Genomic DNA, 144179 nt, shown 5'->3' with positions numbered 1-144179 from the left:
TAGTACGTTCTCCGGTGTCTGGGCCTTGGTTATGACAAGCCCTAAAACATCATTCAAGGAAGATCACCATTTCCAATTGCAAAGCAATCAAATGAGATAATAATATGGGGCAGGGCAAATCACAGTGCTTGGCCAAGGAAAAGGAGTACAGAGTTTGAAAAAAAGAAAGAAAAAGTGAAAATCCAAATGACCAGAGTTAAGGTTGTTATAGATGAGAGAACCTCTAACAGGTGGGGCAAGAAACTGTCTCTTCTTCCACGGCTGTGTAGTTAATGACAGTCAGTTTTTTATAACACTTTCTCCCAGTTTACTACTCTCTCAAAATCTAATATATACAAAAATATAAAACAATAAAGTGACACTTTCCCTTGCTTTAATATTTTTTCTTTTTTTTTTACTTTTGAAATGAGCTCTCAGTTGCAAAATATCAAACTACACTCATAATCAGGTGTATAAAACACCAGCCACTGGCACGGCATGGAGAAGCTCACAAGTAAGGAACAGATAGCAGCAGCAGGTGGTGAGATGCAGGAAGTGACCGAAGCAGTGGTTACAAGTGTTCACAGGAAGCTAAAAATATCCAGCAGGTTGTGCCCTAATGTTAGCACAGGTTAGACTAGTCATTATCATAGTGGGTGGCCTCAGTGCATTTGGGTTCAGATTCTACACATTAATGCAGTTTCTTCCAATGAAGAGTTCTTGACTTGCACCAATCACAGGGTGGCCAGAGGGCAATGGACCAGTCTATTAGTTTTGCAAAATGCTTTGTAGACCTGATAGATGTACTGAGAGACTTCATGAGCTCTACACTTCAGTGACAGCATGTAGTTGAGATTTCCTGGCCAGATACGTAGCTCGGCCAAGATCCAAATGCCATTAGTGAGCTTCAGGGATTGGTACAGCATGTCCTGCCCTTCCACATTCCTCTTGGCAATAGTATAAACATTGTTGTTTTATAATTTTCTGGAAACAGTGTCAGCATTTAAATGACATTCTTTAATCTGAAACTGAAGTTCATTTTCATTGGCCTTCCATCTTGCAAGGAAAACCTGGCACACTCTTTTTGTCATCTTCACAAAAAGCACATTGAGTGGGATGAGGCAGCTGAAGTAGAAGACATCGATACTGTTTTTCACAGCCACCTGCAGGTTATTCAGAAGTTCCATCTTTATGACTGGGCCCAGGGTGTGAAGAGGCAGGGAAACATCAGTGCTCTGGTTTGACATCAGTGGTGTGTGGATGGCCAGAGGAGTGCTGGGGATGACACCAAAGCTATTCTTGTTAAACTGGATGGCAAAATCTGTCATATGCTGCTGAGTTTTGCTGGTGAAGTTCATGTCCATGTAAATAAGCCCTTGGCAGTGAGTAAATGTTCCTGAAATCTCCAAGCCTTTTGCCTTTACTGCAGGCAACCAGACAGCTTTAGGAGCCACGTATCTACCAGGTGCCATGCCTATAACTGTGGAGAGTTCAAACAGGTCATTCAGACCACTGCTGACCACAGCAGGAGTAGGTGAAGGAGCTAATGTTGCAAGCACTGATGATGGGATGAAGGAAGTTCCAACTGCTGGACTTTCTCCAATGCCCCCACCGAGGTCACTGCCAAGCAGACTATCTAATCCTCCTTCCAAGAGATCCACTGCTCCCAGCTGCACAGAGGATACCTGTGGTATTTTAACTGGGGAACCAAGGCCAAGGTTCAAAAGGTCCCCCAGAAAGTTACTTTGAAAGGGTGTTCTAATTTGCTAGCTGCTGGGATGCAATATACCAGAAACAGAATGGCTTTTAAAAAGGGGAATTTAGTAAGTTAAAACTTTATAGTTCTAAGGCTGTGGAAATGTCCAAATTAAAGCAAGACAATAGAAATGTCCAATCTATGGCATCCAGGAAAAGATATTTTCAAGATGTTTCAAGAAGGTCGATGACATTCAGGGTTTCCCTCTCAACTGGAAAGGCACATGGCAAACATGGCAGTGCCTGCTATCTTCTTCTCCAGGCTTCTTGTTTTATGAAGCTCTCTCAGGGGTGTTTTCCTTCTTCATTTCCAGTGGTCACCGGTTGTGTGGGCTCCTATGGTTCTCGTGGCTCTCTCCAAAATGTTTCCTCTTTTAAAGGATTCCAGTAAACTAATCAAGACCCACCATTAGAGATGGAGTCATATCTCCCTCTAATCAAAGGTTTATACCTTTGATATAGACCTTTGGTGAGTCTATATCACCAAAGGTCTGGGTGAGTCACATCTTTCTGGAGATAATCTAATCAAGTTTCCAACCTACAGTGCTGAATAGGGATTAAAAGAAATGGCTGCCTCCAGAAAATGGATCAGGATTAAAACATGGCTTTTCTAGGGTGCATAATCCTTTCAAACCAGCACAGGGGGGATAATTTGAGGCTGTTCCAGGTTGGTTGCAGAGGTGGTGCCAACAGGGCCATCATCTGCATCAGTGCTCCCATGATGAACTAGGAATTGTTTGTGATGGATTCCATGACTTCCTTCCACAAAAGCACTGGGAGGCTTATAGTATACAGAGACCGAAGGACCAATGCGGCATATAAACTTATCCAGCAGAGTTGGTTCAAAGATAAGTCTCTTCAGAGATCAGTGGCTTCTCAATCATGACTCCTTGGGCTGTGACAGGGTCCACTGAGAGATGGCACAAATAAATATAGCCCTGGCCTCAGTGGTCAGGGTTATCAGAATCCTGGGTTGCCAAATTCAAACCTGCTGGACCAACTCCTGTGCTTCTGATGGTTTCTTGATAAACAACTTCACTATGGTAGAAAGCAGAGTTAGCTGTACCTGGGTGCTTTCATCATGAAAACCTTCCAAGAAGCTCTCCGGTAACTTATCTGCATTGTTAATCCTTTCAGCATATTCTCCCACAATCCAAATCATTACTGCTCGAGCATCTGGCTCATCCTGCAAGTCTAAGTTCTCACAAAGAGTGGCAATGATGCTTTCATATTTTTTGGGATATTTGCCGAAGATATTCCTGATGACAACAACCGCCTCTTGGACCACATCATTTACTTTGGTGTGGATGAGATCAAGTAATGTGCTCACACAGCGCTCTGCAGATTGCTCCATCTTGATGGCACACCTCCAGTGGCTCATATAGCTTTGCGTACAAAGTTGACATCCACCTCCATGGCATATTCCTTCAGTTCTGCCAGGACCTGAGCAATGTTGGCTTGGGATGCCAAGCAAACCATAATGTCCAACTTCTCAAATTTAAAATAGATGGGATCACTGCACTTCACAAAGAAGACCTGGATTTTCTGCTTTAAGATTTCAGGCCTTTTCTGGACAGTTAGGTTGATGTTCCTCTCAGGGTGACATATTGCACTTCTGGCTCCCCACACAGCCAAGTGACAAGAGGAGGGGCTAACTTCTTCAGCAGCATATTGTAGTAGTCAGAGTCCCTAGGTAACAACTCTAGAAATTTCATTAGGACATTTACCGCCAAGAGCACTGCTGCTAAATTGGCATGGGATAGGCAGGGAATTACCTGCTCACAGATGCTCTGAAGCTCCCAGTCGACTTTAGGATTGTAATTAGAAAACCAGTCCAAGATGAAAATTTGGCCCTATTCAGTGCCTTCATTCAGAGCTGTCAGCAGCTTAGTAATGTTCTGTGGGTTTAGATCCAGTAAGTTTCTATTTAGGCAGGACTCACTGATTTCAGATAATGCTGCTCTGCTCTAGCATTAGCCGCCACCACTGGATTTGAATGTGCGCTGAGATCTCACAGAGAATCCAGAAATCCCTGATCTTCTACCATTTGGGTATTAATATTGTGAAGCTTTGCCAAGCAGACTGCTGCTATTTTCTGAAATAGGGATCTTGATCCTTCAAGCATTTGAGGAGGGGATCAAAGAGGTATTGTCCACTCGAATGCACCCCATTGTTCAGACTGCCAAGGCCTGAATCAAAGGAGTGGGATCTTCACAGTCCGTCACAAAGCTGTTGACAGCCGTGATGGCCATGTCTGGCTGGCTCTTGGCATAATTCATCAGATAGAGATATACAAGTTTCTTTAGTTCCAGGTTGTCAGTCTGCATACGGTTCACTAAACCTGGAAAGAGAGAGCTGACATCTCTCCCCGTGGTCATAGCAGCAACCACTTTCTTCATAGCCTCCTTCACCTTTTCTCTTCATTGTTGAGCTCAGCCTTTAATTCAAAGATTTCTCCTTTTATATTGGTTTAAAGTACTTGGAGTCAGTCATGATTTGGATTTTTAATATGTACTGGAGATGAGGCCAGAGGTGATGGCAGCAGCCAGAGACCACGGCCAGGAGGGTGGTACAATGGTTTCCTGCCCAGGGACACTTGTTAACAGACTGAAGTGGGCTTCAGAGCAATATAATTTGGAAAAGACGTCTAGAGATCATGGGTCTGCTTCTGGGTCCTGAATCCTCATCTGCTTGTGACCTCTGCTTGGTCTTGGGTTGTGGATTCTACCCTAGCTGCTACCCTGTTTCTGCTGTATAGTTCTACTTAGATCTCTAGTACCCTGGTTTTATTTCATGTGTCTCCTTTCATTTGTCGATTATGGCAGAGTATGAATGATAAAAATCATTGTGTGTAAACATGCATGTAACTGAATGTCAGCCATATTCACCTTGCTCCTTAAGATCTGAAAAATCTTGATTTTAGTCCCACTACTCCATCCATTAATAAGCCTTGTGGATCTTCTTAAGATTCCAGGCTTAAGTTTTTCCTAATCATCTCTGACTTCTGTTGTATAGTGGTTTATATTTTAGACAATTTAAACTAGAATATTAGGTTTCTTTAATCCTTGTGATTATTTACCGCTACATTACAAACCATCTCAAAACGTCAGGCATTAAAACAACCACTGTGCCAGTTTGAAAGAATGTATGTCCCCTAGAAAAGCCATGTTTTAATCTAAATCCCATTTCATAAAGGCAGAATAATCCCTATCAATACTGTATGTTTGAAGCTGTAATCAGATCATCTTCCTGGATGATGTGATTTAATCAAGAGTGGTTGTTAAGCTGGATTAAGTGACGACATGTCTCCACCCATGTGGTTGAGCCTTGATAATTTTCTGGAGTCCTATAAAAGAGGAAACATTTTGAAGAGTGAAGGTGATTCGGACAGAGGAGAGAATGCTGCAGCACCATGAAGCAGAGAGTCCACGAGCCAATGTCCTTTGGAGATGAAGAAGGAAAACGCCTCCCGGGAAACTTTATGAAACCAGAAGCCAGGAGAAGAAGCTAGCAGATGACGCCGTGTTCACCATGTGCACTTCCAGCTGAGAGAGAAGCCCTGACTGTGTTCGCCATGTGCCTTCTCACTTGAGAGAGAAACCCTGAACTTCATTGGCCTTCTTGAACCAAGGTATCTTTCCCTGGATGCCTTAGATTGGATATTTCTATAGACTTAATGGGGACATTTTCTTAGCCTTAAAACTGTAAACTAGCAACTTATTAAATTCCCCTTTTAGAAGCCATTCCATTTCTGGCATATTGCATTCTAGCAGCTAGCAAACTAGAACAACCACATTGTTTATTTTGCTCATCTATCTGTAGTCTGGGCAGGACTGGGTAGGGATGGCTACTCTAGATGGTGCCAGCCAGGGCAGCACAGACTGAGGCTGGAGAAGCCTATTCCAAGATGGCTCACTCACATGGCTCACGAATTGGTGCTGGCTGTCATCTCTCCTCCATGAAGGCTTCTATGAAGTAGGATAGGCTCCTTCTACATGGCTGGATCCCAAGAGAGAGTCTTCCAAGAGGCAGGAAGTGGAAGCTGTCAATTTCTAACACCTGGGCTCAGAATCTGGCATAGCAACACTTCTGCCATATTCTATCAGTTAAGCTGACACAGAGCCCAGATTCGGGAGGAGGGGACACAAACCTTAGATCTCGATGGGAGGTATTGGAAATATGTGTAAAACTGCCACATGTACAAAATACAATTAATATTCCTCCCTCCCCAAGTCTCAGGCCATCCCAGCATCTGGCTCAGAGTCAAGGTTCCAGATCTCATAGTCTATTAAATAAGGTCCAGATGAAGATAAGTCTGCTTTTAAAACGTAGTTTCAAAATGTAGTTAAGTGACTATAATTTCTCTACTATAATTCTTTACTTGAAGACTTGTGAATTTTAGACAATTTATTTGTTCCTCTGCCACCCATACCAACATACAATGATAGATTAAGCATAGGGTAACCATTATGGATACCCCCTTTTAAGAGCAGCAAAACAGGGGCCACCCAGAAGACATTGGGTCCTTAGCAATCCTGAAATACACATGGCCCATGCTGCCACTTTCATGATCAGGGTTCAGTTATATCTCTTGGGAGTTGTGCTCTGTGACTCTTGGCTTGGCCTTCTGGGGTCTTGGCTCAACCCTCTGAGTTATCCTCCCTTTTCTATAACAAAACTGAGTCTATAACTGAGTAGCTTTCTGAGCTTACTTCCTGACAGTAAAAAGCAGGAAATCCAGTCTTCTTTTCCTTTTGTTCTCTCTCTGTCTTTTTTATTCCAAGCTGGTGGTGCTTCCATCATTACAATTCTCTTGAAAACTTTGTAGGCTGTCTATGAATCTTATAGGGATTTATTCTATATGACAAAAATCCCAACCACAAATCTTTTTAAGATAAGCCCTTCTCTACCTTGGGATCCTAATGAGGCTTTTAAAAATATTGTTAAGCCCTTTGTTTAACAGAGAGCATCTGCAAAACCTTAAATCTTTAGAGATAATTTTATTTGTCTAAATGTTTCTATGATGCTTTGCCTTAGATCTTCCAGAGATCTTAACAAAGGCTCTTACAGTTCCAAACTGCATTCATTCTTTCCCTAGATGCCATTTCTTAGTTTGAGTAATTTGCCTCCTGGAAAGGATGAGAATGAGAGTTATAGTTTGAACCTAGAGAGTCCTGGTTCATTTATATCTTTCCTCATCCTTTCTCTCTTCTTTCTCTATTCTATCGTTTTATCAAGACAATGATAAGAAGCCAAGTAGCATCCTCAACACTTTGTCTGGAAAGTTTCTTTACTCAATTACTGAGTTTGTTAGGTACATTTTCTATTTTCCACATTACTGGGTGAGAGTTTTGTGAAACTACCCACCACTACATAACAAGGTTCTCCTTCCCTTCAGATTCACATAATATTTTTCCCACTTTCCTTTGAGCCCCACTGACAGCTTCCTCAGGGACCTTCGTGTTTCCACTAACACTCTCTTTGAGACTATTTAGGCTTCCATCCAATGCCATGTTTTATGTTTTTGTTAAAGTAGTATCCCACTTTGAAATCTGTTTTAGTTATCAACTACTGTAAAATGTAATTGAAAACAACAAAAACCATTGGTTTAGCTCATGAATCTGCAACTTGGGCAGAGCTCATTGGAGAAAGCCCATTTGTGCCACATGTGGCATCAGCTGGGATGGTTTGACTGGGGCTGGAGGGTCTCCTTCCACTATGACTCACTCACTTCCCTGACTGGTTGCTACCAGCGGTAGATTCTTTCTACATGGCTTGTGTCTTTTGGCTTAGACCTGGAAACTGACACACTCCGACTTCATCCACATTCTATTGGTCAAGCAGTTGCAGATCCTAAATCCAAGGAAAGGAGACATGGACCCCATCTCACAATGTGAGCAGTGACAAAGAATTCTTGGGGCATGCTTTAAAAGTGCCATACTACCTTTAAAAGTTTAGCCGTTTTGCCAATTTGGCTCCTGCCTCTAACTCCAGTGTCCTGCCTGGTTGCTCTCCAGAAACTTTAACAACATTCTCTCCATTTTACAATGCTGAACACTTCAGGTCTCTCCAGACTTGTATGCGCATGCTAGAGCCTAACTTGTCAAAAGGTCAAGGCTTATTAATGTGCTTAGCCAGCCTGTGGGCCTGAGAGAAAATTTGAAATATCTGCTTTCATTTTTCCCTCCTACAGAGAACTCTGTGAGGAAAAGAGGCCAACATAGAGGTTTCCGCCCCACCCTAATAATAAACTGTGCCATCTTACCTAGAAACAACTTTGGTCAATTTGGTAAAATTAATTTTTCTGCCCTCTTTTTATCACAGCAACAAATGGTCCCTGTTTCCCACAGAATCCTTGGAGCTGCCGTGGTCTTCCTGGTACTTTCTTCACCTAATCTTCCAAGCCTTGACTGGTCCATCTCTCTCCTTGATCTTCTGTTGCCACTTCCCTATGAAAGTTGAGAAATGTCTTGGAGATTCAGAAAGAAGACTAAAAATATGTGTGGGCTAGTTTTCAGGTTTCACAAGCATTTTCACTTCTCTTTTCCTGTCTCAGATGAGGCAGTACAGGCTTTCTGCTCTGAGCCCTCCAGTCCTAGTCTGGGTTTAGGAGTGTACAGACCTTCTCTCCAATGGGGAATTTTCTAGTTTGCAAGCTTTTGGAATTCAACATTCGACAGAATGACTTTTTTTTTTTATTAATTAAAAAAAATTAACTAACAAAACGTTTAGAAATCATTCCATTCTACATATACAATCAGTAATTCTTAATATCATCACATAGTTGCATATTCATCATTTCTTAGTACATTTGCTTTGACAGAATGACTTTTAAAAAGGGGAATTGAATAAGTTGCAGGTTTACAGTTCTAAGGCTGAGAAATTTCCAGATTAAAGCAAGTCTGTGGAAATGTTCAAATTAAGGCACCAACAAGAGTGTCAAGGAATTCTTTTGACAAATAAGAGGTTACCCTCACTCAAGAAAGGCCAATGAAGTTCAGGGTTTCTCTCTCAACTGGAAAGGCACATGACGAACACGGCAACATCTGCTAGCTTTCTCTCCAGGCTTCTTGTTTCATGAAGCTCCCCCAGGGGTGTTTTCCTTCTTCATCTCAAAAGGTTTCCAGCTGGTGGACTCTCAGCCTTTTGGCTCTGCCGTGGTTCCATGGCTCACTCCTCATTCTCAAGCTTTCTCCAAAATGCCTCCTCTTTAAAGGAGTCCAGTGAACTAATCAAGGCCCGTCTGGAATGGGTGGAGTCACATTTCCCTCTAAAGAAAAGTTAATACCCACAAGTGGGTGAGTCACATCTCCATGGAGATAACCTAATCAAGTTTCCAACCTACATTATTGAATAGGGATGAAAAGAATTGGTTGCTCCCATAAGATTGATTAGGATTAAAACACTGCTTTTCTAGGGTACATAAATCCTTTCAAACCAGCACAGGGAGTCATGGGATATCAGGCTCTGTGGCCTGTATTTTTTCACAATCTGTGCTTTCCCTTAATACCATCTTTGATGAACAGAAGTTCTTAATTTTAATGATGTCTAATTTATCAATGATTTCTTTTTATAGTGTGTGTTTTCTGGGACTTCGTAAAAGAAATTGTTGCCTATCTCAAGATAGGATATTCTCCTTTATATTCTAGAAGCTTCATTGCTTAGTTTTACCTTTTGTATTTGGGTCTATGATAAACTTAATGTTGTTTGCAAAAATCAAGTTTTGCATATAATATGAGGTAGGGTATGAGCTGGGGTGTTCGCTTGCTGCAGGACCATTTCATGAAAAGGCTATCCTTTCCCCACTGAAATGAAGAAATGTCTTTTTTGTAAATCTGGTGATATACATGTTTGCATCTGTTTCCACATTCTCTATGTTTTTCTATTCTATTGATCTATTATGTGAATCTTGTGCCCATACCACACAGTCTTAGTTACTATAACTTTATAGAAGTCCAACATTGTTATTCTTTTTTCAACATTGTCTTGGCTAATTTTGGTTTTGTCTTTCAATGTATGTGTTAGAATCAGTTTGCCAATTGTTCCCAAATACTTGGATTTTATTGAAATTGCATTGAATGTATAGATCAGTTTGGGAGAGAATTTACACCTTAGCAATATTTAGTCTCTCAATCCAGAAACATGGCATACTTTTCCATTTATTTTGGTCTCTAATTTCTCTCAGCAAAGGTTTAATAATTTTAGTGTAGTGTTCTACACACCTTTTGATAGATTTTTCTATGATTGATTTTTTTTGGATGCTTTTGGAATTTGCTTTGTTTTCTATTTTTATTTCAATTTTCTTTGTTGCTAGAATATATAGATATGCTATGCTTTTTGCATATTGATCTTCAATTACCTTGCTAAGTTACTAATTAGTTCTAAAAGTTTGTTTACAGATTTTTTGGGGGCTTTTCTATGTATGCAGTTTTCTTATCTCACTAACACCATAGACTGGCTACCTCAGGTCAGGTCTGAGAAAATAAAACTTTACAAACAAAATGGATTCTGTGGCCTGGGGGCCCCTTCAGTTTCTCTCCCTCAGCAGCTTCTCTGACAGGACCTGATGTGCTGTGCTGACACCCCACCTGCCAGAGGCCAGACCAGGTAACCATGAGCATAAAGTCATGATCTGACCCACCAGCCCCATATCTCCTGGATATGCCTACAGCCCCACTTCACCCCTTGAGGTCACCAAGAGGGCTTGGCACATTTTTTCCTTTAAAATCACAAGCTGTTGGACAGAAAGTTGGAGCCATTTCTCTTTTGCTAGCAGGTTTCGCTGGCTCCCACCTGTCTGCTTTCCCTTTGCTCTCAATCTGTTTCTCTCTCTTTCAATAAACCCATTAAGCTTTAATTCACTGTCTGGTGTGGAATCCTTAACACATTGGAGCCTAAGGTAAGTGTTGTTGACCAGGACGGAGCTCTGACTAAAGGCTTAGCTTTCCAGCCCCTTGGGGCTATGGGACCACCTTCCAGTCGACCCAGTTTGGAGATGGGACTGAGGTTTGGGTTTCCAGCCCCTTGGGGCTACAGGAGCAGCCTTCTGGTCACTCTGTTCCCTGAACCTGCATGGTCGCTATGGTTTCCATGTGACTGATGGCTCGAGTTTCTGGCTCTGACCATCTTAATGTGATGCCAGCTCACATCCATGGCATTCAAATGACTACAACTAATTTGGCCCTAGGTAAGTGACGTCTTTTTGCTCAGATCCCCCCATGAGAGTTTTATTCGGTGTCTGATGACACCTTGGCCAGCCTCAGAGCGCCTGGCCCAAAGCCTGAGCTCGGGCTAAACTCTCCAGCTCTATGAGCTTTTTTCTGTATAGTTGTCAAAAAACAACTGGGCGGATGCCCTGAAGGAAAGACTGCACACTTTCCTAATCCCCGACAACGGGGATGCCTGCTGTGTTGTTGTGACTGGATCATGGATTTGGGTAAATCAGCCTCACTTATAGCTACATTGGCCCATAAGCCACAATGGAGCTGGTAACTTCCATAAGCCTCCTGTCTGTGGGAACCATGCCAGAGTCGGCACGTCCCAGACACAAATCCCTGGGGAGACAGACCGTAAGCCTTCCACAGAGCTGGAAACCATCAGCCTGGAAAGGAGCAGTTAAAATAAGTCTCCATAAGCCTCCTGCAAGCAAAATCTCTAGCACGTAGCAAACCTCCCCCCCCATATTAAAAATTAGCAAATAATCATGGGTAACACCCTAACGATTCCTGATTCTACCCCTCTCGGATGTTTACTTCGCAATCTCGGTGAATTCCAATTAAAAAAGAAAATAGAACAAACATAAAAAAAACCTTATTTTTCTCTGCAATTCAGCTTGGCCACAATACCCTTCAGAGTAAGAAAAATGCTGGTCACAGCACGGCGCTCTAAATTAACAAATCGTCTGAAAGTTCCTACTCCCCAGCTTAATAGATTTATTATATCGCATAAGTGTTTATTGTCTGTTTGATTGTTAACTAATATAGTTGGTATGTTAAATATTTAATGCCTGTTTGTTATAATGTGCTCAGTCTAATTATTAATTGGTGTGTTCCTATGTTTATATTAGTCAAAAATTCATAACTGGTTACTAATTATAGAAATTCTTTAAAAAAGGGAACCTTTAGGCTGTATTAAAAATTAAAAGCATTTTGGTTATGAGTCTATAAAAAGGTTTTATTTCTATAACATAATCTGACTTCACTATAATTTAAAATGAAAATACTACTACAAGTAGGAAATTGTAGGTGCTATTTCACCCCATTTTTACAAAAAATGAAGATGGGATGAGATGGCATATTCAATTCTTTATTTATCCCTCTCAAAATATTTGTGTTTCTGTTTTTCTTTTCAAATAATAAATTTCCTATTTCTGTCTATATGCATTTGCAGTGTATAGTCTCATATCTCTGGATAGTAATAGCAGATTAATAAGAAAATTCTTAATGAAATCTAAACCTAATATCTTTCTATCTGTGCAACCAATTAAAAAGTTTCCCCACATCTAAACTTAGAACAAATTCAATAAGCTCAATATAAGTTCCCAGAACTTAATAATCAATATACTTTTAAAGTTCTTTGTAATTTTAAAATATTATAAAAACAATAAAAAAATTAAATAATGACTTTCAATTAAGCAAATGCAATTTTATTCAGCTTAAGTATATTCTCCCTAAATTTAAATAAACTTACTAATAAATAAACTAATATTATAAGTTCTCAAAATTCCTCTTAAAATAGCCTAACAGGTTACATAAACTAAGCAATATACCTAATAATAATAACACATATAAAATATAGTAAAATAAAAAATATGCTAATATTTTAAATATATTCTATTTAAGAAATCAATTATGTTTAATAAAAATATAAATGAATTTTATATAACTTTAAATACCTAAATTTTAAAAATCTAGCTTTTCTTACTTAACCATTTATTACCCCCAAAATGTATAAAAATTTGGAGTTATAATAACTTTATTAATGCCAAACTGTCATGAACAAAAAAACATAAATCTTAGCTTCTAAGGACTTATATTCTAGTTAAAATATACACCTATAAGGCTTTATATAAAACAGTGGTAATGAAGGAATAAAAATGCTAAAGGAATTTAAAAAGCAGAAAAATAAAAATAACCTAAAAAGTCCTCATAAAAATCACACTTATAAAATCTTTAAATAAAAAAGTAGCATTTAAACAAACAAAACTGTAAACTAGTTTTTAAAAACTGTAACTTAATTCTGTAAATTAACACATTCCTGATATTATTTAGCAGTTAAAAATATTGTAAAAAAATTTAAGTTTTTGCTAAATTAAACTGAGAAATTTTAAATATATTATAAAAAAGTCATTTATGTGTTCTGAGTATAAAGTATATAAATGCCTGGCCATAGTCTAAACCCAAAATAAATTTCTTCCCTTCCTCCATTATGTTATAGATCTCTAGCTCTTCTTCCCTTCATAAATACTGTTATTGAAAGGAAATATACAGGTTTAAAAGTTTTGTAAATTTATCATCAAGTTTATTTCTGATTATAATGCAGTTTAAATAAATAAAAACTATAGGTGAAATGAATACAGAAGGTAATAAAAAGTTTTAAAGAAATGGATTTTATTTGTTATAGTCATTATTAATTACAAGCTCTAAATTGATAAAGAAAGTAATAGAGAGTTGAAGGAAATAAACTTTATTTGTTATAGTCATTTTTAATTATAAGTTCTAAATAATTGTCTGTCACAAAATAACTGTAAAGAGTTATAAAAAGGAGTTTATGCAAGTAAATTCTGTCTGTCATAATCAGTATTAACCAAAATTTAATAGTTCTGTCTATCATGTATTTCAAAAAAAGGAAAGCTTTTGTGTTATGCTAAGTATTCATACAAAACTAGAGTTAAGTTTTCTCTGTGTTCTATTACGCTCTTAATAAAAAGTATTTTGAAAAACAATTTTTCTTAATCATTCAAATATTGTATCCAAATTATTTTACATCAGAATAATATCCTTATTAATGTTTATGCTGGCATTATCCTTTATTTTAGAAAACAAGTCTTCTCAGTGTTAGGAAGAAAACTGTTACAAATAATTTGTTTTTTCACCTTGTATAAATAAGGTGCTAGGTACTAAAATAACAACCTATTGCATAAGAGGTATTTGAAATATATTACACTGGTTAAAAAGAATTTTCTATCTTGTTACTAAATAAATTTAAGTAAATAAAATATTCATATATTTGAAGATTGTATAAATTCCTAAAAATTTAACAATATTCTCCTTATCAATGTTATATCCTAATACAAATCTGTATGATGTTAAGCAATGGTATAGTGTTATTAATCATGGTTTTAATTATTTTAAAAAGGCTACAGATCATAAAAAGAGCCAAATTGTCCATTGCACTGCTTTGCTCTAATACTTCTCTAAAAATATGTGCTCAACTTTAAAAGAAAAGTTAAACAAATACATATTTCATCTATTAAATAACATAACTCTAGTAAATGTGTAAAAATATAATAGAACAAAACCTCTGCTATAATTTCTTAATATGAAACAACTGTTTAATGTTTTTATTTCTAAAAAAGCCTCATTTAAAAATACTTATATAAATTAAAGTTCAAAAAAAATTAAAGCTCAAATTGTAAACATCAACCATTATTAAATTCTGAGATACTCTACTCTTCATATAACCCTCAAAATCCAATTAAAGATGTAATGAAACTAACATAGTAAAAACCAAGATAAATCAATATACAAGGTAAAACATAATATTGCCTGTATTTTAAAGCTTTAACTTTCATGTAAGGTAAAATAAAAATGTTTATTTTGTCCAAAATTTGCACTAATATAATCTGTCTAGTAAATTAAACAATCTAATTAAACTTTATTTAATATAAAACCTAGAATAAAAACCAAAATCTTGATGTTTTGTACAAGTTAATGTTTTATATTCTACATTTTAGAGTGTTTGGGGCAAAAAATGAAAAAAGTGTCTGCAAAGTCCCTTGAGGGACTGGAAAAAATAAAATTATTAGAAATTTTCCAGGAAGCCAAAGCCTCAATTTTAAGGCTTACTCTTATGAAACTTATTTCTATAATAGTAAACTAAACCTACCTAGAATTAGGGCCTAAGAGCCATCTCCAGAAAATCTCTGCTGTTGCTCAAATGTGGTCTCTCTCTAAGCCAAATTCTAAGCTTCCCCCCAATGTGGGACAAATTTCCAGGAATATAAACCTGGCACCGGCAGTGTGAAATACAACTGACCTTGGCAACACAGAACATAGGTGACCCTGGCACTGTAAGACATAACTCTAAAGATGAGCCTGACCCTGACATGTATGAACTAACCAAAAGGGGGAAAAGAAATAGAGTTTCAATGGCTAAGAGATTACAAATTGAGTCACAAGGTTATTCTGGAGGCTACTCTTATGCAAACTTCAGTTGGATATTACAAACTTTCACAATGCGACAAACACCAACCAACAGTGTTCCTAGAAACCTAAAAATACCTAATGCTCTGTACAATTATACTTATTAAGTTTAGTTTTCAGAAACGTAAAACCTCCCAATAGTTCCTATGCCAAAAAAGCTCTAAACCCCAAAATGCTAAACACTATAAAAATAACAACTTATTTCATTAATTCATCCCTTTGCCCCTTAAATCTCATTAACAATTCATTCCTCCTTAATTATCCTCCTATTAATTTTTCTCCTAGCCCCCTGCCTCTCACCATGTCTATTGAAGTTTGTTCACAGGTCAACAGCAGCCATGAACAACCAGCAAAATTCTGAAAACATATTCCTGCTACAACAAAAAATTAAAACCTGCTCTTTTGCAGCCCAATTACTGATGCCTCTCCCTGGCTCAAAGCAATTTTTCTTTCCCCAACTCCACCCCTTTGACAGCAGGAAGTAGCCATAAAAAAGAACATGACGTCCCTGCTCCTTCTAAAAATTGCTTCAAGCTGAGCTATGGCATCCCCCCAAATCTAATCCCAGCTCTGGTCAATTTTATTAAAATAAAAAGGCAGGAATGTCAGATCTCAGAAAATAAAACTTGACATACAAAATGGATTCTGTGGCATGGGGGCCCCTTCAGTTTCTCTCCCTCAGCAGCTCTTCTGACAGGACCTAATGTGCTGACAAGACAGATGAGCACGAACGTGCTGACACCCCACCCACCAGAGGCCAGACCAGGTAACCTTGAGCATAAAGTCATGATCTGCACCAGCCTGATATCTCCTGGTGATGCCTGCAGCCACACGTTACCTCTGCCCCTCTTGGCACAGTTTTTCCTTTGAAACCACAAGCAGTCAGAAAGAAAGTTGGAGCCATTTCTCTTTTGCTTGCAGATTTTACTGGCTCCCATATGCCTGCTCTCCTGTTTTTCTGTCTCTCATAAACCCATTAAGCTTTAACTCACTGTCTTATGTGGAATCCTCAATGAATCCGTGCCTAACACCTTAAACAATCAGAATGTATTTTATCACAGCTTTGGAGGTTGGAAGTCAAGGTGCTGGCAGGGTCATGCTTTGTCTGAAGTCTGTAGCATTCTGGTGGTGGCTTGTTAGCATAACCCATTTTCTACTTTCATCACATGCCATCTATCTTCTTTGTCTCCTCCTCTTCTTCCTACTATCTCCAAATTTCCTCTGTTCCCAAGGATCTCGGGCATTTTGGATTAATAACCATCATGACTCAGTTTGGCCTCATCATACCATTTACAAATGAGCTTCCATCCACAGGACTGGATTAGGACTTGAATGTGTCTTTGTGGGTGTCTTAGTTTCCTAGGCTGCTCAAGCAAATACCATGAAATAGTTCAGCTTAAATGATGGGACTTTATTTGTTCATGGTTTTGAGGACAGGAAAATGTTCAAATCAAGGCATTGCCAAGGTGATGCTTTCTCCCTGAAGACTGTGGTATTCTGGGGTTGCTGGTGATCCTTGGTTCCTCTGCCACATGTCAAGACACATGGTGGTGTCTCCTGGTTTCTTCCTTCTCTTCAGGTTCTGTTTCAGCTTCTCGCTTTTTGTGGCTTTCTTTCTCTGTCTGTCTGAATTTCATTCACTTATGTTATAATAGGATTAAAACTCATTCTGATTAAGGTGGGCTATTCCTTAACTGAAGTAATCTCATCAAATGGTCCTACTTATAATGGGTTCACACCCACAGGAACTGGCTAACTTTAAGAAAATGACTTTCTGGGGTACATACAGTTCCAAGCCACCACAGTGGGTACGTGGGTTAATCCACAATAATAATCATCTTCTTATAATGGTAATTATAGTTCTTCCTTTTTAAGGTTAATGTGTTTAAATTTCTTTCCCTTACCTTATTGCATTGGCTAGGTTCTCCAGTAAATTTTGAATAGAAGTAGTGACAGTGGGCATCTTTGTCTTTTCTTAAGTTGAGTGGGAAAGTGTTTAATATTTCACCTTGAAGTATGATGTTAGCCATAGGCTTTTTTTTTAAATTTACACTTTATTAGATTAAGAAGATTACTTTGTATTCTTAGTTTTCTGAGAGTTTTCATGACCAGTTGAATTTTCTCAAATGCTTTTTCTAGATCTACTGAGATAGTATTTTGGTTTGACATTATTTTGTCAATATGGTGATATACCTTTCTTGATTTTCAAATGTAAGGAAGTTTTGCATTCCTGAAAAAATCCCACGTGGTCATGATATATTATTCTTTTGTCCATTGTTAGATTTGATTTTCTAATGTTTTGTTGAAGTTTTTATATGTACGTTCATGGGAGACACTGACCTATAATTTCCTTTTTGTGTGATATCCTTGTTAGGGTTTGTATCATGATTATGCTGCCCTCAGAAATAAGCTGAGATGTGTTCCTTTTTTTCTTTATTTTCTGAAAAATTTTGTGTAAGACTGGCAATAGCCTTCCTTAAATGTACGCTTTCAAGTGGTGCCATCTGGGCATAGACTTTTTTTCCTTTTTGGTGGAAAGGACATCTTGTGATGTTATTTTCTTCCTATTTCCTCGCACCCCGCCCCCCCCCTGCACACTTAGGATGTCTGCAGTAGTCCAGAGCAAGGAGATTTTTCATGAGATCTTTTTGAGTCACTTCAAGAAAAATAACCTGGAGATAACAAGTACAACAACATAGTTATTTCCTTTCCTTGAAAGCCTCAGGGACCATTCCCTCATTACCAAGAAAACCTTTAGTGTAAGTGAAGCTAATTACCTTACTTCATGGTAATGCAACCCCGCATTAATTTATGCATCCTGGACCCAAAGTTTAGTGTACCACTAACCGGCCAGAAGGACTTTTCTGTGTGGGAAGAAGCTTTCATGTTAGTTAATCATCCTATAAGCCAGAAGGCGATAGTTCAAGAAGGCACCCTTGGAGACACCTCTATTCTAAATGAAGCCCTTCTCTTCTGTGGCACATGTTGGAGGGGGGATGGGTGGCAGTAGCAGTGTGGCTGCATTGAAACTGGCATACTCTGCAAATGTACAGAAATTTATACAAATAACAAAATAAAATAAAATTTAAAATAATCAAGAGAATGGGGGTGGTATTTCATTAAAATGTTCACTTATGTCAAACAAAATCCCCAGGGCATTTATGTCATCGTGAAACAAATTTTACCTTGTTATCATCTCCTCCAAAGTGTTTAAATTTTGTTAGGCATTTCAGAAGTCTTGGGATTTAAGTAAATGCTATCAGTGGGCCCTCTTGGAGATACAGAGGAAGAAGCCAGCTCTTCACCATGTGAATGTGCTACTCCTTTTGTGCACTCTGCAGCAAGAGCTAACCTCTCCTTACTTCCTGGAGCCCCCCAGGCCTCCTCATACCTGGGGGGTGATGGGTGGTTGCTGTGCAGTCCACAGTATTGCTGTATGGTCCATTCTTGAAACATCCTAGGCATGATGAGAGTTAAAAATCAGGAGGAAGGATTTATTTGTTCTTATAAGGAGTTAATTAAATACTTCAGAAGTTGTAAAACATCACATGAAATAGTCTATCTCACTGGGAAAATAGAATAAGTATTCTAGGCAGTTATTTTCTAGATTTCTGTTTAACTTTTAAACCATCATTTTATATCACTTTTCCATCGAACTTTTTAAAAGGATCGTTCTAGTTTGCTAGCTGCTGGAATGCAACACACCAGAAGTGAATGGCTTTTAATAAGGGGGAATTTGTTAAGTTGCAAGTTTACAGTTCTAAGACTGTGAAAATGTCCAAATTAAAGTAAGGCTATAGAAATGTCCAATCTAAGACATCCAGGAAAAGATACTGTGCTGGTTTGAAAGGAAGTATGCCCCCTAGAAAAGACATGTTTTAATCAAAACCCCATTTCATAAAGGTAGAATAATCCCTATTCAATACTGTATGTTTGAAACTGTAATCAGATCATCTCCTTGGATGATGTGATTTAGGCAAGAGTGGTTGTTAAACTGGATTATGGGACGACATGTCTCCACCCATTTGGGTGGGTATTGATTGGTTTACTGGAGTCCTATAAAAGAGGAAACATTTGGGAGAATGAGAGATTCAAAGAGAGCAGAGAATGCTGCAGCACCATGAAGCAGAGAGTCCACAAGCCAGCGACCTTTGGAGATGAAGAAGGAAAATGTCTCCCGGGGAGCTTCATGAAACTGGAAGCCAGGAGAAGAAGCTAGCAGATGATGCCACGTTCGCCATGTGCCCTTCCAGATGAGAGAGAAACTGTGACTGTGTTGCCATGTGCCTTTCCACTTGAGAGAGAAAACCCTGAAGTTTATCGGCCTCCTTAAACCAAGGTATCTTTCCCTGGATGGATACCTTTGATTGGACATTTCTATAGACTTGTTTTAATTGGGACATTTTCTCGGCCTTAGAACTGTAAACTAGAAACTTATTAAATTCCCCTTTTTAAAAGTCATTCTATTTCTGGTATATTGCATTCCGGCAGCTAGCAAACTAGAACAGATACCTTAGTTCAAAAAGGCTGATGATGTTCAGGGTTTCTCTCTCAACTGGAAAGGCACATGGTGAAGAAGGTGTCATCTGCTAGCTTTCTCTCCAGGCCTCTTGCTTCATGAAGCTCCCCCAGGGGCGTTCTCCTCCTTCATCTCCAAAGGTCGCTGGCTGATGGATGTTGGTAGTTCTTGTGGGTCTCATCATTCTGAAGCTTTCTCCAAAATGCTTCCTCTTTCAAAGGATCCCAGTAAACTAATGGAAACCCACCTGGAATGGGTGGAGTTACATCTCCCTCTAATCCAAGGTTAATACCCATAATCTCTGTGGAGACAATCTAATCAAAAGATTCCAATTTATTGAATAGGGATTAAAAGAAATGGTTGCTCTCACAAGATTGCATCAGGATTAAAATATGGCTTTTCTAGGACACATAATCTTTTCAAACCAGCCCAAACATTCTCAAGAAACCTTTAGAAACTTGGTTACTGTAAGGAGAGTTGTCTACCACATTCTCTGGGACCCAGAGAAGCAGTTTGACAGGTGACCCCTGCAAGTCATCTTCTGCAAGGGGAGCCTGAAAGTGTATCCTGACTTAATTCAGATTCAAAGAAACTTCAAAAATGGTAATCAATGAACACAACTCCCTTTTGGGGTCTGGGTCTACTTTTCATTCATTCATTCATTAATCAAGTATCCATGGAATACTCATCACGTCCCAGGCCCTGAGCTATGCAGTGCAACTGCAATAGTGAATGATAGGGACTTTGCCTCATGTCTCATTAACTCATTATTCAGTAAATGACTACTCTGCCTGGGTCTAATTTGGGTTTAATTATATACTTTTTTTTCCTTTCTGGGAATGGGTGATATATTCTTTTCCATTGGTGCCTAAAAAAGGGGAGGTTGTGACGTTTTTCTGAAGTGACCCGATTGTCACTGATTTCCCACAGAAAAATTTCATGCAACATAGAATTGTGAACATGGGCTCTAGTGTATTCAGGAGGGTTAGCACGTTGAGAGGCAGGAATGCAAGAAAGAGATACTGAGTTTGAGGAGGGAGGCGATAAATCAGAGGGTAGTCAGGGAGTTTGGAGCTGGACTGCAGATGGTTAGAGGCAGATTGTGGGAGATCGGATAACCTAAATTGAGGAATTTGAATGTTATTACCTTAGCAACAAACAGGGATATGACACTGAGTCTTCAGCAAGGAAAAAAATAAGAAATAAAAAATGTCAGTATCCATTTGTGAAAATGGTACCTAGATTAAAATAAGAGCATTCTAATTTCTATACTATGAAACAGAGTTAGAGAAGAAATAGAGGAACTCAAACACCTGTGCACCAATTTCAAGTCAGAATTTTCTCGATATCTTTATCAAGATATAATTCACACTCCATAAATCAATACGACCTTCGTAATCAGTTGTGCCCAGGCCTCGGCTGCAAAGGAATGCACTTCACTTCCAGGTCCAGGTCTCGGGGGCTCTGAGGCTCTCCGTGGACTGCGGAGACCCTCTCCAGGCTCCACCACCCACATCCCGAGGGTTAGTTTCCGGGGGCTCCCTGGGCGCAGACACCGCACCTGAGGCTCGGGTCCCAAGGGCTCTGAGCTGCGCAGCGCCCTCGCCCTCCCCCCTCCCACGCGCAGCCGCCCACCTGCCTCGCCCACCACTGAAAGCCTAACCCTAACCCTCCTCGGCCTTTGCTGCGTTTTGGGGGCCCTTAGGTTCTCATCTCTTCTACCTGATGTTTGCCGGGATTTGAAGTCCTGCCCTGAAGACGTCGAAGCATCTCTTGTCTCACGGTCCCGTCCATGTCCCCTCCCGGAGCTGGCGTTGGCCCCAGGAGGGGCTCCCACCGCCGCCCGCTGACCCCCTTGGAGGTTTCCTCCGCCCTCTGCTCTGTCTCGCTCGCAGCTGGCAGGAGTCTGTGTTTGCTGGGTCCCCTTAAATGCAGGTGCCCCTGGCGGTGTCGCGGCCTCCCCTGGCTGACAGCCGCCCGGGCGCGCTGTCGTCAGCTGTCCGCAGTGCCCACGCCCTATTTAGAATTTTGCGGGCGACTTAACCTTGATCCTTGGATCTAGGCAACCCCTGGGGAAGTCTTTCCAATTCTTTCTTTTTCCCCTGTTGCATCATTTTGGTTACTGGCCATTCTCCCTGACTCAATTAAAGCCAAATCCTTCTCTTTTCTAGATCCATGTTTTAAAGCCCTTGAAGCTTTCTGTCCTTTCATGCACTGCTTTCCCCAGGACCTGAGCCATTCTCCTGGGGAAACTCCTCTCTTTCTTCACTAACGTGTGCACAGTTCGCAGATAGATTCCACTTACCCGACTTACGTTGAGATACGCTTCTCCCTCTTCTCTGATCTTGTTGGGTCATTAACTTGCCATTTACAACTTTTCGGCTTCTCCATCTTCCTGAACCCCTGAGAAGCTCTTCACCTAGAAGATTTCAGGGTATTTGTTTTTTCTCTCGGCTGCCCCAGGGGTAGTGGAAAGCAACATTGAGTCTCAAGTCACTGAGGTTCAGAGTGACCCAAGGGCTAGAAGTTTCCCACCCAAGTGTGTGAATTTGTGGCTGCTTCCAGATATGCATTTATAAGGCGATGTTCCCTACCGCTGCCTGCAACCGCTAATGAATTTTTTCCCTGTTCCGAAAGCCCAGAGAAATATTTTGCCAAGAAAGTGATACAGAAGGGTTACAAAAAATCCCAGCATTCAGTCAAGCTGGATAAAATCTTTTTTTCTGGTCTACAGAGAGGGAAAGGAGATGGGGCTCTGGACTCTGGAAGGGAGGCAGTAATGCTGGGGAAGGGGGAGGCTGGACGAGTGTGATGTGTCAATTCCAAGAGTATTAGCCAGAGGTGGCAAAGAGACTCTCTGCCCCGTGCCTGGAGGATGGGGTGGGTCTGTCCCACGAAGACCTCAGTGTGTCACTGAGCCAGTATAATGGGTAAAAGTGCAAGAAGTGAGTGTGGCTCCGTTTCCAGGGGCTCTTCTGTGTGAAAGGCCAAAGGCTATGGGTCCATGGTCAACATCAAAGAGGAGACCTCTGGGTGCTCGGTGATGGCAGAAGGAGGGGCCAGTTTAAATGTGGGGGACGTTGATCTAAGAGCAGGAAGATTCAAGGGGAAAGGCCGTCCTCTAGAGAGAGGAGAGGAAGTGGCAGAGCTGTGCAGAAGAGGATGTGGTGCTTTGAGAGAGGGGAAGGAGGGGAGGGAATGAGAGGGGGGTGGTGGGTGGTGAAGGAGAAAAAGACCAGAACAGCCATTTTCCTCGCAGCGCCCTTGACTGAACGTTTTCTGTGCTGCCCTTGAGTTAGCCAGGCCTGCGGGTCTGTGTCTGGGAGACCCAGAGAACCCGTGTGTGTGTGTGTGTGTGTGTGTGTGTGTGTGTGTGTGTAGATGGGCAAGGAGGCAATGGGTTAACCCGGGCTCAGAGCCCAGGTCCCACAGCCTCAGCCCTGTACCTGGTGCAGGTGGTCTAAGGGGAGACGCAGAGGCATGAAGAGAAAATGGGAGATCTGTGTAGAGAAGGATACAGAAAAGAGAAATGTCAAGAGCTGGGGGCAGGGAAGGGGTTCCGACACTGAATTCCTCATGGAAAGGCCCAGGAGGAGGGAACAGAAGTGTGTAGGGAGGCTGGTGTGACAGGGGGTGGGGACCATCGGAAGGAAGGGCAGACCACGGCAGGGGCAGCCTGGGGGCCGGGGCAGGTTTGCTGTCGCAGTGGGTGTCAGCAGAAGCAGTCTCCACTTCAGGGTGGCAGGCAGAGGGTGCTCAGGGGAGGCGGCTGGGTGAGCAGCCTGCCCACTCGGGGCTGCTCTGGCTGCAGGAGCCGGTGGGGTCTGCCAGGTCCACATGGGGTCTGGATTATGACTTGGAGGGTGCCTCTAACCCCTTTGTTATAAAAGGGATCATAGAAGGGAACTGGGGAGAATGACAGACCCCATTCTTCAATGTCTGAAATAAACTTCTAATATCTGTCCCCTAGGAACTGGTGAAATCTCTTATCCAAGGCTGTCCTGGGCATGCAGAAATCCTTCATTTTATATTGGTCTGTTCCCGTTGACTCCAGTCTGTGATTCTTTGCTGGTGTCGTCCCGTTGTAGAATGCTCTGTGGAGGCTGCTTCTTGTATTACCGATTGCCCAGAATTTTCAGTCTTTGCATCTGCGGGTTTTCCAAGTTGAGGGTTGGATAGCAGGGCCTTTATCCTCGGGCTTGCTAAGGGGCGACTTCTTCCTGTGGTCCTTAGGATCACTTGCTCCAGGCCCAGGGTGGCTCGAGGACGGGACTGCACCCACGTGCCTGGCCTCACAGTTTTCTGCCTCTGTCTTGCTTGAATCTCGCTGCTGCCTCGGTGCTCGGACCTCACGTGCAGCGGTGGCCACGGGGGAGTGGGGGCGGGGCGGCCTTGGCCTGCCTGCAGGGCCCATCCCATGGCTGCCACCCACCCCCACCAGCCACCGTCCCTGAGGACTGCGGGCGGGCCAGGGCTGCCCTCCAGCACCAGACAGACCCCAATGACCACAGTCACCTGCACATCTACATTTCCAGTCATCTTATTCTTAGCGTTACGAATATCCCCCATCCTTGAATCATACGGTCCATGACAAATGTTATTTCTTTGTTCAGTCTTTAATGATTTCTTCTTTTGAAATGAATGACACAGAAGAGACATAAGACAATATCAGCACTGTGGAAGGTCATTACTGGATCACCTCTGATTGGAGTATGTCATATAAGAAAGGCTATATTATTCATTTATTAATGCGTTTAAATGAAAACTTTAGGTGCTACTAAAAATCAAGTAATATTTTCAAAAGAATGAGATGACCTACACAGAAATATCAAACAGGCCCCCAGATTTATTGAGCAATTTATCTACTGTTAAAGTTAGTGGGGAGGGAGCAGGGGTGGTGGGAGGGAGTGTAACTAGTGGTGAGCAGAGAGGTTTCACAGTGTGATGAGCGGGAAGCAGATCACATCTCCAGAAAGCACAAGGTGCTTGGGGTGAGCTTACATGGATCCGGGACCCCAGAGCAGGTGAAAGAAAAGCCCTTCAACGTGTGATGCAACGACTGCCTACTGACCTGAGCTAGCAAGCGAAGCTGACTGCCTGTGCATGGCTGGACGATGTGTGGTGGCCTCTGAGAAAACACAGGCCTGGGGCAGGGCTTGTCACATGGCAAGAGTCTAAAGAGGAGGCCTCCAAGAGCCCCAAGGATAACTGAAAAAAAATAGGTTTTGAGATATAATTTACATATATAATTCGCCCATTTGAAGTGCACAATTCAATGGTTTTTAGTATATTGAGAGTTATAGAACCATCACCACAATCTAATTGTAGAATATTTTTGTTAGGCCACAAAAAACCTTTGTACCCAGTAGCACTCACTGCCCATTCACCCCAGCAGCCCCCTGTCTCCAGCCTCTGGCAGCCACTAATCTTTCAGTCTCTATAGGTTTGTCTTTTCTGGACATTTCATATATAGGGAATCACACAATATACGGTCTTTTGGTCTGGCTTCTTTTTCTTGGAATGTGATTTCAAAGTTTATCCATGTTATAGGAGACTAAATTTTCTATAAAAACTTTTGGAGCTAATTAAAAAAAATCGTTGTTATACTTTTGACAAATAATTCATTCAGAAGAATACAATTATGCAAAAAGCATCTGTGGTAGTTAGGTTCAGGTATCAGCTTGACCAGGTGGAGGTGCCTAGTTCTGTGGCTGTGGACATGAGCCAATAGCATGTGAACCTCATCTGTTGCTCATTGTATCTGCGGAAGGATAGGAGGCGTGGCTGCTGCGATGAATGATGTTTGATGTAATTGGCTGGTGCTTAAATGAGAGAGGTCAACGCAGTACAGCCCAAGCAGCTCAGCATACCTCATCTCATACTTGCAGCTCAGCTCAGACCTTTGGTGATGCAGAAAGGAATCACCTGGGCGAAAGCTGTTGGAACCCAGAAATCTGAAGAGAAGGCCAGCAGAGATTGTCATGTGCCTTCTCGTGTAAGAAAGAACCTCAGATGAAAGTTAGCTGCCTTTCCTCTGAAGAACTATACATTTGTAGCTAAATAAATCCCCTTTTATTAAAAGCCAATCCATCTCTGGTGTGTTGCATTCTGGCAGCTTTGGCAGACTAAAACGACATCAAAATATAGTTATCCAGCTACTACTGAAGTTTGTGGGACTAGAATGAAGTGGGTGAACTGCATAACGTTGAACAGAAGAGATTCACCATAGAAGTATGAGGCAAGCAAACTCTTTTAAATCACTCTGTCCTCTAGGGGCCATCCAATCTGGAACCAAAGCTAGGACTTCAAAGCCTGTCTGTGATGTAAAGACCTGAATAAAGAGAGAGCAGTGACTCTGTTTGAATCTGTGGTGTACCCCAGAAAAGCCAAGTTCTTTAATCCTCATTCAGTATTGCTGGGTGGGAGCTTGTTTACTGTTTCCACGGAGATGTGACCCACCCAATTGTGGGTGATAACTTTTGATTAGCTAGTTTCCATGGAGCTGTGTTTCAAGTGGAGCCCTTTAAGAGGTAATCATTTTGGAAAAAGCTTGAGAGCCACGACAGCCACCAGAACTTACAGAGCTAAAAGAACCTAAGAGCCCCTGGGAAGCCATGGAAGAGCAAGCTAGAAAATCTCACCACGTGCCTTTCCAGCTGAGGGAGAAACCCTGAATGTCATCAGCCTTCTTGAACCAAGGTATCTTTCCCTGGATGCCTTAGATTGGGCAATTTCATAGCCTTGCCTTACTTTGGACATTTTCACAGCCTTAGAACTGTAAACTTGCAATGTAATAAATCCCCCTTTTTAAAAGCTGTTCCATTTCTGGTATATCTCATCTGGCAGCTTGCAAGCTAAAACAGTGGTTGTCTCCTGGTTGTGGGAATCTTGGCTCCACACAGCCATTTTAGGAACTCTGGCTGATGGAATTTCCACTGCCTTCAGCATGTGGCTTCCAAGGCCTTCATGGGTGAAGCAAAGGCAGAAGTGCAATAAACATCTAGGGATAGGTGGAAGGGGACAAAGGAAGAAAGACAGTAAGGTGTGGGAAGAGGAAGAATATAAATTGTCTTCAGTTTCTGTTAATAGTGGCGGGAACAATGTTCAAGTCAGATGAATTCAAAGGGCAAAGCAGGGTGGCCTTGTGAGATAGTTAATTTAAAAAAAACTGCAATTTATTGAGATAATATTCACATACTATACAGTCCATTCAAAGTATACAATCAGTAGTTCTCAGTATCAGCACATAGTTGTGGAATTATCACCACAATCAATTTTAGGACATTCTCATTACAGAAAAAAGACACATTATATACAGAAGGACAAAGGTGAGTGTTCTAGTTTGCTAGCTGCTGGAACGCAACACACCAGAGAGGGATTGGCTTTTAATAAAAGGGGATTTATTTCGTTAGTTCTTCAGAGGAAAGGCAGCTAACTTTCAACCGAGGTTCTTCCTTACATGGGAAGGCACAGGGTGATATCTGCTGGCCTTCTCTGCAGGCCTCTGGGTTCCAGCATCTTTCCCCTGAGTGATTTCTTTTTGCATCTCCAAAGGCCTAGACTGAGCTGCGAGTGCTGAGATGAGGAATGCTGAGCTGCTTAGCTGTGCTACGTTGCCATCTCTCATTTAAGCACCAGCCAATTAAGTCAAACATTCATTGCAGCAGGCACGCCTCCTAGCCGACTGCAGATATAATCAGGAACAGATGAGGTTCACGTGCCATCGGCTCATGTCCACAGCAACAGAACTAAGTACCTTCACCTGGCCAAGTTGACAAATGAATCTAACTACCACAGTAAGAATGAAGACAGACTTCCCATCAGAAAAAATGCAAGCCAGAAGACAGTGAAGCAACATCTTTAAGTTATTTAAAGAAAAATGGCCAAGGTAGAATTTTATATCAGTGAAAATATCTTTTAAATATTAGCAAAAGAAAAACTTTTTTCAGAGATAGAAAAGCAGAAGGAATTTGTCACCAGCAGATTTGCACTACTAGAAATATTAAGGGAAGTCCTTCAGGCAGGATGAAGAGCACTGGAAATGGTAAATATGTAAGTAAAAATAAAAAAAAAAACAAACTTGTATACTTAGAAAATCTTTAAAAGGAGAATTGTTCAAAGAAAAAACAGTAATATTATCTTTTGGAGTTTATAACATTTGTAGGCAAAAAATCGAAGGAAACAATAACATGAAGTCTGAGAGAGAGGAAATGGAGGTGTACTGTTATAAGGTTCTTATGCTATAGCATGGATTATTAGATTACTTAAAAATAGACTGTGCAATATTAAAATGTACACATTAAAGCAACCACTGTAAAAAAATAAAACAAAGAGTTGTAGTTAATAGGTCAGCAAAGAATATTTATGAAAAACATTCATTCCAAAAGAAAAGAGAAATAGAAAAAGGGAATAAAGAACAGATATGACAAATAGAAAACAAGTAGCAAGATGGTAGATTTAAATTTAACCATATCAACCACACAGAATGAAGATGGTCTAAGCAGTCCTATTACAAGGCTATACTGGCTTTGAAAAAAACCCCAACTATATGCTACTCACAATAAACCCACTTTAAATGGGTTAAAAGTAAAGGGATCAATGTTTATAGCAGTGTTATTTACAATTGCAAAGAGATGGAAACAGCCAAAATGTCCATCAACAGAAGAATGGCTAAATAAACTGTGGTATATACGTACGATGGAATATTATGCAGCTTTAAGACAAGATAAACTTATGAGGCATGTAATAACATGGATGGACCTAGAGAATATTATGCTGAGTGAGTCCAGCCAAAAACTAAAGGACAAATACTGTATGGTCCCACTGATGTGAACCGACATTCGAGAATAAACTTGGAATATGTCATTGGTAACAGAGTCCAGCAGGAGTTAGAAACAGGGTAAGATAATGGGTAATTGGAGCGGATGGGATACAGACTGTACAACAGGACTAGATACAAAAACTCAAAAATGGACAGCACAATAATACCTAATTGTAAAGTAATCATGTTAAAACACTGAATGAAGCTGCATCTGAGCTATAGGGTTTTTTTGTTGTTGTTTTTTACTATCATTACTACTTTTATTTCTTTTCTCTATATTAACATTTTATATCTTTTTCTGTTGTGTTGCTAGTTCCTCTAAACCGATGCAAATGTACTAAGAAACGATGATCATGCATCTATGTGATGATGTTAAGAATTACTGAGTACATATGTAGAACAGTATGATTTCTAAATGTTGTGTTAATTTCTTTTTTATTTTTATTTTTTTTTCTTTTTTTCTTTCCGTTAATAAAAAAAAATAAAAAAATAAAAAAATAAAAAAAAAACTAAAAAAAAAGTAAAGGGATGGAAAATATATACCTTGCTTACATTAATTGCTAACATTAATTAAAAGAAACCTGGAGTGGTTATATTAATATGAAAGTTGATTTCATAACCATGAGTATTATACAAGGGCTAAAGCAAGACATTTCATATTAATAAAGGAGTAAAATCATCAAGAGAACATAATAATCCCAAATGCTCATGCACTGAACAACAGAGCTTCAAAACACATGGAAGAGAACTCCAAGAGAAAAAAGACAAATCCACAACTATAATAGAAGATTCCAAAACCCTTCTCTCTATAATTTATAGACAAATAGGGAAAAATCAGTAAGAATACAGACATCTTCAACAGCATTATTAACCAACGTGACCTAATATATATAATATATTCTAATAGATATTAGCTCTTGCTAGGCTATATGGTGGCAATGGATAACCGTGAAGTCTCAGTGATTTAATACAAGTTTAATGCTCACTCAAAGCCTACTGTGGATCTGGGAGCCTCTCTGGGATCAATGTACCAGGCTGTTTCAGCTCTAGAGTCTGTCATCTCCGCCCAACGCCTCCACGATCAGTGTGGCAGGGGAGAGGACGCTTGGAGAACTCTTACTCCTTTTCTTTGACTCAGCTTGCAAACTACACATGCCACTTCTGTTCGGAGCCCATTGGTCAGAATTAGTCATGTGTCCCTGCCTAATGCGAGGGCTGGGAAATGTAAGGAAATACATGTAATATTTGGCGAGCAGTAGTGTTTCTGCCACGAATAAAAATGATTGACTAGAAAAGGACCACGTCTAGATAATGATAGAAGAATGAAGCCATGTTCCTGAATCCTGCCAATGCAAGAAAGCAAACAAAGGGAGTTACAAAGAAAAAAAAGGTCAAAAGACTTAAACACCAAATCTAAATGAAAAATCTAACTCTATTAGGAGGCAAAGGATTAAAAATCAAATACACTACAAGGGAAAGATTCAAGGAGAAATATTTTGCTTGGCCTGGGATGAAATTTCTTCAGTTCTTTTTAGATAACTGTAGTCCCAGAGCACAGTTTTTCTGGCAAGTCCTCTGAAGTTTGGCGTGTCTAAGAGACCACCCCCTCTCAGTTAGTATACAATAAAAGGAGACCTACGTTTCAGAAACATTTGCTTCTAAATTATCCCTAAGTATTTTCGTTAACTGTAACAAGAAACCTTTTTTAATTGGGTATACCATGACCCAGTAAATGCAACACTGCCTCTATTACCTGAACCCCACCTTCTGGTGGGTAGGCTACCAGGGCTTTCCATAGCCCCAGAATTAACCAAGGATCAGTGCTCAATAGTGCCTTAAAGATAAGAGAATTTCCATTAACCTTGGTTTCTGGGATCTCCATTTATCTCAGTTTCCACCCACCAGTTCAGTAAATAAATAAAATTACTGTTTCTTGCTTGAATTAACATTTCTAATACAAAATTTCTGCTATGTGTAGCCATACTGGTACATTCATGTGTTTGGGACATGACTTTAAATGCTTTATATACAAAAACTCATTCAATCTTCGAAATTACCCACTCCAACCACATTTCACTCCCGAATGGTGAAAGGTGGGTTGGAGACGCAATTTTCATTCAGCTGGAGACAATAATTTGTGAGACTGGGTTACTGGCATGCAATATATGTTCTGAACCAGCTAACTATATACCAAAATACATTTTTCCTGTTGCTCGTTACGTTGGGTCAGAGAACCTGTCAAGCCAGGCTGACAGATTCAGCCAGTAAAGAAACAAGGAGCCCTTTTTGGATTCAGCCAGTTTATTATCTTCACAGTCAGCAAAGAAAGAAGAGCAGCTTCCCTTGTCCTTTGTCCCACAGGGCAGCACCAAAAGGAAAGGGGCTGGATGGTATGATGATACAACGTGAGTGATGGCACAAACTCTTGCTGCAGCTGAGGGGTTTTACAGCCTGCAGCTGTACCGTAAAGGGGAGTAGGCAGAGAGCCTCATACCTCATCAGAGCTGTAGAGGCAATGAGAAACTGTCATCCAGCCTCCCAGAAGGGCAGAAGGAAGGGAGATGGCCTTGTAGCAGTTCCTCAAGCCTTCCAACCCCTCCTGTTCCAGGAGGTTCGCACTGAGGGTTTTTTTAAAACCCATTAAAATATGGGACTTAAAATATGCCGAGACCTAGGTCAGCTGCAGTTAAGCCTGGCCTTTATGGCTTCTGTGGGGATATGTAGGGTCTCCAGGGTTCTATGGCAGAGTCATTCCCCAACAGAACCAAGAAGCTGCTGGGGTTTTAGTGCCCAGGGGCGGGGAATGTTTCCCCCAATAGAACCAGTTAGTGCTCCATGAATAGAAAGTTGGACTTTCCAACTCTGGGCTTCCTGATGCCACTGAGTAAATGATTAAAAAAAAAAAAAAAAAAAGGAAGCTGTCCAGTATTAAATAAGGTAATCAGTGACAAACATTGATATATAAATAACAATAGCTCTTTATGACAGATTGTAATTGTTAATAAAATACAATGGAGAAAGACCACTTTCATAGTAACAACAGAAAGTACAAAATACTTGGGATTAAAAAAAAATGCATAGTGCTGTGCTGGGGGAAGAAAATAAGAGAATAATTTATTGAAGAACCCAATAGAAGATTTGAATATGTGGAAAGACATAATATAATCTTTTATGGAAAGATACAATATTTTCAGTATTAAATTTAACTCCAAATTAATCAACAAAAAACTTTATAAGACAATTTAAATTTTTATTTGGAAAAATAAGTGCACTGGAATGGCAATAAAGGGTTTGAAAAGAATCACGATGGGAAGGTTTTTGCCTAGGATCAGGCAGAGTGGCCAGGGGCCCACAGGAAGCTGGTGAGTCTGAAAGGGGGAAATAGAAACTGGCTACATTAACAGAATGTTCCCAAACCAGAAATGTTCTTGCTTGTTTCCTGAATTGCAAAAATCTCTCTGAAATGCTTCTCAAATTTGGCCTCTAGTTGAAGTCCCCTCTGGATGAGCTCATTGTCCTGAAAAAGCGAGGAGAAAAAAACAATATTAACCATTGTCCATGAGGTTAGAGTCCCATGTTGCAGATAATTCAGAGCCTCATTTTACACTATCATCTCAAATGTCAAATGAAAATTAATCCAGTTCAGAGTAGTGTACATTCCCTGAGAGCTTGGTTATGATTTCTCTTTATCTGGAAAACAGAAAATAAAAACTTGTACTACATTGTTGCTTTAATTCCTGATTAGAAATTCACTGATTGATTTAATTTAAAATTCTAGTTATTTGATTTTTGAACACAGTACCTATTATCTGTAACATTATGATAGTACAGAAATGTCCCAGGTAAATAATGATGCATTCTGTTTTCCTTCACTCATACCCTTTGAGGTAATATTCCTAACTTTTGATATACCCCTAAGAATTTCAGATGTAAAGAAATCCAAGATTGTGAAATTTGAGACATTCGAGTTTGTTTCATCTTTAGAGAAGAGAAGCACAAGTTGCTTTTAAATGCAGCTCTATCTCCTGTGGAAGGCAATATCTGTAGTCTATTGTTCTTTATGAGAGAAAGTAGCTCTTCAAGGTCCTAGAGAGTTTATCATTCCTTTACTCTCCTTGGACTACAAGGCTTTAGAAAACTTCTGGAACTTTTATTTGGGTGGGTTTGGCACTTGAGGAGGGAAATTATAAATTTTTCACGATACCAAGAAGTTGAAAGACAAAGGGACTTAATTGAAAGAAAGAAAGAAAAACCACGGAAGCAGGAAAAGCCACTTACCTCGCAAAGATTCCTGTGGTTGTGAAAGATGAGGCGCATGTCGCACACAAACCCTTCCACTCTGCAGTAACGCTTCTCATTCAGCCTTTCCTTGATCTTGTTTAACCACATGGGTTCCTTTGGGCCCCAATCACTCTGTGACAAAAACACCAAAGGGAGGGCTATTAAGGCAAAGATAATGGCAGCTTGTGCCCATGGGATGCAGTTCACAAGTCCCAGAGCTGCCAGTTTTCGTATGGGTTGTTGTAACTTACATAAACTGGTTTGTTGACAAAAGAGGAACTTTCTGGACAGCAACAGATATTCAAGAGGAGGAACTCACATTTCTGTAAAGAGATGAAGGTTGTAAGTGAAAAGGAACTTGGAGGGAATGAGACCACTTATATGCCTCATCAAAATCTACGACTCAAATGTGTGACTTTTTGAGAAAACAAGTAATGAGGATTTTCTTTGGAATACCAGTAGGCCATGTGATCAAAGCATTGCATGGGACCATGTTCCTCTAGCCCTCTGCAACATTCTGCGTCACTCAAGTTACTGAAAAGGAGAAGCCTTTAGGTTTGTATGGGACTTACCAGCTGTTCTTTAGGCAGCATCTGCCTGTTCAGGACCCCATGTTCCTGATGATACAGATTCATTTCTGGGTACCTCTTCTGCATATCCTTTATCCTGCAAAAATTGCAGCTCCAGGGGTCCCTGAGAGGTTAGGTATAAAAGTGAGCAGCGGGAAGTTTCTCTATGAAACAGTCACCATTTTTATGGCATCTGAAGAACTTCATTCAAGTGTGGCTGATGGGTTCCAGCCAACTATATATACTCTCTCCCTTGTAATTGTGGTAGCACACAAAACAGCAAAACTTCCCATTTTAACCATTTTTTAAATGTAATTTTAGTGGTACTAATTTCATTCACAATGTTGTGCTATCATCACCACCATTAATTATGAGGAATTTTTCATGACTCCAAAAAATTCTATCTGTTAAGAAATAACTCTCCATTTCCTTCTCTCCCCAGGCCCTGGTAATCTCTAATCTGCTTACTGTCATTGTGAATTTGTTTATTTTGTATACTTCATATAAGTGAAATCATACAATATTTTTCCTTGCATGTCTCGATTATTTCACAGTGCAATGTCTTCAAGGTTTATCCCTGTTGTAGTGTGTATCAGAACTTTATTCCTTCTTATGGCTAAATAGTACTCCATTATATATATACACCACATTTTGTTTATCCAATCATATGTTGAACACTTCAATGGCTTCCACTTTGCAGATATTGTGAATAATGGTGCTATAAACATTGGTGTCCGAGTATCTGTTCAAGTTCCTGCCAACTTCTATCTTGAAGACCCCTCTGCACTAAAGCCCCATGTGGGGTAAACAGCCCCTCCGTTATCCTACTCACGCCACCCTTTACCCCATTAACTGTATAGCAGAGATGTCAGTCTATTGAGTGAGATGCCATGATGAGCATTGGACTCATTCACTCCAAGGCTTGAAGCTCCCATCTGAACCACAATGAGCTAGGCTCTGAAGAACCCTGCCTGCCAGAAATAAACATTGGAAACTGATACTTTCACCAATGGGGTCATGGACCTCGATGAGCCCAATAAGACCATGGTATAAAAGCAGGAAACCAGCTCTTGTTTGTCTACTATGTTGAATAAGAACAGGGCACAAGCCATAGGTACCCTCGCCTCTAGCACTGCTATGTCTGAATAGAATCTGTGCTGTATTAACTTCTTGCAAACGAAATCTATGGACAGGTGTCAGATATCTTCCATTTGCCCCTATTTCTTTCTTTATTCTTCTCTAGCATGCTTTCTATGCTGGGAGGCTGTCAATTTGATGGACATGATGATCCATCCTATAGAGGTCAGCCAGCCTCTTTCCTTGTCACCCCAGTGTTCAATCAAGAGGCCAAAATACAAAGTGCCCATGAAGTCAAGATGGGGCTATATATGGGCTCAACAAAAAAGCACAGATCTGTCTTCTGCTTCTGCAGATTGTCCAACTGGCCAAAAACAGATTTATTCTGACCCTGCGAGAAAGGACCATTCCCTGGGGGGCCACTTGGTAGCAAAGGTTCTAGTAGACTTCTCCCATTAAGGAGAATTCTTGATAGAGATTTGTCTTTCCTGTTTGTGTAGCAATTCTGCCATGCCACCATGTATGGAACTCCCTATCAATCACTATGGTATCCCACAAACATCACTTCTGACCAAAAACACGTTTTTCAGCAAAGGAAGTACAATAGTGGACTTACAACCACAGAATCATGTGTCTAACCATGTACCCTGTGACCCAGAATCAGCTGGCTTGATAGACTGCTGGAATGGCTGTTGGAAGGATCATTTCAACCCCAGCTTTATCAACTTTGTGGTGTTCCCACAGAAGATAATATATGTAGCCAACATATGGTGTAGCCATCACATACCCAGAATAATGGGTCTGGTAACCAAGTGGGGGAGGTAGGGGTGACATCTTTCACAAATATATCTAGTGGCCACTTGAAGAGTGTTTGTCTCCCAATAAATAGCATCATTAAGCAACTCCCGGATCACAGTTCTGGATCCCTGCTCCCTCTGCATGAAGACACATGACCAGAGGCAGAACTCTTTAGGGTGAGTGTGCATGGTTGGAAGGAGAGATCTGCAATAAAGAAGGGAGGCAGGAACTGCAATTCACTGACCTCTCTGTATCCACAGGTGGGATGTGACAATCCTGATGAAAAGATCTTGAACAAGTATCACAGCAGAACAGCAGTCCTTCATTCTTGCACACTTCACATTCATTTGAGTTTTCTGGCTGGAAGGTCAGAATAATGTCAATATTATCTTGACATCTCTGCAACTCATAAGACCCCAGAAGGTTGACATGATGGACTAGAACACACTGTCTTTGCAAGTGCCAAGGTGTACACCTTTAAATTTATCTCCTCCAAATGTTAAGGAAAGACACTGAGTGGAGATTTTAGAAGAAGAGAAGTCTAGGAGGAATGAGCTGGGTGTCAGGCTAGAAAACCTTTCTCTCTGAAACCAGAGATTCTAACACAGAAAGGCCAGCAACAACGAAAAGGGATGATGATTTAAAGATAATCTGAGAAATGTATTATTCTGCTGGCAAAACCTGGTCCTTGAATACAATATCTTCTCTAGTTGTCTTATTGAATTGTCTACGTTGACTTGTGGAAGAGTGATATAGTGAGAATTAAATATGATGGAATAAACTTCTGAGAAATCACTGCATTCTCTCCTGAGTTGGAGAAAGGACCCGGGGAGGAGTTCCCAAACTCTGGATTCTGTGATTGGAGGGCCCGTTGGTTTCCCTTTGGGTTAAAAGGACCATGGTAGAGTTGATCAGATGAGTGCTGGGAAGGACTTAGCTCTTTGGCTCTTAGTTTGGCATGGAAGTCATGGATGTCAATGGTTAAGGAATGTGATATAAAACCACCCTGGGCTGAAGACTGGGGCTCTACCTTAATTTTGGGGCCCATAAGAGTTGGTGTTTTGTTTAAATAAGGTAACTGGAGGGACCTACAAAATTGGCTGATACTGTATTTCTAACTATTCCCAATGTTTGGCATTTTTAGCCAGATTTAATTTCATTTAGAGAAGTTAAAAGTTTGACAGCATTTGCATCCAAGTGTCATGGAGCAATTCACACATGTGAAAAGCAATACTATTTATAGGCCAAAAATAATAATTGGTCAAGCAGGGCAAGAGAAATCACAGTCTCCACGCCTACCTCCTTTTTTTTTGTACTAATTTTGCAGCAATATCATGTGAACTCCTACACAGGTGTCTGTGCTGGAGAAAAAAGCCAAGAGAATGAGCACCTGCTTCCTTTCCTGGTCCCACCTGAGTAGAAAGAGGGTAGTTTGAGAAAAGCTATGAGGTACAGAAACATTTCACCAATGAATAGCAGGGTCTACACCTACGTGAAAATATCCCATCTACCTCATGGGCTACCCTCATGTGACAATCTAAGTGCTCAATACTGCTACAGACGTGGGGACTGGCCCATCCAGGTCTAGGTGTTGGGACTCTGGTGGAGGGTAAGGAAGTGGGGAAACTAATGAGCAGGAGATGACATTCTACTTTGGGGTCACTTTTTCTTCAGGAAACTCATTCTATTTTGTTCCATGACACTCCATTCTCTTGGATTTTCCCTAATACTCTGCCTCTTTCTTTACAGTGTCCTCACTTAGAACACTGGAATTCCTTAGAGCACTGTCCTAGATCCCTGCTCATTTCCCTATCCATTCTCCATGGATGACCATAACTACTCCCATGACCACATTTACAATATGTATTATTCCTAGACCCCTAGACCTGTATCTATGACCTTCTTTCAAGCCCCCAAACATCCAAACGCTTATTCCGTCATCTCCAGTTAGGTGCCTTTCATCATATCTTAAACCAATCTCACCCTAAACCACTTTGTTTATCTTCATGTCCCAAGACTGCTCCTATTTTAGGACTCCTCATCTCACCAACCACTTTACCACACCTTCAGAAGCCTGGAAGTGAAGAGCAATTCCTCTCTTTCTCTCATCCCAGATATCCATCATACCACTAGTCCTGCTGATTCTAATTTTGAAATATTTCATCAAATTTTCAGAGTTTTTGTAAGTTTGGCTGCTGCAAGGATACAGAGGACTTTATTAAGATCAGGACATCATCTGTGATGGTTAATTTCATGGCCATTGGCTAGGTTATGATGTCCAATGATTTGTTGTTACTGTGAGAGTACTTTGTAGATGGATTTATATCATAGTCAGTTGATTACATCTATAGCTGATTATATCTACAATCAACAAAGGCGATTGCCCTAAGCAACGTAGTCTCCTTATCCAATCAGTTGGAAGTCTTAAAGTGAGAACTGAGAACTTCAGAAGTCAAAGGGAGATTTTCTATCTCTACTTTGGCCAGCCAGCTTCTTCTGGGGAATTCAAATTGTGGAGGGCCAGGAGCAATCAATCAGGCCCAAGCAGGAGCAATCAAGCAGGCCCAAGTAGGGAAAGTCCCCACAACATTGGGCGGAATGTCCCCAAGAGTTAAACAATAACCAATGTTAGGAAACGGAAAGAACGGGATATGTTTTGGCAACAGCTGACGGCATTTTTCTGCTTCTATGATATGCTTGCTGGCTAGCAACTGCAAAACCACAACATGATTTTAGCCTTTATAAGCACACCTTGAAAACCTCTGGGTGCTGCTCTCTGAATCTTCCTTCTTGGAAGTTTCTGAGGCAGTCGCTGGCCGGCTAATAAAAACTCCAAATTGGCTTGCAGTTTTGAATTGTGTGGTCTCTCTTTCGGTGCGCCCCACAACACAAATCACCTTCATCAAGTTCCCAATTTGCTGTCTGCCATTTGGAAATTAGACATGTCAATCCAATTCCCATGGTCACATGAGACAGTTCCTACAGCACTCCTCCTTCTAGAACTAAAGAGAACCTTTACTAACATAGATTTTTGTGCCAAAAATTGTTGTTGAGAAAAAGAATTTTTTTTATTGTGAAAAATAACATATATACAAAAAGCAATAAATTTCAAGGCACACTGCAATAATTAGCTATAGAACAGATTTCAGAGTTTGGTATGGGTTATAGTTCCACGATTTTAGGGTTTTCCTTCTAACTGCTCCAAGATACTGGAGCCTAACAGAAATATCAATATAATGATTCAGCAGTCATACTCATTTGTTAAATCCTATCTTTTCTGTCATAACTCAACCTTTTCCTTTGATCTTTCTCCCAATCTTTAGGGGTATTTGGGCTATGCTCATTCTAACTTTTTCATCTTGGAAAGAGGGCTGCTGATAATATGGGATGGGGGATGGAATTCACTGACGTTCTGGAGAGGCTAGGCCCTTTGGGTTTCAGGACTTATCTGGCCTAGGAACCTATCTGGAGGTTGTAGGTTTCTGGAAAGTAATCACAGTGCATGGAATATTTGTAGAATCTCAGATAAAGCCCTAGGTGTTCTTAAGGGTTGGCAAGAATGGTTTTGGTTGGGGGTTGGCAAACCATGATACATAGCAGTATCTAGCTGAAGCTTGCACAGAAGTAGCCTCCAGAGTAGCCTCTTGACTCTAAACTCTCTCAGCCACTAGGTACCTTATTTGTTACAATTCTTTTCCCCATTTTGCTCAGGAAGGCATTGTTGATCCCATGGTGCCAGGGCTAGGCTCATCCCTGGAGTCATACCCCACCTTGCCAGTGAGACTTTCACCTTTGGATGTCATGTCCCATGTCGATGGGGCAGGGGGGGGGGAGTTGGTATTATGAGAAATGAAATTTTAAGGATGAGATTTCTGAATTGGTTATGGGAGTTTTGGAAGTGATTCTCTAATCTGATTAGATCAAAAGGCACTAATGACTCTATTTCCAATGATCAAGAGGGCACTGTTAGTCCATATTGTGAATTGGCAATAGAGTTATGCCAAATATAACCACTGAACACTCCTACTCAAAATGCTTGTAAGAGGCAAGACTGTTGGTGGAGTGTATTTGACACCATAGTAGTGTCTTGTGAAGTTAAAAAGCATATGAGAAAATTTTAGACTGCTAGATAGATCTTGTCCCTGTGCTCCCTTTCAATAGGACAACTTGAGGTATGGTCTGATAGAGATCCTTGGGCACATTTCCCAAGTGGGGTCTCAGGTTACCCTGGCATGGACCATGTAATTGGTTTTCCTTTTTGTCATAACATTATATTCATATACAAATCATACTCACACTTACACTTAACAGATTCTAACTACTATTCTTAGGCTTCTGTGTCAATGTGTCTGAATGATCACCTACAAAATAGACTGCAAGTGGGTCCTAAGAAAGAATGAATAATATGTGCAAATCCCATGCTTGCTAGGAATCCAGCAAAACTTGATGTATGTGTCTTATCTTTTTAGCAATAAATTTTGTCTCTTTGTTTAGGAGTGGTTCTCAATGTGTTGCACAGTAGAATCACATAGGGAGCTCTGAAAACATTGATACCTGGGGTCCTATCACCTGAGATTTTGATTCGATTAGTTTGGCTTGGGACTTAGGCATTAGCATTTATTTTTAACAAGTCCCACATGATTCTAATGTGCAGTCACTAGTTGAAATCTCTGGCGTAAGGTCTGAAGTGAGTGGTGGTCTTTGGACCAGCAGCACCAGCATCACCTGGAACTTGTTAGAAATGCAAGTTATTGGACCCCTCCCAACAGGTACTGAGTCAGAAGCTCAAGGGGGAAGCCCAGTCATCTGTGATATAACAAGCCCTTCAGGTGATTATTATGGACATTGCAGATTGAGACACACTGGTCTAAAAGGGTTTACAACTTTCGTTGAACCTTAACTCCATTAGGGGAGCTTTGGAAAATCTCAATCTTCAAGTCACACCTCAGACCAATAAATTCAGAATCTCTGAGGGTGGGTCCCTTGGGTGATGCTGACTTGCAGCTAAGGCTGAGAACCTGAAGCCTAAGGAGATTTCTTCTGAGCAAGGGTGGGGTGTTGTAAGTAGAAATGATGATCAATCTGCAACTCTGTCACAAGAAAGGTTATAAAAAGGAGTTAGGACATCCTTGTGGAACAGTTGACTTTGCATCTTCATAGATGGCTTGGCCGTGGGTTGTGAGAAACCACATTCCATGTCCCCTTCAGTCATCAACCAAGTTACACCAACCCGAAGGGTGAGAACTGTTTGGCTATAGAAGTATCCCACTCCCAGCAGAGGACTGAGAGGAGGATGGCTAACAGCAAGATCTTGCCTGGGCAAAGCACGTGCTAGAAAATCAAATGGGGTGTCAACTCCTTGTCAATCTCCTCTCTGTTTGTGTCCTGTAACAATATAGCTGTACAGTACCCTATTGTGAGAGGTAGCCCCTGGAGTTATGTGCAAGGTGTCCCTGCCTAAAATGTCTATTTCATTGAATGAAAGTATGATTTAGTTTAGAGAAGGGAGTCATCCATCACCCACGATTTTGGCAGACTCTAAAGCAGGCAGCTAGCTATACAGCAAGCAGAAAATGGTTAGGGACATGTGGAATCAGAATGGTTTGCACATCATTGGGTCCCAGCCAATTTTTTGAGGAAAAATGCCCTATGACGTGCTAAGTGGTGATGGTTTCATGCCTAACCAGCTCAGCCATCCTGAGGACTCCCTCAAGAGTGGCTCCAAGGGCTCCATAAAGGACCCACCTGCCCTGCATGCACATCTGTGCAGGACTCATTACAGGACCCCCAACTTGAACTCGCTAGCTTGGCCTGGCCTCTTCCTTCTCCTTCTGCCAGATGCGTAAGACTGTGTAAGTCTGCCTGCACTTCAGAATGGATGTTTGGGATTTTCCTTTCCTTCATGACTTGCCTTCTTTAAAATGCTGTTACCCTTTCAAATTTGCTCCTTTCCTGTAATTGGCAAACTGGCCCTGTTCTTTATTACTTCAACCTCCACCTATAGAGATCATAGTGGTCTAGAGCTCTGATTCCCATATGCACTGTGATGGCCAGGTTCCTGTGTCAACTTGGCCAGGTGGTGGTGCCCGGTTGTCTGGTCAGGCAAGCACTGGCCTGTCTGTTGTTATGAGGACACTGCATGGATTTAAATCATGACCACATTGGCGGGAGTGTCTTATGATCACTCTAATGAGTGATGCTTAATCTAATCACCAGAAGGCTTTTAAGGAGGATTCAGAAGAGATGATCACTCTTCCTGCTTCAGCCAGCCAGCCTCTCCTGAAGGTTCATTGAGGACCTTCATTGGAGCTGCCAGCTCACGGTCTACCCTACAGATCTTGGACTCTTATATTCCCACGGTTGCATGAGTCACTTTTATAAATTTTATAATTACAGATATCTCCTGCTTATTCTGTTTTTCTAGAGAACCCTAGCTAATACACTCACTGTGGAAGAGAAATTAGGAAATGTGAACGTTTCCATCAAATGGAAAAGATGCTTTCAAACTGAACACCCAACCTAGAACCATCTATCTGCTTCAGATGATGCACCTGATATCCTTTGCTCATCACTCATGGTAACATATTCCAACTGAGAGTGATCAGGCTTCAGGGAAAAGCAGTACTGTCACACATCATGTACCTAGGGAATGGTCCTGGATTATTCTGGGATATATTTGGGAGTTAATACTTACATAAGGGTCAACAAAGTCACTGTTGTGAGACTCCAGTTTTCTCTGTTGAAAAGAGAGAGAGACTGAATGTCAATATTGAATGTGATTTTTTATATCAAGTACACATTTGAGCAGGCTTCTTTAGTCAATAATTTCAAGCCATAGTCTACCCTTATTCCATACTTGTTTTTATTGTCCTCTTTCTCTAGTAGGAGAATAAAAAGTGCCAGAGTACCCCTGTTTGGCCCAGTGTAATTTCCATGCCTGGGCTCTCAGACCTAAGGTGGGCTTTTGTGAAGCTATAAAGAGAGTCTGGCCCTGGTTTTCACAGACCAATCTGGAGAAACTACTGGTCCTACTAGATTGGGAGACACTCAGGCATTTTTCTTCAACTCAGTTCGACCAAGATGTGTCCTCCTACCTGAATGAGCTGTAATGAGGGAATCAGGCTAGGGATTATCAGAACCAGCCCCCAGGGATTACCAGGCCCAGAGAAATCCATGCCTTCTATGGCCCTTTTGGAGACCCAGACACACTGCCCTGAGAATAAAACGTATCCATGGTACCCAGTGTATCAGCTTCCTGAGGGAAAATACCTCTCCATGTGCACCTGATTCCCAAGATATCATGTTTACATTTCCCTAAGATGTCTATAAATGAATCAGTTTCCATCCTGTTGGAGCAATGAGTGCTTCAGCTTTATCTCCAGCAGAAATATCATAGGCAAACCAATCAGAGTGAGCCAAGGAACAAAAGGATCCATGTCTCTGCCCACCAAGTCCCAATTAGACAATGTAGTTGAAATAGCTCCTTGAAGTCAGGGATATTGTGTGGCCTCCTTTGAATTTCCATTGATCTGGAACATCAGCTGGCACTTTTAGTTGCTGCTCCATTGTTTGTTGAATGAATACAAAAGTGCACAAACAAATGAGCAAATAAAAACAGCTGTTGCTAGAGAGAAGAGATTTCTTAGCAACCAGGAAATGATCAGCTTGAATTTTATTTTTTTTTGCACGGGCAGGCACTGGGAATCGAACCAGGGTCTCTAGCATGGCAGGCGAATATTCTGCCAGCTGAGCCACCGTGGCCCACCCCAGAACAATTTTTAAAAATGTTTATCTGTAAGCCAGTATGGCCTCCAGATCCTTTCCTAAAACGCACAGAAAATGTTAGTTCTGTCTCATTATCTAATTTTAAGAATTATCCCTCCCTCTATCTCAAATGTTTCAATACTCAAAGATGTCCTGGTCCTATACAGCATAATAACATTCCAAAGCAGCAACTGTAAAAAGGACCACATCACATAAAGGAGATTTATCATAATTTGTCAATTTAGAAACTAAAATATAGCTACATTTATAAAAAATCAAGAGTATGGTACATGAGACATTGATTGAAGAAGTGTAAAAATCACCCGTTTTTTTGCTTTTGGAGGGGTTGGTAGATGTCCTTCCTGAAAGATAAAAGAGATTAATGATATGACAGGTTCTTGTTTCTATTTTGTGAGTTTGGCATTTCCAACTGCCTTCCAGATATTTCTACCTGGATACCCTACCATTAATTCAAATACAAGATGTCAGCATGGACAATGACCTTTCTTTGCAAATCTGTAACACGCTATTCTCTGTTATTCAGGACCAGCTTTAAAGTCAGCTCTAAAAACTGCAATCCCTCTTTTTCTCTCCTTAAAAGGCTTGCCAGGTTTTCCTTCACCAATTCATCTATAGCCATCACTTCCTGTCCATTCTCTGCCATACCTCCAGCTGTATCCTTACAGCCTCCATACTAGGGCTACTCCATTGGCATATACCTAATGGGTGACAGACTGCTATCAGGCATCATCCATGACCTTGTGCACACAAAGGTGTCCAAGCCCTTAGGATGACAAGTGAGAAAAGCAGACATGAGATGGGTAAGGATGAGATGATATGAACTGTGCTCTCACAGAGAGTTTTGAGAGCCAGAGATGTGTGAGTTTTAAAGGGCTGCAGAGAGCAGGTGATGTTTGAACTGGAGCTTGCAGATTGCATGTAGGTCTATTGGGCAGAAAGGCTGGGGAAGGTCATTTCAGGTCTCCTTGCCTCTGGAGCACTCCACCCTCCGATTTTGCATGTGACCAAATGAATCCTTCTCAAGCACTGTTTCAACTCCATCATTTCCTAACTCAAACCTTTGGTGATGTCCAGTGATTAACGGAAGAGTTCAGACTCCTTCCTCTGGGCCTCCAGAACTCTGCAATCAGCCTGGATTGTGAATCGAGGCTTATGACCTTTAACTTCTTGACAAGTTGAAGGGTGGACTTTCATTCTGTCCTTTCTATACAGAATGCCCTGTCCCTACACTTTTTTTTTCTTTTCTAAAGTATGGAATGCTCATGAATTTGCGTGTCATCCTTGTGCAGGGGTCATGCTAATCTTCTCTGTATCGTTCCAATTTTAGTTTATGTGCTGCCGAAGCGAGCACTGAACCTACACTTTTGTCTGTCATAACTGTTCTTACTTTAAGACCCAGCTCAGTGCAAACCATGCCCCGAAGCTGTCCTCATCCACAAAGCCAGAAATAACCTTTCTCTGCCCTGTATTACTGTACCTATTCCTGACAGTGCCTCTCTTCCAGCATCGATGTGCTGTGTGATCCTGTGGTTGGGAATGTGCAGCCTTTCTCCCAGATAAGAGTGTCATTTAGGGGCTGGGCTACACTTGTATTTCTTCGCGTCTTCGGATATAGGTCAATATGTGTTTGCTGAGCTAAAGGCTTTTCCTTTACTGTTAGCGAGCAACAAGGCAGGACCTTTGGGGGTATGTGGAAGGAAGAGCACCATATTTGAAATAAAAAAACATGAGGTTGCCTGGAATAGAGACCACTGCCCCTGCTTTGTCCACATGAAGGAGTTGATATGAAACCAAAGGAGTTATTTTGTTTTCAAGAATGAATTTGAAGTGGTTTATCCAAAGAAATAATGTTGAAACATTCTATACTCCAGGAAACACCCATAGTGACATATTATTTTCAGATATATAATCATACTATGTTACTTTTAACACTGGTTCCCAAAGTTTATGACCCCCCCCATTTAAATTACTTTCTTCTCACCAAGTTATGCGATTGATTAGTGGCAGAGTCAAGACCACAACTTACTGTCCTACTTTCAAAAAGATGAGAGTTCAATGCACCTAGAGGAGGAAACCATTGTATAAGCCAGCCAAGATAGTGCTTGGGTGGAGTGTTAGTCAATATATGCACTGTGCCTTTGGCAAGGGGGATCATGGCCATTTGCTGGACATTAAGAAATTCTGCTATGGCTTAGTGTTGGTGAATCATGACAGTTAAATCCTTGAATTAAGTCTCTTGTCACTGGAATACCTTCATCAGGTCTTTCAGGTGCCATCCACGACAGCGCAAACTTATCTTCCAGTTCTTTGATCTTTCATAACCTCCTCTAATTTCAAATTCCCTGGGAGTGAACCAGTTTCCATCTTCAATCTGTATACTCCGCTTGGAGACTCCTGTAAAAACCAAGACAAGTTGAACTCCCTTTGACTCCTGAGAGGGACCCAGAGTTGTGAAGATTCTTAACCTGTGTCTCCCACCATTGGGTTTGGAGCCACCCATTTCAGTCAGGACCAGTAGCTGGAGAATCTGAGTTTTCCACTCAGACTTTAGGGGCCCCAAACCCAGCCTGAAAGGTGAGGTCCAAGGGGGATTCCCTGCTGCATGTGCATGCTTCTTCGACCTTCATGCAATGAGAAGGAGAATAATCAGCACCAATATTTATCTGCTTGGTCAGATAAATTTGTCACCAATTTTTAGAAGAGAAAAAAAAAGAATAGTTCTAAAGGATAAGCAGGAGCCTTTCCTTTCTCTGAGACCAAGGGAGAGGCAGGCTGAGATGCAGATTACATATCTACATCCTCTTGTTCAACATTTTCCACCTTGGGAACGGTAACCACTTTTTATTTCTTATATTTTGAACTTATTTCTCATATTTTGAACTCATGGCTATTTTATTTTGAAAGTAATTATGGAAATGTCAGCTCGTAGGAAACAACAATAGAGCAAATATTTATACTTGGTGCACAAAGAAATAAATTTTGGAGGGGAGATAACCATAACAGGGAAACATTTCTACTGGGCTTTAACAATTATAATTTACAAAGTATTTTAAATATATTATCTCATTTTTCTCATAAAATACAATCAAGCAACTTTCAATATTATTACCATTTTGTGGAGGAAGAAGTTCAGGATGAGAAAGACTGAGAACCTTGCTGCAGATGAAACAGATCCTTTCTTTTGGTGTGACTGAAATTTGAATCCAGGTTTTCTGATTCTAAATCCTTGTGCTATTACACAAGGGAACATTATTATCATATATTGTGCTAATGAAATTATATAATAAATTTATTAGCACAAAGCTGGATTGGTGTTATAGGGAATGGGGCTTAGAAGGATGTTATTGTAATTGAATTTCTCAAATGTGTACATTAACTTAAAAAATTTTTAATTATTTTATTAAAGAAGTTGTAGGTTTACAGAAATATCATGCACAAAGTACAAAATTTCCATATACCACCCTATTATTTACATTCTGCTTTAGTTGGTATGTTTGTTGCAACACAAATATATACATTCACTTTTTGAGGAAATAGCAAACTTTTCCTTAGTAACAGAACCATTTACATTCCTACCAGCAATGTAGGAGGGTTCCAATTTCTCCACAATCTGGCCAACACTTGCTATTTCTTTGTTTGTTTGTTTGTTTTTATCATGTACAGTCTAGTGGGTGTGAGGTGTTATCTCATCATGGTTTTGATTTACATTCTCCCAATGGCTAATGATAATGAGCACCTTTTCAAGTGCATTTCATGAATTTTAAAAGTGTGGAAATGCCATCTTTTCCCCAGCCTAACTGGGGTGCCAACCCCTTGACATGTTATTTTTCAGTTGAAAAAAAATCATGAAACTCACCTTGCTTAAAAAGCTCTGTGTATAGAACCCCCTTCAATTCACCACAGGTCACAGGAACTTGGAGATGATGAAAATTCATATTTTTATCTTTGGGAACTCTTGGACCTGAAAGGGAGCATTTTGTTTTTCATTCTACATTCCTTTACAACTGTGAAATGTCTTTCTCCCCTCTTTCCCATCTTTTGAGATCCTTGTTTTGTAATTTAAAATGTTTTGGAGGCAATGTTTTCTGTGCAAAAAAAAAAGTGTATTGGAAGAATTTATCTCACGAAATAGTTAAATTTCAAGGTACTTCTTTTATGGCAAATGAGGTGTATGTAACACTGTCTTTCTAAAATCCTACACAAAAATCTCACGAGGAGGGGTCTGACTTGTCGCGCTTGCCCACCACACTTGTTATATGGTGATGAATAAAATACGTTTCATTGACATATCTATAACATGAAATTTGCCATTTTAACCATTTTTAGATGTACATAATTCAGTGGTATTAATTACACTTACAATGTTGTGCTACCATACCATTGCCACCATCCATTACCAAAACTTTTACATCATCCCAAAGAGAAATCCTGTGCTCATTAAACAATAACCTCCATTCTTTCTCCTTGGCCCCTCATAACCTCTAATTTATGTCCATATGAATTTGCTTGTTCTAGATATTTTATATAAGTGGAATCATACAGTGTTTGTCTATCTGAGTCTGGCTTATTTCATGTAGCATAATGTTCTCCTGATGTTTTAGAGGGACATTTCTAGTCATATTATTCTTTGCAGTATGCACATGGAGAAAAACACCATAAACTTGAGTTTTGTCTCCCGGTTAGAGGCAATGACTGAGAAAACAAAGCAGGATGGCAGGGAGGCCCCTCTCAGCACCATCACCACCCTTCCTACCTTGCTCTCAGCTCTGCCTCACTTCTCCTGCGTGTGAACTTTTTCTGTGGCTAAAAGGGAAATTCTAAAAGAAATTTCAAATTGCTCAGGGAGAGAGTCTCACATACCCTTTGAGTGGGGGGGCACCGAGGATCTGATTCTACCAGAGCAGGCATCGAAGTTCTTAATGTGAACTGCAGCAGCAGAAGCATTTACTGCTGGCCTTCCAGCCAATGCATGGAGATCCATTAAAGTCACACGGCCTTGGCCTCTGTCTGGGATGGGCAAGGAAGGGCTGCTACAGTCCTTCCAGAATCCAGTTCAGAGACACCCAGAAAATGAGAACTGGGGTGGGCCTAAGAGTGCAGCTCATCTAATTCACTCCCCTTTCTCCTTTAGAAATGAGGAAATTGAGGCAAAAAGGTTGAATGACAGGCCAAAGTTACACAGTCAGAGGCAGCACAGGAATTGGAAAACATGTCTTATATTACCAGCCCCTGGTGGGCAACCTGTGGCTCTCTGTTTGGGCCTGAGAAGGGTCATGGATCACACACTTTATTTTTTTCTTGCTCTTCCCTTCCTCAGAAGCTGTCAGTGTAGTGAGAGTTTCACTCACACAGAGTTGATTTCTCTCAGATCAACAAACAAGTCAATGGGGCTTGTCTTATCACCATCCTACCATTGGGTCAAAGTTGTCTGATACTGATAAATACCACTGTCAGGCAATGAAGGACATTGATTATTACTCAGAACACAGAGTATAAGGTAAGAATTTAGATGTTTAATTATTAAAAGTATATTAATTATTTCTTTTTACCTCTTTTTTTGCCTCTTCTCAAAGGTCCTGTATTGGTTCTCTTTCTCTCTGAGAAAACAGAAAAATACCATAAATTTCTCTCGTTCATCATATTGCATTACAAATAGTAGTGTTTTATCAAAATCATATTCACAGGTAACTTTTCAGGGGCCTGTCTAGTACTTAAAAATATCAAATGCCTAGGAGTTGGCAACATTTTCTGTAAAGGGCAAGATATAAATCTTTTAGGCTCTGTGGACCATAATCTCTGTCACAACTGTTGAACTTGGCCATTGTCGTTTGAAGGTAGACATAGGTAATGCATAAATGAATAGATGTGGCTGGTGTTCCAAGAAAACTCTATTTACGAAAACTAGGTAGTGGGCTGGATTTGGCCGGTGGGCTATACTTAGTTACAAACTGGATCCCCTGGTCTAGTCTTATTTATAAAGCAGTTGTTTAACTAAGACTTATTCTATATTTCACTTATTAATTTCCCTAAATTATTTCAGATAAGTTTGAAACAGGGTTTCAGGTATTTTCCAAGCCACAGGGTGAGAGCAGTAATGAAAATGAGCATCTTCTGAGTGTTTATTGCATATCAGAAACTACCCTTACTTCATCTTCTATTATCTTACTTCATCTTTACAGCAAACTTATCAAATAGGGATGCATATGATTCTCATTTACAGGTGAGGAAACTGATACTCAGAGATAAAAATGCAAGTTAAATAAGGGTAGTGCAGATTTCGATTGCTAAAATGATGGAGATAAAAGGATTTAAGGGAAACTTCATGATGGGCTTCACGGGCCAAAGAACTGCCACAAGCATGAACTTGAATAAAGACTTTGTGCTGAAAATGGTGGAGAAAATAATCAAGGACTTAAAAGGCTAACTCAGTGGGAGTTATGCAAACGTTATAAAAAATGACCGTGGTAATGAACATACTACTATGTGATGATATTGTGAGCCACTGATTGTACACATGTATGGAATGTTTGCATGTTAAGAATGTTCATGTTCGTATGTTGTTCTGTTTTGTCAATTAAAAAAAAATAACTAACTCAGTGAAGCCTGCTCTAGTCTACCCAAGGGGGATTTATAGAAATTGAGCTCCAAGGTGTAAAAGTTGCAGAGTCAGAGCTAGCACAAAAGGATTGACTTAAACGATGTTGTAGAACATTGTTATTCTGATTCATGTACTGATTGGGTGTGTTCCAAAAAAGAGCAAATCAAGACCATGTGCATGTTGAGCTCTGTCATCATGCGAATGTGTTTGACTTATGAAGTCAGAGATACAGAGTGAGTGGTTTTTCTTTTGAAGTTTTATGCCCACCTTTCTGTGCCCATGACTGGCATCTAGGGAAGCTATTTGGATCGTACAGGCCCCAGGAGAAAATTTCCTGCAGATATTCAGTCATGAATGATGTTTCTTTTGAGCAGATTATGACCAAAATAGGCTGTATTGGCTATTGGATTTCCTTCAGTTCAACCCAAAAAGGACTTAGAGTTGATGATGTTTTCTCACTATCTTTGGGCATCTTCTGTAAAAATAACTCATGAGGTTTTTTTTTAAATAAAACTTATCAATATAAAAATGGCTCCAGGAGATATTTATTAATGATTGCAGGAATCACTTCCCGAGAACAAGTAGGTTCTCGTTCTCAGGATATTACCTTTCGAGAGTTTCCCAAGACTATGGAGGAAAGCTGGGAGGAGAGATTGCTAAACTCGCATAAAAACATCATACAGATACTAAAAGCTTAGTAGAAACAAGTAAAATGGCGAAACTGTAGATTGCCAAGGAGAAAGAAGAGGCTTTCTTGGCACTCTTTGCCTATTGCTTAGAGAGAAGCTGCTCTGGTTGGGTCAGTTCCAAGACCGCTGTTGGGCCGGGGACAGTAGTGGGTGTGGCTGCCAGGAGGAAAAGGGCTTCCTCACGGGTATGGCTCTAGGTGGGACTTCCGTCTCCTGCCATTCATGATGCTGAAGAGGATAAGTGTACCTAGGACAGCTGGCCAGCTCTGACTCTCTCACTCTTCTCGCTTTCCTCCTGCAAGGATCAAGACCTGCTTCCTATGAAGACACACAGACATCGTGCTGTCTGCTCTCCCTTCTCATCAGGTGTCCAGATGGGGTCCTGGCCCTGGCCGTTATGTGGGGCTGTGCAGCAATAAGCATTACTGGCAAACATACATTCTCTTGCTCTCTTTCTCTCTGTTTAAATCCTTCTGAGATTAATGTGTGGGTTAGAGTCATCTTTTATCAAAACTATTGAGGACAAACAACTTTAGGGTGGGAAAAAAAAGCCCAAAAACCTTGTTGTACTCCAACTCAGCTGTCAGCATAGGAAAATCTGGGCTAAAGGGCAGAATATATGTAATAAAGTGCATCTGAATTCCCCTTTACAATGCTTCTTTGTGTGTTATCTTTCTCTAGCAACCTTGTGTATTATCCTACCGGATACAGGAAGGAAGTAAAATGCATGAAGTAAGATTTAACTATTCTTGGGCCCACCAGCCTTAATAACCACCTAGTAACACTAACCCCACCTTGAACCCTAATAAATAATAACGGGCTATTTTAAAGTTATTTATAGTAATTAAAAACTAAGTAAGCTATTTAAAAATAATTTTGCGTATAGTTGGGGTCAACAATTCTAGGCAAAAAAAAAAAAAAGTATCAGGTTGTTTAAGTGACGTTTGTGTTTCCCCAGAGTATCAGCGTAAGCCCCAGGGTCCAAGAACAATGCCACAGGAGCCCACTGCTCCTCTCTCCTAAAGCAAGGTGCTAGCCTTGCTGCACAGAACATGGTAGGGGATACTGAGGCTGGCTCTGGCAGCAGTTATCCTCTTCCATCTCCAGGCCTTATGACAGAAGCTACATTTCTTTGGAGAGAATTGTCAGAAGTTAAGTGAAAAGGGATCCATGCTGGAGAGAGAGCTCTGTCCTGGATGTTAAGGAAGGAGAGACCATATGCCTTAGACTTTTTCCTGCTGGGGAGCTATCCATTCAGCCGAGGCAGAACTGCAGTGGCCCCTGAGCACTGGACTCCATTTGCAGATCCAGCCCCAAGTTATCTGCTTGTGGTGTTGTCACCTTTCTCTCCTTGACATGTTTTGCAAATGGACTGACTGATATATTTCTCAGCAGTTCCTATAGCTACACAAAACAATTAAACAATTAGATTTATTTCTAAAAGTACAGAATGAGGCATGAGAGTTTAGGTGTGTGGTTATTGAAAGTGTATTTGTCTTTCTTTCTTTACCTCTTGATTGGACTCCTTTCCATGAGGCTCTATTACTCTGACGTAGGTGGGTTCTAGGCCTGCCTCTCTTTCTCTCTGGGAAAAAAAAATAAGCTCCAGCTGTTACGTAATGCAATAAAGAGATACCATTGACAGTATCAAACACATTTATCCAAGATATACGTGTAAGTTAATTAAAAATGCATAAGAAATTTTTTAAAATTTAAACTAAAAAAAAAGTGTCAGGGCCATGGTGGCTCAACAAGCAGAGTGCTCGCCTGCCATGCTGGAGACCCAGGTTTGATTCCGGGTGCCTGCCCATGTTAAAAAAAAAAAAAAAGTATCAGGGCTGTATGAAGAAAATTCTAAAAACTTAATGGGAGAATATTAAATGAGACAAATGACACGAGTAAATGGGTAAAAGTCTCTACTGTCCTCAGATCCATCTGTAAATTCAATGTATAGGTAGTCAGTCCAGACGGACTTGGAGAGGGAGTTGGGGTGTCTTTCTGAATTGATTCTAAAGTTCACCTCAGTGAGTCATTAAGATAGTTCTAACTTTGAACACTCTTTTCTGTCCCACAGCACTTTACATTGTAAAATGAAAAAATAGTATATACATACATATTATATATATATACAGATAAATGTACCATGTGATCAAAGTAGTGATTCGAATCACAAGGCAACAGTGTAAGAAATATTTAAAAAACTTCCACCTCACATATACACAAAGAGGCAAAACCCATGTGAATTATAGATGGAAACAATAAAAGTAATCAGGCACATCAAACATCCTAGAATCAAATATACAGCAATTTAGAAAAATCTTGAGATAGAAATGTCCTTGTAAATATGATACGAAATCTAGGAATCGGAGAGAAAAAGTAGACGGATTTGACTACCTAATAATTTAAAACTTCTCTAGCAGAAAAGAAGTCTACTAACAAACCTAAAGGAAAAACAAAAACAGCGGAACATATATGTTAGTAACATATATGACCAAGATTTAACATGCAAAACACACAAGCACTCCTACACTCATTCAGCATAGTAAGAGAAGAGACAACCATCACAACAGAAAACATTACAAAGCATTTTATGACAAAGAATTAGATGAAGAAAAACAAATGACCAGTGACAAATGAAAAATGCTCAACCACATAGGAACAATGCACGTTAAAACACCACCAAAATAAGGTTTTTTATAGCTCAATTAAAAAATGTTAGATGTCTTTGTATAGGTATGATATCTTAATTAAAAAATCACAACAGGAAAAGTATGTATAAAATTATCTTGCTTAATTTACATAAAAATACATTTCTAAATGTGTTAATACCTGCATAGAAAAATTCTGAAGAGACATATACATAAATGCTTATAAGAAACACATTTAAATTCAGAATGAAAAGCAACATTAAGACATGAAAATTTTGAAAAATAAATTACTTTAAGAGGTCTTCATTTTTTGTCTCGTGAAATGTATAGAAAATAATGATAAAACCTTAGCACTAAAAACCAGTTTATTTGTAACATCAAAATCTAGTGCATTCTTATTTGTGCTTACTTCTTTTCCTACGTCTTCCCAGAGTAGAATTTTTTCCAGGATTCATGGTATCTAGAAAGTCACAAGGGGTGGTGAGGAAACTGCAATTTATAAATCAAAGCTACAAATGTCATGTTTTCACACTGTGAAAGGCTTGCATTTATAATAATGCTTTGAATATAATTTCTCTTTCTTCCCTTTAAGGGAACCAGGAGGTACCGAATTGCTATCCAAGGATTCCTCATTTACGAAACGAGGATAGTGACAGCTATTTTGTTCAGGTTTAAATTTTTTTGTGTGTGAAGACTAAATAGCAACTTATTTGTAAAGCTTCTAGGAAGTCCCTACATCAATCAATAACACGGTTGAGGTCATCCTTCAAAACTATATGTTGGATTGAGGAACAGTTGATCTGAAGGTTTTTTCCTGACAGGTAGCAGAACCATTTGTCTTTTGAGGCTTTCTCAAGATTAAACCAAAGTGATCCTATTATCTACCAGCATAAGAACACTTGGCTTTCTTGTTCCATGGACAAGGGGGGAAGTCACCATGAAAATCCACCACTTTAGTGTTAATATGCTTATGTGGTAAATAAGATATTGTCATTTTTACTAGTATATTTCTACTGTGTCATCCATATATGATCAACTGGGCCCATCCTGTTAAACACAACTTTATTACACTCTCTTCTCTCCCTATGGTTCCCAAAAGAATCAGGTCAAGCAAATGCAAAGAATGGAGCTCTGAGTTGGACGGGACCCATTCTCATCACAGTGTGCCAAGTCACACGTATTAGGAAATGGAAGCTTTGATTTCAGACTCCTGACATCCTACAGCCTGGGACTTGGGACCTCACCTTCTGTAACTGGCTCACTTCCCAATATCGTCCTTGAACCCCAATCACCTGCCACATGCCACCATGGGTCTGAGGTATCTGCAAGTTATCCCAACCCCTTGGGCAGCCTTACCCTTCATTTCAGGTTCTTGGCTGCTTCCACCTCTTGCTTCCTGGGCTTCTGACACACCTTTTGAGAAACACATCACACAGGAACACTTCTCAATTCCAGGTTCCGACAGCTCTGTTCCTAAATTATGATTAGTAAAGAATTTTCATTTGTGCCCCCTCCAATGAGCCTCTTTTCTGCCAACATCAGTGAGTCCCCTTCCCTATTCCTACCTCAGAAGATGGCTCTGCCTTTGACATCTCTTTCTCTTCTGTTCCCCCCATCATGTGTTTTATTTTCAATCACTATCTCTTTTCTTTTATCCTTTTCTCATTTCCCCAAATTTCTTCAGTTTTCTGTTTTTTCTTTATCTGCTTCTCCCATCCATTCACTGATGACTTTTTATTTACTGAATTTTGTATTTACTTTTGTGATACTCTTTTCCAGAAACATTATGATATATATGTACATATATTCATATATATGTACATAAATAATTCTTAATATAAGTTTTATAAAATAACAAACTAACTTTTTCCAGAACAATTTTCCAAATTGGAATACTGAAAGTGAACAATTCTATTCACTCAGTATGTATTTATCAAGCGCCTCAAGGCTTGATGGAATGGGTGCTGATGATAGCTCAGGGTACAAGACTGCTGAGGTGTTTGTACCTGCTCATCTTATGGACAACAGGGAACTGACACATAAATAAGTGAATGTATCAAAACATGAAGAGTATTGGGCTATAGTGTAGGATGCTCTGGGGGCATACAGCAGAGACAACTCGCTTAGTTTGGGATGAGTGGCCCTTTTCCAGAGGAAGTATTATGGAAGCAGGAGTTACCCAGATTAATGAAGAGGGGTGCTAAGATGATATACCCCAATGCAGGACAAAGAATGTGCAAAGGTATACATTCAGCAAACTCAAGTCACCTTCAAAAGTGCAGTACGTGTGAACATGGAGGAAGAGAGTGAGGGGCAACAATGAGGTTGGAGAAAGAGGCAGGAGCCCTGAGGCAGGTGACTTTGGAGGTCACATGAGGGAGTATTGACTTATCTCTAAGGGAAATTAAAGGACATTGGCTTTTATGTAGGAAAGCAACATAAACATATTTGTAGTTTTGAAAGACCCATTTAGCTAAATCCCAGAGAATATATTTTGTGAGAACAACATTAGGAGAAGGAGACCGAACAGGAGGCTGCTGCACTGGTTCAAGACAGCAGTGATAGAGATCTGAATTAGAATGACAGTATCGGGATGGAGAGAAGTGGACAGATGGGAGATATTTAAAAGATTTGAGAGTTGGGTGACAGAGCACACAGGTAAGGGGAGAATGGTGTCACAGATGACTTTTAGACTTTCAAATGGAGAAAATGGGACAATTAATCGTGTGTTTTCAGAGACAGAGAGCACTTGAGAAGCAGATGCTGGTTTTACAAAAGTGCTCAGTTTTGGAAGTATTACGTTTGAAGTCTGAAGGTCTTAGACGTCTAAGTGGTGATGGCCTCCAGGACCGTGGACAGAGATCATCTGTTCCTTGGCTGAATGCATTTAGAAGACACAACCTGGCTGGGGATGTGTGTTTTTTGGAATCATTAGCTTGCAGATAGTGATTGGAAACGTAGGAGTGGGTGAGATGACTGGGGAGCGGCCTTTGGCATTTTGCATGAGGTACGGGACTCACTTTATACTTGGAGACACCAAAACTTAGTGCTACTGCAGTCCACTTGTATCAAAGATGCTTCTGTTTGGTGATCATTTCAGATCCCACAACTTCTCCCTCTCTTCCCTTTGTCCCTTTTTCACTGCCCCTTTTCAATACCCATTTTCCTCTAATCTTTTAACTCTTTCTCTATATAGCTCTCTTTATGTTCACCTCCAGTAGTTTACTTCTTTCTGTGTATTAGCCTCTACATGTATCTCATTCCATCTTTTTCTATGCTTATATCTTTGCGTCTTCTGTTATTTATTTAGATAATCCTCTTTCTACTGTCACTTTCTTTTCTGTTCTGTTTCTCAGTCTTATCTCAATATTTTGGCTATTTTTACAGTTTCAATACTTGTCTTGGCCTATATTTTCCTCATCAAGATTCAGCTTCATCTCACAAATTACTACTCTCACCATCACTGAACACCTGTCCTTTAGACATTGACCACATTGCCAGCTCTATTCCCTTTGCCAGATCCCTGTGAGCTTTTCCCATTACAGGCCTGTCAATCAGTCATAGATTTTACTTCCATGTTTCTGGTACAACTTCTGAGAAGTACCTTGAAATCATCCCTCTTACACCACAACACTCCCCAACCTGGTGATCTTTGGTTTTCATGTCCACCTAGGAAAACTTTAGTCTTACTCAGATAACTTTTCTGTTGATGAACCCAATCTACCTTTTCCATTCTTCCTTTACATTATCCACTCAGTGTCACCTCCCTCCATTCAGGAGGTCAACTCTTCTTTCTTTTTTCACTCCTTCAAATTTGTTGAAAGCAGTTAGAGGCTATGCATAAGTCTGTGTGTATGTGTGTGTGTGTGAGTGCATGCACACATGGGTGTGTGGTATGTTCTGGAGAGATATAAGGAAAAGAAGAAAAAGCATTTCCTCCATGCTATCAGGAAAACAAAGATAATTAATCTTAATTGGCTTCCCTACCACAACGCTAATAGACTTGGCTAATAGGCCTGACTTTCCTCCATTCTTCTGGAAAGCTTTGGACAGTGAAGACTGAAGAGATATTCACAGGACACTGAAGAGACATAAAGAAACAACAGGCTATATGGTGCTGTAGGAACATACCTCAGAGTGATGATGCTATTACATTAGGCTCACGTAAACTGATCCTTGAGAAAAAACATATTTACTCCAAGGATCACAACCCAGATATAGCAAATTTTCTCTATCTCTTTTTCTATATGACCATACCTCATTCTCTTCCTTATTTCTCATTTTTTCTGCTTATTTCTTTGCCGCTATACATTTCTATCTATCCCCTGAAAACCTTTGTGTATCTTTTTGATTCTGTGAACATCTCGTGTTGCTTTTTTTCTCCCTCAATGATACTCTTAATCTCTGTTCCCTTTGATTTACCTGTTCATTCTTTTGGACTCTTCATACTAAGTATTTTCTGTACCATATAGCTGAGCCATTCCTGCTCCCTTTGTATTTTTGCAATTATCATTTTCCTCTCCATATATTTGCATCAGGCACTGATGCACTCCCCTGTGAATATGCTGGGTTCCTTGAACCCCCTCTTTGAAGTTTGATCATGTGCCATAGCTCTTATACTCCTATTTGTTACGCACAATAATCACCCACAGTGAGACATCTGGGTTGCTAGTCCCTATTCTCGTTTAATTTTTTTGGCCATTACACATTTGTGCATCTGTTTTCTCATCCATAAGAACAGGGATAGCAATGCTTAACCTATCAAAGTTATAAGGATTTTCTGGTGACAAAAAAAGATCTTATTTACCAAAGTACCTTGAAATATAACAATATAATCCAATTACATGGTGAAGGACATCTGTCAAACGCTATATTAAAGTTTGAGAGTGGTTGATCTGAAGCTTTTATTTCTGTCTATGATTACATAGAAGGACCACTTGTCTTTGGAGGCTTTTACAATTTTGTGACCAAATGGCATTAATATCAACAAATGTATAACTATAGAAATTTAAGATCTTAGTATAAAAGGCATAACAGGAGGTATTTAAAAAGATACCATCATTTTGTTATTTATTTCTTCTAAAATAGTAAATGTAATTACATACATTTAATTAGTAGGACATCCTATTGAACATGAGTTTATAATATTTTCCCACATTCTTCCATTTCCTAAAAAGGCAAAGAAAAGTAAATGCTGAAAAGGATTTTTCCCCAGATTAAATGGATCCAGGGCAGTTAGGGTGCTCAAAATAAAATGCATCTGGAAACAGTAGCTTTAACTTAGATTCCTGACATCATGGAGGCCAAGGCTTGACATCTTAATCTTCTTTACCTGACCCACTTGGTGCTGAGCTAAAGGCTTCCTGGGGCTCTTCTTCATTACTCAAATCTGAAGCATCACCATGAATGATCCCTGGAGAAAGAAATAAAATTCTTTAACAGTTCCAGCTTATGTCCTAGGAACCAATCCAACAAGAAATTCGTTAAAGGGAAAATTGGAAAAGGGACGCTCGAGTAGGAGGAGTAGGCATATTTCCACCACCAGATGGTCTTTGGCCTCATTGACCTGTTGTTTGAATTAATCCAGGCAGCGTCCGAAAGGCCTGGGCCAGAAACTTAAATGCCCAATGGGCAACTTTACTAAGGTAAAACTCTTGTCATAATCCACTTCCTCCCACTTCCCACCTTTTTTTTTTTTTTGCACTTGTTTGCACACACTTCTGATGGCTGCTACCCCTCTTTCTAACCAGGAGCCATGGAAACAACACATTAAAGATATCGTAAGTGATTATGTGGCTGAGAGCAATCCCCCACCCCGGGAACTACTTATCTTGTTTCTGTGCATGTAGAACAAACTTGTATAGCATTTGTACCATTAGACATGTTGAGTCCCATTTCTTAGATCAGCTAGCTACACTCACCTAATTCAAATACATAATGTGAGTCATTTAAAATGTCAACGGTTTATTTTTTGCTTTAATGGACACAACAAAGAATCTGGATAAAGCTTTTATAGTAAAAAGAAATGGCATTTGTTTAATAACATCAAAAGTTTTTAATTGTTCTTACATCTTTTCCTATTGCATTTCCCCCAAATAGGGCCTTTTCCAGTATCCACAGGATCTAGAAAGGGAAACAAAACCAGTAATTTACAACTAAAACTTATAAATCTTATGATTACTCTCACTGCAGACAGGAATGAGATTATAAAGATGTTTTGATGATTACTTCTGTCTCTTTCCATCTAAAGGAAGCAGAGACTTCTGATTCTTTATCTCCAATTGCAAAACCAAAGAAGTTTTGAAAACCAGTATTTTTTTCGTAGGTTTGCCTTTATCTAGTTTGTCAGTGAATCTGGACTTGATTAATCTTATTAATCCCACTCGATGTGAATAATCACAGAAAACAGGATTCTGTCCCAGACTCTCCCGGGGTATTTTGTAATATAGAGAATATAAACAATATTATTCTAAATAAGAAAAACATTTTTGAATCCTGAAATACATCTGATCTCAAAGGTTTCAAACAAAAGATTATAGATCTTTGCTGGGAATCAGGCTGTCTTATCACTTCCTGTGTCTCTCTTCATGTGCCGGGAGACCATTCTGACGTGTTTTCAGGCTGGGGTTTCCTCTTGTGTGAAATGCAGGCGAACCCCAGACACCTTGCCTACCTTTGAAGGCTGCTGAAAAGGTAAAATGAGATCTTATTTCCAGAGATATTTTCAAATATCACTGTATGGGCTGCATCAGGTTGGGGATCACTTGTCAAAAGCAATAAATTGAATTTGACGAGGCTAACTCAAAGCCTTTCTTCCTGCCAACACTTAGAGTGAGTGGCCAGGGACTTCTGGTTATTGAAGATGTTTGTGACAATATCAAGCAATACCAGCTACCTCACTCTCTGTGAGCTCTACAAAGTAGGGAATGGGCAGGGGTGGGAAACACCATATACATTCAATACTTTGGGATTAATAGGTATGAGAGACAATACATAGTAAAAAATAAATAAATAAAAAGACTGCCATTCAACTACAGCCATCTTGTTAAACTTGAATTTATAATGACTCCTATCTCTGCATTTTTTAAAATGGTCAGATGAGCTAATGCAGAGAAGGGGCTCCCACACAGGAGCACTGCCAGTGGGATGCACTCAGAGGGAAACACAGCAGGACACAGGAGCTCTGAAGTCCAACTCCAGATGTCCTGGAGCCCCAGGGAGCAGACCTCACCCTCCTCATCAGGTCCGCAACTCAGCGCAGAGCACCCGGCTTCCAAGGGACCCTCCTCCTCGCTGGATTCTGTAAAGTCGTCGTATCCCATGGCTGCAGAAAGGAACAAACGTCCCCTGGAGCTCTCAGTGTATGACAGAGGAACCAATGCAGAAGAAAATCCTATGAAAAGACAACTAGGAGACTCTTGGGAAGCTTTGAAATGCCAGTGCAAGTAATGTCTGCCCTCAAACTTCCATAATCTGACTTCTGAATTCACTTGATCTGTAGATTAACATTTTACACCTCACCATTCTCACATCTGAAGCTGATACAGATTCACCCGTGGTGGGCATCTTTGCTTTGTCTTGGCCCTTGTTCTTCTTATACCTCATTCTCTGTCTTCTTTTGTCTCTTTTCATGCTTTTTGTTTTTTAGTATTATTTATTTATGCCTTTGCTTTTCTCCCAGGGTATCCTTGGAAGGCTGGTATTTAAAATGTTAAATTCTCCATTTGAAACACATTTTTCCCAATGTTAACTTCCTTACAATGCTAACTTGAGGGCAGAAAAAAAAAACTACTGCTGTGTTTTGGTCATTTACTTCTTTGGGTTTATATGTTACAGAAGTTAGTCTACCTAACGAATACAAAATTAAAAATATGAACCATCTAAAATTAAACCACATTTCTATTTTACTTTGAAGGCTATAGCAAAGAATTTGAATGACTCTTCTGCAGAAAACATTGTTCGTTTGTAACATTAAGAGTTCTCGATTTTTTTATTACCTCGTTTCCTAAAGTTTTTTCTGAATGTAGGTGTTTTTCTGAAATCCATGGGCACTATGAAATAAAAGAGAGAAAAACGGTTATTTTTACACAGATGACTTACAAATTCTATGACAAATGTCACTGCAGACGGCTTGAGACCTTAAGAATGTTTTGGTGATTACATCTTTCTTCTGATCTGCTGAACCCAGTTTTGTTGTTCCAAGTTCATAAAACTGGGATTCTGCCCATCTCTCCGTTTACTCTCCATGTGAATCTGTAAATGACTCTTAAACTTTACTATCTTCAGTTTCCTCATTTATAAATCAGGAATAATCAAGTTACCCTCCCTACCTGTGAAGGTTTCTGTGAAGAGAAAACAAAACTTTATTCATGAAAACTCAATGAAAAACAGCAAAATCAGCCAATTGTTTAACTATAATTCCGTTTGAGAGCAGTGGACCTGTAGCCATTTTCCATTAATAATTACATAGCACAAATTATTCTTTGAAGACTTTCTAAATTTGTGACTAGTGATGATATTATCAACCAAGAGAGAAATACAGTGCTCATATGCTATATAGACTAAAAGGTGGTGGGAAAGTAAAAACATTATTTCAATTCTTCCGTGTTAATAGATATGAGAGTGTGTAGTTAAAAAAGACATTGCTATCTTACTAGTGCATTTTTACTACATTTTCAAAACATCAAATCGATTAGGCCCATCCAAAATAAGCCGCCGTCTATAATGCCTTCTTATTTCTGTCCACTTCCCAATAGTGCCAGAGAAGTTAAATGCATAAAATAGTATCCTAAAAGTTACAGGAGCAAGGTGTATGGAGAATGCTCGGAATAAAATTCATCAGATAATCAGAACTCTGAGTTTAGATTCTGGGAATTCTGTCGTTCAGGGCTGGCAATCCTAGTGTTCTAACCTGGAGTGACCTGGAGTCGCGAGCAGGTGGCTTCCTGGGGCTCTTCTCCTTCATTTGGCACTAAAAGGTAAAAAAGAAAATCACTGCATAGGATTCTTTAGGTGTCTCTGTGTAAACAAGGAAACTATTCATCAGGAAACCCCCAAATAAGAAAATTTGGGAAGACCTTGAAAAGCCATGTACATCCTAGCCTGCACCCTGGCCACCTGGTCTACCTTCCATTAGCTGTCTCATGGACTAGTGGTGCCCCATGTCTTATTCCCAGAGGCAGAGACAATTCACCACAATGGGCAGCTTTGCTTTGCTTGTCCTTTGCTTTCCTACACTCTCTTTCACTTTTTGTCCTTCCTATTTGCCATTTTCACATTTCTTTCATCTCTACCTCTGTTTCTCAAGCAGGGAGATCTTGAAAACCTTGTGTTAGAGATGGCAGAGCTTCCATAAGCCTGGAGAGATTGAGGAGCCCTTTACACACATCAGTCTGACACCTCTTTGAATTATTTACAAAAGCTGAGCAATAATTTTCTCTTTTTTAAAATAGCTTTTAACTGTGGTGATCCCATTCCACCCCCTCAAGGCTAAAACTTACTTAATGTAGTGTTTTAATAATTTTGTATAGAATTTAAAACTTTTTATTGTAGTAATGTAAATACAACTCAAAATTTCCCATTTCAACCACTTTCAAGTGTACAATTCAGTACATTCACAATAATGTGCAACCATCACCAACATCCATTACCCACACTTTTTCATCAGCTCAATGAGAAACTCTACCTATTATGCAACAACTCCCCATACCCCTCCCTCCCTAGCCCTGGTAACCTGTAATCTACTCTCAGTCTCTATGAAAGTATTTATTCTAGGTATTTCATGTAAGTGGAACCATGCAACATCTGTCCCTTTGAGTCTGACTTAACTCAATATAATGTTTTCAAGATTCATTCACACTGTAGTATGTATCAGTACTTCATTCCTTTTTAGGGCTGAATAATAGGCCACTGTGCAGATACGCCACATTTCGATTATCTACTCATCTGTTCACGGACATTTGGTCTACCTCTAACTTTTGGGTATTGTGAATAATGCAGCTGTGAGTACTGATATACAAATCTCTGTTCCAATTCCTGTTATCAATTCTTTTGGGTATATACCAAGAAGTGGTATTGCCAGGTCATATGCTAATTTTATGTTCAACTCTGTGAGCAACTGCCAAACTGATTTCCTCAGTGGCTGTGCCAACTGGGCTCCTATTTCTCCTCATCCTTCCTAAACACTTATTTTCTGTTTTTTTATAATAACCATCATAGGGGATGTAGGTAGTATCTTGTGGTTTTTATTTGCATTTCTCTGATGATCAACCACGTTGAGCATCTTTTCATGTGCTGACTGGCCATTTGTATATCTTCTTTGAAGAAATATCTACTCAAGTTCTTTTTCCATTTTTAAATTGGGTTATTTGTTGTTTCGTTGCATTGTAGCAATGTTTACTTACTTGGGATATTAAGCCGTCAGATACATATCTAGCAATCATTTTCTCCCATTCTGTGGGTTTTCTTTTTACTTTCTTGATAATGTCCTTTGTTGTACACAATATTATAATTTTGATGAAGTCCATTTTATCTATTTTTCTTTTGTTGTTCATGCTTTTGGCAACATATCAAAGAAATCTTTGCCAAATCTAAGGTTATAAAAATTTCCCCTTATGTTCTTGTTTCTGTTTGCTAATGCTACCAGAATGCAAGATACCAGAAATGAATTGGCTTTTATAAAGGCGGTTTATTAAGTTACAAGTTACAATTCTAGGGCTGTGAAAAATGTCCAGTTAAGGCACCAACAGCTAGAGGAAAGGCATCTGGCATCTGGAACACCTCAGTCAGCTGGGAAGACATATGGCTGGCATCTGCTGGTCCTTGCTCCCAGTTCTTTGCTTTCAGCTTCTGATTCCAGTGGCTTTCTCTCTCTAAATATCTATGGCTCCCTTCTAAGCTTCTCTGGAGCAAACTCTGGATTTCATCTTTTGGCTTCTCTCTGCTCTATCCAGGTTCTGGGTCCTTGTGGATCCTTGGTTAGCATCTCCTGGGGCACTTCGTTCTATAAGCATCTTCAAATGTCTGTGTCCAGGCATCTGCTCTGTGTCAGCTCTTTCAAGGACTCCAGTAAACGAATTAAGACCCACCTTGATTGGGCGGAGCCACATTTACATGGAAATAATCAAATCAAAAGGCCCCACCCACAAATGGGTGGGTCTCATGTCCATGGAAACAACCTAATCAAAAGATCTCACTGATAATAAATCTGTAGGCACAAGATTGGATTAAAAGAGCATGGTTTTGCTGGGGTACATAACAGTTTCAAAGCAGCATAGTTTTCTTCTAAGATTTTCATGGTTTTAGATTTTGTGTTTAGGTCCTGGATACATTTCTAGTTAATTTTTGTATATGGTGTGAGGTAGGGGTTCAGCTTCATTCTTTTGCATATGACTATTTAGTTTTCCCAGTACCATTTTCTGAAGAGACCATTCTTTCCCCAATTAATATATTTTGCACCCTTGTTAAAAATCCACTGGCCATAGATATATGCATTTATTTATGAACTATCAAGTCTATTCCCTTGATCTATATGCCTATTTTATGTCAGCACCACAGTTTTGATTACTGTGGCTTTGTAGTAACATTTGAAAATAGGAGGTGTGAGACCTCAACTTTGTTCTTTTTCAATATTAGTGATAATTGTCTCTTGTGTTTGAGCCATTATACATATTTTGGGTCTATTTTCTCAAGCAGTTTGCCTACACTAAGACAGAAGTTGGAATGTGCACAATCTAAATATCTAAGCAAATTTATATTTTACTTTGAACTACATAGTGAATAATTAGAACAAATATATTATTAAAATATTATTCATTTGTAACATCAAGACCAGGTAACATTTTTGTTTGTTCTTAGGTCTTTTTATAGCATTTCCTCAAAATAAGTATTTTAAAATACCCTCTGGATCTGGAAAGTAAAAAGGGAAAACAAATCACCAAACTGATTTATAACTAAAGAATTATAAATCTTATAATTCATGCTGCAAGCAGGATTGAGATAATGCAACATTTGATTATCATTTCTGACACTCATTATACAAAGGAAATAACTCAGAATCTAGAACCTTAGTCTTGTCTTTTCCCTTAATTCTTCATGAGACTTTGTAAAAGACTTTGTAATATTTATGCAATTGCATTTTCTAATCCAGAAAACAAGGATAACAATGTCTATCCTACTTATTTTTAAGGCTGTTGTGAAGGAAAAAATATTTTCAAAAGCCCTTTGAAAAATTACTATATAGGGTCATGGTGGCTCAGCAGGTAGAGTTCTCACCTGCCATGCCTGAGGCTCTGGGTTCGATTCCCGGTGCCTGCCCATGTTAAAAAAAAAAAATTACTATATATGTCATGATGATGAAGAAGTCCATAAAAAACTGTACTCTGGATTTCAGAATACTTGATCTAAAGTCTTTATTTCCTATAACACTAGATTTCTGAATGAGTTGTCTTTTGACCCTTTTAAACCTTCTTATCAAAAAATAAGATAATCTTTGAATAGAAGAATATTTATCTTTCTGACATCTACAGAAATCACTGTGTATATCCAACCTTTTAAAATATGAACTTCAGGGCAGTGCAATGGTGGCTCAGTGGCAGAATTTTCGCCTGCCAAGCCAGAGACCCAGGTTTGACTCCCAGAGCCTGCCCATGCCACAAAAAAACCCACCAAAACCCCCCAAAACAAAAAAACCAAACTCAACACTTTACTGGCCTAATTCTATAATATAAGCAATATATGAAAACATATGTTGATTAATAGACCCCGTTTATTAATAGATATCATTCTCATAAGCAAATTTATAATAATTTTTTTGTTTCCCTGAATTTCCCAAAAGTTCAAATGAAATAAATGCAGAGAGTAGGATCCGAGAATAAACTGGATCCACTGCACAGAATGGGCTTAGAATAAAATATCCCGGGGAACCAGTGGCTCTAACTTCTGATTCTTGCAGCCCAAACCTTTCTCAGCTTCCCTTACCTGGCTCACTTATCAGTGCTGAGGTGGAGGCTTCAGGGGTCTCATCTACGTCACTGGATTCTGCTGAGTCCTCACTGCTGATAACTGAATAAAGGAATCAGTTTATATTCAATAAGTGAATCCCTCAGGGATTTCAATCCTAAACCAAAACTTGAAAAATTCACCCATAAAAGGCAGCTTTGGCCACCCTGCTGATGTTTATTTCCACCCACATCCTACCTCCTTCCTCTGCTCTCATTCTAATCTCTTCTTGGCTCTGACCATTTCTTCTCCTTCTGCCTTTTTTTGGCCATGGCATCTCTTTTTTACTTCTCTTTGTCTGATGTGTTTTTTTTCTTCATCTCCTCTCATGAATATCTTGGTTCCCTGATGTCTTTTTTTCTTTATCTCTCCCTCTCTCTTTCCTTCCTTCCTCCCTCCCTCCCTTCTCCCTTCCTCCTCCTCCTCCTCCTCCTTCTACTTCTTCTTCTTCTTCTTCTTTCCCTCTCTCCCTCTCTCTCTCTCTTAACTCTTATCCCCATGCCTTCTTCTCTTGCTTTAGAAACAGCCTCTCTAATATCAATACTTATTACCTCTCACTTCTGACTTTTGGTATTTTTCCATTTCCTGTGAACTTTCTTCTCTTTAGCTGAAGGCTCACTGCATCAAACTCTGGTCCCTTCCCACTGTAGCCTCCAACCAAGGCTACTGGGACTGCTTTGATGGACCCTGCTGATGTGCCGTAGCCTTACCTGGTACCTGCATTTCATTCTTACAAAGTTTTTCAGTCAACCTTACCTACTATGTCAGAGGTCTGGTTACGGTTAGTTCTTGCTTGGGGTCCCCACTCAGCTCCATTTGGCTTTTCTTTCTTTATATCCACCAGACGCACAGTACAGGAAGTCACTTGAATGTCATGTCTGGTTGGCTGTGCCCCTGGGCCAAATAGTGATTAATGAACAATTTTTATTTGTCTCCCCAGTAAGACATTAATAACTACTTCTCCCTGCATTTCAGTGCAAGGGATAAAGCTTCATCTCCCTCCTCTCTTCTTTTCCTGCTGCTCATCACTGTACCCTCCTTCAGGCCTCTTTTAACTCTGTATTTTTTTTTAGCTTTTCTCTACCTGTTTTTCTCATCCTTTGACTGATCATTTTTTGCTGTTTTTTTAAAAATAAAAATGTTAATTGCAGTATAACATACATATATAAAAGTGGGTAAATCATAACTTTTGATTTGTGACAAAGTAAAATGTGGATAATCATCACTTTGGTCAAAAAAAAGAGAAGATTATGAGCACCCGGAAGCCTTCTAGACCCACCTTCAAGTGTCTCCATCATCTTGCTCAAAGTTAACTACGATTTTTATAGAACACATTTATTACTTGGGGGTGATTTGGCTTCTTTTACTCAACATTATGTTTGTGAGCCATCTATATTCATTTTGTACCTTTATTTTCATTATTGCATAGTATTCTGGTATAGAAGTAAGCCTAATAATATGTATCCATTTGTGCTTTCCTCCCCAGGTTTCTGATAAGCTGCAATAAGCATTCTTTTATGTGGCATATTTCTCAGGGACTGGAGCCCAGCCATGCTTAAAATTTTTTAATCCTTCTCTCCCTCTCTACATTCACTCTCTGCCCTCCGTACCTGTAACCCCCCTCTTTGTTCCCCCCTTCCCCCTCTTGTCGTAGACCGCCCACTTCCATAGCCCACCACAAAACAACAGGCCTTCCTGTTATTCTCTATACTTCCCTATCCCCGAAACATACCCTTCTGCCTAGCAACTGCCGCTAAGCTTGTGTGATTGGCTGCCTCAGTGTGACGTGTAGACCCTTAGCTCCACCCCTCCTCCGAGTATATTTAAGCCTGTTGCTCGCCCTACCCCGCGTTGTCCGAGCCCCGGGGTCTTTTGACCCCAGACGTCTCACTCCTCGGGTTCCCGGGTGGCCCATCCCGGAGTGTAACAATAAAAGCTTAAAACCCGCATCTGGCCTGAGTGACGACTTCTCGCGACCGCCGGCTGGGGAAAGCGCCGGCTCCAGCTTACCCAGGTTAATTCCTGCGAGCTCGCCCCAAACCCACCCAGTGTACCGGTCGCGCAGCCCGGCTGAAGCTATCAGCGGCACTTTTATATGTATATTGACCAACATAATATGCATTTCTGTTGGTTTCTACTGAGGAATGTAACTGTTGAGTGACAGATACGTGTATTTTCATCTTTGGAAGATTATACCAAGCTATTTTCCAAAAAACTTATCCAGAAGCCAAGATGTAATAGAGTATGGCAAACTGAAGCCACTAGAAGAAGCGTGGTATGGCTGGAATATGGCATGAGGCAAGTGTCAGAAGCAAGTGATGGGACAAGAGATCTACACAGCTGTGTGGGTAGTTACCCTTCTACTCATGCAGGGCAGCCTTGTCTTAAGGCTGATGGCCAAAGAAGGCAATGCATTTTACATAGGAAATTTATATGAATTGGCTTGCATTTCTGAAAGGTCCGTGCAGCTGAAATGCAGAGAATGCATACAGGGGGAGCAAGATTGGAGAGAGCAGGATGACTGATATAGGGAGATATCCATCAGATCTTTGGATAAAGTGCCTAAAGAATGAGCCCAAGGGACAAATCTAGGTTTGAGTTGTGTGTTCAGGAATCAATAGCACAGAGTAGATGAGATATCTGGGAAGGGGCCTATTTTAATCCAAGTGGGTTACGGGGGTGCATTTTGATCAATGCTGGCTTCTTAATGCTAATAGGAATTGCCCCTTGAGCCAGAAAGTGCTTCTTTGCAATGGCCCTCCTCTCAAATCATATAATGTTGTGATTATCTTCTTTCTCTTTTTACATGGTCCACTCCCTATATCAACTTTAATTCATTATCCTTTAATTCCTTTTCTACATAGTTGTTTTTGTGCCTCTCCCCATTTAAAAAATATTTCTTGCTATTTATTTTCCTCTGCATCTTTCTCTATATGCACTGCTTTTTTTGTTTTGCTTTTTTTACATATTTTTATTGTAAACAACAAACAAATATACATTCTTGACATACAAACATTCTATACATGTTGTACAATCAATGGCTCACAATATCATCACATAGTTGTGTATTCATCACCATGATCATTTTTTTGAACATTTTCATCTCTCCAAAAAAAGAAATAAAAGAGAAAAAACTCATACATAACATACTTACCCCTCCTTCTCATTGACCACTAGTATTTCAATCTACTCAATTTATTTTAGCTTTTGTTACTCCTATTATTTGTTTATTTCTTATCCATATTTTTTACTCATCTGTCCATATCATAGATAAAAGGAACATCAGACACAAGTGTTTTCACAATTACACATTCACACTGCAAAAGCTGTATCATTATACAACCATCTTCAAGAAACATGGCTACTGGAACACAGCTCTACTGTTTTAGGTACTTCCCTCTAGCCACTCTAAATATGCCATAAACTAAAAAGGGGATATCTATATAATGCGTAAGAATAATCTCTAGGATAACCTCTAGACTTTGTTTGAAATCTCTTTGCCACTGATACTTTATTTTGTCTCATTTCTCTCTTCCCCCTTTCGGTTGAAGAGGTTTTCTCAGTCCCTTAATGCTGAGTTCCAGCTCATTCCAGGATCTCTGTCCCATGTTGCCAGAGAGGTTTACACACCTGGGAATCATGTCCCATGTCGGAGGAGGTGGGGGAGGAGCGGGCAGTGAGTTTGCTTGCTGTGTCGGGTTAGAGTGAGAAAGACCACATCTAAACAGCAAAAGAGGTTCTCTGGGAGTGATTCTTAGGCATAATTCTAAGTAGCCTTAACCTATCCTTTGCAGGGATAAGTGTTATAGGAACAAACCCCAAGGTTGAGGGCTCAGCCTATTGATTTGGTTTTCCCCACTGCTTGCAAGAATATCAGGAATTCTCCAAATGGGGAAGTTGAATTTTTCCCCCTTTCTCCCCATTTCCCCCAAGGGAAATTTGCAAATACTTCTTTATTCACTGTTCAAATCACTCTTGGATTTATCGGGGTATCACACTAACCTGGACAAACCAACAAAATCTCATGCCCTACTCAACGTTCCATGTATTTATGGTGTTTAATTAAATGGATCATACAAGTTAAATTAGAAAATGCACTACCCAAAATATAAATTTTGCACCAAATAAACATTTCTCCCTTTGGTCTCACATGGAAGTTAAAGTTTTAGAACATGAATGACCATCTATTTTCAACATCCTGCAACATCCTGCAATACTGACATTCCTTTGTTCTTCCTCATGCAAAAGCATTTTTTATTTTGTACATTTAGTCACTATCATTGTATACTCTAGGCATTCCTAAGTTATATCATCTCAGTCTTTATCATCTATCTTTCCTTCTGGTTTCATACATGCTCCCAGACCTTCTCTCTCTCTATCATTCTCACATTCAGCTTCATTGTATACTTACACTATTATATTTGCACTATTTTTAAATCACTGTCACCCGGGTCCAGGACTGTGGGTGAGTAAGGGAGGCTCTCAATCTCAGGATTGTGCAAGTATTGGCAGTGGGATCTTTGTGCCTGAAGTTCCTACTCTGTCTTGCCTTTGAGGGCAAGACTTGCTGGTCTTGCTGTCCCTTGAGGTTCTTGAACCCAGAACCTCATGGGTTCTGCCTCTTGGACACAGTCTTCGGTGGCTTGTTGTGCTCTGTATGTATCAGCTGGGTCCCAGGGAGAACTTTATCTCTTAATAGAAATCGGCTCCCCATCAATGAGTTTCTCCATGATTCCATCTCCAGGTAAGCCTGCCCCTGGAAACATTGTGGATTGCAAACCGATTTTCCTTCCAAACTGATTTTCAGCTTATATATTCTCTGTCCTATTTCTTATTTTATCCTAGTCTATCTTTGTTTCTTAATCATTAAATGACTTTCTATTTCAATCTTTGTCTTTCTATATATTTTCATCAATTCAAACATTACCATCACCACCAAAGTTCTCCTCTTTTGCCACTGTCCCCCCACAACAGAGCCCCTTCACTTGCCAGTTCCATCCTAAAAACCCATCGCCTAAAAAAAAACAACCATCACCTGAGCTTTCTTACTTGCAAGCATGATGGACAGCATTGTGTGTTATTTCTATGTTTCTGGTATAATCTCTGAAAAGTAGATGGAAAATAATTTCCTTCCACGCACACCACAATAAGCAATGTTTGGATTGCAGATCAGTTTATCGAAACTGGTCTCATGTAATTTGTTATTTGTCATCCTCCAGGCCACCTGTTCATATCCTCTCTCCTTATGTTCTCTATCCTGGGACACCCCTTCCATTAAAGGGCTCAGCTCTCTTCCTCCTTTGCTTCTCACATCTTTTAAAAGCAGCCAGCAGCTGTGTACAAGACTGTGTGCTTTGGGTGGGGGTAGGGCATGAGGGGAGGAGGTCAAGGTGGGATAAGAAACAAACATTTTTTCTCTCATAGAAAAACAAAGCTTTAATTAGCAAACTGGTAACGTAAACAAGAATTACCTTTTTCATCACAGGGTAATGGGCTGGGGGTCTTTTCTCTTACACCTCCTTTATCCTCTTGGAGAGCTGCTTGTAGGCTGGACTCTGAAGATGAAGAATACAACAGGTGAGGCCCAATAGACCTGGCTCTGCCTCTGCTTCCATTTCCTTTGCCCTCATCCTCCTTCTCACGTGTTTCCTTAGAGCCCTGTCTCCATTCATGGCTGCCTCTACCCTATGAAGCTGTTCATGCTTCTCTCTCTCTCCCTGACTTGCCATTTCACCATTTGTTTCTGTCTCTTTTCCCCAGGGGTACACTGCAACTCTTTTTCCTTTGTCTCTCAGTTTTTCCTTCCAAACTTCTTTCTCCATCTCCCTCCTCTCCCAAATGATAGGCTCCACTCTTACTCCCATGTGCCTGCTTGCACTGGGTATTGGTCACACCTCTGCAACCACCCAGGACTCCCTGGTCCGCCCACACTCGTGCAAGTAGTTAATCAGTCTTACTTGCTGGCCCAGATTCTTGGGTACAGTTTTTGTCTGCTTGTTGGTTTTGTAGCACATCATTTTTGTTACTGGTTGAATCTTTTTTCTCTGCATTTATCTGGTCTGCTTCATGGAGATGTTCTGAGATTCCATTTTCTGGTGTTGTACCTAAACCACATTTTGATTCATAAATATTTTATTTGCCTTCTGTATCAATCAGGATCTAACAGAAAATTATAGACCACTCTTAGCACTTAAAGCAAAGGAAATTGGTGATTAAGTAAAAGAAGAATTGAGAGGTCTAAATGGGAGAGTGCAACAACACAAAGAATAGGGGCCCTTGATTGCTGGACAGATAGAAGCTGGAACCGTGACTGGTCTGTACGGGGGAGGTAGGCACAGTCACAACTGCTGCTTGAAGCAGGGATGGGGCAATACCTGGGCTTCTCCTTTCCTGTCACTCTCCAGTCTCTAGCAATGGGAACCACAAAGAGGCCGGGTAACAAGGAAAGCTGAGAAGCAAGCCTGCAGAGACCAGTTCTCATGGAAAGAGCACAGAGCAAAGAAGGGTAAGGGCAAGGAATGAATCTTAGAGCAAAGAACCGATGAGCAACACTCCTTCTCTTTGCCCCCATTCCAACTACTCATCCCTCTCTGCCCCTACCGACCTCAATACCATCTGAATGGATATGCATATTTTTGGTGTAGTGTGGACTGATGTAATGCAATTTTCTAAATAAAATGTTTTATTTAAAGTATCATTTAAATAATGGTTCCAAGTGTTTTAATATATAATTGGGGCTCTGATTTTTTTGTTTGCCATCATCCAAAACTGCTTGAGGGCTCTTCTTTGGGTCCTGGGCATGAGACACAGCCCTTTCCCTGCCCATGCATGTCACAGCCAGCTGTCCTCATGGGTTCTGCCTCTTAGACACAGTCTTCGGTGGCTTGTTGTGCTCTGTATGTACAAGCTGGGACCCAGGGAGAACTTTATCTCTTAATAGAAATCCGCTCCCCCATCACTGAGTTTCTCCATGATTCCATTTCCAGGTAAGCATGCCCCTGGAAACACTGTGGATTGCAAAGAATTTACTTGCGTCCCTCCAACTGAGCTCTTCTCCTGCACTCATAAGTGATTACAATTCCATCCACACACCCCTTCTTGTTCCCACTATCTGCCACAGAAGGCAAATCGCTAAGAATACAGTAATGCATTTTGTATTTTAAATATTTCGAGTGCAAGTTTTTTTGTTAGTAATCTAAATATGCTTTAAAAATCACTTCAAAAGCTTTTTCTTTTGTAAAACTGTATTACTAGTTTAAAACATCCTTTCTTAAATAATACATCCCAGTTGGAAGTTACATGATGGGGCCCTCTACTGTGCTGGAATCCTGAGATGTTTCTATGATATTCCTTTTCAAAGATGAGTCATGGAATAAAGACATCAAATTTATTGCGGGTCAGTGTGCTTTCAAGGTGGGGACCTCTGGCTTTCAATTTAATTTCTTGGGCCTGAGGTTGGTGTTGCTTCTGTGACAGCTTCTTCCAGCTGGGGGATAATTCTATCCACAGTAACATCTGGGTCAGACACAAGTGTGAGAAGAAAATCCCAAAGTTTTCTGTAATGTTAAATGCTTAGACTCTGGAGACAGATATAAATAATAATCATAATCATAATTTAACTACAAGAGCACGTAGCAGTTATGAAACTCCAGGCCTGCTTGTGAGTGTCTCATGCGACATAACTTATTTAAAGAATATATGGCCTGGGGTAGAGGGCGCTGGTATCCCAGGCCGGGGGGACACCAGGATTCACACTCTGCCCCTATCTAACACCAAACGCCTCTAAGAATTTTAAAACTTTTGAGAAGATTAAATGAGATCCTGTATTTGACATTCTCTCTGGGCTATTGTTTATTATTATTATTTATTAGTATTTTTATTGATCAAAAAATCAATATTCAATGATGTTTTAATAGTGGTATCTTGGACTAAAGGATGGTCAAGAGCTGTGAATAGGGGTTATTTGGCTGAAAAGTACCAGAGGGCAGGAGCTGGGGGGCGGCCCTGGGCCAGGGCGGTGGGCGGTGGTGGCAGGCACGGCTCCCACGGGATGGGCCCTGCAGGGCCCATCAGCACTCCTGTGCCCCCGTCCCCACCCCGGCCTTGGCCACCGCTGCACGTGAGGTCCGAGCACCAGGGCAGCAGCCAAATTCAAGCAAGACAGAGGCAGAAAACTGTGAGGCCAGGCACGTGGGTGCATCCCGCCCCCGAGCCACCCTGGGCCTGGAGCAAGTGATCCTAAGGACCACGGAAAGAAGTCACCCCTTAGCAAGTCCGACGATAAAGGCCCTGCTATCCAACCCTCAACTTGGAAAACCCGCAGATGCAAAGACTGAAAATTCTGGGCAATCGGTAATACAAGAAGCAGCCTCCACGGAATATTCTACAACGGGACGACACCAGCAAAGAATCACAGACTGGAGTCAACGGGAACAGACCAATATAAAATGAAGGATTTCTGCATGCCCAGGACAGCCTTGGATAAGAGATCTCACCAGTTCCTAGGGGACAGATATTAGAAGTTTATTTCAGACATTGAAGAATGGGGTCTGTCATTCTCCCCAGTTCCCTTCTATGATCCCTTTTATAACGTAGGAGTTAGACACAGCCTCCAGGTCGCAATCCAGACCCCATGTGGACCTGGCAGACCCCACCGACTCCTGCAGCCAGAGCAGCCCCGAGTGGGCAGGCTGCTCACCCAGCCACCTCCCCTGTACGCCCTCTGCCTGCCACCCTGAAGTGGAGACTGCTTCTGCTGACACCCACTGCGACAGCAAACCTGCCCCGGCCCCCAGGCTGCCCCTGCCTGTGGTCTGCCCTTCCTTCCGATGGTCCCCACCCCCTGTCACACCAGCCTCCCTACACACTTCTGTTCCCTCCTCCTGGGCCTTTCCATGAGGAATTCAGTGTCGGAGCCCCTTCCTTGCCCCCAGCTCTTGACATTTCTCTTTTCTGTATCCTTCTCTACATAGATCTCCCATTTTCTCTTCATGCCTCTGCGTCTCCCCTTAGACCACCTGCACCAGGTACAGGGCTGAGGCTGCGGGACCTGGGCTCTGAGCCCGGGTTAACCCATTGCCTCCTTGCCCATCTACACACACACACACACACACACACACACACACACACACACACACACACACACACACACACACACACGGGTTCTCTGGGTCTCCCGCTAACTCAAGGGTAGCACAGAAAACGTTCAGTCAAGGGCGCTGCGAGGAAAATGGCTGTTCTGGTCTTTTTCTCCTTCACACCCACCACCCCCCTCTCATTCTCTCCCCTCTTTCCCCTCTCTCAAAGCACCACATCCTCTTCTGCACAGCTCTGCCACTTCCTCTCGTGTCTCTAGAGGATGGCCTTTCCTGTCTTCTGCCAGCACTAAGGGCGCAGAGAGTTCTCCTCTGTGATGTTGACCTAAGTCCCCATTCCTCCCTTGTAGTTACTTCCCTTAAATGTATTGAAGAGTCACACTGGGTGCCTGTTCCTTCAATGGGTTACCGGGCCAGTGCTCTCTCCCCGTAGCCACTGCTCTGGCCACTTCCTATAGGTGCTCATACAGAAGAGCCCTGCCTGCCTTCTCCACGCCTCCTCAGTATTTCTTCCCCAAGTTACACTCCACTCATCTCTGATTGCTCTTGTCTCCTTTCATCTTGGTCAATGTAAAACCATTATTATCCAGTCACAGTTACCTTGTTTCAGGCTTGGCTGGGCCCTGGACCGTTCGTCCTTCTCCTGTTCGACACTTTGTTGGTAAAAAAAGAACTGGACCACTGAAGAAGGGGAGAAGAAGGATTAGAGATCTCTAGCAGAGACCAGGGTCAATGTCTCATTATTATACATTTCAGAACTTCAGGCCCTCGAATCAGTGCAATGAGACTCATGTGACTTATAGTCTCCTGTCACTCCCTGGGACAGTGGAAAGGAGAGTACCCCAGCAGGGATCCTTTTTGCTGCATGGAAAGGAGGTGCCCAAAGTTTGAGGATAAGGGAACAGTGGAAACATTGTGAGCCGTGTTTGCCCACCTAATGAAATGATCAGATGGCAGGGAAAGCATATATTGAAATAAATAATAGAACTGAAACGTGTTTTGTAAAATGTTCAAACTTTAGGGAATACACAGAAGGGGTTCCCAAGGAGAAAGGCTAGGAATATATGGGAATCAGTGCATATACAAGTGAAAGCCCCAAAGGTTTTGTAGGTTGGGGCTTGAAATGACCAGGATTTGGGTCTGACTGACTCAGGGAGGAAGAGAGGATGGCCAGTTCCCAAAGAGGAAAGGAAAAGAACTAGATAGATTTCCCCAGGGGCTGCCAACATCCAAGGAACAAAGTTGACACTCCCACTCCCTAACAGAGTGGATATTATGGGCAGTGGAGGACGCCTCCTCCCAACTCCCATTCCTAGTCCCCATGTCCCCTGGGCGAGGGACCCAGGTGGCTGTCAACAAGGGCCACGACACCTGCCCAAAGCACCAGCACTTAAGGTGACCCAACAAACACAGAAACAGCCAGACCCCTGTAAGCTGCGAAGGAGATAAACTGAAGGTTGGGACGTCTGCGGGAAAGGACAGGGAGGAGAAGATACTCCAAGGGAGCCAGTGGGTGGGGCTGGGAGCTGAGCAGGAGAGCATGGTGGGAGGGGAGATGGACGGGACCCTGGGAACAGCAGATGCTGTGTCGTAGTCTCCAGGACAAATCCCAACAAAACTAGGTGGAAGAGAAGAGAGCAAATGGCCCCAAAGCGCAGAACAGGTTAAGGAGGTCCTGAATGCAGGTTTTTCCATGGAAGGTCAGAGGGGCGTCCCAGGAGGGATAAAGTTGGGGCCACTGACTGGCAGCCTCGTGGACGGCAGGGTACATGAGTCTGGGCAACATTATTCAAGGTGACTCCTGCACCCACATAAGGTGTCATTTTAAGCAAATGGTAGTCAGTGTAGTGGTTGCTGCGTGGACCAGGGCAAAGATTTCCAATGATGCTGTCCTGTTAGCCAGCTGTGTGCCATGTTCTAAGTCTTACTACTTAGAAGCTCCTAGAAGCCAATGGGTCCCAGGTGGTCTCGGGAGTCTAAACGCCTAGTTAACAAACAGGCCTGTTAACCATAAGCTTCAAGAAGGCTCATGACATGCACTTTGCTATTTATGAGAACCTTACTGCCCATCAAAGGGCACTGTGCATGGTAAGGGCATGATAAATACTCAATGATGAACAAGAGTGAAAACAAAGGGCCCCGGATCTCACAAGGTCGGCAATAAATCTAATTACCATTTTGAAAGCTTTTATAAATATTCATTAAGCCAGGATACTCTTTCATGTTGACCTCGCTGAACAGCGCTTCCAGAAGTGTCAGGTCAAACGTCTTCTCCAGTTCGCTGAGGACATTGTACACCACTTTCTGCACAGGGACCAGGTTTCTACAAGATTCTTGAGAATCCTTTCAAAATGTTGAATGCAGAAAATGTAAGTACAGACTGCCAAGTTACACAAGAGCCTTCAAAAGTAATTTTAAGAATCAGGTATTTTAATGACAACGTAGGTATTTTTTCATGTTTAGAATCTTTATACATTTGCATGGCTGCTAAATGAAATGAGCAAATTCTTCCTCCTTTAAAAATACTCATTTGTGAACATGATCTACTCACTCTCATTTTCATTACATGTAAGAAGGAGCCATATTGAAAAACAAACATCAGTTCAAAGTTAGATGACATGTAGCCCTCGGCAGGTGATGAGAAGCCATTCTGTTAACTGGCCCACCACTGCCCTCCCCTCCCTCCATTACTGACTTGGCTTTGAAGGGATGCAGAAACTATGCAGTCAACCAGCTGTTTCTTGCAGTGAACTTGGCCACGTGAAGGGCATCACACTCAACATGACTAACATGACGTAGGGCAGAGGGAAGATTTGCTCCTCTGTATCTCCAAAAGGGCCTACTGCTGAGGTTTACCCATATTCAGAGTTTCTACCAATGACCGAAAAAGGAAGGTAAGAAAAAGAAAACTGAAACCCACTGGAGAAAGAATAGCAAGCATCTACAGCCAAATTTATCCTAACAAGATATAAATTGCCTGTCGGTTTTAATGTTCTTAGATCCAAGTATTTAAATTGATGTTAATTGAAATGAAATGCTGTGCCAATTCCTTAATTTGTTTTTGTTTTGGATTTAAGGAGTTATATTGAGATATAGTCACATATCATACAATCCATCCGAGGTGTGAAATGATAACTCATTGTGGTGGTGATTTGCATTTCCCTAATAGCTAGTGATGCTGAGCATCTTTTCATGTGCTTTTTAGCATTCTTCTTTGGAAAAATTTCTATTCAAGTCTTTTGTCCATTTTTTCTTCATTTTTTTTTCTTCAATATGGAATGCTTCATGAGTTTTTATGTCATTCTTGTGCAGGGACCATGATAATCTTCTCTGTATTGTTCCAATTTTAGTATATGTGCTGTTGAAGAGAGCAATTTTGTCCATTTTTAAACTGATTGTCTTTGCTGAGTTGCAGGATTTCTTTATATATTCTGGATATTAACCCTTATTAAATATGTAGTTTCTAAGCATTTCTTCCATTGCATATGCTGCCTTTTCATTTTCTTGACAAAGTCTTTTGAAGTACAGAAGTTTTTAATTTAGAAGGTCTATTTATCTATTTTTTCTTTTGTTGCTTGTGCTTTCAGGGTAGACCATTGTCTACCACAAGATCTTAAAGATGCTTCCCTACATTTTCTCCTAGGAGTTTTATGGTCCTAGACTCTTATATTTAGGTCTTTGTTCCATTTTGAGTTATTTATTTTATTTTATTTTTCTGACATGGGCAGGCACCAGGAATCAAACCTGGCTCTCCAGCATGGCAGGCAAGAATTCTGCCATTGAGCCACCTTCGTTCTGCCCAAGTTAATTTTTGTATAAGGTATGAAGTAGAGTCCTTTTTATTCTTTTTGATAAGGATATCCAGTTCTCCCAGCACCATTTCTTGAAGGGACTATTCTATCCCAATTGGGTGGGCTTGGCAGCCTTGTCAAGTATCAGTTGGCCATAAATGTGAGACACTCTCACTTTATGCCAGTACCATGCTGTTTGGCCACTGTAACTTTATAATATGCTTTAAACTCAGGTCATGTGAGTCCTTCAACTTTGTTCTTCTATTTCAAGAATTTTTTTGCTATTCAGGGCACCTTGCCCTTCCAAATAAATTTGATAATTAGCTTTCCCAATTCTATAAAGTAGGCTGTTGGAGTTTTTAATTGGAATTGCATTGAACCTGCAAATCACTTTGGGTAGAACTGACATCTTACTAATATTTAGTCTTCCAATCCACTAACACAGAATGTTCTTCCATTTATTTACATCTTCTTTGATTTTGTAAGCAATGTTTTATAGTTTTGTGTACAGACCCTCTACAACCTTGGTTAAACGTATTCCTAGATAGTTTATTCTTTTATCTACTTTTGTAAGTGGAATTTTGTCTTAATTTCCTCCTCAGATTGCTCATTACTAGTGAATAGAAACACTATTGATTTTTGCATGTTGATCTTGTATCCTGCCACTTTGCTGAACGTGTTTATTAGTTCTAATAGCCTAGTTGGAGATTTGAGGGGACTTCTTTTATATATACAATCATGTCATCTGCTTTTTATTTCTTTTTTCTTGGTTAACTGCTCTTGCTAGAACTTTTAACACAAGGTTGAATAACAGTGAGCATCTCTTGTGCCAGATCATAGAGGGAAAGCTTTTCAGTCCTTCACCATTGAGTATGTTAGTTGTGGTTTTCATATCCCTTAATCATATTGAAGTAACTTCCTTCTATGCCTATCTTTCAAAGTGTTTTTTTTTAAATTACTTCAAGGATGCAGATTTTGTCAAATGCTTCTTCTGTAACAACCGAGAAGATCATATAGTTTCCTCCCCTTCAATTTGTTAATGTGGTATGTTACATTAATTGATTTTCTTTTGCTGAACCACCCTTCCATGCCTGGGTTAGAACCCGCTTTGTCATGGTGTATACTCTCTTTTTTTTGATGTGTTGTTGGATTTGATTTGAGAGTATTTTGTTGAGGATTCTTGGATCTATACTTATTAGAGAAATTGGTCTGTAATTTTCTTTTCTTATAATATCTTTATCTGGCTGTGGTATCAAGGTAATGTTGGCTTCATAGAATCAGGCAGTATTCCCTCCTGTTCAATTTTTTGGAAGAGTCTGAGCAGGATTGGTATTAATTCTTCTTGGAATGATTGGTAGAGTTCACCTGTGAAGCCATCTCATCTTAGGCTTTTCTTTATCAGAGGTTTTTGAAGACTGATTTAATCTCTTTACTTGTAACTGGTCTGTTGAGGTCTTCTGTTTCCTAGTTAGTGTAGGTTGTGCGTTTCTAGGAATTGTCCATTTCATCCAAGTTTTGCAATTTCTTGGCATGTAATTGTGCACTGTATCCTCTTAGAATCCTTCTTATTTCTGCGGGGTTAGTAGTGAAATCCCCCCTCTCATTTCTGATTTTACTTATCTTCATCCTCTTTTTATCTTGTAGGTCTAGTGAAGGAGTTGCTGATCTTCTCAAAGAAACAACTTTTAGTTTTGTTTATTCTGTTGTTGTTGTTTTTGCATAACAAGACTACGGAAAACAGAAAACCAAGGATTACACACAGGAATGTGGACGTAGCACAACAACAACAGCAAAACATAACAAAAAGAATGGGGGCGGGGAACGGAAAGATGGAAGGGAGGGGGAAGCCAGGGGGAGGTGTTTCTTCCCATTTCTTTAAAAAACCAACATGCAAAAAAATCCACACAAGCATACAACCAATGCTTGATCCCGAGTAGAAACATAAATAGGGTAAAATCGGACAGTCTTTTCTCTCTTCCAAAAGCAAAAAAAAAAAGGAAAAAGGCACCGCAGAGCTGCCGGGTGGACTCCCCTTCCGCGTCCGGATGGAAGGAGAGGCGGGAGGGAGCGCGGGCGGTGCAGCGTGAGGGCAGAAGAGTCGTGCGCTCGCCCCCAGGGAGCACAGAGGTCCAGCGCGTGAGTTACACCCCGTTTCCCAGCCCTGGGCGCTCTCCAGGGAGGCCACGAGGGCCGCGCCCTCTCCCAATCCTGGGCGTCCTCCGAACATCCGGGACACGCACGAGCCCCACCACTCAGCACACCGCTCTGGGGGGGGGGGGGGCGGGGGAACGCATGCGCCCCGCAGGCGGGCTCAGTACAGGGGGCACCTGGTGCTGGAGCAGCAGCTGGCAGCGCTTCTGAGGACGAGGCCCTTCTTGAGCTGCGCCACCTGCTGGGCTGGAGGTTCACGTGGCGGCAGCTCCTGTTCTGGCTCTTGAGCATCTTCACCTTCTCCTCCAGGTCAATTTTTTTTTTTTTTAATTCTAAATTTCATCTGTTTTCTGCTGTGATCTTTGTTATTTCTTTCTGCTTGCTTTGGGATGACTTTACTGTTCTTTTTCTAGTTCCTCCAGGTGTGCAGTTAGGTCTTTGATTATAGCTAGTTCTTTTATTTTTATTTATTTATTTATTTTAAATAGCTAGTTCTTTTTAAATGCAGGCTTTAGGGCTATAAATCCCTTTCGGCATTGTCTTCACTGAATCCCATACGTTTTGATATATTGTTTCCATTTGTCTTGAGATAGTTACTGATTTCTCTTGCAATTTCTTCTTTGACTCACTGATTGGTTAAGAGTGTGTTGTTTAACTTCCAACTATTTGTGAATTTTCTGGTTCTCTGGTTGCTATTGATTTCCACCTTCATTTCATTATGGTAAGAGAAAAAGCTTTGTACAATTTCATTCTTTTAAAATTTATTGACACCTGTTTTGTGACCCAACATGTGGTCTATCCTGGAGAATGAGCCATGAACACTTGATAAGAATGTATTTCCTTCTGTTTTTGGGTGCAATGTTTTATATATGTCTGTTAGGTCTAATTCATTTATCAAAATATTCAAGTTTTCTGTTTCCTTTTGATCCTCTGTCTAGATGGTCTATCTAATGATAACAGTCATGCATTGAAGTCTCCAACTATTATTGTAGGGACGGCTGTTTCTCCTTCCAGCTTTGCCATTGTTTGCTTCATGCATTTTGGGGCACTTTGGTTAGGTGCATAAATGTTTATGATTGTTATTTCTTCTTTGTAGACTGCCCCCTTTTATTAACACTTAGTGTCCTTCTTTGTCTCTTATAAAAGTTTTGCATTTTAAGTCTATTTTGTCCAATATTAGAATAGCTATCCCAGTTTTTTTTTTGGTCACACTGAGTAACTTTTCACGTTTTTGTGTCTGTGGGTTTATGGTGAGTCTCTTGTAGATAGTATAGACGGAATATTTATTTATTTATTTATCATTGCTGACAATCTGTTCTTTTGTTTGAGGAATTTAATGTATTAGCATTCAATGTTATTATTGTAAAGGCGATAGTTACCGCAACCATTTTATCCTTTGGCTTTTATATATCATATCACATTTTTGTCTCTCTTTTTACCCTTTTAGTTACCTTTATTGATAACCTTCATACTATACCCTTCTGTAAGCCTCTCTCACTGGTCTTTCCTTTCAGCCTACAAAACTCCCTTTAGTAGTTCTTGTAGGACAGGTTTCTTATTGACAAACTCGCTGTTTCTGTTCATCTGTGAATATTTTTTAACTCCCCTTCATTTTTGAAAGACAGTTTCTCTAGATAAAGAATTCTTGGCCGAGGCGGGCCACAGTGGCTCAGCAGGCAAGAATGCTTGCTTGCCTGCCATGCCAGAAGACCCGGGTTCGTTTCCCGGTGCCAACCCATGTGTTAAAAAAAAAAAAAAGAATTCTTGGCTGGCAGCTTTTCTCTTTCAGTATTCTAAGCATATCATACCACTGCCTTCTCACCTCCAAGGTTTCTGATGAGAACCGGAACTGAGTCTTATTGAGCACCCGTTATGTGTGATGAATCACTTTTCTCCTGCTGCTTTCAGATTTCTCTCTTTTTGGTAACTGAAATTCTGGTTAATATACATCTTGGTGTAGGACTATTAGGATTTATTCTGTTCGGAATACATTGTGCCTCTTGAGCATGTATATTTAAGTCTTTTGTAAGAGTTGGTAAACTTTTGGCCTCGAATATTCTTTCTTCCCCCTTTCCCTTCTCTTCTTCTTCGGGGACACCCATGATGCACAAGTTAGCACATTTCATACTGTAGTTCAGTTCTCTGAGACCCTGCTCAATTTTTCCCATTATTTTCTCTATCTGTTCTTTTGTCTGTTCAATTTCAGATGTCCTATCTTCTGACTTACACAGCCTTTCTTCTGCCTATTCAAGTCAGCTTTGGTCTGCCTCTATTTTATTTTTAATCTCTTATGTTGCACCTTTCATTCTAAAAAGTCTGTTATTTTTCTTTGTATATTTTCAAATCCTTCTTTATGCTCACCCAGTATCTTCTTTTTATATATTTAAAAATATATATCTTAAACAATATTTATTTTGCCTAAAAACACATTTGCCTATAATTCAAGCTTTTTACTTTCAATATTCCTGACTTCTAACTGCAGTTTTAGTGTTACATACTCACACACTGTACAATCCAAAATAAAGAATCAATGGTTCATAATATCATCACATAGTTGTGCATTTATCACCACAGTTGATTTTAGAACATTTTCATTACTCCAGGAAGAAAAAAAGAAAAAAAGAATACCCAAAACATCCCATACCCCTTATCCTTCCCGTTACTGATCCTCGCATTAGTGTAGTACATTTGGTACTGTTGATGAATGAATATTAAGATATTACTGTTAGCTGCATTCCATAGTTTACAGTAGGTGTATTTTCCCCCATATACCACTCTATTATTAGCTCCTTATAATACTGTCATACGTTGATTCTAGCTTATGTGTTTTAATATGTGGACTGTTAATCACAGTCATCAACCATGATGAGATTTACTGAGTTATGCATTCCTGTGTTTTAACCTCTGGCTTTCTTTCTCTTGATATATATGACTCTAAATTTCCGCTATCACACACAGCTCAGCACTGTTATTTATACTCACAATAATGTGTTACCATCACCTCTATCCATTTCCAAACTTTTGCATTCAACCTAGTTACAAATTATGCGTATCTTAAGCAACCACTCTCCATTCTTTAGCATCATTCTATCTCCTGGCAACCTATATTATAGATTCCATGTCCATGAGTTTACATGGTATAATTAGTTCATATTAGCAAGATCATATAATATTTGTCCTTTTGAGTCTGACTTATTTCACTCAACATAATATCCTCGAGGTTCATCCACGTTTCCTGTGCTTCAGGACTTCATCCCTTCTCACTGATGATTACTCCTTGGTATGTACACACCACAGTTCATTTCTTCATTCATCGGTTGTGAATACTTGAATTGCTTCCATCTTTTGGCAGTTGTGAATAATACTGCTATGAATGCTGGTGTCCAAATGTCTGTTCAAGTTCCTGCTTTCAGTTCTGAGTATATACTAGTGTCTTCTTAATATCTTTAATCTCTTATAATTTTTGCTGATGTGTAGGCATCTGATTTTATTGATGAATTTACTCTGATGGTCAGTTTCTTTTTCTTGTCCAGGGTTTTATTGTTGATTGGCTTTGTGTTAAGTTTCTTTTTTGACACTTGGTTCAACATTCTAGATCTTTAAAATTGTCCATGTTTGATCAAAACAGGACCAGGGGCCCACGAAGGGGCCTGGGGTGAGGGTCAGGAAAGATGCCAAAAAGCCTTTTTGGTCAGCTTCCCAAAGCTGCGTTTTCCTGGCTTGCCCAGCAGATGGCACTCTCCAGCAAGCTGTTTCCCATGGGCTTAAGGAGGGAATGTGCTTTTCACCCTGCACAGGCTCCACTCCTGGGGGGGGATAGTGTTGAAACACTATCTGTGGGGAACCCTGTCAGTGCGGGCTGGAACCACGATTCAGAGCTGGGACCCAGCCTTCCAAACTTGCCCACCAGAAGCCACACTCAGCCCTCAGACATGCCCACTGCACACCCCCACCCCACTTCCCTTTTCCCAAGGGGGCAGACCTCCACATTCCTCCCAAGTCCCAGAGGATGCGCAAGGCTGCCTGCCTCGAGGGTGGGGGGTGGGCACCGGCCCCTGTCAGGGAATGATTCTCTCACCGTTTATTTGCTGCAGCTTCTCAGCACCCCCAGCCTGCTCTTTCCTGGGTGCTGGCCAGTGCTCCCCTGGCCTCCAGGGCCCCAGAACTGTGGTTTCAGTTCTGTCTGTCCACTAACTGTTTTTGGAGGCGGAGTGTGTCCTGCAGCTCCCTGCTCTGCCATCTTCCCTAGAAGTTCCTCTTCCTTGTTTTTAATTTGTAGGTTCTGTTATATTGCAAGAATTACAAAAGGACAAATACACCTAAGAGGCGTGGCTGCGTCCCACCCAGGTCATCTCTAGTGTCACGTTCAGCCCAATTCCAGTGGGCGCCATGGACAATAGTTCCTTCAGGGAGAAGCTGGATGCTTTTGGCGATACTTTCTTCTCCTCTCGCCTTTTTAAACTTTACAGGAATATTTATAGAAATACCTGGAAAGGTCCCCCCATCAAGGACCCCCCCGACCTCAGCCGGCTGGTTGAACCCTGAGGTTTGGATCCAGCTTATCAAAGCCTAATTTAGTTTGGGGCTGGTTTACCAGGTGATGACATTATAAACTTCACTTACCTCAAAAAGTTTTGGGGTGATAAAGCCACGGTCTCGGAGACCCTCAAGGAAAGGAAAGGTTTTTGTAATTGCACTTGAGATCTCCACCTTATACTTTCTGAAGTGACTGCAAGCCTCATAGAAAAGCGCCTCCTCTGTGTTCTGGTCTTCCACAGACATCCTGGGAAGAAAAGAGGCCATCAGTAATGTGCTGAATTGCATCCTCCACAGAAAGACATATGTAAGTCCTAACCTCCTGTTTTGTGAGTATGATCTTATTTGGAAATAGAGTCATTTTAGAAGGAACTAGTTAAATTAAAATGAGGCCAAACTGGATTAGGATGTGCCCCGATCCAATATGACCAGGTTCCTTAGAAGGAGAGGAAATCTGGACACACAGAGGGCACAGGGAGAAGGCCATGTGACAACAGAGGCAGAGACTGATGGGCTGGAAACCGAGGCACGCCTAGGACTTCCAGAGGCCAGGAGGAAGCTTTCCCTGGCTTTCCCACAGACTTCAGAGGGAGCATGCCCTTGTGACACCTTGAGTTCATACTTCTAGCTTCCCGAACTGTGAAACAATACATTTCTGTGGTTTTATTCAGTTTGTGATACTTGGTTATGGCCACCCTAGGAAATGAAAACACCATGAGAAACTGGTCATTGAAATTCCATGATACTTGTGGAAATTGTGAGTTTTATACATAAAGAATAGGCTGCAGAGAACCAATGCTTATAAAATAAGTGATTCTGAGTAGAGATCAGAGTAAATAAAATTGAAGGAATAGTCAAAGATGTAATAGAAGAAAGCACGGAGGTTAGAAAGGACTTACATATAAGACTGAAAAACGCCAGACTGTCTCAAACAATGCACTTGTAAAAATATCGTCATCTAAATACATCTGGATTTTTTTTTAATTAAAAATATTTAAATTCCTACAAAAATCAAGATGGAATCAACAGATCATGCACAGAAGAATTAAAAAATGGATTAAAAATAGAATCTAACTTTGAACATGCAAGTCTTAGTTAACAACTAATAGAAAATAAATCTCAAAAAGATGAAAACTGGTATATACATACGATGGAATATTATGCAGCTTTAAGACAAGATAAACTTGTGAACCATGTAATAACATGGATGGACCTAGAGAATATTATGCTGAGTGAATCCAGCCAAAAACTAAAGGACAAATACTGTATGGTCCCACTGTTGTGAACGGACATTCGAGAATAAACTTGAAATATGTCATTGGTAACAGAGTTCAGCAGGAGTTAGAAACAGGGTAAGACAATGGGTAATTGAAGCTGAAGGGATACAGATTGTGCAACAGGACTAGATACAAAAACTCAAAAATGGACAGCACAATAATACCTAATTGTAAAGTAATCATGTTAAAATACTGAATGAAGCTGCATCTGAGCTATAGGGTTTTTTTTTGTTTTTGTTTGCTTGTTGGTTTGTTTGTTGTTGTTGTTTTTTACTATTACTACTACTTTTATTTCTTTTCTTTATATTAACATTTTATATCTTTTTCTGTTGTGTTGCTAGTTCCTCTAAACTGATGCAAATGTACTAAGAAACAATGATCATGCATCTATGTGATGATGTTAAGAATTACTGAGTACATATGTAGAATGGTATGATTTCTAAATGTTGTGTTAATTTCTTTTTTTTCTTTCCGTTAATAAAAAAAAAAAAAAAAAAAAAAAATTGATGCTGGCCTCACTGGATTCTTGCAACATTAAAGGGATTAATCATTAAAAAAAAAAAAAAAAAAAAAAAAAAGATGAAAACTAGATGTCCCCACTCTGACCTGAAGCTACCAAAGGAGTAATACCATCTTACATTATTAAACCAGTTCATTAATAATATGATATGTTTTAATACTGATAAAGGTATGAAAAATATAAATTGAAAATTTCACAAAAATATCAAACATTTTCTCCTGCGATGTCTGGTTCTGCTTTCTGTTAATATACATCTGTCTGTGTTATTAAATACCTGGGAAGGACCTTGGGTTGCCTAAAGTATCTACATTCTGCCTCAGTGTCACTGGTATTCTCACATGCTTTTGGTAAACCAACTATGTGGTCTGGCTCTGGAAACTTTGCCAAAGATGGCTCATAGTCCCTCTTTTGGTTTGGTAAAGCTGCTGGAATGCAATATTTCAGAAATAGGTTGGCTTCTACAATGGGGCTATCAGCTTACAATTTACAGATCTAAGGCTGTGAAAATGCCCAAATTAAGGCATCAATGGGGTGATACCTTCTCTGAAGGAAGGCTGCTGGAGATCTTGGGCTCCTTTGTCAGATAGCAAGGCACATAGTAACATTTGCTGATCCTTCTTTCCCAGATTTCTTTGCTTCCAGCTTTCGCCTTTTGTGGCTTCTCCTCAGAGCTCTTCTAAGGCTTTTTGTGTGTGCGTGTGAGCTTCTCTTAATTTTATTGCTATGTGTTTTATCCTTTTATGAAGGACTCCAGTAAGAGGATTAAGACCCACCTTGAATGAGGTGCAAAGAGTTCCTCCAAATCACCCAAACTTACTTTAAGAGCATAAACCCTGAAACTTGGAGCCCCAAACAATCTGAGCAGATAGCTACTTGGGAAGGATTTCCAGACTGATGCCATCACCTAGATGACACTGCCTGAGTCACACAAGGGAGATTATGCTCAATCAGTAGAACATCTTCATGTAGATTAATAGTACCAGACAGGATTATTCTCTCCAAGATCCTCCAACACCTAAAGAAAGATATCCATATTTCCAAACTGCCAGTAAATTCAGCAAATATCACTAACCCTAAAGCTTCTGATTTGTTTTCTTGGTTATGCCCAGATAAATAGAAAGGTTGGCTTAGAACAGATTTGCAATAATTACTCCTCATTAGAGTGGGTCTCGGTGATGTTTTACTTGTAATCTGCTGCTACACCCATCTTTTATTTGCTTCGCTCCTTATGCTTTATAAATATCTTCTACCATATAGTTGTCCTCTACACAAATATCTTCTATAATCATTTACAAAGATTCCCCAAACACTAAGACTAAGGATGATGATGTTAAAGCATCACTGGGGTTAATTGCATTAACCACATTTTCTAACTTGTGTAAATTGATGTTTTGACATCTGTAGGTGTCCTTAGGTGGCCAAGCCCCACCTATGTATCTGTTTCTCCTAGGTAATTCTGAATCAACTGCAGGGGCACCCCTTTCAAGCACAGCCAGCTAAGTCCATGCTGGCAAGCCTCTGCCACATCCTTGCACACTTTACGCTGAAACCACAAGAGGTTTCCCGGTGATTTTTCAGTGTGGCCTCTGCATGGTGTGCTGCCTTCTCCCCAGGGAACTGTGAGTATTAGAAATGTTCCAACTTCTTCCTGTCTCTCTTCTCTCTCTCTCTCTCTCTCCATCTGCATCTGGCCTTATCATACCTAATACAAGGTAATATGAAGAAAATACCCAAGATGCTAAGAAAAAGGAACTACCAGAAAAAGAGTAATTTCAGATATTTAAAAAAGATGATTCTAGAAGTAAAAAAAAATTACTAAAATCGGTGTAGAATAAAAGCTAAGGGAATTTCCCAGAAAGTTAAATAGAATGATTAGAAGATCAAAAAAAGAAAATAGAGAAATGAGACAAAGGATTAATTTAGGTGGACCAATAGCCAACTGCTTGTACTCCAGAAGGCTTGGCAGAGATAATGGAGAAAAGAAACCTACCAAAGGAATTACTTAAGGAGATGTCATGGAGTGGACGGACATCAATTTTTGATTGGGGGCATGGGAAAATGAGTTTAAAAAGAACCAAACCAAAGGCACATCATTATGAGATACCAAAATCCAAAAAAAACGAAGGGAAGAACTTTCAAACTTCAGAAATAACTAAAAACAGTAAATAATGAAAAAAGCAGGTATCCTATGGGGAACCAATGGCAAGAATATCTTGAGACGTCTCATCCACGACAGTGACTGTGCAGCCAGTTCTTCAGAAGACAGAGTGAGCAAGGACAGCTTCCAGCATGTAGGGGCCGAGATATTTTACTCTCCACCGACATTCATTTTAGTTTGTTCTCTAAATTTTTCTTTATTTCTTTTATATACATATGCCAATCCGTATACATAAGTATTTTTAAAATTGTAATTTTGCCCGCCGCGTGTCCAGCAGCTCAGGCCGCAGCCGGCAGCCCAGCTTCGCCAGGGGTCTCGCGCCCCGCGGCCGGCAGAATCCCGTACGGCTCCCGCACGGCCGCCTGCACGGCCCCCCGCATACCCCCCGCATGGCCCCCTGCACGCCCCCCCGCGTGTCCCCCCGCACGCCTACTGCACGGTCCCCGCGCGCCCCCCGCACATCCCCCTCCGCAGCCACGAAGCCCAAGGGGAAGGTCAGCCGGGCTGGCCAAAGGGGCAGGGAAGGAGGAGCCCAAGAGGCGGTCGGCGAGGCCGTCAGCTGAACTTGCTCCTGCAAAAGTGGAAACGAAGCTGTGAAAAAGGCAGCGGGAGAGGATAAGTCTTCAGACAAAAAAAAAAAGGCAACCAAAAGGGGAAAGAGGAGCACAGGGAAAACAAGCTGAAGTGGCTAACCAAGAAACTAAAGATTTACCTGTAGAAAATGGAGAAACTAAAAATGAAGAGAATCCAGCCTCTGATGAAGCAGGAGAGACAGAAACAAAGTCTGATTAATTTTCTGTACCATGTCTTATCAGTGGTCCCTGGTTTTCCCTTCTTGTAAAATGCAGAGGAATATTTTTATTTACTATTTTGTAAATGAAAGTTTTTCAGTAACACTAGAAGAAACATTTTTATGAAGGAGATTGAAATCCCACCTCATCCCATTTTTTAAGTGTCAATTCCTTTTTTTTTTAAGAGGGAAATAATTTGCTGGTTTATTTTTTGGTACAAACAGAAAATAGTGATTTATTTAATTATGGGAGGCTTTGACTAGCTTGGATGTCAACTTAACATTCCGTTGGGCAGGTGTGACAGTTTTTATACCCTATAACACAACACATACTAAATGATGATTTGGAGTCACAGTCATGCATTTACTATGTGTTGAAAATTTTAAATTACTTCTATTCCCTTGCTTTTTAGACTTATTTCTTCTTAGAAATCTTAGATTTTTGGTACATACATTAAAAATTGTGTACAAATTGTTCATAATATCTGTGCTGGTCTTAAGAACTACCAATAAAATCTCAGTTATGAAAGAAAAAATGTAATTTTATACATATTTTAAATTTTTTATGCAATTATTTTTCCTTTTTTCTCTTGCTTCCGACCATATCTTTCCTTCCTTTTCATCCACATCACTGTCCCCCATGATCCCCATATCCTTTTTAAAAACCTTATATGTATTTGTCCCTAAGTTCTCTATAAGTATATAATTCTATCTATCAATATCTATATCCTATTTACATCTTGCAGGAATTTTGTCACCATATTCTATTTATTTCATATGATTTTGTGTGTGTGTGTGTGTGTCTTTCTTTTTTTTTTTTTTTGCATTATTTGCTTTAGCTTCTGCATTAAGTTTGTCTTAGGTATTAATACATGTGAAAATCTTTTAGGTCACCTGTTATGAATCTTATTTGTTTCTTTGTTTCATTTCGTGAATGTATAGTATTCAACAACACAAAAATTCTTAGGAAAATACTTGAGAGTGGATTTAGGAAAACAGGAGAGTAAACCAAAATGAGGGCATTGTGAAAACCAGAAACTAGTGGATCCAACCCAGGAGACAGTACAGGGAAACCCAGGTAGGCTTCCCAGCAGCCGACCAAGAGAACAAACATCCCAGAATGGAGCAGGAAGGCAGAGGCTTCAGGAAGAAGGGGGCACCCGAAAGTAACACGCTCCATAGGAGCCCTGATGTGACAAAATGTGGGGAAAATTAAAAAAATTCTTATACAAAAAAATTTAATATGTTTTTTAAAATTTAAAGAAAATTAGGACTGTATAAAAACCAGAAAAGAAAGGAAATGAAATCATGGGTGAAGTAGAGATCATATTCAAAAGAAGCAACCAAAAATACTAAACGTGGGACTGGGGAGAACTTTTGGTTCTAGCTTCAAAATATAAAGGACTTGAAAGTCATCACTTCTATCCTTACAACAAGACAAAGCTGAACAAACTATAGATTCAGTACAATCCCAATCGAAATTCCAGTAAGCTCTTTTGTAATGTAGACAAACTGGCTCTAAAGTTTATATGGAAAGGCAAAAGTTGTAGAATTGTCAGCATAGTATTGAAGAAGAACAAAGTTGGAGGACTCACTATCCAATTTCAAGACTTATTATAAAACTATAGTAATCAAAGTATCATGGTATTGACATATAGATAAATGGAACTGAATAAAAAGCCCAGAAATGGACCTACGGAAATAGGATTAACTTATCTTTGAAAAGGAGTAAAGGCAATTCAATGGCGAAAGTATAGGCTTTTAAACAAATGGATATCCACATGCAAAGATCTGTGCACAGATCTTATGCAAAATTAACTCACAAAATTTAGTTTTCATGAAAATTAACTCAAGTGAACCACAGACTTAAATGTAAAATGCAAAACATAGGAGAAAATTTATGCAATCATGGATTTAGCAATGAGATTTTAGACATAACACCCAAAGCACAATCCATAGAATTAAAAATTAATAGTTTGAATTTTATTTAAATTTGAAAAATCTGCTCTGTAAAAGCCACTGTTAAGAGAGTCAAAAGATAAGACTGGGAGAAAACACTGCAAAACACATATTTGATAAGCCAGAATATACAAAGAACTCTGAAAACTAAATACTAGAAAAACAACCCAACTAAAAACAAGGGCAAAAGATATGAGCAGACATCTCACCGAAGAAGATACATAGATGGCAAACAACTATAAGAAGAGAAGCTCAATATTATTTGTCAACAGCGAATTGAAAGTGAAATGAGATATCACTACAAGCCTATTAGATTGCTTAAGATAAAAGTAAAAAACAAAACAAAACTGATTGTACCAATTGTTTGCAAGGATGCAGAGTAATGGTTACTCTCAGTTGCTAATGAGATTACAAAATGGTACAGCTCCTGAGGAAGACAGTTTGTCAGTTTTTTAAAAAGGTAAATAAAGTCTTATCACATAATCCAGTAATCAGACTCCTACATATCTACCTAACGGATTAGAAAACATATATATACACAAATGCATGCATGCAAATGCTTATAGCTTTATTCATAATTGTCAAAACCTGGAAGCAACCAAGATGTCCTTCAATAAGTCAGTGGTAAACAAAGGAATATATTCCATATAATGGATATTTATTATTCAGCCCTAAAAAGAAATAATCCTCCCCTCCTGCATGGGACATGACCTTCAGGGATGAATGTGTCCCTGGTGGCATGGGGCATGACTTCCGGGGCCAAGTCTCGTCCTGGTACCGTGGTATGGACAATACCTTCTGGACCAAAAGGGAGGAAAAGAGGCATTAGAAGATGCCTTATAAAGTGAGGCATCAGTGGCCAAGAGAGGTCAGGTGGAGCTAAGAGGCTATTCTGGAGGCAACTGTTACGCAAGCTTCAATTAGTACTCATTGCCACCATTTGCTAACCCCCTCCAGCATTCCTTCTCTTGACTCTCGAGAACACCTGGGGCTCAAACTGAGCCTCTATAAAGGCTTCATGCACTAAATTTGCTTTTCTGGAACCTCAATTTCCTAGGTGAGATAAATCCTGAAACCCAGAAGGACCAACCTTTCCAAGATAATCAAGTAATTATATCCCTCTGTCCTTTAGTGTCTACACCCTGTCTCAACATGAAGAAGTCAGGACGGGCATTGCCCAGACACCCCAATGGATTAGGAAAAGCATCTGGGGAGAAGGAGGTATAACAGACAGAATAGGATTTAACAGACAAATATGACTGCTGAATCACTATGTTAACATTCTATTTAGCCTCCATTTTTGGGAGCAGCTAGAAGGAAAAATCTGAGATGCTGGAATAGCAGCCCATGACAAACTCTGGGATCTGTTCTGTAACTATTTGTTGAAGTGTGTTTTGAAAATTATTGCTTTTTTCTTTCTTTTCTTTGTATCTATATCCTATTTTACAATTTAAAAATGTTAAAAAAAAAAAGTAAGAAGTTAGTAGGCACGAGAAGACATGGACAAATCTTGGAAGCAAATTACTATGTGAAAGAAGCCAGGCTGAAAGGCTCTGGTTTATATGATTCCACTTACATGATGTAGTAGTTAGATTCAGTTGTCAACTTGGCCAGGTGAAGGCACCTAGTTCTGTTGCTGTGGACATGAGCCAATGGTATGTGACCCTCATCTGTTGCCGATTACATCTGCAGTCGGCTAGGAGGCGGGCCTGCTGCAATGAATGACTTAATTGGCTGGTGCTTAAATGAGAGAGCACAACGTAGTACAGCCAAGCAGCTCAGCATTCCTCATCTCGGCACTCGCAGCTCAGCCCAGGCCTTTGGAGATGCAGAAAGGAATCACCCTGGGGAAAGTTGTTGGAACCCAGAGGCCTGGAGAGAAGGCCAGCAGAGACCGTCCTGTGCCTTCCCACGTAAGAAAGAACCTCAGTTGAAAGCTGCCTTTCCTCTGAAGAACGAACAAAATAAATCCCCTTTTATTAAAAGCCAATCTATCTCTGGTGTGTTGCATTCTGGCAGCTAGCAAACTGGAACGCATGACATTCTAGTAAAGACAAGACTATAGAGTTTTATAGAGTATAGTTTGCCAGAGTTTGGAATGGGGGAAGCAGTGAGGGCAGAGGGTTTAGCAGGTGGTAAAACTATTCTGTATGATACTGAAATGGTGAAAACATAACATTATGTATTTGTTAAAACCCACAGTACTTTACAGCACAACCATAGAAACCTAACTAAAATCCATTAGAATTAGGAAAAAATATTTGCCAAGGAGCAAGAATAGAAAATAAGTACATAAACCTATAATTTCTATTTAGAACAATATAATTTGAAAAGAAACAAACCAATACTTCAGATACAACAGTAAACCCAGGCATGCTTATAAACATCTGAGAGGTACAGGAATTACCCTTAGAAAACTAGAAAATCTTAGTGAAGGAAATGAAATAGGTCTAAATAAATGGACCATATCTAAGGTGTTCCCGATTAAGGAGACAGAAATTTAAAAATGTCAATCCTTCTGAAGTTTTTATGAAAGTATGGAACACTTGGAATTTGAAACCCCTTTGAAACTAGATGAAATATTGTTAATGTTTATATGTCAGAACAAACCTCTGAGTCGAGCCAAAAAAATATGAAAAAGAAAATAGCTATGGGAAGTTTTTTTTCTTAATACATTTCAATTTAAAAAATGAGACATAAAGGCATTAAAAGTCAATGTAGAAAAATATTTATAACTTGTAACAAAGGCTTAATATAGTTAATATATAAAGACTTGAACTCATTAATAAAAATGACAAACCACTCAAAAGGAAAAAAGAAAAAAAAGGATCTGAATGGGCAGTTTAGAGAAAAGGAAATCGAAATGTCCAAAAAACATATGAACACACACAAGTTAAAACATCAACAAGGGACCATTTTTGCCCATTAAATTGGCAAACACAACTTCTTAAGGGACGCCATGGAACACCTGAGAACACTCAGAAAAACAGTCCCATTAATTGCTGGTGGAGCTTGAATTGCTACATAGCCTTTTCAGAAAGGATTTGGCAGTGTCTTCTAAATTTGAAGACATGCTGAAGTGATCCAGCACTCACAGTTTGAGGAGTCTATCCTACAGAATAAATCACCTATAGAAAGGAGCTCTAGAACTTCCAGTGGCTCCCCCATTTCCCACAGAGTAAAAGCTCAGTCCTTAGAGAGTCCAAAGAGCCCCAGATGATCCAGTCCCGCTCTCCTCTTGTCTCGCCCGCCCCCACCCCCTACCCCCAACCCCCTACCCTCACCACTCTCTTCTCTCTGGCTGCACCTATTTGATGTTTTCTTGCCACACCAGTCACTTCCGGCAGCAGGAGCTTGATGCTGCCTGTTTCCTGTGCTTGCATGCTCTCTGCCTGGATATCCGTGTGCAAACCCACTCCTTCTCCTGTAAGCCCTTGGTCCAGTTCACTTCCTTTGCAAATTGCTTACTAAATCTCTGCATCTGTTTTTAGGGGTCCTAACCTGAAACAATCCGTTACCTTTGGGTGGGTTGGAGTGCAGAGGAATTGAGAGACTGTAAATTATTAGCTCTTTCAGTATATGTCGCTGGGCTATTTTACTTGTTTCGCAGAGCATGTATTAACTATGTGTTTTTTAAATTGGGAAACAAAAAGAATTTTAAATAAGAATCTGTTTATTTAAAATTATGGAATGCAGCCAATGTAGAACTCAGAAAAATGTGGTCTTAAATCAGGTATTTCAACAAAATAGAAAAAAAAAGAGAAACAAATGTATGGAAGAATAGCATATGAGGGAGAAGTTAAGACTAAACTATGAAAAATATTAATGAGGAAACAGAAAAGATGCTGAATTTAATAGTAAACAATTGAAATTAGAAAAGTGAGCAAAATAGGTACATGTGTGGCGAGAATAATCAAGAAGAGAGAAAGAAATATGGCAATCAGAAATTCAGAATGAGAGAGGCTATAGTCCAAAATACAGTTTTATTAAAGAAGATAATCCATTGTAATTATTTATTAACAATTAAAAATATAAATAAAAATGGATGATTTTCTGGGAAAATAAAGCCACTAACATGGATTTTAAAAAAGTGCCAGACTCCAATGTCACAAGCTACTTCAATCAGATGGTTAAGTATTAGATAATGCTATTGCCATTTCAATTGCTCTAGAGCAGAGAAAAGAATGTAAATCATCTCAAATTATTTTATAAAGTCAACCTAATGTAGATAGCAAAACTTAACAAAGAGAACACTGAAAGAAAATTAATTTCCTGTGTAAGTAAAAGTGCAAAACTCATGCAAGTGTTATCAAAATAAATATACCATCATGGTAACATAATAATATACCTTGACTAAAAGACTTTTTTTTCAAGAATTGTAGCAGAGATACCTTGGTATTTAGAGCCTAAGTGATGAAGATAGTAAAATCATTTCTATGGATTAGATAAAGTATTTAATAAAATTCACTAACAATTATGATTTTCATTATATCCTTAGTATTTCCATATGCTCACCACTAAAACCCATGAAATGTACACATTTCACAGTAAAGAAAGTATAAATGCTTACAAAAGATATAATAGAACTCTTGAGTTAATATATAGCATGGTATATCCCTAGGTGGAAAGAAATAATAGTGCAAAAATATTAGTTTTTGCAAATTGATCTAAATAATTAAAATCAAATGAAAATTAAAAATAAAGAGCACACATGGGCGAAAGCCTTATTAAAGTATGTTTCTAAAGACTAAAAGAATCTCATGGGCTGAGGCCAGAAAAGAAGGAGAGAGAGAAAGTGGTGGGAGGGGTCGAGTCTTCACAGCATAGCCATGAATGAATCTGCAAGACCACAGAGAGAATGGCTCTGAGGGTACCTAGGCAGAGGTGACCCCAATCAGCCTCACAAGGCTTCCTAGACCCTGCCCAAGCATTGACTGGAAGAGCAAAATGATTCTTGTATCCCCAGGTAAGGTCCATAAGTGACAGAGAAAGCTTCCAGATCTGAAGAGCCATATTAACAGGAGAATGGACATCCGAGTGCCAGAGGAACCCCAGTGTCTTGGCACCGTGTATAATTGTCTCAGAACTCTGGTACACAGGGAAAGAGGGACTGGGTAGAGGAATGAGAGTGGACACATCAGCTCAAGGGGCAGTATGTGGGGCTATGATTGGTAATTATCTGAAAGAAAAGGAAGGCCAATGCACAGAAGACCTAATTCCAAACCTTCTCCAAAAGAATATGTTAAGTAGGCTGTAGGACAGCTGCACCTTTGAGGAATAGACTGTCAGGTTTCCTCACATATAAATATGAACTTGCAACCAAGAATCATCAAATATTTGAAAAGCATAAACACCATAAAAAGAACAATATGCAACAATCAGAGAAGTAGCTTCAGAGGAAATTGAATTAATAGAGCCAACAGAACTCTATTTGGTATATTCAATAGGTTCCACAACATATGAGATAATGCCTTTTTCTATTAAATAATTTCTAAGAAATCTTGTTAATTTAAAAATTGAGTATTCAATTTAAAAAATAATGGTAGGCAAAAAGAAACTTAGGGATTAATTTAACAAGAGGGTGCAAGATTTATAAGATCAAATCTACTACAAAACACTGTTGAGAGAAATAGAGACATTCCATGTTCATGGATTGGAAGACTCAACATTTGTAAGATTATGATTCTCCCAAAATTGATCTATAGATTCAGGGCAATTCCTATTAAAACCCCAGAAGACTTTTTTGTGAGTGTGCAGAAATTGGGAAGTTGATCCTAAAATTTATATGAAAATATAAAGGACCCAGAATTGCCAAAGCAATCTTGAAAAAGGAAAACAAAGTTGAATGACTTAAACTTTTTGATTTCATAACTTATTATAAAGCTATAGTTATCAAGACAGTTGTAGTATTGCATAAAGACATGCCTATGGCTCAATGAAACACAACTGAGTATTGACAAAAGTGGCATATCGACATGCAAAGAAAGATGAATTTAGTCCCTTTCTCTCCCATGATCCACAAAAAACAACCCAAAATGGATCATAGACCTAAATGCTAGAACAGGGCCAGCTTCATGGACATGTAACCAGCGCAGTCAAACTGGGCACCACTGTTGATTGAATGTTTGGTTTTCACTGTTTTGAAATTCTTAATAATTTATGAAGAAGATGCCTGCATTTTGACCTTGCACTGGGCCTGAAAATTATGTAGCTGTGTAAAAAATAAAATTATAAAACTTTTGAAGAAAATAGTGGAGAAAATGTTTGTGACTTTGGGTTAGGTAAAGAGTTCTTAGAAACAACGCTAAAAGCATGACCCATAAAAGAATACAATTGATAAATTAGAATTCATCAAATTTAAATCATTTGCTTCAAAAGACAGACAGCCTCGAGAAAATGAAAAGACAAGCACAGACTGGGTAAAAAATACTTGTCAATCATATTTCTAATGAAGGACTTGTATCCAGACTATGCAAAGAACTCTTATAAGTTAATAATATTAAGACAGAGTAATTTGGGCAGTGAACAAAGGAGTATTTGCAAAATCCCCCCGTGGGGTTAGGGAGAAAGGAGGAAATATTTAACTTCCCTATTTGGAGACTCACTGATATTCTCACAAAGAGTGCAGACAACCAAATCAATGGACCAAGCCCTTGATCTTGGGGTTCACCCCTATGAAACTTATTCCTGCAAAAGATAGGCTAAGCCTACTTATAATTATTCCCAAGAGTCACCACCAGAGAACTTCTTTTGTTGCTCACATGTGGCCTCTCTCTCTACGCCAACTCGGCAAGTGGACTCACTGCTGGGACATGACTCCCAGAAGTATAAATCTCCCTAGCAATGCGGGACAGAACCCACAGGAGGAGCAGGGACCTGCCTACGTGGGATTGGAAAGACTTCTCTACCAAAAGCAGGCAGAGAGAAATGAGAGAAAATAAAGTTTCAGTGGCTGAGAGATTTCAAAGAGTCAAGAGGTTATCCTGGAGGTTATTATTATGCATTATATAGACATCCCTTTTTAGTTTATGGCATATTAGAGTGACTGGAGGAAAGTGCCTGACACTGTTGAGCTGTGTTCAATGTCCTCAATTCTTGAAGACAATTGTATAACAACACAGCTTTTACAGTGTGACTGTGACTGTGAAAACCTTGTGTCTGATGCTCTTTTTATCCAGGGTATGGATAGATGAGAAAAAAATAAGGACAAAAAATAAATAAATAATGGGGGAGGGAGATAAGGGGTAAAATAAAAAGGGGGGGATAGATTGAAATACTAGTGGTCAATGAGAGGGAGGCGTAAGGGATTTGGGATGTATGAGTTCTTTCTTTCTTTTTATTTCTTTTTCTGGAATCATGCACAAATTCTAAAAAATGATCATAGTGATAAATACACAACTATGTGATGATATTGTGAGCCACTGATTGTACACCATGCGTGGACTGTATGTGTGTGAAGATTTGTTAATAAAAATATGCAAAAGAAACTAAATCTAACGTGCTGAACTGGGTTGAATCCTACAACAGAAAATGGACATTGATGGAAACGTGGGTGAAATCTGAATAAAGTCTAGGGTTTAGTAAATAAAAAAATAAATAATAATACAACCAATCCAATTAAAAATGGTCAAATGATTTGAAAAGACACTCCACCAAAGAACAAATATGAATGGTTAGTAAGTTTATGATTGAATAACTTCAACATCACTAGTCACTAGGAAAATGCAAATTAAAACCACAGTAAGATATCAGTTTCTGCCACTAGGGTGGCTAGAACCACAGTAACAAGTTTTAGTGAGGATGAAGGCAAACTGGAATCCTCTTACATTGGCGGTAATGTAAAATGATGCTTCAGAAACTTTGTTAGATAGTTTCTTAAATAGTTAAACATAGCTTTACCATATGACCCACCAATTCCACTTGTAGTTATCTACCTAAGAGATATGAAATACAGTCCACCCAAAGACTTAAATGCAAATGTTCATGGTAGTAGTATTCAGAATAGCACAAAGTGGGATCACTCCAAATGTCCATTAACTGGTGAAAGGATAAATAAAATGTGGTAAATGGAATACTAGTCAGCAAAACAATGGAATACTGATACCTGCTACAATCTGGATGAACCTGAAAAACATTGAAAACATTAAGTGAAAGAAGCCAGATGCGTAATACCATTTATTGTATGTTTCCATTTATACGAATGTGCAGAAAAAGCAAATCTATAAAGAAAGTAGATTTGTGGTTGGTTGTGGCAGGAGCCTGGAAACAGGAATTGACCTCCATTGGGCAGGAGGGAACTGTTAGGGATAAAGAAAAGGTTCTAATATTGTGATATTTCACAAATGTGTAAATCTACTAAAAGCCAGTATTAGGTGAATTTTATTGTAATTTATGTAAATTATATACGTTAAAAAATAATGGTAAGTGGGTTAAATACAAGAATAGACCCAGCTGAAGAGTGACTCCTGTGGAAGGTTTTACTCTGGATTCTTTGAAAATGCAAGAAAATCTAAAACAAAAGAGACCATTGGAGATATTAAAAAATTAAGACATGTATTCCATAATCAGATGTTTCAACATTCTCCCTTCAAGAATTCAAGAAGGAAAGAAAAGAAAGAATAAGAACAAGGAAACAAAATCAAATGAGGAAAAAAAATTCCCAGAACTGAAGCTAGATCTGTCAATAAAAAGGACTATCAAATGCAGAGAATGAATGTTTAAAACCCATCTCTAGAAACAGTGAACATCAAGGATGAAAAAGCAAATCCTAAAGTTTCCAGAAAGTAAGAACAAATTACTTATAAAGGAGTGAAACCCTAACTGAAGTTAGATTTTTCATATGTGAAACTGAATGCAGAGAAACAATTTTAAAAACTCCAAAGTTTTAAGTGAAAAATCATTTTGAACTTTAATTCTAAGCACATAAACACTCATTCAAGTATGAAAGTGAAATAGAGATATCTTTAGACCAAGAACTCAGAAAGTTTGTTGGGGGCATGAGAAAATAGTAGAGAAATAAAGTTACAGCTTTTAGCTTAGCAAATAACTCCAGACTTTGAGAGAAAAATAGAAATCTAAGTATGTTTATTAAAAATTTAACTTTAGTTGAAAAAATAAGAAGGCATAATTTCTAATGTACTAGAGGGAAAAATATGTAGCAAAGATAATGCAAGCAATCCAAAGATAGGTAAGAAAGAAGATGGGAGAGCAATAAGAAATCTTTGTAAATATGAAATTAAAAACCAAGATAGCAAGAGGAAATACAAACATAATAGGGACCAAATTAAATGTTAATGGAATAAATTGACATAAAATATTGAGATACCTAATTTGGATTAGGTATCTATTCCTTTCATAAGAAACACACAAATAATAAAACCAGCAAGATTGAAAACAAAGGAATTGGAGAAGACATACCTGGCAAATGCAAACTAAAAGACAGTTTTGCAGCAAAATTAATATCAGAAACAGATAGAATTTACACTGAAAAGCACTGCAAAGAACATAGAAGAGTATTTCATACTGATAAAAGTTATACTGTGCTAGAAGATATAGTAGGTCATGAGCTGTAAGAAAACAGCTTCAAAATATTTAATGGAGAGTCTGAGGGAGGTGCAAGGAAAATTTTAAAATCCACAATTGTATTAAGAAATGTTAATACATCAATATAAGAAATTGGCAAATTGAGCAAACGAAAGTAAGGGCTAAAAGATTCGAATAAAATAATGAGCAATTTTAATTAGACATTAAAGCAAATGCTCCAATCGTTTCAGCACATTAAAAAAAATCTGACATTTTTGAGGGCTTACTCAACACCAGACCTTTTTCAAAGAGTTTAAAACTTGGGATAACTCGTCCTTCCCATGACCCCTGTCTGGTGTGGTGTCAGATATGAGTCTGTCGGTCACTACACTATACTGCTTTTCAAAGATGCAGGAGCTTAAGAAATGAGCACATATCACGCCACAAAAGAAATAACCATAGACTCTAAAAGGCAGAAATCTTAGTGAACACATATTCTAATCCAAAGCGATAAGATCAGAGTGAATAACAAAAGAACAATAGTAGATCGGTCATTCGATCTATCCACTAAAAATTTTAAAAGCTCCTTCCAAACACGTGTTAGGCGAGAGAGCAGCTCAAGACAGAAATTTAAAATGCTTGAGAAATAAACTCCAATTTAAAGACTACATATGAAAACCCAGGATGTTTCCAAAGAGACACAGTGGTGAACATTCATGACCTAAAATAAAAACATTGATATATAAAAATTGTTTTAAATAAAGATATTAGAAAAAGAAAACAAGGTAATCCCCCCAAACAACTCAAAGAAAAGAAATAGCAAAGAACATATCTATAGAAATATAATAAAGGAAAGTGGGATTTAACTAAACCTACAACAAAAGAGTAGAGGATCTATAAAACCAAAAGGTATTTTTTTGAAAAGACCAGTAAAATGGAAAGTCTGGGCAATTTTTTGAGAAAAAGGACATAAACTGGCGATGTGAGGAATAAGGAAAAGAAATATATCCAGATCAGGAACAGATTAAAATGCTATAAAAGAGATCCTTCTACAAATTTCTATTGATAAATATGACAATCCAGGGTAAATAAATACTTTTAGGAAAATATAAATGATCAAAACTGGCTCTAGAAAACTAAAAATAAAAAAAAATAAAAATATAGAAAAGACCAAAAAAACTGGCCTTAGAATCTGCATGAGAACTAAGTAGAACTAAAAGTAATAGAAGATGTTTATGATATGCTTAAAGACCTATCCTGCTCTTGACTTCTCAGCCCACCTCCCACTCCCACAGAGGCATCAATTTCAAAGTTTTATAGATAATTTCCAGCAATCCTCCAAGGAACTAGATATATTAAATAAACCAGTCTAATACAGTTTAAGAAATTCCTTATCACCTCAGATTATTTCATGAGGCTACTATCACTCTACGATCAAAAGCAAACACACAAAAAATGAAAATTGTATGTCAATGCCACTTATAAACACATAAAGCAAAAATCCCATAAAATTTTTAGTAAGCTTAATACAGGAATGGATGAAAAAAATTGTATGACATGACCAAGTAGTCATTATTTCAGGAATTCCAGGACAGGTCACATTAGAAAATCTGTTTATGCTTTTGGTTAAACCCAGTAGATTGAACACACCCACATTTATCTGTGCTCCCTCTGAAACCTACTCACCAGTCAACAAGCAGCACCTCTTAACAGAACTTTACTCAGGTATTAGTGTCTCATTCTTAAATGTGAATGGACACCTGGTGAATGTTGCAGGGAATTTTTGAGAACAAACGAGCAATGGGGTAGGATCTGGGAAGAAATTTTGAAGAAGCTTACACTGAGCAGAACCTTGGTAAAAACAGAAGGAAACTAAAAAAAATCTTTGACTATCATCCTCACTGCTATGCAAAATATTAGATTCATAAAACAGAACAGGATGCTTATAAAAAAGAAACAAAACAATAAAGAGCTTTTGGAAATTAAATATGTGGTGGTAGAATTTTTAAATTCACTAGAGGAAAAAAGACAGAAAGAAAAAGGCCTCTTAAGTCCAAATTTAGATTGTAAATAGGCATTTAAGAAGTAAACTGTTGTCTGAAATTTACATGAATTTCTTGTGAGCAAAGGAGGAAATAGTTGAATTCCCAATTTTTCAATCTCAAAGATTCTTTTCAGAGTGTTTGTCAGAGTACTGCATGGTGTCTCAATGTATATAGACCTTCTAATCATCTGTTCTAAACCAGAGTAAGCTTGAAAAAATCTGTTAAAGTAGCACAGTGTGAAAATTTACATTTGATCATCAGACCTTGAAAATAGTTTGAACTCTAAAATAAAAATCATTTGAGTGAAATTCAGTAGCCCTTAAAATGAGTATCATTACTGAGACTTCTTCCTAAGGAATTTACTAAGCTAGGTGTGTTTAACTTAAGAGGTATAACCAGGTGTGACTAAAATATAATAAAAATTCATGTTGTTTATGGAAATTTTAGTGACAAACACACAGCATTTGGAAAGTCTACAGGATGTCTCCTGTCTAGGAAATTCCATTTTGTTAGCATGAGATAGAACATGTGGAAAACCAACTAAAAGTGCTTTTGCATTAAAAGCTGCCATCAGATTGTAAATTCTTCATTAATTATACATTTTGTATTAAATGTATTTCAAAGTATTAAGAGAGCATAGGGTGTTTGGTTTTGGTTTTTACAGTTCTGGTTATTTATGCATTGTTTTGTTACAGTAAGTGCTGCAGACAAGTCCAAATGCTGTGATACTGACAAGTTTAGAACAGCACAAAGAGATGTTTGTTTTTTTTTTAAAGTGGGCTACTCTGTAGACAGTAGGAAAGAATCTGTTCCTAAAGTCGAGGTATGAATTGAATGAATTAAAATTTTAGCTTAGTGTTAGCAGCTATTTAAGTGGAGCCAGGCATCCTGAAACATGATCTGACTTTTTTTTAAATATCATTTTGGTGATAATATTTGAACAAACAAATGATTTTAACTTTGCAGCTCGGTAGTTTAGGTAGTTTTAATTTATTTATGAAAATTTATCCATTTCTCATATGTAGTTTTTAAAAAGATAAAATGAATTTACGTATATAAATTATATTCCCCAAATTTACTGTATGTGGATTTATATTCATTTTTTCCTGTTTTCAGAATTGAAACATATTTAATTTCAAATTCAAATAAAGTATTTTAAATGGTTTCATTATAAAAAAATTCACTAGAGGAAAAAAAGATAGAGCTGAGAAAAACTGATGGTTGAATCCAAAAAAAAAGAGATAAAAAAATGGCAAGAAAACAACGATAAAAAAGGAACAGTCTAGAGGATCAACTCAGGAGATTGCCAGTCCAACTAAAAGGAATCCCAAGAGATAGAAAAGAGAAAGCAGAAGCAAGGACATTGTCCAAGAAATATTGCAAGCAAAATTCTTAGAAATGAAATGAGTTCATTTCCAATTTGATAGGGCACTTGACTACCATAGTGGAAGAAATGAAACCTAAACCCACATTGAGATAAATCATCATGAAATTTCAGAGTCAATAGATTAGAAAAGAACTGAAAAGGTCAAGAGAGCCAAAACGGTGAAATAAAAAAGGTGATATCAGACTTCTCATCAGCAGCACTGAAAACAGCAAGACAATGAACTAAATTAATTTTTGAGAACTTTATAGTCACAAAATTATTACACGAATATGAAGATAAAAATAAAAGACAATTTTTCCAAACATGAATGATCTTAAAAATATTTGTATACATCTTTCTTAGGAGGCTACTGGATAATGTGCTAAACTAAACTGAGGGTGTGTATAGAAAAAGAGGAGCACAGCTTAGAAAAGAGGGCAAGCATCAGGATGTCAGCTTTCGCTGCCTAGATATGCCAGCATTAATTGGAGCAGGAGCACGGAGAGTTGCAGGGTGGATGTCTCCAAGAAAATAAAATAGAATTGATAAAATAATATATTTGACCATATTGAGAAGAATTTTACAATTCTGAGGAAGAGTTTGGGAAGAATTAGAAATGGGGCCACAGAAAATGCAAGCAAATATATAACAAGTGAATAGTTACTTATTGGGGACAAGGGTTACACTGGAAAGGAAATATGATCCTAATATATTACATGGTTTAGCTATAAATAATATTGACGTAGTCATAATAGTGATAACACCGACTATTGAATAACTCCAAATTGTGATGCATTACAAGAATGGGAGGAAGTGAGATGTTTTAAGAGAGCTAAAACTTCATTTATTCACATAATAGTGACATCTTTTAATATTCCCTCTCCCACAAACCTTTGGCCCCCTCCTCTTGGATCTTCAATTCTTCTATCTTTTTACTGTCTCTAACTACTTCTTTGTCCTCACTACTTTTTTAATTGTGCTGGTTTGAAATTGTTATATACCCCAGAAAAGCCATTTTTTCTTAATCCTGATCCAATATTCTAGAGTCAAACTCTTAATTAGATTGTTTCCTTGGAGATATGTCACCCCAATTGTGTGTGTGACCTTTTGATTAGATTATTTCCAAGGAGATGTGGCCCCACCTCGTTCGAGATGGGTCTTGATTAGTTTACTGGAGTCCTTTAAGAGTTCACTGAGAAAGAAAGACTTCAGAGCCAACACAGACTCAGACATTTGGAGTCACTTGGAGTCATGACAGAGTTGCTTGAATAGCCAATACAGAGAAGCTGAGATGTATGTGTTTTGAAAATCAGAAGCCTCAGGAGATGCCAGGAGCTGGGAGAGCCAACAGAAGCTGGACAGGAACCAGAGCCCAGCAGACATTGCCATGTGCCTTTCCATGAGATGCTAAGCAAGCCAGAACCTGGAGCGAGCCAAAAGAAGCTAAGAGAAGAAATCCAGAGTTGTTCCCAGAGAAACTAAGAAAGGACCAGCAGATGCTGGCCATGTGCCTTCCCGTGTGCAGAGGGAACCTGGATGCCATTCAGCCTTTCTTTGGAGTCATGGTATCTTACTCTTGTTAATGTCTTAATTTGGACATTTTTAAGGCTTTAAAACTATAAACTTGTAATTTAATAAATCTCCTTAATAAAAGCCATTCCATTTCTGGTATGTTGCATTCTGCCAGCATTAGCAAACTAAATACTGACCCAGATAAAACCAGTAGCCTATGTTATCACCCAAAATTCTCAACCATGGCTGCTTTTTAGAATAACCTGAGGCTGTTTCAAAATTCATGGTGCCCAGGTTACTCCTGGGAGTGGGATCAGTAATTTCAAAGTTGTCCTTTGTTGAAGTCTCGTTGGAGAACTGCTGTCAAAAGCTGTCTCTTACGCCCATCTCAGTTTCCTTGTTCGTACCTCCTCCTATTGAATTTATCTCACAAATCCCTAACCCTGGATAAAACCGACTTGCCTCCTCTTCCACTCATCTAAACCCAAGCTATCAGGAGAAAAATACTTGTGTGCTAACATCTCTCTGTTTAATTATATGATCGTTAGGCTGAATTGAACTCTCGCCCCTGTACATTTCTACACCAGCCTAATTTGTATCTGTACCCATCTGCCTTCCCTCCTGTTGGATGGATGGAATGTCCTGCCCACCTGCTTTCTATCACCTCTCCCCTACTCAGGCATAATATTGTACTCCGCACTTTCTCCTGTCCTGTCACTTTTTTCTTCTCCCCTGGAATGTTCCATTAAACACCCAGACTTACTCAGATATCTATTTCAAGATCTCCTACATCTTACTTCCTCCTCAAATTACTTCTTTTCTGTTGCCATTTCTATAAAAACCCTGTGAGATTATCTAATATTCACTACCACTACTTTCTCACCTCTTAATCTCGCCGAAACCCATTCAAGTGTTTTTTCCCTGCTAATGGTATACTGGACCCTTTGGATTTACGTCTTCATTCAGCTCCACACGGCCAAGTCCAAAAGCCCATCCTCAGGCCTCATCTTAGTCTCTCGGCAACATTTTATACCTTGTTCACTTCTTTCTTCTTGAAAGGCTGTCTCCTTTTGGCTTCTGCAATACCATGTTTCTGTGGCTTTCCTGCTACCTCCCTGGCCACTCCAACTCTTCCTGCACACACTGGAGAGGCCCAGGGCCAGTCCTCCGATCCCTTCTATTCTTCCCCACGTGACCTTTATTTCTGTCCTTCAATACCAGCTACACACTGACAATTCCCAAATGCCTATCTTTTATATTTAACCATCTCTTGACCAGTAGACTCAGACTTAATCAGTGATTTCTTGATTGTCCAGCTCCCCAATACTGTTTGTTCTCTAGTTCTCCCAATATAGAGCATAGCAAATACACGTAATGCTTACTTTATGCTAAGCATCATTGCAGGCATTTTACAAATATTATCTTGTGGAATCCTCACAGCCACCATGAGGTATCAATTATTATTATCCCATTTTACAGATGAAGAAACAAAGACTCAGGGATGTTAAGCAATCTGCCCAAGGCTATTCAAGAGTAGAAGAAGGCTTTGAACTCAAGCTGTCTGGCTCTAGATGTCAGACACTTTGATTACTACACAATATTCCCATTTTAGCCAATGACAACTCTATCTTTGGTGTTAAGAAAAATACATTCAGAGTCTTTTTTGACCCAGTTTTAGTGTGCCAGGGCTACTACAACTGACACCACAAGCTGGTTGGCCTAAATAACAGGAATGTATTGTCTCACAGTTTTGGAGGCTAGAAGTTCAAAACCAAGGTGCTGGCAGGATCTGGTTCCCTCCAAAGTCAGGAACATGTGGTGGTGGGGGGGGGGGGCTGGCTGGCTGGCAATCCATAACTTCACCTCTGCCTTTGTCACCTAATGATTTATCTTCTCTTTCCTTATCTGGCTTCTCCTGGCTGAGTGCATGAAATTTCCTCTGCTCATAAGGACTTCGGTCATATTGGATGAAGGCCCACCCTGCTTCAGTTTGGCCTCATCTTAACAGTATCTTCACAGAGCCCATTTATACATGAGTTCACACCCGTGGGATTGGGAATTAGGAGTCCTTTCTCTCACCCCTGACACTAATCCATCTGAAATTTCTCTTAGCTCTTCTCTCACCCCTGACACTAATCCATCTGAAATTTCTCTTAGCTCTGCCATAGAATATATCCAGTATTCCACTCCTTTTTTTTTTTTACATCTATTTTACCAACCTAGTCCCAGCCACCAGCATCTTTTGCCCTGGACTATTGCGATAGCTCTAAATAGTCTCCTTCCACCCTTGCCACATTCCAGCTGTTCCCCATTGACCAAGTGTAAGCAAAGAGATCTTTTGAAAGCTTAAGGCAGATCATTTCACTCCTCTGCTAGAAATCTCCCAGTGGCTCTTCATCCTTCTTCAATAAAATTTGTCTGACCATGACCTCTTAAGAACCAATAAGGTCTGCCTCTTGGTAACTTTCCATATTCATTTCCTACCACTCCTCTTCCAGCTCCCTGTTCTTCAGACACTCCAAGCATTTTTCTGTACTAGGACTTTCATTGGCTGTTCCCGCTGCTTAGACCATGATTTTGTCAGGTATTGGCATGGTGCTTTTCATCAATTCACAGAAAGTTCTGATCTAACATTAACCCCCCAGAAAGCCCTCCCATGACATCCGGTCTAAAATAGTACCCTCATTACTTTGAATCCATGCACCTCATGGCTTTTTTCCTGATAGGCTTACCATTTTTGTACATTAAATTACATGTTTATTTGCTCATCTGTTTGTTATTTGTCTCCTCATTGGATGTCATCTTCATGGGAGCAGGTACTTGGTCTGCTTTGTTCACCATTACATCACCCCACATAACCCAGATCTTGGAACAGAGAAGGTGTCAGGAAGTATTTGTAAATGAATGAATAAAGAGAAAGAAGAATATATAAGAGAACATGATTAGAATTCTGAGGATGGGAAGAGCATTGTTAAAGCAATACTCAAGGAGGAAAATTTTGATAAGCTTGAGTATATAAAATTGTTTTAAAATGTGATTCGTGGGTAAAGATGGGAGGTGAAACAAGATTGTAGAATACTCTTGTTCAGTACCTATGCAAAAAATTCTACACCCAAATTCATTAGGGAGTAGGATGAAATAGCTTGAAGCAGACCTGAAGTCTAAAATACAGAAAAGCTAGAAAAGCTGTATAAAACACACAAACCCAAAACCCACATATATTGTTAAAATATTTTTATTGGGATGTATCCACATATATACAGTCCAACCATATTATACAATCAATGGCTCACAATATCTTCGCATAGTTGTATCTTCCTCCCATGATCATTTTTAGAACATTTGCATCACTCCAGAAAAAGGAAAAAAACCAAAACAAAACTCATACATCCCATACCTCTTACCCCTCCCTGTCATTGACCCACAGTATTTCAATCTACCCAATTTTTACCCTGTATCTCCCCCTTTAGTTATTTATTTTTTATCCTTATTATCTTACTCATCTGCCCATACCCTGGATAAAAGGAGCGTCAGACACAAGGTTTTCATAATCACAGTCACATTGTAAAAAATTTTATCTTTATACAATTGTCTTCGAGAACCAAAGCTACTGGAACACAGCTGAACAGTTTCAGCTACTTCCCTCCAGCCACTCCAATACACCATAAACTAAAAAGGGATATCAATATATCCCTTATGCATTCATAAGAATAACTTCCAGGATAACCTCTCAGTTCTGAAATCTCTCAGCCACTGAGTCTTTATTTTGCTTATTTCTCTTTCCCCCCTTTTGGTCTATAAGGTTTTCTTGTTCCCATGATGCTGGGTCCCAGCTCATCCCCAGGAGTCAGGTCCCATGTTACCAGTGAAATTTACACCTGACGGAGTCTTGTCCCACTTAGGGGGCAGAGCAGTGAGTTCACCTGCCAAATTGGCTTAGAAAGAGAGGCCACATTTGTGCAACAAAAGAGGTTCTCTGGGGGTGACTCTTAGGCATAATTACCAGCAGGTTTAGCTTCTCCTTTGCAGAAATAAGCTTCATAGGGGCGAGCCCCAAGATCGAGGGCTCAGCCTATTGAATTTGTTATCCCCACTGCTTGCGAAAACATAAGGAATTCCCCAGATGGGGAAGTTGACTATTTCCTCCTTTCTCCCCAGTGCCCCGAGGGGACTTTGCAAAATACTTTTTTATTCTCTCCCAAATTATTCTGGGATATGTCCAGCATCACACTAGCCTGTATCAACCAACAAGATCTCATGCTGTATTCAAGATTCCATGTAATTATGGTATTCAGGTAAACTGACCATACAAATTAAATTAGACAATGTGCCACCCAAAATACAAATTTGCACCAAATAAACATTTCTCCTTTTGCTCTTGCACAGACGTTGCTATGTGAAAATGTGGGCTATATCATCTTTAACCAGCATTCAAATTTACCTTAGTCTGTTCAGATCAGCTTCATTCATGTTCTTAGACGAAGTCTGAACACTTTTTCAGCATTTTAAACAGTTGCTAAATGGGATAATGCTGACTTTCATAGCTTCAGAGCTCTAACTCTGAGTCTCAGGTGTCATAGAAATACCCAAAGTTCCAAGGGACAACCAGGTTATATATATAAATAGCTAAGTATTTCCGAATTTAGAAATATCAGTTACAACCTTTAAATATATATGTGACTATTCCAAGAGCTTACAATCTAGAAACCTTTACAATAGGCCCCAACCTGATAACCCGTGCCCTCAACTTCAATTTTCTGAGCAAAACCCATATTTTAAAAGACATTAAAAAGCTATAGAAAGGAGTGCTCGGGTGGTTCAGTAGTGAAATGCTTGCCTTCCATGCAGGAGACCTGGGTTCGATTCCTGGGCTATGCACCTCTCTAGAAACAACACAGACTGGAGGTACTAACTTGCTAAGCACAGGAGAACTTCACAGAGGAAGCAAGGACTGTAGTTGTTCTTTACCAGCAGGGACATTTGCTGGTTGTGGGTGCAGAGGCTGAGAATCTGTGCTTGGACAAGGCAGAGGAGTGCTGCTGGGAGCAGAGAAAACAGAAGCGCTTGTGATATTTGTACAGGGCTGGAGTGAGATGGCTCCTCAAGGAGACTTGAGGGGGTCTCGACACACTGCCAGTTGCCCCTCAAGAAATTTGTGAAGTTTTACAGGGCAGGAGCCTAGAGAACCCTATCAGTAGCCTCTAATAAGCAAACCAGAATGTTCTGCAGGCTCACAGGGCTGAAAAGCAGTGACATTCCTGGTGAAGGGTCCTGACAACCCAATCGGGGAGAGTCGAAAGCCCTGAAGGGAGTGTTGATCTGGCTTCAGGGTTTGCAGTTATCGCATCCTCTGGGACCACGTGCTGGTTCTAGACACAACTAGAGGCTGAGAAGTTAGGCTTGGCCCAGGCAGAGGCCTGAAGTTGGAAGACAAAGAAATTAGCAGAACCTTTGGTGGAGGGCTGGAGGGCAAAATTAGGGACTTGAATCAATGAGGAACTTGACTAGTTTTTCCCTTGACAACTTTTCTAGAATCTGAAGTGTAAAGCAAGAAAACAAAAATATAAGACAAAACTTTGGAGAATCAGAGAATTTGCCTGTCTCTCGGCTGAAAACACTGGATGTCTTTATCCTAGGATCAGGGTAAAACAGAGGTAGACCGAATCTTATGAAAATCTGCAAACCAATCTTGACTCAGCTCATGGCCCTATTTGGTTAATATGACATGTATTTCTTTACTTTCCTAGTACAGGAAAGGAGGGGCAGGTGGTGTCACTCTCCAGTGGAAGATGACATCTTGAGGATGTACAGCCCTTTATACCTGATGTCTCCTTCAATAAAAAACTAATAGTCATTTCAAGAGATGTGACTATATTATAAAAACCAAGAGAAAAAAATAAAACAGACAACTGACACAGACCCAGAAATGATCCAAGAGAATGCAGTTAACACGCAAAGACTGTGATTAAAGAAAATAGATGAAAACATAGAAAAATAGACAAAAGTAGGGGCAACTTCACCAGCGAATTGAAATCTACAAAAAAAAATCTAACGGACATTTAAGAGCTGGAAAAATATATAAATAAAAAATTAGCGAACTAGAAGTAAGAACAATTAAAAGCATCTAAGTAAAGTATAGAACTTTTTTACTTTTTTAATGAAATAAAACATAAAAGAGTGTGAGGGATATGTGAGACACAGAAAAAATAATTTCCAAATACAATGCTAGTATGGAGTCAAAGATAACCAGAAATATAAGCAAAATAGTCTTTGTGAATAGAGTATGGAAAGGGAAAATAATAACTCTAAACTGAAATCTGGCAAGCATCACCGAATGGTCACAGGTTACATCACGGTGATAAAAGAGGATATTTCCCCTGATATGAAAGGCGCTTCGCCTCTCTCGTAATCTTCCAAAAAAATCTAACCTCTGTCTAACTATGAGAAAACATCAAAACAAACCCAATTGGTAGGTTTTGACAATCTCTGGAAAATCTTACAGTCACGAAAACAAGGCAAGACTGAGTACCTACCACAGGCCAGACATGATGACGAAATGCAATATGGTACCTGGATTAGATCTGGGACAGAAAAAGCACATTGATGGAAAACCTGGGAAAATCTGAAGAAAGTCTAGGGCTTATTTCGTAGTGAGGTACCAGTCTTGGTGTCTCAGTTTTGACTACTGTACCATCATAATAAAAGCTGATAACATCAGGGGAAAATGAAACTGGGTGTGTTTTAGTTGGCAACTCTGTGCTAACTTTGCAGCTTTTCTGTGAATTAAAAATTTTCCAAAATAAAGATTTATTTTAAAAAATCTTTGTGAGAATCAGCAGAAACAACAGAAAACAGGGCCACAAACACTTCGTACATTGAAAATAGCAGATGTCAATAATAAAACTTTCTTTAATTTGAGTAAGGCTTTTTATTATACACACACACACGTAAACCTACAGCAAACATGGGTTTTCTAAATACATATATATCTATGCAGAACAATTAAAATTAAAGAGTTTTAACAAAATGTTAATTACATTTTTATATCTTAGCAACAAATTGCTAGAAAATCAGTTTTTAAATTATCTGTTTATACTGGTGGTCAGTAAGAGAGAAGGGTAAGGGGTATGGGATATAAATTGTTTCTACCTTCCTTTTATTTCTTTTTCTGGAGTGATGCAAATGTTCTAAAAATGATCACAGTGATGAATACACAACGATGTGATGAAAATGTGAGCCACTGATTGTGTACCATGTGTGGATTGTATGTGTGTGAAGATTTCTCAATAAAAATGTTTATTCGATTCCCAGACCTTGCACGCCCCCCCAAAATATATATATATATATTTTAAATATCTAGTTTATAATAGCATAAAGATATCAAGTATCTGTAAATACATCTAGCAGAAGAAATATAAGCCCTCTATGGAGAAAAATATACTGTATTAGAACATATTTTTTAAATTAATACTATACATATACTATAAGCATTAAATGGAAGACACAATACCGTAAAGATGTCAGTTCTCTCCAAATTGATCTATAGAGTCAATGCAATCCCAAATAAAAGCCCAACAAGATTTGGCAAGCTGATTTAGGAATGCAAAGGGCCAGAATACTTTGGAAGAACACAGGAAGAATTGCTCTACCAGGTATCAGGAGGTGGTTGTAAAGCTGCAGTTAGAATGCAGTGTGGTGGTGGCATAAGGAGAGGTAAATCACAAGCCTGAGGTAGGGAAGAGAGAGCCCAGAAACAGACTGTATATATGTGACATGATTAGCAAAAAGGTAGCACTGCAGGTCAGTGGGATAAAGGATGGTTTAATCAGTTAATGGTGTCCTCTGAAAAAAGTGATAAAAATCAAAATGGAGCCTTCGAACTGAAGATCAGACAGGAAGCTATATGGTCTCACATAAGCCATGAAATGTGAAAAAGAAAAAAACATTCCGTTTATGTCAGCTAAGGGGAAGTTTGGAGAGAGCTGCCCGGGCGAAGCACAGTGAGACAGACTGTAAAAGCAGGGCAGGCCCATGAAAAGAAAAGAAAGGAACATGGAATGCAACATTTCGATAATATCAATTTGGAAGAATAACCCTAAGAAGATGAGTAAAATATCCTCAAAGCATTTTTCATGACACAACTTCAATAAAGCAAGAGCATGAAGATGGGAGGATAAAATAACAAAATATGCTTTCAAGTGGAAATTGCAGAGCTGTAGCAAACAAATTAAGATCTTCCTCAGAAAAATGCAATCAATTTTTTGAACTGAGGTGGCACACCCAAAGAACAGGAGTGCTGGGGTTAAAGTTTGATGGGGAGCTTGGAATTCACCAGTAACTTTTTTTTTTTTTAGCAACATGCATTTTTTTTTTTAATTTAAGAAAACAAACAATACACTTAGAACCATCAAAAATGGATATCTTAATTAGCTTAAGGACAGGCATATTTAAATAAAGTATCCATACAATCATTGTAAAGCCTGTATTTGCACAGTAAATTTCATAATCCAATTTAAAATTAAGGTAACAAGGAAAAAAATCTACATATTCAGATAGCAAAGTTCTTAAATTCTAAGTATTAAAAACTAACTTAGATACCATATGATCAGCTGTCAAAACTGTGATGTTCTCAAAATATCAAGTAGAAAGTTCTTACAAATATCTGCATTGCTATAGTAATGACCTGTTACTATATTTTCTTTGTTTCAGGAAAATATGAAGAAACAAATATATTTACCTTTAATTTATGGAAATCTTAACCACCTAAAATGGATATCTTAGTTAGCTTATCCATAAGCATATTAAAAAAAAAAATCTAAGTATTCATCGTAAAGCCTGTTTGTACAATACGCTTCATAAGCCAATTTAAAATTAGGGAGACCTGGGTTCGATTCCTGGACCATGCACCCAGCAAAACAAAAACAGAAACAAAAATCTGGATTAAAATTAAGGCAGGAAGAAAAGAAATTTATAAATTCAGATATCAGAGTTACTTGAACTCTCAGTATTAAACAGTATCTTAAATACAATTTGATTAACTTTCAAAACTGTGTGCATTCTCAAAATATCAAGTAAAAAGTTATTACAAATATCACCTTTGCTATAATATTGAATCATGTTACTAAATATTTTCAAATTTTTTATTTCATGAATTTATTTCATCTATTTCTATGACTGCCTATAATTTTTAAACTGTTTTTTAGTTGTAAAATATAATATGTATATACAAAAAAAAAAAAAGAAAAATAGCAAGAATTTTCAAAGCACATCAACAAGCAGCTACAGGCCAGTTCCCAGAGTTTGTCATGGGCTACCATGCCCTCAACTCACATTTTTCCTTCTAGCTGCTCCAAAACACTGGTGCTTTATCAGAGTCATAATAATGGAACCACACAGTATCTGTCCTTTTGTGTCTGACTTATTTCACTCAGCATTATGTCCTCAGGGTTCATCCATGTTGTCATATGTTTTGGGACACCATTTAGTCTAAATGCTGCATAATATTCCATTGTATTTATTATATAACACATTTTGTTTATCCACTCGTCTGTTGATGGGGTCCTGATTGTTTGTATCTCTTGGCAATTGTGAACAGTGCTGCTGTGCATATCAGTGTGCAAATGTCTGTTTGTGCACTGCCCTCAACTCTTCTAGATATATACCGAGTTTTGGTATTGCCAGGTCATAGGGCAACCCAATATTTAGTTTTCTGAGGAATCGCCAAACTGATTTCCACAGCGGCTGAACCATTTTACATTCCCACCAACAGTGAATAAGTATTCCAATTTCTCTGCCTCCTCTCCAACATTTATAGTGCCAGTAACTTTTTGCATTGCTTTATTTATTTATTTTTAACCATGAGGATACATCTATTTTTATAAAATCAAAACTACAAGTGTCTAACGTAAAATTTAAGCTTTCATAAGCTAATAAGATACCATAAACAAAGGTAAAAGACAAGAAAAGTGAATTTCTAATTTTCATGATATTTATTGAAAATTCCCATATCATTAAAGAAAGGACAGACACCTTTGCTCAAATAATACTAGCAAAAAAATAGACCAGTGATTCACAGAAGAGGGAATAGAATTGGCCAATAAGCAGGAAAAAACTGTTCAATTTCCCATGGAATCAGGAAAATACAAATTAAAACAATATGCAACCTATTATTCATTATCTTAGCAAAGTTTGTCTGGGTGTGGGAAGATGGCCCATTTTGTTTACTCATGGTTTGAGGATATACGAGTTTTAGCCTCATGAAAGGCAATTTGGCATAATCTATAAATAAATACGTGTTAATGTTAGTTCCCTTTGGAACTAACCTCTTAGTTACTTTTTTGTTGTTGACACAAGAAAACTGTTTGTATTCATGCAAAAAATAAATATAATCACTGTCATCACAGTTTGCAAAAGTGAACAACTAAAAACCACTTAGATGCCCATTAATAAGGGAACGGTTTAAAAATAATGTATGTGTTCTATTGAATATGTGTTCTATTCTATTGAATAGTTTGTAGCTGTTAATGAGAATAAGACCCATATGTATTAAAGGGAAAAGAGATCTATGGTTTTCACTATTAAAGTGCAAAATGCAGACCAGTATATACAAGCATGATCTGATTTATTAAAAAATAGGAACACGGGGCGGGCCGCGGTGGCTCAGCGGGCAAGAGTGCTTGCCTGCCATGCCGGAGGACCTCGGTTCGATTCCCGGCCCCAGCCCATGTAAAAAACAAACAAACAAACAAAATATAATAAAACAAGAAAATGTTTAAAGATGTTTCCCTTTCTTCCTTCCATCCTTCCTTCCTTCTCTCTGTCTTTCCTTCCCTTCCTCCCTCTCTCTTTAAAAAAAAAAAAAAAAAAAAAATAGGAACACAAGTTATATGTTGATGAAAATAAATTAGACATATGAGTGCATAGAAAAAGATATGGAAGGAGGTGTAAATACTGCTGCATCGAATGAAACTACCGCATCCTGCGTGTAAAGTAAGTCAGGAGTTTGTCTGAATTGAAATAGACTAAAGTACCCTTCTTGAAATTATCTGAGTGAAGGTAGAGGAGGCCTGGGGGCAGTGAGCAGGACTTAGGTGCTGTAGCAAAGCCTCAGAAATCACATTGAGTTCAGACAGTTCTGCCCGCTGAGTAGTTGTTGTAAAACAGTACAAAGTTGTGTGTGTCACGGCTGGCTGGACTTTGGCCAACAGCCACGGCCTGCAGTTTAAAACCTCCAAGTCCCTCATTACATATTTTATGTCATCCTGTTGTATGCTCGAGTTCTTATACCCCACACTAACCAGCAACATTGCTGGTTATCAAGGTTAAAGGAAGGAAGATCAAGGCTCACCTGGTGTTGGGGTCTTTACCTCCATCTGCCATCCCCCGAGGCTGGCCCTGCCTGGGCCCCGAGCTCTGCCTGCGATCTCGCCTGTCCCCGGGGCCTGTGTGCAGTGTGCCTACAGGACCTAGCAGGAAGTCTTTGGATCGACTCACCCTGAGAAGGCTCCACCCCACTGGAAAGAAAAGTGAAAGTATTTATCAAAATTCAGGACACACTGAACAGGCACTGACTTCCTCCTTCCTTGTCTCACAGGTCTCAGCTGTCCTGGGATGTGCAGTGGGACGGAGGAGGACAGACGAATCAAGGCCTGGAGAACCTGGGGAGGGGTAGCCCTGGAAGGTGGAGTTTAGGTCAGCTTCACTCTGTGCAAAGACAGGGGGCACAGACACATCTCGATGAACCAAAACTGCCTTCCAAGGAGGTGGTATAGTTTCTACGGGAAGAAGTAAACCTGCATGTTTGCCATTTCCCTTTGCTGAGATCACTGTGAGAAGCAAAAGGGAATCTCACGTATTTCAAATCTCTCCAGCCCATGAGCTGACCGAGCACATTTGTGAGCCTGGGTGGGCAAGCTGGCACCTGGCGTTCGGTCACAGGGCTGGGGAGAGAAGAAATACTGGGCATTGTAAAGAATGTTCTTAATGCTTCTGGAAAGCAGCCAGGGAGGAAAGACTGAAAGCTCTAATCCCCTGGGGCCAGAGGTGGAAGTGAGGTTGGTGACAACAGTTAACATTTTAAGTGAGAGGTTTTCAGCATCAGCAGTCCAGGTGGCTTTACAGCTACAGTCAGGGGTGACAGAGCTTCAGGAAGTCACTGAACTCTTGAAGAGGCAATGGCTTCCCATTGGTTGGGGATGGATGAGTTCCCACTGGAACTGAGATGATCTGAACCCCTGTGGTGACCCTCTGCCCTGGGGTACAGGTGTGCACAGAGTTTTCTTTCATTGTCTATCATCATTCCACAAAGGAAGAGAGGTGGCCTCCAACACTGACTCTCCTTCAGTGGGAAATTAAAGACGAAGAAAGAGAAGCAAAAAGAAAATGAGAAGAGGCACCAAGACACAATATGAACCAGAATTCGGAACAAAACCAAGCAGCAGGGGATAGGAGGCAGCTGGCAGCCAGGGTCGTGTGGAATCAAGGGTCCAAGATGGAGCAGAGGGCGGGACAGGTGAGGATTCAGGAGCCAGGAGCAGCCAGTGCTCTGGGGCAAGTATCTTCCCAGTCAGGTCCCACAGAATCCTATGTCTTCCAGCTGCCCAGTTACAGTTGAGAAATATAGTAGGAAAGAGCTTTCTACCTTTTGCCTACTTCTCTGTCTTTCCCCAGAGGAGAGGACACCAACCTGATGAGGACAGATTCCAGGACACTGAGGAGGACATCTCCTTCATTGGGCTGGTTCACTGACCAACCCCATCCTGCACCCACGCAGGCCTCTCTCTACCTGGTCCTGACTTGTCATGTGTGGGGCAGAGGGACAGTGAGCAGAGTCTCTGTTGGGCATGGCTCTCCTCTGCTCCTGGCCCCATGGAGCACCCTGGCCCAGACAAGACTGGCCACAGTGTCCACCCGCCAGCCCCGGGGACCCCCTCTTCCAGACCCAGGCCACCTCTGAGCTGGGCATTGGCATTAATACACCAGCTTTTACCTGGATCGACTTAGGGTCTGCTAAGATGAGCACCTGGCATTGAGGCCAACTAACTGCAGGCAGGGTGGGGAGCTACAGAGAGGCCGGCCTTCAGAAGAGTGGACATTCCCCTGTTCAGGTGCCCCTGGCAGTAGGGAAGGAGACATTCACGACCGGGTCAGAGGAAGCTACATTCTGCGAGTAGCACCCTTTATGGGGAATCTATAAGCCTCTGTGGGGAAAACAAACTTTCTTTGATCCAGAAAACAACGTCAGACCCTCCTGGGTTAGGGAAGCCAAAGCACCAACTTAGGAAGAAGGTTGAGCTTCTAAAACTTTGCTGGACTGATTACAAGAAATAATAATAATGGATCACCTGGGCATAGGTGAGGAGCCTTGGCTCCTGCTGTGGATGTAAATTGAGGATGAAAACAGGTGTCTGAGGCCTAGAGGTTGGTGGGACATCAGTGAGCACGAGGCTCCCCGGCCTTCTCCCTCCTCCCTGTGGAGACGTCTCTGGCTAGGGGCTTGGTGGAAGGCCATGAGTTGCTCCGGTTTTAGATCTCTTTGCTGCACTGCATCTAAGCTACATCCCCTCTTCTACTTTGCTAGCTGCCGGAATGCAATATACCAGAAACAGAATGGCTTTTAAAAAGGGGAATGTAATAGGTTGCTAGTTTACAGTTCTAAGGCCAAGAAAATGTTCCAATTAAAGCAAGTCTATAGAAATGTCCAATCTAAGGCATCCAGGGAAAGATACCTTGGTTCAAGAAGGCCAATGAAGTTCAGAGTTTCTCTCTCAAGTGGAAGGGCACATGGTGAACACAGTCAGAGTTTCTCTCTCATCTGGAAGGGCACATGGCGAACATGGCGCCATCTGCTAGCTTCTTCTCCTGGCTTCCTGTTTCAAGAAGCTTCCTGGGAGTAATTTTTCTTCTTCATCCCCAAAACTCATTGGCTGGTGGACCCTGCTTCTCGTGGCTATGTCATTCTGCTCTGCTCTCCCTGAATCTCTCTCATTCTCCAAAATGTTTCCTCTTTTATAGGACTTCAGAAACTAATCAAGACCCACCCGAATGGGTAGGGACATGTCGTCATCTAATCCAGTTTAACAACCACTCTTGATTAAATCACATCTCCAGGGAGATGATCTAATTACAGTTTCAAATATACAGTATTGAATAGGGATTAGAAGAAACAACTGCCTTCACAAAATGAGATTAGGATTAAAACATGGCTTTTCTAGGGTGCATACATCATTTCAAACCAGCACACACCCCAACCAGCTTTTTCTTTTTCTTTTTTCACATGGGCAGGCACGGGGAAACAAACCCAAATCTCCAGCATGGCAGGTAAGAACTCTGCCTGCTGAGCCACTGTAGCCTGCCCCCCAACCAGTTTTTATCAGGAAGAAACTGGTGTTTTGTTTCACCTCTTTGCTTATCGCTCAGTTGCTTGGAACCACGTGCGGAAAGGGATATAATTTGGGGATCCTTCTTACACCCTAAACGTGGTCAAGCACATGGGTATATGTCCCTAGCTTCAGTTTCTCTTCTGTCTGTGCTCCAGAATGGGTAAGGGGCTGCAGACATGGACCCTGCAATCACATGGTCAAGTCACCCCCAAGAGAGCCTCTTTTGTTACTCAGATGTGGCCTCTCTCTCCAGCCAACACGATGAGCAGTCTCACCACCCTCCCCTTCTCTGCGTGGGACATGACTCCCAGGGGTGTGGACCTTCCTGGCAACGTGGGACAGAGATCCTGGAATGAGCTGAGACTCAGCATCAAGGGATTGAAAGAACCTTCTCGACCAAAAGGGGGAAGAGTGAAATGAGACCAAGTGTCAATGGCTGAGAGATTCCAAACAGAGTCGAGAGGTTGTCCTGGAGGTTATTCTTACACATTAAGTAGGTATCACCTTGTTAACCAAGATGTAATGGAGAGGCTGGAGGGAACTGCCTGAAAATGTAGAGCTGTGTTCCAGTAGCCATGTTTCTTGATGATGATTGAACAATGATATAGCTTTCACAATGTGACTCTGTGATTGTGAAAACCTTATATCTGATGCTCCTTTTATCTACCATATCAACAGACGAGTAGAACATATGGAATAAAAATAAATAATAGGGGGAACAAATGTTAAAATAAATTTAGTTTGAAATGCTGGTGATAAATGAAAGCGAGGGGTAAGGGGTATGGTATGTATAATCTTTTTTTTTCTGTTATTGTTTTATTTCTTTTTCTGTTGTTTTTTATTTCTTTTTCTAAATCGATGCAAATGTTCTGAGATGAATATGCAACTATGTGATGATATTAAGAATTACTGATTATATATGTAGAACGGAATATGTTAATATTTTTTTTGTTGTTAATTTTTTAAATTAATAAATATAAAAAAATTCACAACTTAAAAAAAAAAAAGATGTACTTATCCCGTAGGCTCAACAGGCGTTTGGTGGCAATATTTTGGCTTATGAGGCCTGGGGTGAGACAGAACCTACAACTGCCCCTGTCAACAAAACCTCAGCAAGTAGGCTAAGGGGTGGTGGAGTTTTTAACACCTGAAGCTGCAACACTTCTAAGATATCAGGGGGATTGCAGGGGGTGGAAATGTGATTCCTTTTTATAGGGAAGGGAGTGAACCCTCAGAGAGGAGGATGGGAAGAGACGCAGAGGAGGAAGGGGTTAAGGCGCGCGAGGCAGCGGGGAGCGAGGGAGAGAAGGGGGAGCACCAGGCAGCTAAGAAGCCCGTGTGGACCACCTTCGGAAGCTCTGGGGGCCATCCATGAAAAGGTCACCAAGGAAGCCCAAATTCCTTGTGCGTCACAAGGAGAAAGGAGGCTGGCCCGGGACCACATCCCAGTCCCCGCTCCAGCTTGGTATGATTACCCACAGCCCTTCGCTTTAGTTCCTGGGGGTGACCCCAGGGAGGGATGGGTGACCACGTGACATCCAGAGCAGAGAAGGACCGATATCCCGCTGTATGCCAGAGTCACTGATTCCACCTCACAGACCATCCAGGCGGTGAGACCAGCCACAGCAGCCCTGGAGCACAGTGAGTCACCTCCTTTCCGCTTCTCATTTTAGTAATTGGGTTTTTTTTTTTTTTTTTTTTACAGTTGCAGGCGCAGCTGGCTGGGTCCTCGCCTCCCTCTGGTGGCTGGGGGTGGCTTTACAGTCTCCTTAGAACTGTGTTCTGCTGCTGAAAATCTCCTCCTTCCTGTCAACTTATAATTATTCAAGAACCTGCGGGGGGGGGGGGCGGGGTGAAGGGGCTGGGCGCGGAGTCTGCGCACTCCTGAGTCCCGTCCCTGCGGCCTCCTGCTGGGAGTGGGCTGCAGAGGGGGTGTCCGGGGCCCCAGGGGTGTCCTTCACAGCCCAGGCAGCCTCCTCGGCTCGGCTCCTCCCCACCCACCCCACCCCAGGGGAAGGCAGATCGCGGTGGGCGGGCCTGCGCCTCACTGCACCCAACCAGCGCCCCGGGGCGGAGAAGCGGGTGGCCGAGGCCCCGCAGCTCGCCTGGGAGGGTAAAGCCCGCCGCCCCTCACCCGCCGAGGCCCCGGGGGGGCTGAGATGTACCCGCGGAGGTCTTCTCCTCCCCGCAGGTTTCTCCTGTAAAGTGGGCATACGCTTCAGTACAGGGGTTTTGTTGGGGTTAAAAGGGACAGAGGCCCCGAGGACACCGTGTAAGGAAGGAGCCCCTTGGAAGGATCAGGGGCCAGTTTAAATGAGTGGATCCGTAACAGAGGACCCTTTCCTGCAGGGCCACCCTGGGGACGGCCGTGGCTGCACCACGGCAGTGCTTTGGCGCTTACAATCTGGAAAACCAGAGAAGCAGCTTGTGAGGGCTGTTTTTTAAAAAATGGGGTGCAAGGCCCTGCTCCACCCTGAGTCTCCGCTGGGCTGCTTCGGCTGGGGCAGGTGTTTCTGGGTGACTGGGGGTCGCCCGTCCTTCAGGAAGGAGGTGGCGTTTGAGCTGGCCCCTGCTGTTTGAGAGCCAGCAAGAACCCCACATTGGAAATTGGGGTGCTTGGGCAGGTTGGGCCTGGATTGAACATTTGCCATCAGACAGTGGTACCATGCAGGAACCCAGGGGCTCTTTCTTGCATTTCCTGAGTAAGCACAAAGCAGAAACAACCGGCTGGCTCCTCTGTAGCACTCAACCACATGCAGTGACACAGTATTTTGCAAAAAACGTCTAAGAGCAGACATCCCACGGGCAGTGAAAGCGTGCCTGCCTGCAGCCGCGTGGAATCACAGTTCTCAGACCAGAGGGAGCCACGTGGCTCTGCAGCGAAGACCGGTGTTCCTGGGACCTCCGAGTCCCCGACAGACGCTGCTGCACGTGAACTCCGGGGTGGGGGGTGGGCACGGCAGGGAGGGCACGGAGCCTGGTCCTGCCTACCTCTCCGGCAGCTCGGAAAGAACGTGATTGCAGAAGAGTCATCCCTTCCCCGTCACTTCACATCCCCGTTTCCGTTAAAATATCCGTAAGGTTCCCACTGTAGGATTCTTGAGTGCATCTGTGTGCATGAACCAGAGTGGACTCTTTCAGGGAAAAAAAGTGAATGAAGACTTCAGAAGAGAAAAATCTCCATTTCGATGAAATGCAGGAATGGGTGATCTCATGTCAGGAACATTTTCAGAGCAGAGGATCTAGACCCAAGTGCTAGCTGAAGGTCCGACTGGCATCTGATTAGTTATATTGTCTTAGAGAGAGAACAGTCCCCACCCCCAGGGTCCAGTCTTTACATTTACTAAACTGGCAGCTGATTGCCAATTCTGCCTTGGCTGGGAGCAGAATCCGCTCCTGTGTAGCAGGGACTTCACTTGGCAGGCTCAGACTGCACTCTGCCTTGTCTGCACCGGGCGTGAGGTAGTGAAGGCCTCAGTTTATACTGACTTCAGTTGGCCCAGGCATCAGCTAGAGACCTGTGAAGAGTTAAATGCACAAAATCTGGGGTTCTCTTCTATGACTTTCTCCTCTCCTGGATTCCCCCACACTCCTGGAAAGCCTGGAGGCCCTGAGCTTCTTCCTCTGATTCTACTGGCCAGAAAGGTCTTTCCACAAGTTTGTTAGCTGGCCTGCACCAAGGCTACAGCTGCTCTCACAGCAAAGCAACGATAAATCTCACGCTGGTTGATTCCTTTGGGTTTCAACTTCCCTCAAAGTTTACCTGCTTCTGCTCACTTGCCATGGGCTAGGCACTAATTTTTCCATATGAGATGCCCTGGTCCTCACTCCTGAGCAGGAGACCAGCCCATGCCACGTTTAGCCCTGGTTCTGGGAATGCCAGCGGTTCCATAGCCCTGAGCACTTTATGCACTCGAAGAAGGGACACGCTTACCCACAAAAACATCGCCCATTTTCTACATTTTGTTAAGAGAGATGTAACCCAGAACTATACACACTTTGCATTTTTGTGTTCATAGGAACACAACTACTTGATAATAAGTGGGTGTACTAGTTTGAAACTTGGGTACCCAGGAAACTCATGTTCTTTAATCCTTATTCAATATTGCTGGGTGGGATCTTTTTAACTGTTTCCATGGAGATGTGACCCACTCAGTTGTGGGTGGTACTTTTGATTGTTGGTTTCCATGGAGACGTGTCCCCACCCATACAAGGTGGGGTTGCTTACTAGAGTCATTAAAGAGGGAACCATTTCGGAAAAAGCTTGAGAGCCCACACAGCCAGAGACCTTTGGAGGTGAAGAAAGAAAATGCCCCACTCCTACTCCGGGGAAGCTGTTTGAAGAAGTCAGTAGAGAAAGCTAGCAGACATCACCGTCTGCTTTCCCAGCTGAGGGAGAAACCCTGAACGTCATCGGCCTTTTTTTGGAGTTAAGGTATCTTTATCTGGATGCCTTAGTTTGGACATTTCTATGGCCTTAGAACTGTAAACTTGCACCTGAATAAATTCCCTTCTTAAAAGCTGTTCCATTTCTGGTATATTGCATTCTGGCAGCTTTAGCAAACCAAAACAGTGGGCTTGTTTCAAACAAAGCAAATAACAAAATAACAAAGCAAATAATGTGCCTAAGGAAAGACATGGCTTATTCTAGAATTTCAGTTGGCAGTTAATACTCACAAACCGTATAAATTGTTGTGGAGAAGGCTGAGGATTTTTTTTTCTTAGGCAAAGGAGTAGTGTTGGGTGCTAATGCCATTTCTTCCCACACAGCTGCTGGGGGATGAGAAGGCCTGCCCAGAAAAGGGGCTTTGTCCAGGGCTCCAACAGCACCCACTACCCCAGTGAACTGCTCTCACTTGTTTCCTTAATAGCAAATACATCCTTGAAATTCTTCTCAAATTCAGCCTCCAGCCTAAGTCCCATTTGGCCACTGAAAAAAATAATTAAAAAAATGACACTCATGGTCAGTGTCATGAGACACCTTACAAGCAAGAATGGCCAAGCCCCTTGTCTTAAACACCCTAAGTGTTCACTCAGAGCCACATAAACACAGAAACTCAGAAACTCATGAAGCCAAACAGCTGCTCTTCCCTGAGAGCATGATTGTTCCTGATTAGCTAGACAGAAATGCGAAACTACAACCACACTCGGGGCCTCTTAGTTATTTACTTTGGGTGGTTTATTTTAGTGAGAGTTAGAAAACTAATCTACGTGCTTGGTAACAAGCCAAATAGTGCAGGACTAAAGTAAAATCAGTCCTCTCCTGGAGTGACTTCCATTCCTCAGGCAATCCCTGTTTATTCTGTGGACTGCCTCTGGGAAAGTTGTACCTAAAGGAATCTGGGGCATGGGGTTACAGGAAGTTTGACTTAGTATATTTGGGGGAAGCGAGGGGAACAGCACAAAAGGACTTCGAAACTCAACGCCCTTCTCTTTATGTGAGGGAGAAGGCAGCACTCTCGTGCAGGCTTGCAACAGGGTAAGGGAAACTAAACTTTCCCAGTCACCAGAATCTGAGGGGCAGTGACTTGATAGAAAGAAAATGAAATGGAAGCAGGGCATGCTGCTTACATTGTAAGAGGCTCTGTGGCTCTTTTTTTCTAACTTTTGTGTGTGTGTGTGAAAAAAAAACTTATGTACAAAAAAGCAATAAATTTCGAAGTACATTTTAACAAGTCGTTATAGATCAGATTTCAGAGTTTGGTATGAGTTACAGTTCCACCATTTCAGGTTTTTCCTTCTAGTTACTCCTAAACACTGGAGACTAAAAGATATATTAATATAAAGATTCAGCAGTCATGCTCACTTGTTAAATCCTATCTTTTCTGCTATAATTTAGAGGACTACTTTTCAAGTTCTTGTATATTGCTATTATCATTTCATAACATGTTGTTAGTTTTTTATGTAATAGAACTCCTTTCCTTGAGTTAAAAATTATAGTCAATAGCAATGCTCAATAACACCCACATTTGTTTCTGTGCTCTGAAATATTATGTCTAATAAATCTAGCAGTTATTTGGTATCTGCGTTCCAGATTGTTAAAGGTATTGTTAAAAATTATCTAGGATTCTTATACTAACTGTATTAGCGTTCTCTAGAGAAACAGAATCAACAGGGAACACTCGCAAATATAAAATTTATAAAAGTGTCTCACATGACCGCGGGAATGCAGTGTCCAAAATCCGAGGGCAGGCTGTGAAGCCGACAATTCCGATGGAGGGTCTGGATGAACTCCACAGGAGAGGCTGGCTGCCGAAGCAGGAAGAGAGGCTGTCTCTTCTGAATCCTCCTTAAAAGGCTTCCAGTGATTAGATTAAGCATCACTCATTGCAGAAGACACTCCCCTTTGGCTGATTACAAATGGAATCAGCTGTGGATGCAGCTGCCGTGATCATGATCTAATTCTATGAAATGTCCTCATGGCAACAGACAGGCCAGCACTTGCCCAACCAGACAAACAGGTACCCCAGCTGGCCAGGTTGACACATGAACCTGACCATGACACCAACCTTTCAAGAAGATATCCTCTTTTTTACAAATAAGGTAACTGAAGCCTAGACAGGGTAATTAACTTGATGAAAGTCAGGCAGCTTGTAAGTAGCGTAATTTAACTCCAAGTTAGTGTTTTCTGTTATGTTTTTCCCTTTGGGCTTGTTGTGGTATTCCACCCTACCTCCTAAATTTGACAGATAATCTGATTTTTGTCTAGTATGGCCTGACTCTACTCTCTATTTGTGTTGGAATCGTAATCAGACTCCTTTGTTTTCTCTCTGTGTTTAAGGGATTTTTTCCTCCAGCTTCTCATGGTCATTTTGAAATTTGTCTTCCATAGTAATTAGCTGTTATATATAATTAGATTGTATAGTACAATACTTGGAAACTTGAATATATACTTAAAATATTTATTTTGTTTATTCACAGATAATTTGATAACGACTTTGAAATGTTGATCTCTATGGGTCATTGTTTTCAAAACCACAACTTACCTACTAATTGTTACCTTGTTTTCCTGCCCTTTTGGTGAGAATGTCTCATAGGATGGATGCAAAGGCTTAGTACTATATTCAAGGTAGATTTAACTTTTCCTAACTGTTTCCTCCTTAAAGTATGCTATAATAGATGTCTTTGGAGAAAATTAAGTTTTTCTGGCAATTTACAAGATCATACTAGTACCGTTTTTTTTAGTACCTTTTTAAAAATCTTCTCTTAAGTGACTGTATATTGACTTTATTTATTTTTCTGAAATGTAGATGTTAAGCTGTGATTGCAGCACCATTTCTATGTTTTGAGTTTGGGTCTTTTATTCAAGGACCCAATTGTTGTTTGCTGAATTATTTTCCTGACTATTCTTTTTTATGTTTATTGTGAGAATTACTTTAATCAGCTGTTCATTATTATTTCTGTTTAGCAACAATACAACCTAGAGACCGTAGCATCTTTTTTTTGTAACCAGTTTTGGTGGCACATAGCAGAATTGAGTACCTGGGTATAATTCCCCGTTCATTCTTTTACAGTGCTTCTCAATATGTTCTTTTTTTAAAAAAATATTTTTATTGAGAACTATCCACATACATACAATCCAATCATATCACACAACCAGTGGCTCACAATATCATCACATAGTTGTGTATTCTGTACTATGATCATTTTTAGAACATTTACATCACTCCAAAAAAGAAATAAGAAGAACCCTTTTCTTTTCTCGCCCTCCCCCTTTCCTTCTCCCTCCAGCAGCCTCCTTCCTTTTCGCTCTTCCCTCCTCGTCCAACTTTCTCCATCCTTTCACATTTCCCTCTCCCTCCCTCCTCTCACCTGTCTTCCCCTCCCCTTTCTTTCCCCTCTCCCTGCCCCTCCTCCCCTTCCCCTCAACCAGCTCTTTGCATGCAACCCATCCCCCTTTTCAAAAAAAAAAAAGAAATAAGAAGAAGCAAAAAAAAAACTCATATGTCCCAGAACTCTTACCCCTCCCTCTCATTGATGAACAGTATTTCACTCTACTTAGTTTTTCCTCATCTCCCCTATTATTTATTTTTTATCCTTATTATTATTATTGTTTTACTCATCTGTCCATACCCTGAATAAAGGAGTGTCACACACTGGGTTTTTACAACCACACAGTCACATTGTAAAAGCTATATCATTATACAATCTTCTTCAAGAACCAAGGCTACTGGAACACAGCTTTACAGTTTCAGCTACTTCCCTCCAGCCTCTCCAATACACCATAAACTAAAAAGGGATATCTACATAATGCATAAGAATAACCTCCAGAATAACCTCTCAATTCTGTTTGAAATCTCTCAGCCACTGAGCCTTTATTTTGTCTTATTTCTCTCTTTTGGTCAAGAAGGTTTTCTCATTCCCATGATGTTGGATCCTAGCTCATCCCTGGGAGTCAGGTCCCATGCTACCAGGGAGATCTACACCCCGGGAGTCAGGTCCTACATATGGGGGAGGGTAGTGAGTTCACCTGCGAAGTTGGCTTAAAGAGAGAGGTCTTAGCAACAAAACAGGGTCTCTGGAGGTGACTCAGGCATAATTATCAGTAGGCTTAGTTTCTCCTTTGTAGGAATAAGCTTCATCAGCTTGAGTCCCAAGATTGTTGTCCCCACTGCTTGTGAAAACATCAGGAATTCCCCAGATGGGGAAGTTGAATATTTCCTCCTTTCTCCTTAGTCCCATCAAGGGGACTTTGCAAAAACTTTTTTCTTCTCTGCCCAAATTACTCTGGGATATATCAGGGTATAACACTAACCCGTACAAACCAACAAAATCTCATGTCCTAGTCAAGATTCCATGTAATTATGGTATTCAAGTAAAGTGAGGATACTGGTTAAATTAGTGAAAAGTGCTACCCAAAATATAAATTTTACATCAAATAAACACCTCTCCATTTGGTCTCACACTGAGTTTGAAGGTTGAAAATATGGGCCATATCATCCTTTACCCAATGTTCTAGTTTGCTAGCTGCTGGAATGCAACACACCAGAGACAGATTGGCTTTTAATAAAAGGGGATTTATTTTGTTAGTCCTTCAGAGAAAAGGCAGCTAATTTTCATCTGAGGTTCTTTTTTTACGTGGGCAGGCTCAGGGTAATCTCTGCTGGCCTTCTCTCCAGGCCTCTGGGTTCCAACAACTTTCCCCAGGGTGATTTCTTTCTGCATCTCCAAAGGCCTGGGCTGAGCTGTGAGTGCTGAGAGGAGGTATGCTGAGCTGCTTGGGCTATGCTTTGTTGTGCTCTCTCATTTAAACACCAGCCAATTAAGTCAAACATCATTCATTATAGCAGGCATGCCTCCTAGTCGACTGCAGATGTAATGAGCAACAGATGAAGTTCATCTACCATTGGCTCATGTCCACAGCAACAGAACTAGGTGCCTTCACCTGGCCAAGTTGACAATTGAATCTAACTACCACGCCCAGTATTCTTTTTTTTTGCAATTTTAATTGTTATCTATTATTATTTTACAATATATTTCAAAAACTATCTTTACATTTGCCTTAACTGCTCTATAAGACCTGCAGTGAAAGAACACTTAGAACACTCAACTACCAAATTGTAATACCTACTTGTACTGAGCCATATTACCAAAGGGATGTAGTTTTTAAAATAAGCAGATGTGTGGCAATGCAAAATAAAATACAAACTTGTTAGAACAGAAACTTTGCATTAATGGTGATGGAAAGGAGGTGTTTTTGTTTTCTTTTTTCAACACATCTGGTTCTGGCAGCAAGTTTTATTTTGCATTTAAAGCAATATGTGCCCCCGAAAGCTTTCATTTCCAGTTTGTGCATGTCACTTGAATCAGAGCATAGGCATGTGAGAAACTATAAACAAACACCTGGTCTGAAAATATGCTTCTCAATCATACTTCTAGAAGCTTCTAGAACCCCATGCTTCTCCACCCCTAAAAGCTCACGTTAGTGAACTCAAGACTGTCATTGGTGATATATGTTTACAATAATTTTCCCCCAGTATGCTGAATGCTTTTACTTTTCTCTAAAAGAAAAGCATTGAAAATACAAAGAAACCCTTGAGGGTTCAATTTTTACTTCACATTCACCAAATAGTAAAATAGCAGCTGTACAGGTTGATGAAAAAGACTATCAATTTCTTTCTTTTATTTTAATCATACAAGCATCCAAATTTACTTGGACTTCAAAAACAAAATTTTAGCACCAAATATTTCAGAAATTTAATAAAGCACTGTATACATGGAATTAGTTCTTATCTATCAAAAAATATGTATTTGTAAAAAAAAAGAAAAAAAATTTATTTGTTTGCTTATTTATTCATCTTGCCATCACTGAAATTCTTTTTCTCTGGCTGGACATGAAAAACCAGATTAAGTGACTAATGTTGGTTTTATTTCTTAATAAGCAAAAATCTGGGTCTTCTTCATTCAATACTACTGCAGCATTTTCATAATAAATTCACAAAAGGCAAATGAGGAAACACCCACTGCATAAATAGGCTTCTGCCAGGAAAAATAATGTTTTGAGGTTAGACTCTACCAAATGGACTGTGGCATTATAGGCATTCAGTTTGTTTTCTTTTTTTACAAGTTTGTCAGTTCTTTACTTCTATTATTTCTTCTAACAGAGGATAGTATAATATCACATAATAAGGCTTAGAGACCATTTGCAGCTGCACACAATATAATGAGGGATGTAATTCTCAAGAACTGATATAAACCAAATGAAGGGCAGTCAACTAGAACCATATTTGGTCACATTCAAACAGAGTCTCAAAAGCGCTTTGCTGATATACATGTTTCCTTCTCAACTTATTTTGTATTACTCATTAAAATGATAACTCAGATTGCAAAGCTTTTGTATGGTTGTATTTTAGGGAATTGCTATGTTTAAACGAATATATTTTAATTTACAAAATGTCATTAGCAATATCCTTTCTATAAACATGGTTGGCAAAATAAAAAAAGGCACAAAAGGAGGGTAATGAGAAATGTTTTCTTTTGACTTTCAATAGAAGAGTACCAAACCAAGTATCTTTCATGAAGCAGAAAAAAAATGTTCAGTAATCCATGCACAAATTGAACAAAAAAAAGTTCTCTTCAGAAAGTTCCTGAGGCTTAAGAAAATAAGCTTTCCTTATCACATGCTTCATGTAAAATAAAATGTAAAATGCATACATATGTTTGGTTTTAACAGTGGGCCCATATGGGGGAAAAATAGTAAGGCAACAAAACAAAGGAAAACAAAACCAAAAATACCTTTATAAACAAATATATATTCAACCTATAGCATCTGTCATTTTTACCATTTAGTGGGGTAAAATGTCCAATAAAATGTAAAATGCAGCATATGCACTCATGTAATCAAAAAACTTTATGACAACTTATAGCAAATTGCACTTGACAATTCACCACCCCATTGGAAAACTGGACCCTTGTTGGTTCACATAGTCCTTGAGCCCCCAATTTTTTTTTTTTTTAAACGTGGGCAGGCACCAGGAATCAAACCCGGGTCCTCTGGCATGGCAGGCAAGCATTCTTGCCTGCAGACCCACCGTGGCCCGCCCATTGAGCCCCAAATTTAAGTCACCAGTAAAATGATCTGGACGAAAAGTCTGCAGCTGTGCTCAGCCAGCTAGCTCTTCCTTCTGGGTGTGAGTTGACCCGGGACACTGCTTTATCTCGTTTCTTCACAGGACACTCATCCTCAGTCAGGTAGTCTGGCAGGTCTGTGTTTTGTTCTACTTCCACAGGAGTATCTTGGAATGGGACCTGCCTGCAAGAGACTCACTTTAAACCCAATGACAAAAATAGGTTGGAAGTGCAAGGATGGGAAAAGATATTTCATTCAAACAACAACCAGAAAAGAGCAGGGGTAGCTATACTAATATCCAACAAATTAGACTTCAAATGCAAACAATTAAAAGACACAAAGAAAGACACTATATATTAATAAAAAGAACAATTCAACAAGAAGACATAACCATCACAAATGCTCAAGATATTTTTAGCTATTCAGGGCACCCTGTCCTTCCAAATAAATTTGGTAATTGTTTTTTCACAACAGAACAGCAGTCTTTCCCTCCAGCACACCTCACATTCATCTGAGTTTTCTGTCTGGAAGGGGAGATCATGTCCACATCACCACCATCAAATGCCCAGATGATCAAAGTTACTCTCACGGCTCCAGTTACGTCTTTGTGTCTAAGGCTCCCAGATGTTCAGCCTCCCTTTTGCACAAGTGGCCACCCCAAGGCTTGCCCAACACCCCTCTGTAGAAATTTAACATCTTCTCCTACCTTCCCCTGAACCTTACATGTTCTTTCTCTGGTGATTCTGTCTCATAAAACACACACCATCTCCATAGAACTGAGAATCCATCCTGGTCTCTCTCCTCCCAAATCCTCTCACCTCCCAAATCCAACCCATCTCCAATCCTGCTGACAGAAATCTGTAGGCAGCTTTTATTATTTCCATTATCCTGGTTAGGTCCATTGAGTACAAAGAAATTGGGACCCTAATTAATGGCTCTACCTTAATAAAGAAAATTGGTCTGCTTCTCAAAGTCTGTATTGTATTTGGACTAATAACCTATGAAGATCAGAAATGTCCTCCCTAAGGCCAAAGGACTGAAGAAATTTGAAACTCAACTATTTTATTTATCCTAGTGTGGAAAGTAATAAAAGATGGAGATACATCAATTAATAGTCATTTTGGGACCTGTGTTGAGCTTTCTGTGAAAGTTCTTCTATTGGACAAATTGGGGTTCTGGTATTTTCTTTTGCTTTTAAAAATGGCCATGTACAAGGAAATGCTTGGCTGAGGAATGTCTTGCGAAGAGCTCCCCTTCAGTGCGATGGGGGATCCTCAAGCACACCCCCACTGGAGAGTGAGGCTGCTCTGGCATGGAGCCACATTACCATTTTCTTCTCATCAGTCCAGAGACTCACAGACTATCATCATCATCATCCTCAGGAAGGTGATGAGCCGTCTCCCCAGAGGAGCAAGGAAAGAATAACAAATGTAACAAACAGTAAAAAGTCTCATCTTCTGGTATATGTTTCCCTAAGTGATCTTCTAAAATGGAAAATTATTTAATGTGGTTCAGTTGGTTTAAGTAATGGATTTTATAAAATTGTATTTTTATTGTGATTATATATATATATTACTATAAAATTCGCCTTTAGTGTCCAATTTAGTGACATTAATTACAGTCTCAGTGTTGGGCTATCATCATACCATCTATTCCCAAACTTCTTCATCTCCCAAAGCAGCAGGCCTGGTTCCCTGATGCTCCACTAAGCTGACCTCCACATCTACTGGGCTGCGCAGGTTGTCCAGCCTCAGAGCCACCTATGTAGACCTGAAAGTGGACACGGTCGCTCCGCTCAGTCACAGAACTTAGACCACTGAACTTTTGCCAATGGCCTAGATGCTTAGTCTGCCACATGGAAAATTACAGACTGACAGATTAAGGATACCCTTCTTTGGAGCCATAAACTGTGGAAATGCCCTGAGTAGAGAGGTCTGCTCCCTGATGATCAAGCCTGGCATTACGTGTCTGCTGCAGAGGCTACCGCCACATGCTCGACGTGCGACTCTTGACAGAAGCTCACCTGTGTACCTCAAGGAGGGGGTGGTGGCACATCACAAGAGGCTCTGCCCTGCCTGCTCCTGGCACACTGACTACACCGAGCCCCTCTTGGACTATCAGCAGAGCTTCATCACCATCAAACTTTCTTCAGTTACTGATCAGCGGACTCAGGCCACACTTTTGTGGCCCTAGCAATGTATCTATGACATGAGTCTGGCTTTCTGGATCATCTGCTGTAGGACAATGATGTGCTTCTTATCTGAAAAGCTCCTCGGCAATGGACTGAGAGTGTGACTGTGTACCCTCAGCTCCTGTGCACACACCTTGCAAAGGCGTTTGGTCTCTGAAGGCAGCCGTCTCCAGAAAGCCATTACCTCCTTCCAGGAGAATGATGAGAATGAAAGTGGTGGGCAATTATAGGTGTTGCATAGACACACTTTGAAAATTCAGGGTTCTCTTCCTACCATTTCTGGAGCTGATGTGTCACTCTTTCCTGCCAGTCTGGTTGACCCACCCTCTAGCATGCCTAGGAAATTCCTCTTTAATTCTGGTTAGGTTTTATGAAAATGCTTTGATCCCTCTTGTATCTGACCCTTGATGAAAAGTCTGTGTAAGAATAGAGGAAGACTAGAAAAAAGATGACTTACAGCTACTGGAATAATATACACAGATTTCATGGCAGTGAAGAGAAAGCAAAACCCCAGGCAGCTGAAGAGAAGAGATCTTAGACTCTGGGAGGTACAGGCAAGGACAAGCATTAATGAACGGTGCCTTCCAAAATGGCCCCAGGATCCTGCCTCCAGAAGGAAAGGGCCATGTGGTATGGCTCCCTAGTGCTCAATGTGCTAAGTCAACCAATCCCACCAGCTGGCTCTGACCACGAGACAGCGGGAGGGCCCCAGATCCTGCACATCTCATGCAGACAGAGCTTTTGGATGTTGTTCCCACCCCATGCTCAGTCACTCAGTGGGGCAGACAAATGCCATCCAGCTGGTGTCATGGACAAAGACGACAGATTGGGTGGGTTACCTGGAGGCAGTCCCTCCAAAATCAAGGGCTATGTGCAATGAAAGGAACTGGGAACTCTAAGTCTTACCCAGCTGGCCAGGGAGCCATATTGGAGGCACTGACAACATACCCCTTACTAATGTATGTCCCACTTGGGAGAATCCAATAGTTTAAAATACTTTCTTTCTAGGGGGACCATGTGTGTCCTTGGGATTGTACTTCTTATGTGAAATCCAGACATTAACTTACCTCCTCACATAAACATTGTGGCTTGCATTTAGGTGATGTACTGTGGGTTGAACGGTGTTATCCAAAACGAGATGTTGAAGTGTCAACCCAGGTACCTGTGAATGTGACCTTATTTGGAAATAGGGTCTTCGCAGATATAATCAAATTAAGAGGTCCTGCTTGATTAGGGTGGGCCTTTACAATAAGGCCATGTGACACTGAAGCAGAGATTAGAGTGATGCGTCTAAAAGCCAAGGAATGTCAAGGACAGCCAGCAACCACCAGAAGCTGGGAGAGGCAAGGAAGGCTTTTCCTCTAGAACCTTCAAAATGAGCATGGCCCTGCTGGTACCATCTAGCCTCTAGAACTGTGAGAATTAATTTCTATTGCTTTAAACCACCCAGTTTGAGGTAAATTATTACAGCAGCCTCAAGAAACTAATAGAGGTGGTCCCAGAGACCCAGAAGGTTTAAATTTCTGGGATTTGTTAAATGCTGCAGGAGAAAAACAGATGGATTTAACCCTAACCCCCACAGGGCATATTAATAAAAAATGGCTGGCAAAGTGGCATATTCATGGGAAAACTTGCCAGAAACTGAAACATGAAGGTGGGTGTGTCAGGAAGCAATTCTCCAAGGTATTCTGACATAACACTAAATCTTTTCAGGATGTTTGAATAGCAAATTGCCTTGGAAGCTAGAGGGCAGATGTGTTTCCTGACAAGTTTAAAATAGAGCATGTCTCCCTTCTCAGAAACATTCCAGGATAGTGAAGTCTCCTTCTTCTACTCATAGGAAATTTGCTTAAATCCCAAGTAATAAGATAGTGTCCCCCTTGGGACAAACTTTGGCAGGTTTTACAGGAACCCCCTTTAAGACTGGAGGATTTTGAAATGCAGTGTCCCTCAGATGTGACACAGTTCTGTGTCACCTGGGCTCAATCTGTATCAGCTCCTTTGTGGTCCTCGGGGCAAGGAGAACTGAGGCAACCATGAATCTCACGCTGCCTGCTCTACCATGAATAATAAGCTGTCTAAATCTCCTTGGGTTCATTGCTTTCTTACTGAGTGAATTTATAGGAAGTGGCTTAAGCAAGCCCAGCAGCTTTCCTGCTGTCTGTTGCTTGGGTATTGTTTGATCTTGTCTTGACAAATCATTTCTGAGAATTTTCCAGAATTGAAGACATGAATCCTCAGATAAAAGAACAGCCCAAGTCTGCAGCAGGAAAGACTAAAAAATAATAAATTTGCACCTGAACTCTTGATAAGATGAAGAAAAAAATCATAAAATCTTTCGGAAAGGAGGTCCGCTTATGATATGGATAAGTAGTTCCTATCAGACCACCTCTTCTAGAGAGAATAGCATTTTACTCTGGGAAAAATAGGAGAATAAACCATTGCCTGAAGGCAACGGAGAATAAACAATGGGAAGCACAAACTGAAAGGGAGTCAATACTTGGAACAAGAGAATGGCACTGGGTGCGATTACATTTTTATATCATCCAGTCTGCACCACGTATGGCAACTAACACTCTGGTGGGAAACTTGGGTCTTACTGACTAGAGGAACACAGGGACAGAGTTTGGGACAACCACAGCTGTCAGAAAGTGAAGGGCAAAATCCTGTAAAGGAGACAGCCAGAGTAGGAAAGCCCAAATTTCTCCGACTGTGTTAGGGGGACAGGCTTCAAACAGTCTAGTTAAGGCTAAAAGAACTGAATTGTAATTTAAATTGCCACTGATCACAGGGGACACTGAATTCACTGTTAGACTTCAGTCAAGTTAACTTCCTCTTTAAAAAGAAAACTTAAGTGGTAGGAATCTTGCCTGCCATGTGGGAGACCGGGGTTCGATTCCCAGCTCACGCACTCTCCCACCACCAAAAAAAAAAAAACAAACAAAAAAAACCCAATAAATGTGCTGCAATAACAGGATAGTCACATGCAAAAAGAATGAAATTCCCACCATACAGCATACAAAAGAAAAAAAAAAGAAAAAGAAAGAAAGAAAACTCAATTCTTCAGAGGAATGTATTAAAATCTAGAGTTTCTATAACATATCATTCAAATGTCCAAGGTACATTCCAAAATCACTCAACATATGAAGGAACAAGAAAACATGACTCATTCTTAAAGAAAATACACTCAACAGAAATAAATGCTGAGATGACTAATGTAATTAGTTGACAAGACTTCAAAGTATCTATTATAACCCAGTTGAAAGATATAAGGAAAACACATTTGTAAGGAATAAAATAGAAATACGTTTGTAATAAATAAATATATAGACCATCCCAGTCAATGTACAGAAAATAACTTCATGAAACTTCTAGACCCCAAAAATACAATATCAGATGTAAAAAGGTTCTGTATATAGACAACAGTACAATGGAGATGAAAGAAGAGTTAGTGAACTTGAAGCTACATCAATAGAAAGGATCTAATCTGAAAAGGAGGGAAACAAAGGACTTAAAAAAACTGGAGACCCAGGGTCTTGTGAGCATCATCACAAAGTCTGTCTATAGCAGGTGGAATTAGAGTTCCATAAGAGATAAAATGGAGAGGAAAAAAATGTGAAGATGTAACAGATGATTTTTTTTCAATAGAAAAATAGAAAAATTCACAATAGATTAATTTTTCCTAAGTCAGCAAAAGACCTAAATTTACAAATTCAAGAAGTTTCAGAAAACCTTACAAAGATAAATGTACAACTAGGCACATCATAGTTAAACTGTTGAAAACCAAAAATAGAGAGAAGAGAGTAAAAGCAGGGGGGGAACAACACTTGGGATAAATGGGTACAATGATCAGGCTATTCTCGGGCATCCTCTCAGAAACAAGGGAGATCAGTGTCAAGATTGTGGTCATATTTGCAATACTGTACACAACTGTCACCCATCAACTTGTTCTGTGCTTAAAAATGATGAACTTTACTGTATGTAAATTTTATCTCAGTAAAGTTAACCAGAAAAATAATAAGGTGCAAGGTCTGTATATATACAAAATAAACTTTAAAATTTTGTTGAAAAACTTAAAAGGTGAACTAAATAAATGGGTAGTTTATTCTCCTTGTGACAATCTCAATTCTCTACCACTTAATCTGCATCTTCAATATATTTCCAATCAATGTGCCAAGAGAATTGGGTAGAGGTTGGGGAAAAATCTTGATTTGATTCTAAGGTTCACCCACAGTGAGGGAAGCAGGACTACTCCAGTTCTGAAATCTCCTTTTCTATTTCTCCTTACATGTTCTTCTATTTCTTTCCCTTGTAAAAGAAAATATAATGATTAGGAATAGAAAGAATCACTTTAAAGCTCTGTAATTAAATCAATGTGATACCTCATCAGTCATAAACAAGCCAGGAAGTCAGAGTAGAGTCCAGACATAGATCTTTGAATATAGGGAAAGGTACAAAAAAAAAAAAAAAAAAAAGGCTTTCAAAGCATGAAGAAAAAATTGTTGGACTTAGTTTTTACAATGAGTACCTCACATCGTACGCAAAGAAGTAAATCTTGTGTGGATTATAGACTTAAACATTGAAAAGAATTAAGTACACTGTAAATTCTAGAAGCAAACATAATTTTTTAAAAATCTCAAGGTAATGTACACAAAAATCTTGAGGAAGAAAATGTCTTTGTAAATTTATTATAAAACAAATCACAAGAATTAACTCTATTAGACAAAAGACACATCCACAGATCTTTTCTAGATAATCACATCCCTATTCTTTTTCTTCTGCTGAGAAGGGCCAAGGGGATCCATGAATTACACATTCGGTATCTTTAAAGAACCTTTCGTGTGGCTGGATACCCTCAACTTTTGCTCCTTCCAAGGTACTAGTAAAAAGTTAGACAATTACATCCTTGGCTTTCTCTCCAGAGCACACTTTCCTGACAGTGAATACCTAATTTTAGCATCTTCTGAAAACTAGATACGCTGAGAATTTTCCAAATCATCTAGACCCACTTCCTTTCTGTTTAACAATTCTTCCCTCAGTTTATCTCTTTTCTCTCACACTTTTCTATAAGCAGCAAAAGGAAACCAGGCTGTACCTTACAAACTTTGCTTGGAGATCTCCTTAGAAACAGAAAGTTCTGCTTTCCACATAACTGTAGGACAGAATTTTGCTAAGCTTTCTGTTACTATAAAACAAGAGCTCCCTTTTCCCCCAGTTTTCAAAAACATATTCCTTATTTCTTCTGAGCCCTAGCCAGCAACATATTTAACCTCCAAATTTCCATTTAAGTTTTGTATACAACCATTTATGTATGCCCTAACACAATATGGTTTCTCTACCATTGCTCCCCCTTCCAAATGAGGACACACTAAAGTCTTTAGTATCCATATTTCTTACTAACAGACTGCTCAAGGAGATCTAGGCTTTTCCTATAATGCTTCCAGCCTGTACCCATTCTCCAATTTCAAAGCCATGTCTACATTTTTAGGTATATGTCATAGCCACACCCCACTTATGGGAACCAAAATCCATCTTTCTCTTCTATTACTGTCATAACAAATTACCACAAACTGTGTGGCTTAAAGCAACCAATTTATTATCTCACAATTATGTAGTCTAGAAGTCTGGCATGAATTTCACTAGGCTAAAATCAAGGTGTCAGTACGCTTCATTCCTTTCTGAAGGATCTAGGGGAGAATCTGTCTTCGTGTCTTCTCTAGCTTCTAGGGACTGCCAATATTCCTTGGTTCATGGCCCCTTATTCCATCTTCAAAGCCAGCAACATTACATCTCTCTGACCATTCTTTCTATAGTTTCACCTCCCACTCTCCACAGCTGGGAAAGGTTTTCCACTTTTAAGGTGCATGTGATTAGATGTGACCCGTCCAGATAATACAGAATAATCTCCTCATCTCAAAGTCCTTCACTTAATTCATCTGCAAAGCCCCTTTTGCCATGTAATATAAAAGTTTTAGGGGTTAGGAAATGGACATCTTTGGAGAATGATCATTATGTCTAACACAGCATAGTAAATAATATTAATGAAACTTTGGTATTAAAAATTTATTTGTAACATCAAAATCAAGCAAGTTCTTTTTCACTTACTTTTTTTCCTTGTGTATTTTCCCAAAGTAGAGCTGTTTCCAATATCCACAGTACCTAGAAAATAAAAGGTGGTGGTGAGCAAACAACATATAAATAATGTTGGACAATTCATACAGCAGAAGGCTTGGGTTTCTAAAAATATTGGGATTATCATCATTTTCCTTCTAAGGAACCAAAAACCTACTGACTTGAGACCTAGGAGTCTAAGATGGATTCTCAGTGTTCTAGTTTGCTAGCTGCCAGAATGGAACACAGCAGAAACGGATTGGCTTTTAATAAAAGGGGATTCATTTTGTTAGTTCTTCAGAGGAAAGGCAGCTAACTTTCCACTGAGGTTCTTTCTTACGTGGGAAGGCACAGGATGGTCTCTGCTGGCTTTCTCTCCAGGCACCTGGGTTCTAACAACTTTCCCCAGGCTGATTCCTTTCTGCATCTCCAAAGGCCTGGGCTGAGCTGTGAGTGCTGAGATGAGGTATGCTGAGCTGCTTGGGCTGTGCTATGTTGTGCTCTCTCATTTAAGCACCAGCCAATTAAATCAGACATCATTCATTATAGCAGGCATGCCTCCTAGCCGACTGCAGATGTAATCAGCAACAGATGAGGTTCACGTACCATTGGTTCATGTCCACAGCAACAGAACTAGGTGCCTTCACCTGGCCAAGCTGACAACTGAATCTAACTACCACACTCAGTGTGCTGGTTTGAAAGTATTATGCACCCCAGAAAACCCATGTTTTAATCCGGATTTCATCTTGTGGAGGCAACCATTTCTTTTAATCCTGATTTAATAATGTAGGTTGGGATCTTTTGATTAGACTATCTCCATGGAGATGTGGCGCACCTAATTGTGGGCGTTAACTTTTAACTTTCGATTAGATGGAGATGTGACTCCACCCATTCCAGGTAGTTTTTGATTAGTTTACTGGAATATTTTAACAGAAGAAACATTTGGGAGATGCCTCAGAAATGACAGAGCCTAGAGAAATGACAGAAGCTTCAAAATTGACAGAAACTTCACAGGAGAGCTGACACACATGCAGACTCATGGGGAACAGAGACACAGATGTTTGGAGATGCTTGGAGCCCAGCAGGTATTGCCATAAGATGCTAAGCAAGCCAGAACCTGGAGAGAGCCAAGGGAAGCCAAGAGATGAAAGCCAGTCCTGAAGAACTGAAGAACCTCATAGGAACAGAGACTGAAAGCAATGGAGCCCAGGAGCAAGGGACCCACAGATGACAGCTACATGACTACCCAGATGACAGAGGTGTTCCTGACCCATTGGCCTTTCTTGAGTTAAGATAACTTTTTGTTGGTGCCTTAATTTGGACACTTTCACTTCCTTAGAACTGTAAACTTGTAACTTATTAAGTACTCCCTTTTAAAAGCCATTCCAGTTCTGTTATACTGCATTCCAGCAGCTTGCAAACTAACACACCAGGTCTGCCTTTATTTCTTAATGGGACTTTGAAATAGACTCTTAAATACTTACATACTCCAGTTTCCTCAGGGATAGAAACCTAGGTCCTGCCTTGGTCTTAAGGTTTTTGTAAAGACTAAACGCAATATTCTGAGCAAAAGTTTCTAGGATATCACCATATAAACTAATGATATGCTGGACGACATCCATCAAAAATATGCACTGGGTTAAGAATAGCTGGTCTGAACTCTTTCCTCCTCCCAATTAAGTAGCAGGACCAGTTATCTTTTTTTAAGGTCTTTCTAAGGTTGTGACAAATGATGTAACAGCAGAAGTATGCTTCACTTTTTTTGGTTTCATGGAAGACTGGATGTGCGCGGGATGGGAATCACCATGTAAATCCAAGACTTTATTATTAATATGCCAATGTAGAGGACAAGATAATGCATTTTTACTAATGTACCTCTACTATATCATCAATATGTAATCAACAGAGTCCATTATGTTAAGTACAGCTTTATAATGATCTCTTGCCTCCCTGCTGTTCCCGAAAGGGTCAAGTTAAGCAACTGCAGAGAACTGCCCTAGACCAGTTTCCACCATCTTCACCGAGGCATCCCTACTCCAAGACCCCCAGGCAACCTTACCCATCACATCAGATGCTAAGCTACTCTCAGTCCTTGCTTATTCTGAGAAACAAATGACCCAGGAACACTTCTCATTTTCACGTGCTGGTAGCTTTGCTCCTAGGCCAAAATTCCAATTTATGAAAACTTTTCATTTATTCCACCAGGGATCTTCTTTTCCCTACACTTGACTCCTCCTTTACATCTCTCTGATCTTCCTCTCTTGTCTTTTTCTCTTTATCAGAATCCTGTTTATTTCTGTTCTGATTATTTTATTTTTAAAATCATAATTACCTTGTCCATCAACAGGTAGCATGCTGGAAGTAAGCCCTTTCCTTTACTCATTTGGAGATCTTCTAGTTCCCATGATACTGAAGAAAAACAAGAAGATTACTGCCCATGGATTCTGGGATAGTGACCAGGGAAGAGTCTCTGGTGTTCTCAAGCTGCACGATGATATTCTGGGCTAAGATGACCAGCTCCTTGGGAAAAAAATATGCCAGTTCCAATAACCACATCTGAGATCCAACAGAGCCACAATTTCCCTATCTCTTGCAATTCATTCTCCTTTTCTCTCCTTTTCATATTTCTACTTAGAGTTCTTTAAAAAAAGTTCTCCTAGGAAAGACTAATTGTCATTTGAAAATAGTAAACTGTAACCACCAGAACCAGTTTTAAATTTATCACGAGTGGTCAATGACTACTTATATCACTAACCACATTTCTGAAAGCTAACCAGTAATAGCACTACATGTCTAAAAAAAACCAGTTACTCAGTCATAACCACACCCCAAAAGCCTGTTTCCATGGCTAAATACCAACCCATCCATAAACAGCTCTGCTTCTGAATCTGCAATCCCTGAACTACATGCTTCCCAAGACTAGGTAAAATCCATAGTTTAGGGCAGTGCAATGGTGGCTCAGTGGCAGAATTCTTACCTGCCATGCCTAAGACCTGGGTTTGATTCCCAGTGCCTGCCCATGCAAAAAAAAAAGAAAAATAAAAAAAAAAGATCCATAATTTCCTTTTTTTTGAGAGACCTTGTCTTATAAGCACATTGCTTCTTCCCACTAAGTGTTCTGCTGAGCAAGCAACAAATCCAGCTTTTTTTTTAACTAATTAAAAAAATCTTTTTAAATATTTAAAATTTTTTTTAATTAAAATTTTTTTTAATACCTAAAAACACCAAACAAACGCAAACATTCGTAACTTTTGAGCATTCCG

General features: G+C 40.1%; 1 protein-coding gene, 2 non-coding genes and 2 pseudogenes across 14 annotated transcripts; 1 reads left to right on the top strand and 4 right to left on the bottom strand.

Annotated features, from left to right (window-relative positions):
• Positions 1–713: 713 nt before the first annotated feature.
• LOC143675896 (AP-1 complex subunit beta-1 pseudogene) lies at positions 714–4227 on the bottom strand (annotated as a pseudogene).
• Positions 4228–31727: 27500 nt separating this feature from the next.
• On the bottom strand, positions 31728–118186 carry SP100 (SP100 nuclear antigen). 12 transcript variants are annotated; one of them, XM_077155390.1, is made up of 27 exons: positions 118012–118184; positions 85603–85762; positions 77212–77380; positions 75638–75718; positions 74381–74443; positions 71900–72046; positions 71414–71497; positions 66699–66836; positions 65922–66005; positions 61855–61914; positions 60941–60994; positions 60175–60336; positions 59013–59066; positions 58276–58356; positions 54300–54356; positions 53353–53403; positions 51806–51880; positions 48558–48605; positions 46865–46969; positions 45260–45402; positions 43311–43349; positions 41918–41959; positions 35468–35583; positions 33352–33472; positions 33031–33102; positions 32777–32911; positions 31728–32015 (listed from the first exon to the last, which is right to left on the bottom strand). In XM_077155390.1, the coding sequence occupies exons 1-27, from the start codon at positions 118041–118043 to the stop codon at positions 31896–31898; spliced, it is 2493 nt and encodes an 830-aa protein (XP_077011505.1). In that variant the 5' UTR covers positions 118044–118184; the 3' UTR covers positions 31728–31895. The 12 variants fall into 12 exon arrangements, with proteins under 12 accessions (XP_077011505.1, XP_077011507.1, XP_077011514.1 ...); XM_077155392.1 differs by having other exon boundaries at positions 54300–54416; positions 60175–60267; XM_077155399.1 differs by having other exon boundaries at positions 54300–54416; positions 118012–118171.
• LOC143678404 (U6 spliceosomal RNA) lies at positions 44254–44359 on the bottom strand. Its single transcript, XR_013173216.1, has one exon. It is a non-coding gene; the product is annotated as a U6 spliceosomal RNA (small nuclear RNA).
• On the bottom strand, positions 78305–78411 carry LOC143678467 (U6 spliceosomal RNA). The gene has a single exon (XR_013173275.1). It is a non-coding gene; the product is annotated as a U6 spliceosomal RNA (small nuclear RNA).
• On the top strand, positions 89048–90263 carry LOC143676858 (non-histone chromosomal protein HMG-14 pseudogene; annotated as a pseudogene).
• Positions 118187–144179: the final 25993 nt, after the last annotated feature.

Source organism: Tamandua tetradactyla, chromosome 3 (genome assembly GCF_023851605.1).
Source record: "Tamandua tetradactyla isolate mTamTet1 chromosome 3, mTamTet1.pri, whole genome shotgun sequence".
NCBI lineage: Eukaryota > Metazoa > Chordata > Mammalia > Pilosa > Myrmecophagidae > Tamandua > Tamandua tetradactyla.
The sequence above is the reverse complement of the archived record's forward strand: the minus strand, read 5'-3'. Positions and strand labels throughout refer to the sequence as shown.

What these genes read in the sequence shown, in the direction of transcription:
- SP100 (XM_077155399.1), bottom strand. Translation starts at nt 118,043, where the DNA reads ATGGCAGATGGAGGTAAAGACCCCAACACCAG. An exon ending in AAATCCTTCATTTTATATTG is followed by an intron (nt 72,047 to 74,380) that starts GTCTGTTCCCGT and finishes AATGTGGTTTAG; the next exon opens with GTACAACACCAGAAAATGGA. An exon ending in CACAGAGCTTTTTAAGCAAG is followed by an intron (nt 45,403 to 46,864) that starts GTGAGTTTCATG and finishes TGGTTTTTACAG; the next exon opens with GAGTCTCCAAGCGGAGTATA.